The sequence below is a fragment of the Canis lupus genome, chromosome 20 (genome assembly GCF_011100685.1).
Source record: "Canis lupus familiaris isolate Mischka breed German Shepherd chromosome 20, alternate assembly UU_Cfam_GSD_1.0, whole genome shotgun sequence".
NCBI lineage: Eukaryota > Metazoa > Chordata > Mammalia > Carnivora > Canidae > Canis > Canis lupus.
The window spans coordinates 47236303-47355735 of NC_049241.1; the positions used below are offsets into that span (position 1 = coordinate 47236303).

Sequence of the window (119433 nt, forward strand, 5' to 3'; positions counted from 1 at the left end):
TCATTACCAGCAAATCGCTAGGTCTAGTCCACTCTCAAAAAGAGATCACAAAAGGGTGTGACTATCACAAGGTGGAGAATCACTGGGGGCCATCTTTGAAAATTGCCTATCACATAATACAATTCTAGATATAGGTGCCTTTTTTTTTTTTTTTTTTTTTTAGATTTCATTCATTCATTGACAGAGAGACAGAGACAGAGACAGAGACAGAGAACATGAGCACAATCAGGGGGAAGCACAGCAGGAGAGGGAGAAGCAGACTCCCCACTGCAAGGATCTCAACATGGGGCTTGATCCCAGGACCCTGGGATCATAACCTGAGCTTAAGACAGACGCTTAACTGACTGAGCCACCCAGGTGTCCCAAAGATTTTTTTTTTTTAAGATTTTTTTTATTTGAGAGAGAATGAGTGAGAGAGAGAGAGCTCCAGTGGGAGAGGGAGAAGCAGGCTCCCCACTGAGCGGGAACCTGACTCAGGGCTCAAACCCAGGACCCTGTAATCATGACCCAAGCCGAAGGCAGACACCCAATTGACTGAGCCACCCAGGTGCCCCTAGATGCTCTTCTTCTATTAGATTCCAAGTGTCTGCTTCATCAGCCCATTTCTCTTGAAGATGAAAGGAACAAAAGAGATGTAGGCTTTCAGTTCTGACATGTACTTACACTGCTGAGGTTATTCATACAAAGCTTTATTTTTATTTTTTTTAAAGATTTTATTTACTAAAAAAAAAAAGATTTTATTTATTAATGAGAGACACAGAGAGGCAGAGACACAGGTGGCGGGAGAAGCAGGCTCCATACAGGGAGCCCAACATGGGACTCAATCCCAGGTCTCCAGGAATAGGCGCTGGGCTGAAGGCGGCACTAAACCACTGAGCCACCGGGGCTGCTCTCATACAAAGCTTTAAAACAGGCCTACTCAGGGACACCTGGGTGGCTCAGTAGTTGAGCGTTTGCCTTCGGCTCAGGGTGTGGTCCCAGAGTTCCGGGATCAAGTCCCATATGGGGCTCCCCTTGAGGAGCCTGCTTCTCCATCTGCCTATGTCTCCACCTCTCTGTCTCTGTCTCTTCAGAATGAACGAATGAATAAATAATCTTAAAAGAAAAACAACAGGCCTACCCATGGAGTCCCTGCTAAAATAAATTTTACCAGGCATCTTTCCCCCACAATAGCCTGTTTTCAACTATGGTGAAAATTGGTCAAGGCAAGAAAACTTCCTTACTCAGCAAATATCAAAGACAGTGTTTTTAGCAGCTGGAGCAGCCTCACTTGGCTCGCTGCCACTCATTCTGATGCCATGATTCTACAAGACCTTGAACTCTTGGAACTGTCAGGGGCTGATGATCAAAATTTGACCAGCAACACTTTTAGCAGCCTCTAAGCTTTAGAATACCTGTCTTTTTTTTTTTTTTTTTTTTAAGATTTTATTTATTCATGAGAGACACAGAGAGAGAGGCAGAGACACAGGCAGAGGGAGAAGCAGAAGCAGGCTCCATGCAGGGAGCCCAACGTGGGACTCGATCCCAGGACTCCAGGATCAGGCCCTGGGCTGAAGGCAGGTGCTAAACCGCTGAGCCACCCAGGCTGCCCCCAGTTTTCTTTATAGATGTCATTCATTCTTTCCTTTAAAAATGTTAACACAGGAGCACCTGGTGCCTTAGTCTGTTAAATGTCTGACTCTTGGTTTCAGCTCAGGTCATGATCTCAGGGTTTTGAGTTCAAGCCCCATGTTGGCCCTAGTTTATTAAAAAAAAAAAAAAGTAGATATGCTGTTTTTTTTTTTTTTTAAAGATTTTATTTATTTATTCATGAGACACAGAGAGAGAGGCAGAGACACAGGCAGAGGGAGAAGCAGGCTCCATGCAGGGAGCCCGATGTGAGACTTGATCCCAGGTCTCCAGGATCACGCCCTGGGCTGAAGGCGGTGCTAAACTGCTGAGCCACCAGGGCTGCCCAGATATGCTGTTTTTTTGTTTTGTTTTGAATCACATTAATTTTTTTTAAAGACTTTATTTATTTATTCATGAGAGAGAGGCAGAGACACAGGCAGAGGGAGAAGCAGGCTCCACGCAGGGAGCCCGATGTGGGACTCATTCCTGGAACTCCAGAATCAGGCCCTGGACTGAAGGCGGCCCTAAATCCTTAAGCCACCTGGGCTGCCCTTGAACCACATTAAAATAGTAGCCCTGCCCACCCACCCCCTCATCCCTTCCTGGTCACCCTCTCAGGCAACCACTGGTGATGGTTTTTATTGTTTCATTTCCCTAAAAACTTCAGTCTATTTCTGTTTTAAAAATCAACATAGCAATGGAATCGTCATATATGCTCATAGGCCTTGCTTCTTTGATTCCACAGTTTGCAAAATTCATCCATGTTGTCCCATGTGGTTGTGGTTAGTTCATTTTCATTATATTATGTATAATATTTCATATATATACATATATATATATATATATATATATATATATATATATATATATATATACACAATCCATCCATCTTGCTGTGGGGGAACATTTGGCTTGTCTTCAGGGTGGGATCTTCTGAGCAGAGCTGTTCCAAACCTTCTTCAGCAGATCAGCAAGTTTCCAAGGGACTGGAACTAGTGGACCAGAGTATGCACAGCTTCAACTTCACCAGATAAGGCTAAACTGTTTTCTAAATGACTGAACCAAAAAAAAAAAATCTTTTTTTTTTAAGATTTATTTATTTATTCATGAGAGAGAGAGAGAGAGAGAGTGGGGCAGAGACACAGGCAGAGGGAGAAGCAGGCTCCTTGCAGGAGCCTGTTGCGGGACTCGGTCCCAGGACCCTGGGATTACAACCTGAGCCGGAGGCAGATGCTCAACCACTGAGCCACCCAGGTGCCCCTGTATATATTTATTTATATTAATTATTATTTATATATAAATATATATGTATTATATGAATATGTGATAAATTATTTATGCCATATATACCACTCTTTGCTGGAAGACTGTACATATACAGAGAGCAGTCTAGATTTGTCCCACAGGCATTAGTTTGCTGATCCCTGCTCTAGACTCTCAAATGTAGAAAATGGAAACTTCCTTACCATAATAAGAAGCTATCCTGCTTGCATTTTTTGTTAATTCTTTTGTTTTTAGCAGTTTTAGATTTATGTTTAAATTGAGTGGAAAGTACAGAGTTCCCATATACTCCCTTACTTCCCCTATCCACTTCCCCCATTATTAGTATGCATAGTGCAGTACATTTGTTACAGTTGATAAGCCAACATGGATATGTGATTATTAACTAAAGCCTATAGTTTATGTTAGGGCTCACTCTTTGTGTTTTATATTCTATGGGTTGGTTTTTTAAGATTTTATTTATTTATTTGAGAGAGTGAGCACGGGTGGGGCAGAGGGAGAAGAAGCAGGGAGCTGAGCATGGAGCCTCATGTGGGGTTCAATTCCGGGACCCTGGGATCACGATCTGAGCCCAAGGCAGATGCTTAACCAACTGAGCTACACAGGAGCCCCTGTTCTGAGTTATGACAAATGTGTAATGACATGCACCATTATGCTTGCCAGGTTTTAACTCATAAACTAGTTGGAAACAAAAATAAGCTTCAGAGTAGAATACTGCAATTCTGGCAGCCACAAACAGGTGCAGGATAGTCCTAAGGGTAATTTTTAGTCTCTGCTATTATGTTCATTTTTATTTTGCTGTGTTTTTTGGTTTTGGAGCGCTTAACAAACATCATTCACTATCACACTCAAAATAATGATACTGGAAGACCTAGTGTGAAGAGCCATATAATTGCAATTAAAAAAAAAAAAGTGATTAAAGAAAAGTTTGAAAGTGGAAAGAAAATGCAGATGTTGCACATAGAATAAAACTGCTCCAGAAGGAATCTGGAGGTCAAAGAATAGTAGTGGGAGTGCTCATCTACTGCTCATCATTTGATTCAATCATTTTATTTATTTTTTTAATGATTTTTTTTTCGGGGGGGGGGGGACACCTGGGTTGCTCAGCGGTTGGGTGGCTGCCTTCAGCTCAGGTCGTGATCCTGGAATCCGGGATCGAGTCCTGCATCAGGCTCCTGCGAGGAGCCTGCTTCTCCCTCTGCCTAGGTCTCTGCTTCTGTGTCTCTCATTAATAAATAAAATTTTTAAAAATTTTAAGTAAATATATACAAATAAAATCTTTAAAAAAAAAACAAAGTGAGCATGGATTCAGGCCATAACAAATCAAACACCTCCAGCTTTTCCAAAACTCATCTTTTATAAATTTATCTTTGCTTTTAAGAAAACACTAATTTTTATTTTTTTTAAATTTTTTAAAATTTTTTATTTATTTATGATAGTCACAGAGAGAGAGAAAGACAGAGACATAGGCAGAGGGAGAAGCAGGCTCCATGCACCGGGAGCCCGATGTGGGATTCGATCCCGGGTCTCCAGAATCGCGCCCTGGGCCAAAGGCAGGCGCCAAACCGCTGCGCCACCCAGGGATTCCCGAAAACACTAATTTTTTTTTTAATTTTTTAAATTTTTATTTATTTATGATAGTCTCACAGAGAGAGAGAGAGAGGCGCAGAGACACAGGCAGAGGGAGAAGCAGGCTCCATGCACCAGGAGCCCGATGTGGGATTCGATCCCGGGTCTCCAGGATCGCGCCCTGGGCCAAAGGCAGGCGCCAAACCGCTGCGCCACCCAGGGATCCCTGAAAACACTAATTTTTAAAAAGATTTTTAAAAAAGTGATCTCTACCCCCCATGTGTGTGTGAGCCCACAATCCTGAGATTAAGAGTTGCATGCTTCACCCACTGAGCCAGCCAGGTGCCCCAGATGTTTTTAACCTGGAAAAATGCTGGCAAGTATGAAAGGAAAATGGTAAATGTATAGGCTGTCCATTGTAATACTATTAATGATGGAAAAACTAGAAATGTATTAAATGTTCAATATAGGGGAATGGTTAAGTAAATTATGATCTACTCCTACCAGATAACATACTGTATGTCATTTGGAGTTATCATCTTCCTACTAGCAGAGCTCATGTAGAATGCCTTCTAAGATGTATTTTTTTTAAGATTTTATTTATTTACTCATGAGAGACACAGGGAGAGAGAAAGAGGCAGAGACACAGGCAGAAGGAGAAGCAGGCTCCACACAGGGAGCCGGTGGTGGGACTTGATCCTGGGACTCCAGGATCACACCCTGGGCTGAAGGCAGGCGCTAAACTGCTGAGCCACCCGGGTTGCCACCCGCCCTCTTCTAAGATGTATTAAATGAAAAAAAGAATGCTACAAATTAACAAGCACAGAATGATTCCTTTTGTTTTATAACAACTATTTCTATGGATACATATTGATGCATAGAAAAGTCTAGACAGTGTATAGAGTTGTGGAATCATTATGTTGTACACCTGAAACTAATACAACATTTTGTGTCAACTATACTTAAAAAAAAAAAAAAAAAAAAGGACCAAGAGACCTTTGGCTGGCTCAGTTGGTAGAGCATTACAACTCTTGATCTTGGGGTTGAGTTTAAGCCCCATGTTGGCCATAGAGCTTAGGTAAAAAATAAAATAAAATGTTGTCATAAATTAAAAAAAAAAAAAAAAAAAATCCAGGGCAGCCCCAGTGGTGCAGCGGTTTAGCGCCGCCTGCAGCCAGGGATATGATCCTGGAGACCCGGGATTGAGTCCCACATCAGGCTTACTGTATGGAGCCTGCTTCCCCCTCTGCCTATGTCTCTGCCTCTCTCTCTGTGCGTGTCTCTGAAGAATAAATAAATAAAATCTTTAAAAAATAATAAAAAAATAAAACAATTAAAAAAATCCAGACCAGTACTGTTCGATAGAAATATGTTGCAAGCTGTATATGTGATTTTATATTTTCTAGTAGTCTACATTAAAAAGAAAAAAACAGGCAAAATTAAATTTAATAATATATTTTATTTAACCCAATATACAAAACATTATTTCAACATGTGATCAATACAAAAAAAAATACGATATTTTACATTTTTTCCTATTAAATCTTTGAAATGTAATGTGTATTTTACACTTACAGCACATCTCAATTTGGGCCAGCTACATTTCAAGCACTCAGTAGCCACGTGTGGTCCTACCAGACGGCATAGGTCTAAAACACATTGAAGTGACATCATTGGTTACTCTGGGAAGAGAGGGGAAGAGATAAGAGGGATACTTTATTTTACCTCTGTATTCTTTTGTATTGTTCAGTTAGAATGGTTTCATGTATTATTTACAATGAGTAATGCATCTTTATTTATTTGTTTTTAATATTTTATTTATTCACGAGAGACAGGGGGCAGGGAGAGAGAGAGAGACAGACAGACAGACAGACAGACAGGCAGAGGGAGAAGCAGGCTCCATGCAAGGAGCCGGATGAGGAACTCGATCCCTGGACTCCAGGATCAGGCCCTGGGCCAAAGACAGACATAAAGTGCTGAGCCACCCAGGGATCCCCCAAATAACGCATATTTAAAGCCATTCAGAAAATTAGTATGTACTTATGTCTCATTCCTTAATATTTTTATTGATCTCGGGGGATCCCTGGGTCCCTGACATCTTTGGGCAGCCCGGGTGGCTCAGCGGTTTAGCGCCTGCCCAGGGAGTGATCCTGCAGTCCTGGGATCGAGTCCCACATAGGGCTCCCTGCAGGGAGCCTGCTTCTCCCTCTGCCTATGTCTCTGCCTCTCTCTCTCTCTCATGAATAAATAAATAAATAAAATATTAAAACAAATTTTTATTGATCTCTTCTGATTTTTAGTATTGCAAATACAGTAATAAGAAGAGAGAGAGAGATTATGTGAATCATTAAAAAAACAAAACTGGAATCCCTGGGTGGCTCAGTGGTTTGGCGCCTGCCTTTGCCCGGGGGTGTGATCCTGGAGTCCCGGGATCGAGTCCCACATCGGGCTCCCTGTGTGGAGCCTGCTTCTCCCTCTGCCTGTGTCTCTGCCTCTCTCTCTCTCTCTCCGTGTCTCTCATGAATAAATAAATAAAATCTTTAAAAAAAAAAACAAAAAAACAAAACTTGGGCAGCCCAGGTGGCTCAGCGGTGGTCCTGGAGACCTGGGATGGAGTCCCATGTGGGGCTCCCTGCAGGGAGCCTGCTTCTCCCTCTGCCTGTGTCTCTGCCTCTTTCTGTGTCTCTCATGAATAAATAATTAAAATCTTTAAAACAAAAACAATAAAAAGACAAGACTTTTTATTAAACTGATTCAATGGGATAAACATTTTCTGAGTTTCAGCTGTAAGGAGTTAGGGTCTGCACTACGGAAGACAAGAAGAACAGGACATTGTTGTCCTAAAAGATTTTTGGAAACAGCTTTTGGAACTGCCTTTACAGTCTGCATATTCTCTCTTTTTTTTTTTTTTTTTTTTGCATATTCTCTTCAGGTTGGATTTGACTTCTAGTAATAGCTGAAAGCCCTGCACTTGGGGCCAGTAATTCAAGCTGGATGTTAGTTTTGTTTAAATGAAATGTGATTCAAGTAAAACAACTTGCAACCTGGCAGCTCCAAATTACTTCCAAAAATATTATCAGCTACAACAATAAATTAAGTATATAATACAAGACAAACATGGGAAGGACAACTTAAAATGGATACATTCTGGTTTTCTTAAAAAAGAAAAAAATTGTTATTCCATATTTACATAGCCCTGTGTACTTTTTTTTTTTAATAATTTTTTTTTATTTATTTATGACAGTCACACAGAGAGAGAGAGAGAGAGAGAGGCAGAGACACAGGCAGAGGGAGAAGCAGGCTCCATGCACCGGGAGCCTGACGTGGGATTTGATCCCGGGTCTCCAGGATCGCGCCCTGGGCCAAAGGCAGGCGCCAAACCTCTGCGCCACCCAGGGATCCCAGCCCTGTGTACTTTTCTATTCTTTTTCCATTTCTGATCATCTTCCACAAATTGTTGAGTATGCAAAATAAGAAACCAGAAGATATTCAGAAATTCCAATATTCTGTAATACATAATTAGAAGTTGATTAATGAACCAATTACAATCACTTCCTTTATTTCTCGCACTTGTTATGCTTTGCTAAAATAACAGATAAACTTAAGTCTTTACTTTGCCCAGGACCCATCAGTGATTTATGATTGCCTTTCAAGCCTGAGCAAATACCATGATACAGACAGAACTATTTGACTACTATCCGAGTGTAGTGATATATTTTGGAAGAAGGGGCCATTGGGGACTTTTTAAAATAACCTAGACTTTTTAGAGGAACAGAATTTGTGATTTCTAAAAGATGGGGCTAAAAGTACTAAAAGTGGGGGTTTTGGGTGGCTCTGGTGGTTGAGAACGGGACTTCTGATTTCGTCTTAGGGTTGTGAGATAGAGTCCTGCATGGGGGCTCTGGGCTGGGTGGGGCATCAGCTTGGGATTCTCCTTCTCCATTTCTCTGCACGCCTCCTCCTGCTCATGTTCTCTCGCTCGCTCTCAAAATAAATAAAATCTTTGTTTTAAAAAATATTTTATTTATTTATTCATGAGAGACACAGAGAGAGAGGCAGAGACACAGGCAGAGGGAGAAGCAGGCTCCATGCAGGGAGCCCGACGTGGGACTCAATCCCGGGACTCCAGGATTAGACCCTGAGCCGAAAGAAGAACTCAACCGCTGAGCCACCCAGGCATCCCCATAAAGCTCATTTTTAAGTGAGGTCGCATTCTTTTTTTTTCTTCTAAGATTTTATTTATTTATTCCTGAGAGAGAGACACACACACAGAGAGAGAGAGAGAGAGACAGAGAGAGAGGCAGAGACACAGGCAGAGGGAGAAGCAGGCTCCATGTAGGGAGCCCGACGTGGGACTCGATCCCGGGACTCCAGGATCAGGCCCTGGGCTGAAGGCGGCGCTAAACCGCCGAGCCACCCGGGCTGCTCCAAATCTTTAAAGCAAAAAAAAAAAAAAAAAAGTGCTAAAAGAGTGAAGATAAAAGTGAAAAGGAAAATAAAATTTTGTTTCCCCGTTTGAAACATCTAACGGAATCCTTTTTTAATTAAAAAAAAATTTTTTTTTTTAAAGTAAGCTCTCGGCTCAACACAGGGCTCGAACCCACGACCCTGCGATCCAGAGTCACGAGGTCTTCCCCCCTGACCCAGCCAGGCGCCCAGAATCATCATTTTAAACTGCAAGCGAGAGGCAGGCCGGGTGGCTCAGCGGTTTAGCGCCGCCTTCAGCCCGGGGCCTGATCCTGGAGACCCGGGATCGAGTCCCACGACGGGCTCCCTGCGTGGAGCCTGCTTCTCCCTCTGCCTGGGTTTCTGTGTCTCTCGTGAATAAATAAATGAAATGTCTAAAAAAATAAAAAATAAACTGCCAGCGACCTGAGCCTTAACGCCCCCCGCCCCCCCGCCGGCCCCGGCCGTGTCTCGCGGACTCGTGGCCCAGCACCTGCAGCCCCCGCCTCCCAGCAGCAGGCGGGCTGACTCCCACGCCGCCGCGGCCCGGCGCCCCGCCGCCCCCGCCCCCGCCCCCGCCCCCGCCAGGCGCCCCAGCGCAGCTCGCCGGCCGAAGCGTCCCCGCCTCCCGCAGCAGCCCGCCACCTGCCCACCTGGGGGGCTCGCCTCTGCCGTCGCTCGTCGCCTTCCTCCCTCTCGCTGCGGGTCTCATCAGCGGACCCTTCTTAAATCCTGGACGCTCCCCCCCGTCCCAGCCTCCCGCCGGAACGTCTCCCCTCCGGCCCCTCCCGTGGCCCGCAGGGTCACGCCCCGCCGTCCGCAGGCACCCCCACCTGGGCCGGCCAGGTCTCGGCGAGCTCTCCGTCGCCCAGGGCTTCCCCCACTCACCTCGCGCCGGCGAGCAGCTCTCCGCAGCTCCCAGGCGCCGGGCGCGGTCGCGGGGCGCGCACGCCGGGCGGCTGCGCGGGGCCGCGCGCGCAGCGTACGCGGTGACGTCAGTGCGCTGGCGGCGGCGGCGGCGGCGGCGGCAGGGCTGTTTGTTCTGCTCTCCCGCAGCCGAGGAGCCGAAGCGGTGGCTGCGGCGGCGGCGGCTGCCGGCAGTGCCCGCAGGCGAGCGGGGCCTGTGAGCGCGGCGGAGCGGCGGGCGCGGCGGGCGGGCCCCGGCGCCGCGCAGGCAGCCCGGAGAGGAGGGGGCGGCGGCGGCGGCCGGCGGCCGGCGGGGGTGGCGTGCGGCCTAGCGTCTCAGGTGAGGACCAGTGCCCTTCGGGGCGGCGGGCGGCGCGGGGCGGCCGGCGGGGGCCCGCGGCGCGGCCCGCGTAACCTGCATTGCGTAATGGGGCCGGTGCGCCAGCACCTACGCCATCGGCGCGGCGCGGGGGCGGGGAGGCCGGGGCGACGCGGGCTCGGGCCTGCGGGCCTCCCGCGTCCGCGCGCCGTGCCGCTTGCGCCGGGCCGGGGCGGCCTGCGCCGTTGGCGTCGGAGCGGCCGGGGCGCTCGCGGGTGCCCGGCGGTTGGCGCCGCCGCTCCCCGGCTTGGGCTGGCCGGCGGGGCGGGGGCGCGGGCGGGGGGCGCGGGCGCCGCGGCGGGGCGGGTGGCCGGGGGCGGGCGGGGGGCGGGCCGAGGCGCCCGGCACTTCCTGCCGCCGCCATTTTGTCAAGTGAGGAGGAGGAGGAGGAGGAAGCGGCCGCCGCGGGGCTCGCGGCGCGCCCGGCCCCGGTAAGTCCGGGCCCGGCGTGGTGGCCGCGGGCGCCGCTGTCCCCGACCGCGGTCCCGGGGGCTGGCTCGGCCCCAGCCCAGACGCTCACGTGGGCTGGGCTTAGCGCGCCCCCCTCCCCCCCCCCCGCGCCTGGGTCGTCCTGCCCGGATTGGGGCAGCGCGCCCCCGCCCCCATTTCCTCGCCTTCCCGGCGGTCCCCGGAGCTCTGCGGAGACTGGGGCTGGTCCCCGGGCGGAGGGAGGAGGCTGCCGCCGCACGCCTGCCCGGAGACACTCCCGGGGGTGGGAGCGGTGCTGTGTGGGGGCGAATCTGACCCCCTCTGCCCACCCACTCCCAACCTGGCAGCCCTGCGCCGGGCGCTTTGTTTTGCTCGGTCGGTGCTCGCTGGCGTCCTTGCCACGGCCTCCTCTGTTCGCGGTGTTGTGCGGGGTGGTGGTTTGGGGTGGGGATGTGGGGGAGTTGTGATTCAGCGAAATAAAATGACACCCCCCTCTTCTCCCTCCCCTCCCCACGGAAACAGCACAACTTTACCCAACTGAGCTGCCCCCAAGGCCCGGCCTTGGACGAAAATGGGAAATCCCACTTTGGTGTAGTGGACAGTGTGAATACTTATATTCAGGCCCGTGGATGAGTCATGTGCTTTCGCTGAGTGGCTGACCTCCCATTTACTGAAGACCACGCGTTGTTTTTTTTTTTTTTTTTAAATGTTATTCTAATTTGTTTACTCATTTAATGTTTTCTGCAACCTGGTGGGGTTTATGGCCCTGGTCTTTGGGTTCATTTATATGTGTGTTGGATGCAAGAAGTGACCTCTTGGAGTTTGTGTTTTGTGAGAATTGACGTGTTTTTGCTTCCCTCTGAGAGGGCTCTACTTGTCTGTGTTTACAGAGAGCGAGTCTCAGTGCACCTCTAAGCCAGTGGCTCTTTCGTGCTGTAATCATGGTTGGGATATTTTTATGAATGGGGCTGTCAAGTTCCTTAAGTTGTGAGTCCTTAGAATTTGTAGTTTGGAAGTGCTAGAGAAAGCGATACTCGGCAGGATTTATGAATGTATTTTCAATACCAGGTAGACTTTGGATGGTAAAATCTGTTTTATGACCTTGCCAGTAATTTAATAAAGCATTCTTTTTGGTTTAATTTGGATGGGGATTATCTATTTTCAAGGTGTAATAGATAACCAACCGGTTTTCCCCCAAAACTTCAACCTGGGGAAGATAAACCTCTCAGACGGTTTCTGTTGACTATAGAAGGAAGAGCATGACCTGAAACAAAATGCATTTCTCCCCAGTTATCCACCATACTTCTGTCTTTAGTAGAAAACAGTATCTACGGGCTCAAGCTGTGGAGTAAATCTCTTAATAAGATCACTTTACTTTGGTCTTAACTGGAAGATGAGCCCACCTGTGTGTTTTTAGATAGAATTCAGCCCCAGCTAATTTGTTAAAGATACGGAGCTCTGCCTACAAATGAAAAGTTGGAACTTGAAAGTGACTATATTTTAAGGATAGGTTGGCTGTTTAGAGTGTCAGTATGGCTAGCTTCCCCTTAGCTTGGATGGTGGTAGAAAAAAAAAATTACCAAAGAATTGCAAGATAATTATTGGCCACTTTGTAAAATTTCCACTAAATTATTGAATTGCTTAAAGGAATTTAGACTTTGTTTCCAAAAGTTACCTTTTTGAGCCAGTTGTTGTGATCTTTGTACTAAATTGCACTTTTGTTCTTGGAGGTTGGGAGGATGCGATATTTTTCTGTTACACAATTCAGGTTATTGAATGACTTGAGATTTACAGATTTGGAAGGAGGTTGGAGTCCTTGTTCTTAATTTAAAGCAAAACCATTTGGTACTTAAATGATTTACAGATTCTGGGCTGTTAAATCTTTTGACAACCCACTGTCATCTGTCACAGTTGTAAAGTATTTCATTTCTGATTCTTAATAAACTGGTAGATCATGTTTGTCTTCATGTTCCTGGGAAGTGTATAAAAAGGAAAGAAAAGTTTGCTATTGGAAACTGCTACTAATATTTCATAAGTCTTTGTAACTTCTGGTGTTTAGCAAAGATTGCTTGTTTGCAAAGTGAAAAATGGGATTCTTTGCAGGTGCTGATAGTTCATTTTAAATTCATAAGTCATGAGTTTGTAAAAAATAAAATTTTAATTTTCTTGTTTGTTTTAGTGGAATGTAAGTTCCATGCAGGCAGGATTATGTTTGCTTGGTTTTGCTTATTTTAATTGTTACATCCCAGAAGAGTACCTTAAATATTCTTTGAGTGAACAAACTGGAGAGATAATTGTACAGGAGGAATTTGGCATGTCCCTAATACCAAATGCAAATAATTCCCCTTAAATTGTTAGGAGGGGACATAATTGGTTCGTAGTGATTTACAAGTAATGTGAATTTTAACTAGGATGCTAAAGTCCAGAAATTGGAATGAACTTATTTATAGTCCTGGCAATGTGGCATGCAGTTGCTTCTGTGCACTGTCTACTGTACATTTCCCACTTAGTTTGAAATGTGGTGAGTGGGTTTGGGCTATGGTTCAATACTGGCCTGGGAAAAGTATTTTAAGAGGGAGATGAAGTGGGTAATAAACATGTATGGGCAGCACTTCTAAATGTGAATCTAATCTTGTCAATAAAAACTTTTTTTTAGCATTGAGCGTTTTCTTTTTAATATTCGGGTTTCGTGTGTATGTGATTGCCCAATTTCAGCGATTAGTACCCGAGCTTTTAACTATGTGCAAAAGGAAGATAAAAAGGTATTTGCATGTCACTTTTCTTTGGTGAGTTTGTTCTTTACTAACATATCTATTTCTAAATATGTACTGAATACAAATTGTGTATAACTTGGGGCATTACACTGTTAAAATAATAAAATATATATATACATTTAAGATTTTATTTGAGAGAATGAGTGAAGGTGAGAGGGGAGGGACATGTAGACTAGATTCCCCACTTAGGAAGGAGTCTGATGGCAGGGCTTGATCCCAGAACCATGAGATCATGTATGACCTGAGCTGAAGTCCGACGGACACTTAACTGACTGAGCCACTCAGGTGTTTCCTCAAATATTCTTCTTTAAAGAAGTAACAGTTTTATCAAGATAGAATTCACACACAATGCAGTTCCCCAGTTTAAAGTGTATAATTTAGTAGTTTGTAGTATATTCAGAGTTGTGCAGTCATCACCACAACCAATGTTAGGACATTCACATTCATACAAAAATAAACCCCTTTATAGCCACTCTCTGTACCCACCCCCCCTACCCCCCGCCCCCCGCAAGGCCTGGCAACCACCAGTCTATTCTCTGTCACTATAAATTTGTCTTTTCTGGGTATTTCAGGAATTATGCAATATATAGCTTTTTATATCTGATATCTTTCAGTATGTTTTCAAGGTTTTTGCTATAGTATGAATCAGTACTTCATTCTTTTTATGACTGAATGATATTCCATTATGTGAACACATTACACTTTATTTATCCATTCATTGGTTGGTGGATATTTGGGGTGTTTCCACTTTGGCCACTGTGAACATTCACGTACACGTTTTTTTTGTACAGATCTTTACTCGTGAGTAGATAGATATTTAGTGGAATTGCTGGGTCATGGTAGGTAGCTATTTGAGGATGTGCAATGACTTTTTAAGTGCCTTGATTTCTGGTGCTTTCACAAGGGGTTAAAAGAAAAGCTTGCTGATCTGTGGGTGTACCATTTTAAAAAATGAGGAAATGGAAGTGCAAGGATGCCAGTATGTTGCCTGTAGTGCAGTCTGTGTGATTTGATCCCAGCTTATTTTTTAAAAATTGTACATTCCTAGAGAACAGTTTGAAATGCTGGTAATGCACAGAAACCCTTCTGGAATATGCACTCCACAAACTTTTACTGTTGTAAAGGGTTATTATTAAAACCTTTAATTTTCTTTTTTAGTTTAAGCAGGCTACAACTCATTAAACTGCACCCACACGTCCCAGTTTAAATCATGGGATATATCCCATTTCTAAAGAAATAGATGAAGTCCAGTGTCAAAGTTAGGGCAAACAGCCATCTGTCCCATTCTTGACTGATCCCTGAAGGGGAATAGCACTGATTGGTCCACCATCATTTGAAAATGAGACTGTAAGGGCCTTTTTTTTTCTCTCTCTCTCTCCTTTAAGCTAAAGCAGTTCATGGTCATTTGAAATAATTTGAAAAATAACAATGTTAACATAATGTGAAGTGTCAAAAACTATCCCTTAATCTCATTCGTGTTCCATTTTTTTCTATTTATGAGTAACAAAATTAGATTATACTCTTTAAAAAAAAATCCTGCATTGTGAACACTTCCAAGATGCCCTATTTAAATAGTTGCCTAATATTCTACCATATGAATGTGCTATAATTCTATTTTTGGACACAATTTTCAAGTTCTCTTTTTTTAAGATTTTATTTATTCATGAGAGACAGAGAGGCAGAGACACAGACAGAGGGAGAAGCGGGCTCTATGCAGGGAGCCCGACGTGGGGTGGGTTGGCTGGATCATGCCCTGGGCCGAAGGCGGACGCTAAACCACTGAGCCACCCAGGGATCCCCATCAAGTGTTCTTTTTTCATGTTTAGAGAGGGAATCACTAGATCAGAGGGTGTGCATTTTTTAAACCTTGATAAATTAGTTTTCCAGAAAAGTTCCAAGAATGTCCATTTCTCCAGTTATAGTTGATAGTGTTGTTTGTAAGAGTGAGGGTTTTTCTTTTAGCATTTTTGCCCCCATAAAAAGCAATTGGGTAAAAACAAAATGTCCTCTTGAGTGTGTTCTGAGGGCTTCTGAGAAGCAAATGTGTCTCGACATCTTGCTCTTTGACCTCTCTATACTCTATCCTGCCATAGTTGGACTTTGTTTCCTGAAATCAAGTCTCAGAATTCCCAATCCTGTGATAGGAGCCCAGTGTTATCTGAATGCTCTGGGGACGGCTCATGCAGCCCCCTGGCATCTAATCCTGTCTCATTTTTGTTAGCCAGCTCCAAAGACTAATACTACCAGTGTGAGACAGACTCCAGTTTGAGTCTTGGCCCTGCTGCCACCTGTGTGGCTTTCAGCCTGTTTTTCAACCTCCCACAAATTTCTTTTCTTTTTTTTTCCAGCTGAGGGCAAAATGAGGCAATACCTTCTCAAGGTTAGCTACTTAATTGCTGTCATTGCCCAGGGTAAAGAATTGAAGTGGGAAGAGGCCAGGAAGCTGCATCAGCTGGTACTCCTAGAAATCATGTCACCAGGTGACACCAAGGTCAACCAGGTGCCTTCTAGAACCCCTCCTCCCCCAATGTTGTGTGTTCCTTCCAAGTGAATGGTGCATGGAGACCAATGGAGGGAGTGATTTAAAGTGGGGATTAGGGTGGTGGTGTTTTTTTTAAGTGAGGATTTGTTTTTATCTGATACCGAGATTAAAATTTATGGTAATAGGATCAGGGAAAATTCAGTGGCTCTGGGAACATCCACTCTGGGATGTTGGCTGCAGAGTTTGGGGAAATGATCTAGCAGGGAAAGGTGACCTGGTATATTTTTGGGCCTAAAATGGAAGTTTTCTATTTCATTAAAACTTGGTTATCTGAATAAAAGGTGATGGTTAGGGTGCCAGTTGGGCAAAGTTTTTCTAGAGTTACAAGCACAGCATCTCTCCCTACCTTCTTTGCCTCTTTTGGCCCTAATTTGAATTGTGTTGACATCTGAGCATGGCAGGATTCTGGTCTCCAGGAAGGTTTGGGTCACAAGTCAGCCTTTCCCTGCAAGAGAGGCAGTCAGCTGGATGGGATAACTCCACTTTCCTGGTTGGGAGACTGAGGTCCTGCTAATGATTAGACTTTGGGCCTTGTTGACCAGGCTAACAAGTTGATGTCAGTCACCATTACCAGGGACTATCAAGATCCAGTGTCATATGGGTTGTTTTTTGTTGTGTTAAATTCAATTGGAGAAAAATTTTTATTTCAGATATCAGCCAAAGCTAAGCATTTAACTGCAAATTAAGAGTGCTTCAACGTATATGCCATTTATTCTTTTTGATCTGTGACATACCTAGACTTTTTTTTTTTTTTTTTTTTTTTTAGTTCATCCTAAGTATAGGCTATTTTTCTGTGATTTTTTTTTTTTTTTTTCCTTGACAATTATTGGCTGCTTCTGCCCGATGTCGGAGTACTAGGTCTTTGGGCTGTGGAGAGTAGGCTTGGTTGGAGCTGTTTCACTGGAGAGGGAGAACTGTGGAGTCCACTGTCACGGTTCAGTCCCAGCCCTACCCACTTCTGCTCTTGACCTAACTTGATTTACATAATTTTTCTAAACCTCAGTTCCCATATCTGTAAAGTGGGATCTGTATACCTGAGCATTGGCAGGTGGTCAGAAGGTGGAGGGAGGGCTCACATCTGTAATGTAGTTGTATTGAGTGGGGTCTGAAGGGAGTGCTTGCTTTGCTCTGCCTGAAGGGCTTTGAGAAAAGCTGTCCAGACCCTACTCTGCATTTGGTCACCTTCCTTGTCTTGGTTCCATTTAATGCTGAAAGTTCTTATTTGTTCCTTGTAGCTGTCAAGAGGCCCTGACACATTGTGGAAGCAGTGCCAGAGAAGAGGTGTTGGGATTTGTATTATGCAATTTCCAGAAACAGGAATTAGTAATTCCTATGCTCTTGTGTGTGGCCAATGTCCCCACTTGTCCTATGCCACGCAATAACACATACACATCTATGGACAAATTGGCCTTTGAGATTGTTTTGTGGTTTTGTTTTGCTTTAAGATTTTTATTTGTTCATGAGAGACATACAGAAAGGCAGAGACACAGGCAGAGGGAGAAGCGGGCTCCATGCAGGGATCCCAATGCAGGACTGGATCCCGGGACTCCAGGCTCACACCCTGGGCCGAAGGCAGATGCTCAACCGCTGAGCCACCCAGGCGTCCCTGTTTTGGGTTTTAAGAAAAAAAGGAAGAGAATGAGATCAGTCTGGGGATTTTACACTTGAAACCGTTTCCTTTTTTTTTTTTTTAAGATTTTATTTATTCAGAGAGAGAGAGAGAGGCAGAGACACAGGCAGAAGGGGAAGCAGGCTCCATGCAGGGAGCCTGAAGTGGGACTCGATCCTGGATCCCAGGACTACAACCTGGACCGAAGGCAGGCGCCCAACCGCTGAGCCACCCAGGCGTCCCTTTTCCATTGTTTTTGAGGAAACCTCTATTTGGTGGGAGCAAATTGTTAAACTGAGGGTTGAAACAGGAGAGTTGCATGGAGTGTGGAATGTGCCAATGCTATGTGTGTGTGTGTACATGTATGTACACACAGTACGTGCATGCATGAGAACACACTGTACTTGCGTTGGACCAGTCACATACCCTCTCAAGCCTCAGTTTCTCATATGTAAAAAGGGGTAGTAGGGTAGTAAGTTTGGGCTCCAGAGAACTTTGACCAGAGTCTCGATTTTAAAAGAAAGTCATTCTTGTTTTATATCTGTTTTCTTTTTCCCCTTCCAAACTGAGGGTAATGATGTGAGGTAAAGGGCTGCAGTCATTGTTTAAGGGGAAGAAAGGAAATATAAAAGAGTGTTACACATTGAAGAGTATTTTTTTAAAGATTTATTTATTTATTTATTTATTTATTTATGATAGGCAGAGACACAGGAGGAGGGAGAAGCATGTTCCATGCCAGGAGCCCCACGTGGGACTCAATCCCGGGACTCCAGGATCGTGCCCTGGGCCAAAGGCAGGCACCAAACCGCTGAGCCACCCAGGGATCCCTGAAGAGTATTTCATAAGCCTTTATTTTATGTATTGCTGTGTACGTGATAAAACCTGTATCTTAATTGTGGGTCCTGTCAGAACTGTGTGAAATAACATTGTTTTAGGTACCACTCACTTATAACTGTGGGAACTTTGATGGTAGTTTCTTCTTTTAACCCTTTTACAATCTGTTTCTTCCTCACTTGTCTGAGGGTGACTCCTGCATATGCTTTCTAGAAGTAGGTGACTTGGATTGTACCCACTGCTTGCTAAGCACTCTGTAGGAGGTAGAGTGGGTGGGAGAGTTGAAGCATATAGCTTTGAAGGTTGTCAGTAGTCTGCAACAGGCAAAACAAGTATATGAGAGTGTTGTGTGTGTATTAAAAAAAGTTCAAGTGAATTTTAAAGATCTTAGTTGACTTTTTTCAATGATTCATGAATAGGGTAGCATCTCACTTAGTAAATAGAAAGGATTTCCAAAGAGCTGTATAAAATGGAAAGTTTTTATTGGGGAGGGGGGGTGGGGGATGAGGAAGTTGTAAACAGCAAAGAGTAGATTGTTTTAGGAAAGGTCACCTTCCTTTAGGGGCTGGGGTCTGTCGTCATTTGGGCAGATTACCTCACTGGTGCTGACCAGGTAATTCCAGATTGACTGGTTTAAAATTCCACTCCTTGGAGAAGTTGAAACTATAATTAGGTATTAAGTCTCAGTTTGGTGACTGTGGGGCTTAGCACAAGTGACTCCATTTGGGCCTTTTGTCTCTTCAAGTGTGTGAGGCAAACTACCTGTCCTTTATTCTCAGAAACCGTCCTTCCAACTTTTTATTTAAGATATCTTTCTTTCTCTTTTTTTTGGAAATTATTTTATTGGTTGGGTCTCTTACAAATAATAAACGTGAAACTGTCAAAAGGGAACTCTGTTGGCTTATGTGATAAGAAGTCGGTGTCTCAGGCACAGCTAGCTGAATCTAAGGGCTCAAGCAGGAACATCAGATCTTGTTACCTGTCTCTCATACACTGATCTCAAGGTCAAGATTGAGTTTTCCCCAGTAGTGCTGTCTGATGGCAGGAGACTCTGCCTTGGATCATTGCCCGTCACCTACCATGTGCAGAATGGGAATGTCAAACTACCTTGCCTCAAACATGGCACCTGTAGCCCATCTCTGTCCTCCACTTGCTCACGTCAAGTAGTAGCTCCAGCAGCTAGATGGAATAGTTAAGCAGTCTTTTTTTTTTTTTTTTTTTTTTTTTTTAAGATTTTATTTATGAGAGAGGCAGAGACCGGCCGAGGGAGAAGCAGGCTCCCCATGGGGAGCCTGATGTGGGACTGGATCCCAGTACCCCGCATGACCTGAGCCAAAGGCAGACCCTCAGCCATTAAGCCATCCACATGCCCAGAGCAGTCTGTTTTTTGCACTAGAAGTAGTGTGCCCCCTAATTGGAAGCAAGAAATTTTGGATGGCTGAAAGGGAAGCTAATTTTCCATACTAAGTCATAAACCAGAATTAGGGCAGCCCGGGTGGCTCAGCGGTTTAGCGCCGCCTTCAGCCCAGGGCCTGATCCTGGAGACCCAGGATCGAGTGCCACATGGGACTCCCTGCGTGGAGCCTGCTTCTCCCTCTGCTTGTGTCTGCCTCTCTCTCCCTCTGTCTCTCATGAATAAATAAATAAAATCTTAAAAAAAAAAAACAGAATTAAAATTAGCTTAGGATGAGTAACACAAGAAAAGGGTAAAGTGAAGATGCTTAGGGATTATGTATTCCAAATCCTTTGGTAGAGGATTAAATGAAAGAGTTTTTTTTTTTTTTACCAGGTACCGGGTACAGAGGGAGCTGCTGTGGGACCTGTGAGAGAAGTCAAGCCAAATCTCTTTGAGGGAGATGAGAGGACTCAGGTCACCAGTGAGGACAGGGTTCAGTTTGACCAGAAAAGCAGCCCTGAGGAAGCACAGGGGTAAGATGGGTTTATAACATCGAGGAAGCACAGGGCACAACTTGGAAAGGGAACCAGGTAGATAAATTTCAGTAAATGCTTGCATGAATGAAATTGTAATGGAGAACTTTTCAGTAGACTGGGTTCATCTTTCGTCCATGCCTGTGAAAACTACAGTTGTAATTTTGCCATTTGCTAAGCTGTTTCTGTACTTAAGTTCTTGTAAAGTCTGCTGCTTGACATTCCTCTAGTATTACAGAAAGCCTACTCAGATTTCCATAATCAAAAACAAGTGTTAAGGACTGCTAGAGTAATCATTTTCCTACAGTTCTTGCTGTTGGATTTATTCAGTCCTTTGGGGGGCTCCGAATAATTGAGGATCCAGTGGCCAAGGATGAGACCAGCCCTCCTTCTCACTAGAGCTTCCCTTAACATGAGGGGAGGTCAGAGGGTCCCCTTGAGAATGTGATGAATGCTATGGGTCCTTTCTCCAGAAAAAATGTATACGCCTTAACATTGAACAGTTGGGGAGATGGTTCTCGGAAACGTAAAGTCCTTCTAAGGAGCATGTACTAAAATAAATTTCCTGGATTTTACTTTGAGAACGAGAAGTTTATCATTATATTAATTAAAAGGCTCTTGGTGGTTTTGAAGACTTTTCTTTTTGCACGCAGACTGTTTTTGCGGACATTTACAAATGTATAACATGAAAACAGTGTGGAGTGCCCATTTTGGATTGTCCTTGTGAAATCCTCCAGAGGGTTTTATAGAGCTGTCAGCGTGAGTGTCAGCAATGGCACAAACCGGCCCAAGATCCCCAGTGCACCCCTCTTTCCCAGCTTGTTTTCCTTCCTGGGGATAAGGAGTGTCAGAATGGGCCTCTCAGTGGCTGCAGAAGAAGGGAGTTTTTGGTTCACTGAAGACGCGCCACTGTTCGTAAAACTGTCTCCAGGATTTGGTGTTGGCCTGGAACCTTTATTGCAGAAGGTAACCCAATGGGCTGTTAGCCAGCCTGTCATTTGGTGGTGTTGGATGTGGGTAGGCTTAGAGTTATGGCTGTGGGTCCCTGCTGTGATTTAGTATCTGGTCTCTGCTGTGGGACTCCGTTCATGCATACACTAGAACTGCACGATGAGGGAGATAGAACTTGTGGAATGGGCAAAGTATCCTCCTTCACCATAATGTTTTTGCTTAGGAATATGAACATGCTACTCCAGGTGTGTGCATGATGCCACTCTCTCTACCCACATCCCTATGGTGGAAGGAGTAGGAAACACAATACCATAAACTTGAATAATTCATACTTCTGTAATTGGGGCAGAGGTGATGAAGGATGGAAAAGAACTCCTGTTACTTCTAAGAATGGTGCATATTAAAAACTCCCTTGCTCCTCCTTAATCTCTAAAGTTCAAAGATAAAGCTTGTTCCGTGCTGATGTATATTTCACCCTTTCATTTACTGGTGTTGGCTTTATTAATCTCATTGCTCTGCTCAGTTGAATTACAATCTTACTGTATAGGCATGGTTTTTTTGTTGCTTGAGCAGTTTCCCCTATTTTGTAATTAAGAGAAACAGGCAAGATAGTATATGTGCTGCCGAAGCGAGCACAAACAGGCAAGATAGGATATGTGGAAGAGTTTTGTAAAAGGTGGTTCCTTCCATGTGTAGGTTTTCATTTATAATATTCATTGAAAATTACTTGTTTTTTTTTTTTTTTTTTTTTAAGATTTTATTTATTCATGAGAGACACAGGAGAGGCAGAGATACAGGCAGAGGGAGAAGCAGGCTCCATGCTGGGAGCCTGATGTGGGACTCAATCCCAGGTCTCTGGGATCACGCCCTGGGCTGAAGGCGGCGGCGCTAAACCGCTGAGCCACCCGGGCTGCCCCTACTTGGTGTTTTAAGTACTTTAAGTTATAAAAAACTGCTAAGTAAGAAAGTCACGTATGTGTGTCTTTTTCCTTTTTTTTTTTTTTTTTTAAAGATTTTATTTATTTATTCCTGAGAGACACAGAGAGGAGAGACCTAGACAGAGGGAGAAGCAGGGAGCCCAAAGTGTGACTCGATCCCCGGACCAGGATCACGCCCTGAGCCAAAGGCAGACGCTCAACGGCTGAGCCACCCAGGTGTCCCCATTTGTTTTCCTTTTGACACTAGGAAACAATTGAGCTGACAGATAAGTTGTCTGGAAGTAACACCACCTTTGTGTTCATCTATTTCAGAATCATAACATGCATCTTTGTAATCCCAGGAATGCAGTTTCGAGTTGTCAGTGTTGGAATCCTTTTTGAGTTGCAACATATGCAGCCTGTAGTTTAGGTGGCCTGTCTTCAGGGTCCTCTCTCAGGACATCTCCAGGTCTGTTTGCTCTAGGAACCCTGAGCATCCTTCCCTTGTACTTGAGAGGGCTGAATGCCCTCCCTGGCCTGTGGCTCTTTCTGCTTGCCTTCCAGATCCCCACAGTCCCTTTGTTCACCTTGAGGCAGTGCTTATCTTTTGATCTATGACTCTTTGTGAAAAGTATCCCATAAAGGGTAAAACTGTATTTTCTGAACGTACAGGTTTTTTTTTTTTTTTTTTCCGGTTACCTTCTTGCCTAATTTGAAATGGTGAAGTAGAACGTGAGTCATCTGGCTGTCTTTGTCTGCCTTAATGTACAGAGCTGCAGTGTGGGTCTCTTCTTTCCCACTGTTTCCTCAGAGGGGAAGCTTGAGTATATGTTTATGAGCACTCTGTTTTAGTGAATATTTGAGTGGTTAGTATGGCTCAGGTGCTAGATTTCTAAGCAAGGCTCCTGTTTTCCTTAAGTCTTAAGAAAACTGGGCAGCCCGGGTGGCTCAGCGGTTTAGCGCCTCCTTCAGCCCAGGGCGTGATCCTGGAGACCCGGGATCAAGACCCACGTTGGGCTCCCTGCATGGAGCCTGCTTCTCCCTCTGCCTGTGTCTCTGCCTCTGTCTGTGTCTCTGCCTCTCTCTCATGAATAAATAAATAAAGTCTTTAAAAAAAATTAATGTGATTCAAAACAAAACAAAAAAACAGCATATCTGGGCAGCCCTGGTGGCTCAGCAGTTTAGCACCGCCTTCAGCCCAGGGCGTGATCCTGGAGACCCGGGATCAAGACCCACGTTGGGCTCCCTGCATGGAGCCTGCTTCTCCCTCTGCCTGTGTCTCTGCCTCTGTCTGTGTCTCTCATGAATAAATAATTAAAATCTTAAAAAAAAAAAAAAAAAAAAGAAAGAAAGAAAACAACCTAACTGGGTACTAGTACTAGTATCATTTCCATTTTGTAAAAGGAAGCTGATGCCCAGAGCGCTCAGTCACTTGAGGAGAGGGAGACAAGGGCACAGAGCTGGTAAGTGGCAGCGCTTGGCTCCAGAGCCTACATGCTTCTTCTTTTTTTATTTTTATTTTTATTATTTATTTATTTATTTATTTTTTTAAAAAAATTTTTATTTATTCATGATAGGCACACAGTAAGAGAGAGAGAGAGGCAGAGACACAGGCAGAGGGAGAAGCAGGCTCCACGCACCGGGAGCCTGACGTGGGATTCAATCCCGGATCTCCAGGATCGCGCCCTGGGCCAAAGGCAGGCGCCAAACCGCTGCGCCACCCAGGGATCCCGCTTCTTCTTTTTTTAAGATTTCTTTTTCCAATATTTTGTATTATTTATTTTTTTAATTTTATTTTTTTTTAAGATTTTATTTATTCATGAGAGACACAGAAAGAGGCAGAGACACAGGCAGAGGGAGAAGCAGGCTTCCTGCTGGGACCTGATGCGGAACTTGGAACTCAGTAACAGGACCCCAGGATCATGACCTGAGCCAAAGGCAAATGCTCAACCACTGAGCCATCCAGGCACCCCCAAGATTTTATTTTTAAGTAATCTCTACACCCAATGTGGGGCTTGAACTTAAAACCCCAAAGTCAAGAGTCGCACTCCAGCTGAGCCAGCCAGGCACTCCTCCACATGCTCTTGACTTCTGTTCTGCAAGTTGTGGAAGGAGAGAATCTGCCACGTGCAGATGGTTGGGATGGTACCGTAATGTGGGCAGGGAGAGAGTGCCTCCTGAGAGTTATAGGCCAGCCACCCTGAAGGAAGAGAGATCTTCCAGCTGTGAGTGTAGGAAAAGAGCTCGCATTTTGGTTGGTCCACCTGTGGGTACAGCTGAGGCCTGGATGGAGATCTGGACTGAACATTCAGCAGGCAAAAGCGCCTTTCCCTTGGAGGCACTCAGCAGGGTGGGAGATGGTCAGAGGAGGGAGGGTCATTACTCTGGCTGGTAAATCTCTCTTCATGTGGGGATCTGATCATTAAATGCAATGCCACCCTCCTTAGGAGTCTCATGGAGTAATTCACATGAGTGGAATAAAATTCCACCTGTCTTGATTTGGTTTCACCTCCTTTTTTTCCTTGTTACTCCAGTGAAAGTCTGAGTACAAAAGAGGGAGTTTGGGGCAGTCAGTAAGCTGGAGTAAACTTCATCTTAAGCCCGTGTTCCCCAGGCTTGTTAAATCAGGGGTGTGAACTGGATGATCTCTTAGGATTATGGTGAGTCTGTCTGTCTCAAATGCTGCTTTTATTGTAGGGTGCAATTGAGTTCTAGCTCATGAGTGCTTATTTCCCACTTAAGGACTCTTGTTATTTTTTTAAGATATTTTATTATTCATGAAAGACACAGAGCAAGGCAGAGACATAGGCAGAGGGAGAAGCAGGCTTCATGCAGGGAGCCCGTTGTGTGGGACTTGATCCCGGGACTCCAGGATCATGGCCTGGGCCAAAGGCAGATGCTCAACTGCTGAGCCACCCAGGCGTCCCTAAGGACTCTTGTTTAAAGGAAATTTTCTGCCTAAGGCAAACAGGCCAAATTCTGCCAGGGCATGTGTGGGACTTTAGGTAATCAGGAACTGTGCTATATTCTGTGTGTGCCGTGAAGATTCAGTGGTGAATAAAAGTGTTTCCCATGTCTGTATGCCATGTACAACATGATGGGCAGAATGAGGCAAGTGTTTAAGGGGTTCTAATATGTCCAGTGTGGACAGTGGCTCAGTGCTAGAAAAGTGGTAATTCATTTAATAAGAGTGTCCTGAAGAAACAGACCATTTTACTTTTAAAACCTTGCTTTGACTTTGTAAGATGACAAATGATCTCATTGAGTAAGAGTTTGGCTCTGAGTAGCTGTGAGGAAAATCCAGTCAAGAGAAAATGGTAGAAGTGGTTTAACAGGCTTCATGCAAAACTGAAAACTAGACTAGTAAGTTAGTTGGAATGTGATCAAAATGTAATAGGTTTATTATTGTGGCAGAATTCTCCTACGGCTCTAAAACCCTACTGCATACCCCATTGGATGTAGTCTAAAACCCAGATTCCCATCCTGTGGTACTCTGGGCTCTCGCTTCTGTGACAGACTGCTGTCCCATGTCTTTGATTCTTTGCTTGCTTTCTTTTCTTCTTTCTTTCTCTCATTCATTCATTCATTCATTCATTCATTCATGACAGATGCAGAGAGACAGAGACACATGCAGAGGGAGAGCCTTATGTGGTACTTGATCCCATAACCCTGATCATGACCTGAGCCGAAGGCAGACACTCAACCATTGAGCCACCCAGGCATCCCGATTATTTACTTTTTCGAGGTACTCCTTCCCTCCATCTTTCAGGGTCCCGTTTGGATCTTCTTTTACAGTGGCCTACTCCCCCTGCCCCCCCCCCCCTTTTTTCCCAAGTAGGCTCCACACCTAACTCATGACCCTGAGATCAAAAGTCACATGCTTGGGGATCCCTGGATAGCTCAGCAGTTTAGTGCCTGCCTTTGGCCCAGGGCATGATCCTGGAGTCCTGAGAATCAAGTCCCGCATCAGGCTCCTTGCATGGGGCCTGCTTCTCCCTCTGCCTGTGTCTCTGCCTCCCTCTCTCTCTGTCTCTCATGAATGAATGAATGAATGAATGAATGAATGAATGAATGAATAAATAAATAAAATCAATCTTGAAAAAAAAAAAAAAAGTCACATGCTCTATGGACTGAGCCAGCCAGGTGCCCTGTGACCTGGTCACAGTTTTTAAAGCAGTGGTGTCCTGTGGAACTTTCTAGAGTAATGGAAAATCTTGAGTTTCTGAGTTATCCATTCAGCATGGTAGTACTATCAACACATAGCAAGTGTACCTGCTTTGACAGGTTTTAGAGAAGATAGGCTTAGTTTAGTCCCCTGGTGCTTGTGGTTGACACTACCTTGTAGGCAAGTAGATATGCAGTTCTGGAATGCAGGGGGCAGGCCTAGGCCAGAATTGGAGACTTTGGGCATTGCCAGAAGGATGGGTGAAGTCTTCTGCAGCTATGTGGAGAGAGAAGAGGAAGGACCTGGGGTCACATTTAGAGTGAGAGGACAGTCAGGAACTGACTGATTTGTGGAGAATGGCAAGTACCTTGCTCCCATTCCCACAGGACGATTGGAAATGGAGTCCCAGCAAGGTCCCAGGCTAGAGAAAGCCAAGCCTGTGTAGCCTAACTCAAGTGGAGGATTAGGGTACATCAGCTCAGGGAGAGGGTTTTTCTTTGAAAGCTAACTGTTGTGGAGTGAACTGCAATTACCTAGGTAAGTATGGTATCTCCAATCTCTGCTCTTTTCTTTTTATGGCCTTGAAAATTCCCTACTCCTTGGAATTTGCTTTATCTGACCTCTTTCATTTCGTTCATTCTATACATCTCTCTCCTCTCCCATTTTGTGAGCAGAGCTTTGGGGAAAGGGCTGGTGCAGTTGGTCCATTATCTTTGGGTGTGGAGAATGTGAACAAAGGCTCAGGCCACCACTGAAGGCTGAGCTGTGGTTGTAGAAAGTGCCAGTGGTGGGTCTGCCTTGAGTGAGTCAGCTAAACCAGGTGGATGTAGCCTGCCCACAGAGCTTCTGTTAGTGGGCTGCAGACCAGACCTCAGGGCCCATTGGGTTTACTTTGATTGCATTATAAAATGTGCAAAGTTAATGCTAAACTCCTAGGATTCGTTTTTATTAATAGTATGATTAATAGGGTTTATTGAGCACTTACTTTCTGTTGCATCCCATTTGACCCAGCCCTGTGAAGGACAGTCTTACCTCCTTCTCTGAGTTGAGGAATCTATGTTGCAGCCATCTGCTCTTTTCTTCTTTCTTTCTTTCTTTCTTTCTTTCTTTCTTTCTTTCTTTCTTTCTTTCTTTCTTTCATTGGTCAGAAACATACAACATAAAACTTCATCTTAACATTTTTATTTTATTTTATTATTTTTTATTATTATTTTTTTTAATTTTATTTATTTATTTATTTATTTATGATAGTCACACAGAGAGAGAGAGAGAGAGGCAGAGACACAGGCAGAGGGAGAAGCAGGCTCCATGCACCGGGAGCCCGACGTGGGATTCGATCCCGGGTCTCCAGGATCGCGCCCTGGGCCAAAGGCAGGCGCTAAACCGCTGCGCCACCCAGGGATCCCCATCTTAACATTTTTAAGTGTAGAGTAGTTATTAAGTATGTGCATATTACTGTGCAGTAGATCTCTGGAACTTTTTCATCTTGCAAGACAAACTATATCCATGTAACAACTCTTTTTCCCCTTTCCTCCAGCCCCTTGGCAACCACATACTACTTTCTGTTTCTAGGAGTTTGACTATTTTAGATACCTCGCATACGTGGAATCATGCAGTATTTGTCTTTTTGAAACAAGCCTATTTCACTTACCATGTGTCTTCCAGATTCATCTATGTTGTCACATAATAGGATTTCCTTTTTTAAGGCAGAAAATATTCTATTGTACATACATACTACGTTTTCTTAATCCACTCATGTTGGTGGACATTGGAATTGCTTCCCCTTCTTGGCTGTTAGGAACAGTGCTGCAATGAAATGAACATGAACTTACAAATAGCCACTTGCCTACTTTTTGAACCACAGGTTCCAATTTAGAACTTGGATACAGAAGCCTGCTACAAATTCCCATGTCCTGTTTATATGCTGCAACTGACTTGGGATTGGAAAGTTTTTATTAGGCAGCTGTGAAAAGTGGACACAAGGGTACAAGAAGGAGATGGTTCCACTGGGGGTCCCCTGTTGAGCCAGAGGTCTTTCAGGGCAGCCTAAAAGAAAGTAAGTGACTGGTTGCAAATGCATTGGACTCCACCCCTTCCCTGGGTCTTATCCTTTCATTTACCCATAGTTTTTGACTTCTCTGCCCAACCCACTAACAGAATTTTCCATGGCAAGTAGCTTGACTTCGATTTTCATTTCAGCCAATTTAATCCTGAAAAGGCTTGTGGAATCCTTGTAACTTAACATTTCTCTATGCCCTGCCTCAAAATGACCAGAGCCGTTTAACTTTGGAAATTCTTTAAGTGGGATGGCCCTTTACCAACTCATGATTAGATGTAGCAGAGGTGAGAGGTACTTTCAGCATCAGTCTTGGCAGGCTCTACCTTTCCCTGAACTCACTGTCCTGTGACTTATGCTTGGACTACTTGGATTGCTTCATCCTTCCAGTGCGAGTAGCACCAAATGCGACCTGACCTTGGAAAGTGAGCATAGAGTCTCAGGATAAATAAACTAGACAGCTTGGCTCCCCCCAAAGAAAGCAGCTTAGATTTTGATTTTTTCTTTTTCGGAAACTCTGGTCGTATCCTTATAAATGGGACCATCCATTCATCAGTTCATGGACATCTCAATTTCTGCTTTTTGGTTCTTATGAAAAATGCTGCAGTGAATTTGCACGTGCAAGCTTCTGTGTAGACGTGTTTTCCTTTGAGTATATAGCTAGGAGTGAAACTTCCTTATATGGTAACTATGTTTAATCTTTCCAGGAATTGCTGGACTGCTTTTCAAAGTTGCTGCCCCATTTTACATTCCTGTCAGCAGTATATGAAGGTTCCAGTTTCCCTACATCCTTGCCAACACTTGTTGTTATTTGTCTTTTTTTTTTTTTAAAAATTTTTATTTATTTATGATAGTCACAGAGAGAGAGAGAGGGGGGCAGAGACACAGGCAGAGGGAGAAGCAGGCTCCATGCACCGGGAGCCCGATGTGGGATTCGATCCTGGGTCTCCAGGATCGCGCCCTGGGCCAAAGGCAGGCGCCAAACCGCTGCGCCACCCAGGGATCCCCTATTTGTCTTTTTGATTGTAACAAATTCCTTTTCAGCCTAGCAGAATTGAAGTAGTTTCAACTTTTACTTCTTACTCTCCCTTTCGATCTTCCAGATAAGCAGCGATTGCAGGATAAGGAGTTGTTTTCTCAGTGTTCTAGGAGGATACTTCTTCCCAGATGAGTCTTGTCATGCGACATGTCAGTTACAAGACACTGTATACAGATCTGGCTGCATGGTATTGTCAAGAGATTGAATTTTAAGTTGTATCGTAGGACTTCTTTCTGTGAACTTTTTTTCTGGTGATGTCCTAATTGATCTTTTCCGATAATAGAGTGTTGATGTCTTCAGGTGAGGGTTCCAATTCACATTCTCCCTTCTGTTTTTTTACTCAATGGTGTGTGTGTGTGTGTGTATGTATGTATGTATGTTTGTTTGTATACCTGAGGCTAAAGATTTATTTCAGAACCACTCTGTGCTTGTTGCTGAAACAGCTTGTCCAGGGCAGAGGATGAGAGCTTGATTCATTGAGGATCTTAAGCAGACTGTGCCTCCCAGGTTTTGAAACCAGCCATAATCTCAGTATCACTCTTTTTTACTGTTAAACTGCAATTGGCATTCTCTTGTCCTGGTACTAGACTGAGCTAGTCACTCAGTGTTTTGTTTCATGCTTAGTAGATATTCTCTGTCTCTGCTGTATTTTACGCTGGCCGGTAGAGCATTTTGAAAATGGAACAAACCACATAAGGTGCTAAACAGATGAGCTGTGACTAGTGTTTGTTTTTTTTTTTTGTTTGTTTGTTTGTTTTTTTAAGAGAGAGAGAGAGAGAGGGGGGCAGAGACACAGGCAGAGGGAGAAGCAGGTTCCATGCAGGGAACCTAACATGGGACTCCATCCTGGGTCTCCAGGATCATGCCCTGGGCCAAAGGCGGCGCTAAACTGCTGAGCCACTCGGGCTGCCTGACTAGTGGTATTAAAGCTGAAAATTGGCACTCACTGGCTTTCGGAGGAATGATTAGTGTGATCTGGGACAGGCTGCTTCACCTCTGAGTTTCTGTTTCACTGTCAGTAAAATGGGGTAACAAAAGCACCCCACCTCCCTCAAATTTGTGAAGATCCTGTCTGGGATCAAGTAGCTCTAGTGTTAATAACAAGCTGCTGCTGTCAGGCACAGCAGAGGGGACATGCTCTGATATCACAAAAGATGCTGTAGATTCAGTTGTATGTGATTAAAGGTGTAGTGATTTGCACTTTAAATTTGAGTGATTTCTAATTTGTCTTTTCAGCTTGAGAAGACCTGGCATGACCAGCTGAGTCACCTCTGCTTTGTGTATACTTCTTTCCCTACCTCATTTCCTTGCCAATCCTTTTTTTTTTTTTAATTTTTTTTAAAGTTTTTTTTTAATATTTTTTTAAAATTTTATTTATTTATTTATTTATGATAGTCACAGAGAGAGAGAGAGAGAGGCAGAGACATAGGCAGAGGGAGAAGCAGGCTCCATGCACTGGGAGCCCGATGTGGGATTCGATCCCGGGTCTCCAGGATCGCGCCCTGGGCCAAAGGCAGGCGCCAAACCGCTGCGCCACCCAGGGATCCCTCCTTGCCAATCCTGAAGTTTGAAGTCACCATCCTTTTTCACTCTGGTCTCAGATGCATGTACCTCTAAACAGTACATCACTTAGTCTTACTGTTTTTCAACTTTATTACCCATGCCAGCACATAATTTGCAGACTTCAGCCACTTCTTCATTTAAGTATATGCGTGTGGTGGTAGCTATAGCTCCTACATTCTCAGCAGACTGTGAATGTATCACAATTAATTGATTCTCATATTGGTGGACATTTGGGTGCTCAGATTGATTGATTTTAAGATTTTGTTTTTAAGCAGTTTCTATCCCCAACATGTAGGGTTTGAACTCAAAACCCCATGATCAAGAATCGCATGCCCTACGGATACCTGGGTGGTCCAGCGGTTTAGCATCTGCCTTTGGCTCGAAGTATGGTCCTGGAATCCCAGGATCCCAGTCCCTGTGGGGAGCCTGCTTCTCCCTCTGTCTGTGTCTCAGCCTCTCTCTATGTGTCTCTCATGAATAAATCAATAAAATCTTTAAAAAAAAAAAAAAAAAGATTTGCATGCCCTAGCAACTAGGCCAGGCAGGTGCCCCCTTTAGATTTATTTTTATTGAAGGGGGAAGGCAGGGTAGAATAGGTGTCATTAGAAAACATTGTTGCTATGAGCATTCTTCTGCATGCATTCGAGCATCTGAGAGCTGCATACAAATTTTTCACTAGGTGCCAGGGGTGGAATTACTGGGTCATCGGGGGTACCTTAATACCAAATTATTTTCAGAAACCATCCCATTAGTTTATCTGCCCACATCCTAAAGTGTTGGACCACGTTTTCACGAACATTGGCATTAATGGATTTTTTATATTTTAGCAATATTGATGGATACAAAAGGTCATTATGGCTTCAGCTATCAGAGAAATGAAGAATAATGAGGCTGAGCGTCATCTTTTTTTAAGTTTAATTTTATTTAAATTCAATAACATAGTGCATTATTAGTTTCAGAGGTAGAGTTCAGTGATTTGTCAGTTGTATATAACACCCAGTGCTTATTAATATCACATGCCCTCCTTAATGCCCATCACCTAGTTACCCCATCCCCTACCACCCCCACCCCTCCAGCAACCCTCAGTTTGTTTCTGGTAGTTAAGAGTCTCTTCTGGTTTGTCTCCCTCTCTGATTTCATCTTATTTTATTTTCCCCTCCCTTCCCCCATGATCCTGTTTTGTTTCTTAAATTCCACATATGAATGAAATAATATGATAAATCTTTCTCTGATTGACTTACTTCACTTAGCATAATATCTTCTAGTTTTGTCCAGATTGTTGCAAATGGTTAAGATTTTTTTCTTTCTGATGGCTGAGTAATATTCCCTTGTGTGTATATATACTACATCCTCTTTATCCATTCATCTGTCGGTGGGCATCTAGGCTCTTTCCATAGTTTAGCTGCTGTGAACATTGCTGCTATAAACACTGGGGTTAGGTGTCCTTGGGATTACTATGTTTGTATCTTTCGGCTAAATACATAGGAGTGCAATTGCTGGGTGGTGGGGTAGCTCTATTTTAAACTTTTTGAGGAACCTCAAACTTTTCCACAGTGGCTGGACCAGCTTTCATTCCCACCAGCAGTGTAAGAGGGTTCCTCTTTCTCCACATCCTCGCCAACATTTGTTATTTCCTGATTTGTTAATTTTTTTTTTTAAGATTTTATTTATTTATTCATGATAGACGTAGAAAGAGAGAGAGGCAGAGACACAGGCAGAGGGAGAAGCAGGCTCCATCCCGGGAGCCCGACGTGGGACTCGATCCCAGGACTCCAGGATCGTGCCCTGGGCCAAAGGCAGGCGCTAAACCACTGAGCCACCCAAGGATCCCCTGATTTGTTAATTTTAAGACATAGTATTTTGTGTGTATTCATTGTCATTGTTGAAATGCCTGTTTTTGGTTTTTGCTCATTTTCTTTTAGCTTGTTTATCTTTCTCTCTTTTTTTTTTAAAGTGAGTATTAGTTCATTGTTCATGCACTAGCAGGGGTAGGTTTTGTGGGGGAGGGGGCAGAAGGAGAGGGAGAGAGAATCCTAAGCAGGCTCCATGCCCAGTGTGGAGCTGGATGCCAGGCTCGATCTCATCACCCTGAGATCCCGAGCTGAGCTGAAATCAAGAGTCTCGTGCTTGGAATGCCTGTGTGGCTGAGCATCTGCCTTCAGCTCAGGGCGTGATCCTGGAGTCCCTGGTATCGAGTCCTGCATCAGGCTCCCTGCATGGAGCCTGCTTCTCTGCCTCTCTCTCTGTCTCTCATGAATAGATAAATAAAATCTTAAGCATGAGACTTTTATTTTTAAAACTCAGCCACCCAGGCGCCCCCAGCTTATCTTTTTTAATTGATTTGGAGAAGTTGTTTATAGAGCGGAATCCAGATCTCTGTGGATAATATATGTTTTTGTGATTATTTTTCCCTAGTTTAGTGCCCCCTATAGTGTCTTTTGACAAACAGATGTTAATTTTAACATAGATGAATTTATGAATCTTTGTTTTACAGTTAGTGGGAAAAACATTATCTGAAGTCACATACTCTCTATTTTCTAAAAGTTGTAAGGATTTGCCTTTCAGAGGTATACCCTTAATTCATCAGGGAATGATTTTTTTTTTTTTAAGATTTTATTTATTTATTCATGAGAGACACACACAGAGGCAGAGACACAGGCAGAGGGAGAAGCAAGCTCCATGCAGGGAGCCCAATGTGGGACTTGATCCCGGGACTCCAGGATCACACCCTGGGCCGAAGGCAGGTGCTAAACCTCTGAGCCACCCAGGGATCCCCCCAGGAAATGATTTTTGAATATAGGGTGGGAAGTTGTGCAGGTTTCTTGACCTCAGGTGAATGAATGACTGATTTCTAGCATTAGCATCCTCATCCATGAAACTGAGAACTTAGTCCCTACCTGTGCAAGGTTCTCATGGAGTGTGGAATACAGCATCCCAGCACGCTGGGCCTGAGCCTCAGTAAGCATTCAGTAATTGCTCATTGGTCTGAGTCCAACTGCATTCCCTAAGCATGTGGACACTCAGGGAAAGTTGGCACCTAACTGAGAAAGTTGTTGCTTATACATCGCCTGCCAACCACTACAGGCATCGTGGCCAGGCTAGGTTTGGCTGCTCAGCAAATCCTCTGGCAAGGCACTGGCTAGCTTGGAGAATGTTCAGCTGTATGCAAAGCTTGCCTGATTCAGGCAGGTGCTCAGTCAGTACCAGAGCTAATTGGTGTGATATCTGAGGCATTCTAGAAATGGCTGCTTCCTGGGGACCCTAATGTAGTCACAAGCCTAGGTCTGAGATACTCTGCTAGCTAGAAGCTTTCACGCCTTGAGTAGAGCATGTTTAGTGGCTGACATTGAATACCTGTGCAGACATAGATACATCTTTGTGTGCTCTGGGGGTGGTCATATGTCAAAATGAGGACTTTGGGAGACCGAAGAGCATTGATACCAATCCCTGCTCATGGAGTTTGTTGCAGTGGATGAATGGTGCCCTTTCCTTGAGCCTTTTCCAGTTAGACTTTCCCAGTGTTCTTGCTGGCATTTTGACCAGGGGCTTTGTCATAACACCTTTTACGGAAGGACCGCTGAGCTGGGCATATAATATAATAAACCATCAAATGTTTCTTGATCCTTCTCAACCCTGTAGTGTGTCCACACTTGGAAAACTGGAAATATCTCAGTAAATATCTCAAATATCTCAGCTGGGTGTGGTTTGTGAACTTTGGCCTTTCTTTGTGATAGGTAGCAGTGGCCCTCACGTCGTTGTTAAACGTGACAGGTCTGTACATACATCCTGTCAACACTAGAACACAGACTGTGAGGAGAATGTTGATTCTGGGTAACCCTGTGAACTTATATACACAAAAATAGGTGTTATGATGTAGGGTGACCTTTTGCCTACTTGTGGCTTTGTTGCATTTTATTGTAAGGACAATGAAATGTTTTAATCAGAGGACCTCATCCCACAGGTACCCGAAGGTGTTTTGCTGTTGGCCAGGAGGCAATTGCTTGCTTCTCTGACACTTCATTATCTATGAGCTACCTCGGGTGCAAATATCTTTACTAGTTTTGGGATTCAGTCAAAACTTTATTTTTTATTTATTATTATTTTTTTAATTTATTCATAAGTGACAGAGAGAGAGAGAGAGAGAGAGAGAGGCGGACACACAGGCCGAGGGAGAAGCAGGCTCCATGCAGGGACTCCAGGATCATGCCCTGGGCCGAAGGCGATGCTAAACCACTGAGCCACCTGGGTTGCCCTCAATCAAAACTTTAAAATTGTGCCAAGGCCCTCTGGGAAGCATTTAGTTTGAAAAATCGTTCTACTCAGTAGCTTTGAGTATCACAAGTTAGTTGCTTCAAAAGGTTAACTATACTTCAATCACTCTGGAAAAGCTGAGTATCAGTTTTTCTCCCTGCTCTGAGTTAGGAGTAGTTCTCTGCCTCAGTTGATGTGCATGCAGGAAATGCTGTGGTCGTACAGCCCACAAGGATTTTTATTATTCTTTTAAGATTGTTAGTCTTGCTGCTTTGTTGTCTTAAGTGTAAACCACAAATTGTAGAACCCATTCTTTACCTTAAACTACTACAGCTTTCCTTTCTCAGTCTACACAGGTGGATTTCTATGCCAGAAAATAGAATATTTGGGTTCTCTCCCCCTTACTCCTAATAACTGATTGAACAGGCACTTCACACATGGCAGGCACCCTTTGTAAACCTGCTAATCTTGGGATAGCCTTCAGGGTCAACCCTGTGAACGTTCACAGATGAAGAGTCATGAGCCTATCTGTGACTTGTGTCTTCCAGCTCAGCTCTGGAAGCTTGGTGTTCAGACTAGGCCATTCCTGTTTTTGTTCAGTATTTGTAGGTCTGTGTCTGCCCTCCTTGCATGGCAGCAGTTCTGAAGTGGGTGGGATCCCATCATGGTTTATTTGTTTATTCATTTTCTTTTTTTTTTTTTAAGATTAAAAAAAATTATTCATGAGAGACATACAGAGAGGCAGAGATGTAGGCAGAGGGAGAAGCAGACTCCTTACAAGGAGCCCAGTGTGGGACTTAATCCCAGATCCCAGACTCCCAGATCATACCCTGAACTAAACGAAGGCAGACGCTCAACCGCTGAGCCACCCAGGCATCCCTGTTTATTCATTTTCTTAACTTTGTATGCTGTAAAATCACTTAAAATCACTCTGACAAATGCACTACTGGACTCAGAAACAGTATTTCCAGCATCCTCCCAAATTCTCTTTGTGCCTCTTTGTAGTCAGCTCCTCCTCCCACTCCCAGCTCCACACATGGGTTTTTAAAACAAGCTCCCCAAGCAGTTCTCTTTGCAGCCAGAAATGAGAGCTACTACTTTACAAGCTCTTTGTGGAGCAGCAATTAAATCGTTGTTTTGCTTACAATCTGTGGTGGATGAGATGCAGAAGTGGGTGTCCACTTGCTATAAGGATAGATAGAACCAGAATGTTGGGTCCTGTTCTAGGGTGGTGGCTGCCTGGTGGCAACCTATTGCTGCAGGAAGGAGGAAGCATTGATGGCATGCCACAGAGTGCATTTATGTTGGGGCATCAAAGGAGCCCAGGAAATGTGTTTGTGTTCCATTTGCCTCTTTGCATCTGTCCATATTGGGAATTCTGCCTGAGGCTAGGCATCTCTTACAGGGAATCTCCAAATTGCTTTTTTTTTTTTTTTTTTTAAGCTGGGATTGGCCAAACCTGGATGCCTGAGGCCCTACTCTGATGTCTCATCACCACCCCATCTCCTACTTCCACTAAAGGACTCTTGAGTTGATTATTTTGCTGACTGAGCGCATATATATTACTGCAAAAGAATTGTGTGATTTTGTGAAAGTTGCAGAACTCTCTAAAGGGAGTATTCCTTTCAAAATGTGGGGGGACACTCTGCTCATTCATGCATAATGATCACCTTCCAAAAAGGTGCTGAGACTTTCAGCTGAAGACAGGCACGTGATGACATGTAAGCAGTGTCAGGCTAGAGCCTCAGGTATTCATTCCGGTAGCTGAGCACATTTGTGCCCCAAATGTCTTTGTGTTTGTTGTGCCCGTGGCCAAGGAACAGCTCTGTGACAGCAGAAGAAGGATGTTACTGCCGTGTGCAGGGCACGACCCATAAAGGTGAGATACCGTGATGTGCTAGCAGTTACCCAAGTGCTGGAACCCTAGGACATTAGCCTGGGCTGCTTAGGGGTCTCTTAGCAGCATGGGACCTATTTTCTTTAAGACCTCAGGTGGAGCTGGATTGTGTATTTAACTAGGGATAACTGGTGTTATTTATTTTTTATTTTTTATTTTTTATGATTTTTTAAAAATACTTTATTCATGAGAGACAGAGAGAGAGAGAGAGAGAGAGAGGCAGAGACACAGGCAGAGGGAGAAGCAGGCTCCATGCATGGAGCCTGATGTGGGACTTGATCCCGGGACTCCAGGATCACACCCTGGACCAAAGGCAGGTGCAAAACCGCTAAGCCACCCAGGGATCCCCGGTGTTATTTCTGTTAAGCCAATTTTCTGGTAGTAGGAAGTAGATTGTTAAAATTTTGCTTTAGTTCACAACTGTTAGGGAAGCAGTATAGAAGTGCACTTTCATTCCTTTTTTAGGGGGACGGCCGGGGGAGGGGAGTAGGAGAGAAGTGATGTGACCAACCACAGGCTTTTACATTTAGAATGCCAAGAAAGCATTTTGCAGTTCCTTTTTTTTTTTTTTTGGACAACCTTTTGAGTTAACCACTGTCTTGTTATAGATTTAGCCAAGATTCAGGTAAGTATGAACCAAATATTTCATCAGTGCATACAGGAAGTATTTCTGTTTGTAGACTTCTACCGTCGTATGTTTTGTGTGTTTTGCAGAGCCCATCAATAACCAGTGCTTAATAATGAAGTTTGAATTAGTGGGTTGTATGTGAACCTGCTATGTCCTGTTGCCTGCATAGGGCAGGCGCAGAAGAGCCTCTGTCACAGGTGTTGGCTGCTGAGTTACCAGGTGTCTGACCGTCTGTTGTGTTGTGACTCATAGTGATTCTCCTAGCTAGCAACACTGGTTGTAACAGAACTTCATGTTACGCTTAACCTTCATCTTAAAGTTGAGATTGCAGAAATGCCTGATTGGGTTTGGAGATGGGGATGTGCAGACAGCACCCTTTCCTCCCTGCTGCTGATCCCTTAGTAGTCCAGGATATTTGGTTTGAGCCAGGTCCTTACTGTTCTGCTGTTAACATTCTGTCTTCGATTTCTAACTGAAACGGCTGCTTTCTGCCTCTTACATCATCCTCTGTGATGAGGGTAGGCCTTAGAGGAAATGAGGACACTCCTAATGGGAGCCCACATCTGTATTCCCTTTTGTCAGCAAGTGGGGCATTTCGCACTAGACCTGAGCCACGTGCAGAAAGGCAGTGATCAAAAAGCAGATGAAATGTCAACATGCTCTGAAAGAGACTTACTTTGTAAATAGAAAGTTTCTTATACTTGTCCAGCAGACAAAACAAAGGAAGATATGGGAGTGTGTCAGGTTTTGGTGAGTAAAAAGCTTAAACAAATGAAGCCCCCCCCACCCAAGCTATTTACAGACTTTGTGAAGGCATACTTGAGGGGCTCTAAATGCTTCTTTGTGGTGTTTGTACATGAGGATGAGGGAGTAATATACTCCACCTGCTGAATGCTTAGCAACAGAAAAGGGCATTGCTCTCACTATGTATAGAACTGTCTAAGGAACAACTCAGGGAAGCCTCATAGGCCCTGGGGCTTGGTCACTGTGGAGGGGTGCAGTGATCTGACCTGTGAAAGTGTCATACTAGTTGCCATGCTGTGTCTTTTGTCAAGATTGTAAGAATGTAACCAAGGGCTGTTACTGTTTTAAATCTTGACATTACCTATTTGTGTGTGGGAAGGGAAGGAGCTGAATTTTTTTTTTTTTTTAATCATTTGCTAGAAGCAGTGCCAACTGCTTTTTTTCTTTTTTTAGTCTTTGCAGAAACACAAGGTAGATATTACAAAACCCTACAGGAAGAAGGGCTTTGGGCTAAGGTGCTTGCTCAGGGTCATGTGGACAGGATCTCAATCAAGGCCTTGCTGGATCTGAAGTACGTGTTTCGTGGGGGGAAGGGAAGTGTCACCACCATCAAAGACCACTCTCCATGAAAGGGAGGCAAAAGGGGTTATGTGCTTAGAGAAGCAGAGAGAAATCACTTGTTCTCCAGATTAGAGAAACCTCTGTCGATACACCTTCTTTGTTAAGTGGATTTTCAGAGGATTTGAGTTTGTCTTCTTTTAGTAAACTCTTGGATTTTCAGATCTTAAATTTAAAGCCTGAGGTTGGGTAGAGTGTTCCTTCAGGAGCCAGAGCTCAGTGCAGTTGAGAGGTCAGTAGACTGTTGCATTGGTGCCACCTCCCGCCCATGCTGATTCCCTGGGTTCCCTATTTACTTTAGCAGACATGGCATACTCTGCTTTACAGCTTTCTAAAGACACAGTGGCTCATCTGCAGGCATCCTGCCCTCTTTCTGGGGCTAGGGGGTCTCTCTCAGGTTTTAGGCTTTGTGTAACTGGCATTTGTGGTTTCTGGCTTTCTTTAAACTTACTGGGACCTTTCAACCTGCTGGGTGCTGACTTGTTGCTATTCATAGCAATATGAACTTGGAAGAAAAGGAGCAGGCACTGTCATAATTTGGGGGATGCTGTGGTTGCTTCTAAGTTCAAATTCCAATTTTTCACTGCTGGCATATGTGTCAAAAGTTAACTTTTGGAGTATCAACCGTGTGTTTTGCCACCTTGGTATAATTGCTTCTTAGTTCCAGACGTTTTCTGTTCTTTGAGATCCTCTACATAGACAATCCTGTCATCTGCATATAAAAGTTTTAGTCCTTCCTTTCTAGTCTGTATCTCTTTCATTTCCTTTTCTCTTTTTTTTTTTTTCAAGATTTTATTTATTTATTCATGAGAGACAGAGAGAACGAGAGGCAGAGACACAGGCAGAGGGAGAAACAGGCTCCATGCAGGGAGCGCAAGTGGGACTCCATCCCAGGTCTCCAGGACCATGCCCTGGGCCAAAGGTGGCACTAAACCGCTGAGTGGCCTGGGCTGCCCTCATTTTCTTTTCTTAATATGTTAGGACTTCCAGGACAATGTTGAAAAGGAGTAATAAAGGACATTCTTGATTTGGTCCAGAGCTTAGGAGGAAAGCATTGCGTTTTTCAGCATTGAGTAGATCCTGTGATTGTGATGAGACAATCTGGCCACAGGAATCTTTGAGAAGACCATCTTAAGGCAGACTTTGTGTGTGTTGGGGGGTAAGGGTAGGGACTCAGAAGACCCTTGAAGGAGTGGGGTTTGCCAGGGTGGGTGCTGTGGAGGACAAGGTATTCTGGACAGGAAAGGTCTAGTATATTCAAAGTAAGAAATCAAGAGTGTCAGGGGGTGCTTGGGTGCCTCAGTCATTTAAGCATCTGACTCTTGATTTTGGCTCAGGTACTCATCCCAGGGTTGTGAAATTGATCCCTGCCTTGGGCTCTGTGCTCAGCATGGAGTCTACTTGTCCTTCTCCCTCTGCTCCTGCGTTTCCACCGTTTGTGCATGCTTGCCCTCTCTCACATAAAATCTTTATTTTTTATTTTATTTTTTTTTTAATTTTTAAATTTTACTTATTTTTTTAAAAGATTTTATTTATTTATTCATGAGAGAGAGAGAGAGAGAGGCAGGCAGAGACACAGGCAGAGGGAGGAGCAGGCTCCACGCAGGGACTCCATCACTGGTCTGCAGGATCAGGTCCTGGACTGAAGGCGGCGCTAAACCGCTGAGCCACCTGGGCTGCCGAACATAAAATCTTTTTTAAAAGTGTCGGAATGATACATATGTAAGCAACAATGAGCATATCTGTGAGAGAGAGAAAGGGAGCCTGACTAGAATCCTTGGGCTTCTGTCATTTACTAGGTGCCCTGAGGTGCCAGGGACACATTTTGCATAGCTATTACACCACCCCCAGGCTGCAGTCGGAGTTCAGATGTGGCACAGTTTCCTTTAGCATGCTGGTTCTCTGGGGTGGGCAGACTCTACCAAGGTTGAGCTTCACCTGTATTGCTTATTCTTTGGGCTAGTGTCCCCCTTCATGGCCCCTGTGATTGGTGGCTGACTTGGAGAGTCTACACAGTACAAGTAGTGTTATAGTGTTGAATGTTGAGGCAATTCGGAAACTGATCATAGCTAAAGAATAGTTTTATCTCTTCCCTTTTTTGAAGGTAGAAATGTTAATTCTTTGTTCTGTGAATGGTCTCTAGGGTCTAGGATAGCTTGCCCACACTGTTTTTCACTCTCCTTGACTGCTGTGCCACTTTATCACACAGGGCGCCAAACTCCAGGCCTCTCCTCACACTGGCTCTCTGCATCCTAGGAATCTTGGATGTCAGCCAGGCCCTAGAGCTCCAGGCTCCGAGGAGATCAGCGATTCTGTTCATTTTGGATTAGCCCTGGCACGCAGCCATCATTTACAACATTCTTCCCTGGGAACCCAGCAGAGAAAAGTCTCAGGAACTGGCTTGATGTACCTTTGGAACATGAGGCTGCCCTAGGTTGCTGATTGTCTGTGGCATGTTAAGAAGACTTTTCTGCAAGAACAGTGGGAAAGGGGAAATTTCCACACCCAGAAATTAGCCCTGGAATTACAGCTAACTTTTGGTCGTATTCAGTGCTAGCTAACAGCACAATCCTATCCCACCATTCCTCTTTCCATCCCCTTGGCTTCTGAACTGAAAAGGAAATGAATGGACCCAGGAAATCTCTACATGAGGGTGTTTTCCATCCAAGCTGGTAGAGATCACAGCGGAATGTGTGGTGCCTTGTCTGCTAGATGTATACATAGAAGTCAAGGTATCTCCTCCACTGTGAACTGCATGTCCAGGCCATTACCAGTTAGTTACAGCTGCAGAAATGCAGGCGAAGGAGAACATTCCACTTTAGCATTCTCACTTATGTTTTACTCAACACAGAAATGTAGCTTCAGGTTATGACCAAATTGCCACGAATTACATTTATGGAAACTCACAGACTCCTGGTATGTCCTGGCATGGAGCCCTGTTTCTTGATCTTGATTGTGCAGTGGTTCACAGTCCTGGCTTGAATATTATAATCACCTGTAGAGTTTTTGAAAATCCTAATACTTGGCCTCTACCCAGGATCCTTTTCTTTGGAATCTCTGGGAAGGGGCCTGGACGTCAATGTTTTTAAGGTTTCCTGAATGCTGCCACCTGTACACTTCTGTAAATAGCTGTTTGTACTCTATTTCACCCTGGTCAGGTGCTGAATGTAGAGCATACAAAATGGGCACAGTGTCATGAGGAGAGACATACACTGGGCAAGTTGCGGGCTCTTTTGGGAAAAGACTGGGTAAAGACTGATTATTTACACCTCTGGATTTTTCTTTTGCTATCTTCATTGCTGAACACCATCTTTTTAGTCTGAGGACTGAGGGAATGATGGTCTGGTTCATTAAAGCAAGACCCACTTGACTGTTTTGGCTTCATTTGAGCCCTGCCGAAATCTGGAAGTGGGGCCCTGACTTAAGTGCTGAAGCTATTTGTTATTCATTTAAGACGGAAAACTTTCTGAAATGGATCTATGCCCTGGGATAAAAAAGAGGTATACCTTCAACAATGTTCGTAATAGCACCCTTCACAGAGGCAAAAGGTAGAAGCAACCCAAATGTCTACTGACATAAATGGAGAAACAAAGTATGGCATAGCTAAATAATGGAATATCACTCACTTGGAAAAGCAAGGAATTTTGGCACATGTCACAACATAGATGAACCTTGAAGAAAGACATCATGCCAAGTGAAATAAACCAGATACAAAAGGACAAATACTGTTTGATCCCACTTACATGGGATACCTTATAAAATATAGTCAAATTCATAGAGACAGAAAATGAAATATTGGGTGCCAGGGATGAGGGAGTGAGGGTTACTGTTTATTTTTATTTTATTTTTTTTTTAAGATTTTATTTATTTATTAATGAGAGAGAGAGAGAGAGGTAGACACACAGGCAGAGGGAGAAGCAGGCTCCATGCAGGGAGCCCGACGTGGGACTCGATCCTGGGTCTTCAGGATCAGGCCCTGGGCTGAAGGCGGTGCTAAACCGCTGAGCCACCCGGGCTGCCCGAGGGTTACTGTTTAATGGGCAGAGTTTTAGTTTGGAATGATGAAAAAGTTCTGGAGGGTAGTGTCGATAGTTGCACAACAGTGTGGATGTACTTAATGCCACTGAGCTGTACACTTAAAAATAGTTAAAATGGTAAACTTGATGTTGTATAGGTGGCAGCCCTGGTGGCCCAGTGGTTTAGCGCCTGCTTTCGGACCTGGGATGGGATCGAGTCCCACATCGGGCTCCCTGCGTGGAGCCTGCTTCTCCCTCTGCCTGTGTCTCTGCCTCTTTCTCTATGTCTCTCATTAATAAATAAATAATCTTTAAAAAACTTTATGTTGTATATATTTTACCACATGCACACAGATTTTTTAAATGAGTATGTCTTGCATCTTCAAGTAGATAGGTCGGGCCCTCTCACTAAGTTTTGATTGTATTCACCACAGAATAATAAGTGGTGCTTGTGCTGTTGCTCTCTGCCTTGGCAGTTAAATTGTTCACTATTTTTTCTTTTGGTAAAACGGCATAGTTGTCTCCTTGCCTGCTATCAAATTGCCAGCTGTTGCTTCCTGCTCCTGTGCCTTCCAACTGCTTCTCTCCCTTTTCAGTGGGCTGCCTCTAATCTGGTGTTCTGGGAACAGAGATAAGCCTGCTTTCCTGGTGGTGTGAGGCTTTGTGGTGGCCCTACCCAGTGCCACCTGCCTAGGACTTCCAAGTGTCCAAGAACCCCTCATCAACCTCTCTGGTAGAGCTAAACTGTTGAGTTTCAGGTTTATTTTTTAGCTTCAGTTTTTACCTTGATATCCAAGGTTCCACTAATCTTTTTTGAGTTAAAGATGAGTTTATTCTTCACTGGTTTTTCTGTTTAGAAGTCACTGTTTTGAGTGATGCTTCCATTGGCCCCCTTAAGCGAGCGGTTGGCATCAGCTGTAGATGGCTGTTGTGAGGATGCCTGGGTGTGCACTTGGCATCGCGGTCTGACATGAGCCAGCCTTTCCAAGGGCACTGGACTCCCAAGAGGAGGTGCTTGTCCTCCTGCCTGTCCAGTGCTAAGCAGAGAGCTCTTCTTTGCTGGAATCTGCTTGGGCCCAGAATCGTGAAACCTGAGACTTAGGATGCTTTCAGTTTGGGGTGATTGGGCTTTTCAGAAGACATCTGTAGATGTTTTCTCATGTTCTCATGGTGCCTTATTAGGCAAACAGCTTTCTCCACCATCCGTTGTGTAGTCCAAATAATGCCAAGGGTTTTGGGGGCCAGGGTGTCCAGCAACAGAAAGGAAACCCTTGGGGTATAGAGAAGTCATCAGAGTCTGCCATGAAGGGTAGGGGTCATGAAGGCATTTCCCCAGATGGTTGTAACATGAAGCTGTTTTGCCTTCCACACATAGGAACTGTGAAATCTCTGAGGATTCTGGGATAGGGAGAAGACCAGGGTTAGGGTCATCAAGTGGCTTGTGGTCATAACTAGGACTCTTTTTGGCTTACTTTCCTAAAGACGGAGTATATTTGTGAAATAAAAAATCAGGCCTTGGTCCGTGAATAGCTGTCATTCAGCTTCATTTATTTAGGGAATCATTTAGTAACTACCCGCAAAATAACTGGTCTCCTGAAAAGAATTAGCATCTTTCCATCTGGAACAGTGTAAACCTAGAGTTTGCTGTCACTGTAACCTGCCTGGGGGATAAAATCCAAAGACCACGTGACACTTAACTGCAACAAAATGTGTCCATATTGGTTATAATCAATGTCTAGACTAAAAGTAATGTGATACAGAACTGGCTTAATGAGCTGTATTTTGTATAGAAATTATCAAAGGTTAATTCTGTCCTTTTTCATTGTCTTTAAAGATGGTATCACTGAATGGAAGCTGCAGTTTTAAGTAAGCCACAAGCTCCCTTGTATATAGTGTCTATATATATTATATATTAATAGAAGAACCAGCTTTAGAGTATTGTACACATGAAAGTTATTTCTGTGGAGAAAGTTTTTCTGGGTGGACTGGTATCCCATTTAACACATAATATGGAGGAAATGAGAAGAGATCGGGAACCACAGGGCCTTGATTGTTTGTGAAAGTCCCAAGGAATTCCTTTTAAAAAGCTTAAAAATTTTTTTTTAAAAGCCCCAATCTCATGTACCCCCTGCCCCCCCCCCCCTTTTGGTAGCACACCACATAATTTTGGTTGTCATTTTTGTTCTTGATTGTCCCATCCCCCTACTTTTGTGGGCTGAAATGTGAGCCCATGAGGGCAGGTGTCTTTGTGCTGAATCCCAAGAGCCTGCAGTGTTGGAAGATCCATAGTTTGTTGAATAGCTGAATCAGAAATCCAAAGTTTTTACCTAAACCAACAAATGATGGGATATACCCACTCTTTTCCAGGGTTCTGCTTTTTGACCAGCCTGGACCAGGAGTTGATTTTCAGCCTGTTCTTTACCTCAACACCATCTCCTTATAGACCCATGCCAAACATACATATTGGCACATAACAGATACATATTAGCATATATCAGCAAAGGGAAACAGCAAAAGTCAGAGGCAGAGCTGGCCAAGTAGATACTTGTTTAGTGAGGGGAAGAACAATATTCAGATTACAGGAGCAAAGCTAACAGGAGGAGCACTTACCAGAACCCCTTTATTTGGGATTTTGCAGGGTCCAAAGTGCCATTATGCCCACCTCCTTCCATTGAGCTCCTGCTGTGGGACCATTACTTCTGCAATAAGACTTTTTTCTTTTTCATTTATAAAGAGCACTTGTTAAAAGCTCTCAAATCATACCTTGGGTTGAAATCAAATCTGTAATGGCCTGTGTCTCTATCTTTACTCACCAGAGAATAGTGAACCTGATCCTTGAGGGAACTTGTGTCTATTGAAGGGGAGTGGAGCTTACATTTTCATAAATATGGGTCAGTATGAAAATAGAACAAGTCAGAAACATGACAACTGTGGACTTGGAGCTAGAAAGAGAGGTATGTATGCTGTGAGCTTGATCAATCCTCGGGTATGCTAGGGTAGGGGAATAGTTATGGTGGGTCCCAGTGGGAGGGCAGCCTGACCACTTCAGTTGTGTTTGCCTTGAGGGTCTTCCCTAGGACTGACGTTCTGTTTGTGTTGTGTGAATGAGTGAAATTCCTTTCTCTGCCAGGCCTGCAGCACATCTGTTTGGGTGGTGGTCTAGGTATACTTAGGTACTTGAACCCATTTATTATTAAAGGGATTTGAGTTTGAACTGGATTTGATGGGGATTTTTCTTGAGCACCCATGGTGCATTTCTTCACCCGAAAGTATAATGCATTTTGATGCCATTTCTATGGCAACTGGTGAACTCCAAGGGAACAAATTCTATTTTTGTGCTCTAACATGGTAACAGGATTAGTGAAGGCACATCGAAAATTCCATTATAAGTCAGTGCTGCATTTTGAAGAGAATTGAAATAGTCCAGTACTAAATTTTTAACGTTGACTCCATTTGAATACGCTTGTAATAATCTGCATGTCACTCAACTTAGTCTGTGTTTTAAACGTCATCAGGTTTTGTGGGGTTGGGAGGGGATTGATGGGAGCTTATTTTTAATCCCAAATGGGTCCTCAGTAAAGTCATAGGGAGCTCTATTCTGTGGGTTTCAAAAGCACCTTGTTCACTCACCCTGTGTTCAATGTGTGACACGCTCTCCCCACCTGAGCCTGCAGGTCAGGTGTTCTTTTTACTTGTCTCTCCTGCCCTTAAACTGGACCTGTCCGAGAGACAAGATAAAACAAAGTGAACTCCTCTGCGGTAATCCTGAGAAAGATCACTTCCTCGGGAATCTTTCCCTGACCAGAGCCCCTTGCTGAGGTGACAGTGGCCCCCTGAGAAGTAGTGCCCCTGTACCTTCCTGTCCGTGAGCGCAAGGAGCTGGTTAAGGGTGGCCTCCCGTTGGGAGAGGGATGGTCCAGCACCCCAACAAGCCTTCTTCACTCCCATTGCTCATAAGCCACACCTTTCTCTGCTTTCAGGCTCTTGGTTTTGTCAGATTGAGCTCTCTTTTTTTTTTTATTTTAATTTTAATTTTTTTCCTTTTTTTTTATAAAAGTCAGATTGATTTTAAAGCATCTTTTAAAAAATATTTTATTTATTCATTCATTCATTCATTCATTCATTCATAGAGACACACACACACAGAGAGAGAGAGAGAGAGAGAGAGAGGCAGAGACACAGGCAGAGGGAGAAGCAGGCTCCATGCAGGGAGCCGACTTGGGACTTGATCCCAGGTCTCCAGGATCAAACCCCGGGCTGCAGGCGGCACCAAACCGCTGTGGCACCAGGGCTGCCAGATTGAGCTCTCCTGATAGAGGTTTGGGGTTGGGGAAATGATATACCTACTTATTTTTTTATTTTAACTCAAGAAGCCTAAGCTTTCAACTGAAGTGGTTTGGAGACATTTGGGGTGAAGCATCTCAGTCCTCGCTGGCTCTAGGCACTTTGTATCTGAGCTTGGAAGCAGGATGGGGGTCAGTGCTGATTAGGGATGTGGGAAAGCTGAACAGGGGCAGCCAAAGGTAGAAGAAAGACGGAGAAATTCTGGTGTGGTTTTGCACTTCAGTTTCCCCCAGTTGTTGAGGACAGAGAGACTATAGCCTCTGTTGTTTAGCTTCTCGTGTTTGGGTCTTGTCTGTTCCAGCCACCTTGACATGATAGGGACCTGGGCAGTTGTTTTCGCCAGAATGTGGAGAGCTGAGGACTCGGTGCCTGTTCCTCTGACCTTTCTCTCCCCTCAGCAGATGGTACTGTTGCGTGTTCTCCTTCTCCAGTGAAAGAGCTCATTCATGCCATTCACTGAGGGTGGACTCAGAGCTCTGCCCTCCTCCATCTGCTGGCGATGGGGCCCGCCACCCAGCTTGGAAGCCGCCCTCATGCGTTGACTTCCTCATGTTGGCCTGATGCCGGGCACTGTCCTGGGTAGCATCAGCTGCTCAGTGGTCAAATTTGAACAAGAGAAATGTGGAGTCTTCTCTGTTCTTCTGTGCCAGAGAGAGGAGCCACCTGAGTTTGTGGGGGTTGCTCAGGGCAGTGTGTGAAGTCCAGGCTGAATTCTGCACATATCTTACATAATAGCTTCTGGAAAGGAGCTAAGTTTATTGCTGGATCCTCCATGCCGGTTCCCTCTTAGTTTTGAGGAGCCTGGAGGCCAGTATCACGTTTTGCGCAAGCTCTGAAGCTTCCTGATGTTACTTTCACATCCTCCCCCACCCCACCCCCCCTTTTGTGTGTTTACCTTGGTCTAAAACTTTCCTTCAGGATCTGGTGCTTTTTTTCCAGGATGGTTTCCACTTCCTCCCCTTTCATATTACTGTTCAACTCCCGGAGGACAAACACGTTTCTCCCAGTCCTCTGGTTAAGTTGCCAACAGCCTGATTGAAAATCTCAGGAGCAGCCGTGGTGCCTGAGACCACATGGCCTATGCCTTGTCCCTAACTTGCCTTGCAGTGTCCCCCTTCTCTGCCTCCCTCCCCAGCAGAGACTTCAGGTTGACATTCTTCGGGGTACTCTCCTCTCTGGACACAAATTTCCTGAGTTGTCTCAGCCCTGTTACTCCACTGCTGCTCTGTTCCTACTTCCTGATAATCAGCTTTTTACTAGAGATTGAGTTTGTCTTGTGATGGTTCAGCAGTTGGGGTTAATCCTGGGCTCCCGCTTGACCTCAGCAATTGGGATTCAACCTCATAAAGTATTTCTGAGTCTGACCCCATCCTTTACCCTTTTTTTGGTCTTGTTTTTGCTCCTACAGTAAATAGCCTCCGTGCTAAACTTGCTCTTCTTCCCCCGGTAATGTTCCCAAATTGTGGGATGCCTCAGTAAGGTGACTCTAGCTAGTCCAGGGATTGGCATTCCCTGTTGGGAGAAGGGCACACTTATTTTTAACTTCATATATTTATCAGTGCACAGGTTTTTGTTTTTTCCTAAATCCTAAGGTAAGTTGCAGATGTGATTTTACCTCATGTACTTGGGCAAACATCCCTTTAAGAATGAGGGCATTTTCTTGGAAAGCAGGGACTATATGTTCACATTGTAGCAGATTGGTCAAAATTGCCAAAAGGTAAAAGCAACCCAAACATCCATGGGTAGATGAATAGATTAACAAACATGGTCTATCCATACAATGGAATATTTACTCAACCTCGAAAAGGAAGGAAATTCTCCTACAGGTTACAACATGAATGAGCTTTGAGGACGTTTGGCAAAATGAAAGAAGCTAGTCAAAAAAGGACATATGGAGGGGATCCCTGGGTGGCGCAGCAGTTTGGCGCTTGCCTTTGGCCCAGGGCGCGATCCTGGAGACCTGGGATCGAGTCCCACTTCTGGCTCCTGGTGCATGGAGCCTGCTTCTCCCTCTGCCTGTGTCTCTGCCTCTCTCTCTCTCTCTCTCTCTCTCTCTCTCTCTCTGACTATCATTAAAAAAAAAAAAAAAAAAAAGGACATATGGAATGATTCTGCTTACATGAAGTACTTAGACTAGTCAGATTGATGGAGACAAAGTAGAATGGTGAGTGCCAGGTGAAAGGGGAGAATGGAGAGTTAGTGTTTAATGTAACAGTTTTGGTTTTTGCAAGATGAAAAGGTTCTGGAGATGGATGGTAGTGATGGTTGCACACCAGTGTAAATGTACTTAGTGCCACTGAGCTGTACATTTAAAAATGGATAAAATGGTAAACTTTGTTATGTCTATCTTACCAGAATAAGAATATTTTTAAGAGATTATTAAAATTTTTATTCTGTTAAAAAAATAAGGACATCTTAAAAAAAAAGACATCTTCCTATAGAACTACAGTAAACATAGTTACATATAAGAAAATGAATGAGAATTGCAACCAATGTTAAGGTTTTCCATGTTCCTATAATGCCTGTCTTGTTCAAACAGGTTCACACATCATATGGGATGTTAATGTTTTCTTTTAAATAAATACATTTAAATTTGTAAAAAAACAAGTTGAGTTTTTTTAGGGTTTTATTTTAGAGCAGAAATGTGCACATGTGGACACGTGCAGAGAAGGAGGGAGGAGCGGAGGGAAAGGGACAAACAGACTGTGCTCAGCTCAGAGCCAGATGCAGGGCTTGACCCTATGACCTCTAAATCACGACCTGAGCCAAAATCAGAAGCTAGACATTTAGCCAACTGAGCCACCCAGGTGCCCCCAAAAGCAAGTTGATTTAAAGCACACATGGATCTTTGGGTGATGAAGGTGGTAGGATCAAACCAGCCATGAATGTATAGTGGTCTGTGGCCCTGGAGCCAGGTTCCTTATGTGTATCCCCTGGCTTCCTTTGTAGAAGGAGGAATCTTCTAAATGTTTGTGGTAAGATCAGTGTTAACGTCTTGGGGCTCTTGAGTTTCAAAATGTGGCTTATGTGTCTGAGGAACTGAATTTAAAAATTTTACTGTTTAATTTAGTTACTGGAAAACTTTTAAGTATGTTTGGATATACCATGGGTATGCGAATCTACTTTTTGAACTGTAAATTTTATAGAATCTAAATGCAGGTAAAATATTTTATGAAATGCATTATGAAAATTTAGCTCCTGCACTGAGATGTGCTGTTAAGTAGCGAGTACACACTTGGATCTCAGACATTTAGTATGAAAAGAAATGTAAAGTGTGGGCAGCCCGGGTGGCTCAGCAGTTTAGTGCCGCCTTCAGCCCAGGGTGTGATCCTGGAGTCCCGGGATCGAGGCCCACGTCGGGCTCCCTGCATGGAGCCTGCTTCTCCCTCTGCCTGTGTCTCTGCCTCTCTCTGTGTCTCTATGAAAAAATAAATAAAAGTCTTTAAAAATTAAAAAAAAAAAAAAATGTAAAGTGCCCCACTGATGCCTGGGTGGCTCAGTGGTTGAGCGCCTGCCTTCAGCCCAGGTCGTGATCCTGAAGTCCTGGAATCGAGTTCCGTGTCGGGTTCCCTGCATGGAGCCTACCTCTCCCTCTGCCTGTGTCTCTTCCTCTCTCTCTGTCTCTTATTGTATGAATAAGTAAAATCTTTAAAAAATTAAGTGTTCCACTTTCTTTGGTGATTATAGGTTTAATTAATTAATTAATTTATATTTTATTTATTTATTCATGAGAGACAGAAGCAGAGACACAGGCAGAGGGAGAAGCAGGTTCCAGGCAGGGAGCCCGACGCGGGACTCGATCCTGGACTCTGGGATCATGCCCTGGGCGGAAGGCAGGTGCCGAACCGCTGAGCCACCCAGGGATCCCTGGTGATTATAGGTTTAGATGGTACTTGGGTTGTATTGGGTTCAATGAAATAATACTATTATGCATTCAATGAAATATACTGTTAACTTCATCATTTTATATTGATATGGCTACTAGAAAGTTTTGAATTGTTTGAGTTGGGCATTCTGTTTGTGTCAGACACATGGAGATATGGTGCAAGTACACATTGTTGCTTTCTCTGTGTAGCACCTCCCACTGCCGCCCTGCTTCAGGTCCTCTTACTTCCTTTTCTGGGCTACTGAAGACTTTCGGCATTGTTGGGTTTTGGTGACGTCTCACTGGAGTCTCTCCGCTTGCTCTGTCCTCCTGTCCTGTAAAGGCCTCAGGCCTGTGAGTGTATGAGCCCTAGGCACACTGCTGTACTCTACTAGAATGTTGGGCTTCGTGGAAGGGGCTCTGCCCCATCTCTTACCTGCTCTCACCTTGCTGTGGTGGGGGCAGGAAGAACATGAGGTTTGTTCTGTGTTCCTGGGTACGTGGGACAGGACCCCTCTGTTCCTCCTCAGTCTAGCTCTTTGCCCCAGGTCCTCAGCACAGGTGTAGGACTCCTTGGTGGGAAGGCATTGGACCCCAAGAAGATAGAGGGGGCACTAGCTCAGCTCACCTCTGCTCTGCTCCCTCCCAGGTGACACAGGCCCAGCACGGAGAGCTGGGAAGGGCCTGGCCTGAACCTGCCCAGGATGCGGGTCCCCAGCTTTCCCTGTGCACAGCTCAGAAATCACTTACTATACTCGGTGTGGTATACCTCATTTTCACTGAGGAACATGCACATGTGCACGTTCTTTTTACGTAGTCATTATATACTAGACCCAGGTTTGAAGCTTCATACTTGACGAACATTAGTTCGTCTTAAATATTTCTCACAGTTTTTTTTTTTTAAGATTTATTTTTATTTATTTATGATAGACATAGAGGCAGAGACACAGGCAGAGGGAGAAGCAGGCTCCATGCCGGGAGCCTGACACGGGACCCGATCCCGAGACTCCAGGATGGCACCTTGGGCCAAAGGCAGGCGTGAAACCGCTGAGCCACTCAGGGATCCCCTCTCACAGTTTTAATACAAAGATAGTGGGGAGTTGTGGGGACTGCTACAAGTTTATTGAGTGAGTGATAGTCTGTGCACAGGGACAGGTGTTTTGGTTTTTGATGAGCTAAAGCTCCTCAGTAGGAGCGACTCTTACTTCTAAGTGAAGGCTAAGGACAAGCTGACTGTGTCTGCCAGGGAGTCAGCTTGGGCCATGCGACAGAATTTGAGTCTGAGATATGCTGGCTTGGCTGTGGCCTAGGCTCTCCCGGGCATGACTGCCCTGCCAGCAAGGACTGTGCTGCCCAAGGGAGAGTGCATCCATCTCAAACTGACACAGATTGTCAGGGTAGAAGTAGACGCAATGTTGGCTGAGGGCTGAGGCCTCCCAGCAGACAAGGGAGGGGTAAACTTACCCCTTACCTGAGAGAAGAATATATCTGATGGGAAATCAAGGCCCGTGTGGGAAGGTGAGCCCCTTGGCCTGTTTCCGTGGTGCTGCTTGACTCACAGGACCAGCCTTTGCTGTATATATACTCTACGAGTATATCTCTAATTTTGATGCTGTCAGCTCTCCTGACTATCTTTATTTTAGGCTTTGGGTCAGTCTTTCAGTTCCTGCTTTGGAAACTGGAGACTTGGGGTCTTTTCAGTTCTGACGCTAACTTGTCACTTTCTGTGTTCCCTTTCCCTTGGGAAAAGTGATGGTCTCTCCCACTCCCACTCATATTAATTTGGGCTCTGTACCTGATGAAAACTTGAGGCATGGTGGGAAGAAAAGCCATCCTTCCTAGAGTCCTTTCCTGAAAGCACCTGATAGAGGTGTAACCTTTTTCACAGATTTTTCTTTTAAAATTTAGCTTCACAGTGAAGATCAGACAATAATACCATTGAGGAAAAGGTCACACCATAAGCATCAGCTCATCAAGGTAACCAAGTTCCTGCATCTCTAAACCCAGAGTCATCATGTGCTCTTGTCTTTCATGGATGCACTGTTCCTGCCTCCTTGGGATGTCTTCCATGTCTGTGTTCTGTTGGCCATTGAAGGCCTGCTTTGTCCTTTCCTCTCCATGAGGGCTCTCAGTGGTCATGGCATCTCTGGAAACTCTTTTGTTGGCCCTATTCCTGATCCCTTTTTGTCCCCAGTGAACATAGGTGGGTCCCGAGGCCATCTTGAGTCTTGCTCTGAGCCCACATTCTAATGATTTGAAGAGAACCTTAGAGGCAGGATGTACTCTTGTGGGGAAATCTTTCCTGCCCCATCCTATTTACCCCTGCTTTCCAGGATATGAACTTGTAGGAAGGTTGATTGGAATGTTGACTTTGCTGCTCATGGATCCCTTCATATGTTGAATGTTGTTTCCACTTAAATACAACAGACCTGACTGTGTGCTAAGCCGGCATGTTCTGAATATTTCAGCCATAGGCAATGGACCACCCATCCCCTGTATGGTGCTAGCTCTTGGCTGTGCAGGTTGTTCAGCACCTGCACTTCACTTGCCTCCCTTTTCTTGGCCTCCCAAATTCCCAAAGAATTTGACTTTGATCACTTGGTTGGAGGTCAACACTAACCTGTTGCCCTGGTGTTTAATGTGCTAGATAGAAACACCATAGCTTATTGTCTTTTTTTTAATAGTTTCAAGTTTTATTCATGAGGATCATGAACTTAATTTTATCTTTTTGTTGGAAGTGACCAGTGTGATGTCATTCTCAGAAGCTTTTTGGTCTACATCAGGGCAGCCCAAGACTGTTTTATCAGCCTAGTTGGGGCTAATCCTAGTTTTTCTCACTCTCAGACTTTTCCCTTATTTCAGTAGTTTCACTGTCCTATGAGATGAACATTGTCTCCCACTCTTGGTGCTTCACAGATCCTTCTGTTTCCCAGCATCTGTGTGTCCTTCTACTGGAAAACCTGTATCTAAGTGAAGGAAGTACCCAGCCTCACTCTGCTTCATCTTTGCAGTCTGGATGGCTTTGTGGCAGTCTCAGAGTTCACCTCTCAAAACAGGATTTTTCTACATGAATTAACAGTCCTTTTGGATTCCATTTTTCAGTGTAGGTTAAGCTCAGTGCTACATACACCATACCAGCTCTTTTGGAAAAGCAAATAATGGGGTGGGGGGTGTAAAAGTGGAGACAGGTAGAGAAGTTGGAGTAATAGCTTTAAAGGGGGCAACCTGAAGAAAACATTGCTTATTAGCTTTCTCCATGAAGGGCACGGCACGGCCCTAGACCCAGGGCAGTGGGAATGCAGCATTTGTATTCATGGCATCATATTTCTGTCGTCATTTTCCAGCCTCTAATTTAGAGTCTTGGACTCAGGTCAAGGCTGCTTTGCGAAGCAGTGCCTGGAGGCCAGCTCACCAGGTGGAGAGCCAAATAGGCAGAGAGATGCACTACCCCAACAGAGGTCAGTGGGAGCTTTTGAAAGGGGACAGATTACCAGGAGGCCAGGCTGTTTTTACAAATGTATTGGTTGGTTGGTTGGTTGGATTTTAAAAGTTAACAGGTTGGGGATCCCTGGGTGGTGCAGCGGTTTGGCTCCTGCCTTTGGCCCAGGGGGCGTGATCCTGGAGACCCGGGATCGAATCCCACGTCGGGCTCCCGGTGCATGGAGCCTGCTTCTCCCTCTGCCTATGTCTCTGCCTCTCTCTCTCTCTGTGTGACTATCATAAATAAAGTAAAAAAAAAAAAAAAAAAAGTTAACAGATATAGTCATCTACAGATCCACCACCCATGTCCTACTTTATTTTATAGTTCTAGGTACCCACTCATTTGCACATCTTTACCTAATTTGATCTGTAATTTTGTATTCTGCTTTTCTAACATAACATTTTATCACATACGCTTCCCTTGCCTTGTCTTAAGGTCTAGAAATCTTTCGAACAAAACTACAGCCTGTGGGTCAGAGTTTTATTGGCACACAGCCACACTCATTTGTCTAAGGATTGTCAGCTGCTTTCACAATACAGCAATAGCAGAATGGAGTATTGCATAGACTGTATGTCTTGTACAGCTAACTGTATTTACTCTCTGGCCCTTTATAGGAAACATTAGCTTGCCCCTGCTGGAATATGTTTTTAGCCTAGCAGTTTTGATCTTGTCCACATCAAAGTTTTTGGGGTTTTTATCTTTCTTTAAGATTTTATTTATTTATTAGTGAGAGAGAGAGAGAAAGAGCATGAATGGGGGAGAGGCAAAGAGAGAGGGAGAAGCACACTCTCCCCATTGAGTGCAGAGCTTGATCCTGGGACCCCAGGATCATGACCAGAGCTGAAGGCAGATGCTTAACTGACTGAGCCACCCAGGCGCTCCCAAAGTTTTGTTTTTATTTCATGCCCATCACACGAACATTTTATTTTTCATTTTTAAAAAAAGATTTTATTTATTTATTCATGAGAGACACAGAGCCAAAGGGCCAAAGGTGGGCGCCAAACCGCTCAGCCACCCAGGGATCCCGTTTTTCATTTTTCAAAAAAGTTATTTATTTATTTATTTATTTATTTATTTATTTATTTATTTATTTATTTATGAGAGGGGTGGGGAAGAGGAACAGAAGGAGAGGGAGAACCTTAAGCAGGCTCCATGCTCAGCACGGAGCCCAGCAAGGGGCTCAGTCTCATGACCCCGAGATCATGATCCAAGCCAAAATCAAAAGTCAGATGCCTAACTGAGCCTCTCAGGCTCTTCCACAGGAATATTTTAAATTCACAAGTCCATCCACCCACATCTAAACCATCAGCACCATGATGTAAACTGTATGTAATGTGGAACTGGGACGCCTGGGTGGCTCAGTGGTTAAGCGTCTGCCTTTGGCTCCCGGTGTGATCCTGGAGTCCTGGGATTGAATCCCACATCGGGCTCCCTGCATGGAGCCTGCTTCTCCCTCTGCCTGTGTCTCTGCCCACCCCCCCACCCCCCATGAATAAATAAATAAAATCTTAAAAAAAAAAAGTGGGTTTTTTTTTAAACTGTGCCTGAGATGGTCATCCCTCCAGCTTCCAGAGCTTTTGCAGGGAAAAGATAGCACAAAATTCTCAGTGCCCTAATTTATTGGGCCTGCTGATTGGTTTCCAAAGCAAAAGGACAGGAATTCTGATCGGCAGTGTTGTGATCTGCTGAGCTTGGCTCCCTATCCTCCTGGCTACAAGGTCCATGTGGGCCTGGTATCTGGTCCCCATCCCCCTTGGGGAACAGAGAGCTTGAGTGTATCTCCACCCTCCTAGCAGGAAGATGGCTCATCTCCCCCATGGGTCACCTGGCTTGAGGCAGGTTGCGGGGCCCAGTCTGCGATAATGGGCCCCTACTTGGCAAGTCTGAGGGGTGGGAGTCAGGGCTCATACAAGCTGCATGAAGGAGGATTAAGGCTTCTGAGAGCTGCCTCAGCGCACAGCCACTGGCCAGGCTCCAGGCAGTGCGGTCTAGCTGATGACATGAGTGCTGTTCTCACCAGCTGCCTGAGCCAGTCAGATGGAAAAGTAATCCTGTTTGTGCTTCCCCACTGACACAGATGCACAATGAAATGGGCTGTGGCCATGAATGGAAATAGCTTCTGGTCTGGGACCAGAAGGGAATGGACCTTCTGGTATTAGTGTTCCATAACTCCAAGAAAGATGTTCCTAGGACAGGGTAAGATTTGCTGCAAATAGCTGTAGTACTAGTACTGAGAAGTTGCCAGATTTTTTACCAAAGTCAGGATTCTTCAACTCCTTTCTATCGCTGGATAGCATTTTGCACTTCTCTAAATGATACTTTTTTTTTTTTAAGATTTTATTTATTTATTCATGAGAGAGACACAGAGAGAGAGAGAGAGAGGCAGAGACACAGGCAGAGGGAGAAGCAGGCTCCATGCAAGGAGCCTGATGTGGGACTCGATCCCGGGTCTCCAGGATCATGTCCTGGACTGAAGGCGGCGCTAAACCGCTGAGCCACCAGGGCTGCCCTAAGTGATACTATATAGGAGAGCCTTGCAGTGGTGGGGAGGTGACTTCCTCTGAAGGATGTGTGTGCAACTGTGAACTTGTAATTTCATGAGGGGCCAGGGTCAGCTGGTATTGGCCTGCATTTTGCTTGGCATGAAATAAGTTCAAGGCACACCTCCTTGTGGCCTTTACTGTGTGGGAAGCATAAATATAACAACTTGGATTCTGTTCCCCTCAACTCTGTCCCTGCGGCACCAGCAGGGAAGTATGCTTCAGATTTCACCTAGGATATGGTCCGAGTTACATTATAAACAGACCAACAGATGGCCAGGTGCTGTGAGAGTTACCTTGGCTCTGATTTGTTTATGGGGGTGAAATTCTTTGGAAACACCACTTCTGGAAATCTGACTTGAGACCCAGCTCAAGGGTCACATGGCATTCAGCTGCTTCTGCAGAGAAAGCAGGGCAGGTCTGCTGATTAATACATGCCAGAATGTGGAAGTGGGGTGCCCTTCAGGCAAACCAGTCCTGCTAGGCCCAGCAGTGTTGATCAACTGGGCCGCTACCCCTGTGCTTGGTGAGTAGAGTACTTGAGATACTAGTAGCTCCGGGTGACCTGACGATGACCTTGCCGCTTGCCTTGTAGGGTTGCTCTGAGGATTAGCTAAGCAGATATGGCTCAGTGCTTAGTAGAGAGCATCGACTCAGGATGTGGCAGGTACTTACTGACAAGCTTGCCTAGACCCTAGTGCAAGTGAGTATGGTGATGGCTGGTACAAAGCTCTGCTAAGTGTGGCCACCGTATTTCATTGGAGAACTCATAAAGCCTTTCACTTATCCTGCACTGCTCCTGTTTTCCCAGGTGTCTTGCTGCCTAGTGCTGTGTCACTTTAGAGTGAACATGACAAAGTGGAGGTGGGGTCCCTCAGCTTTGTGGGACCTTTAGGTGTCCAGGATTTGAGTTGGAACTACAAGTACAAAGTGTATCTGGCCATAACCTACTAGGTTTACTCTACCTCTTGTGATGGACAGAACAAAGGCCAAATATCCAGAAATCTGCGTATTTCTAGGCAGTAGTATATGGTCTTTCTCTTCTTGTGCTTGCTCTCAAAGTCCCAGAACCAAGTCTACCCATGTCTATCTCTGTCTTGCCTCCTAATCTCCAGGAAACAAAACTTGCTTTCTTTTGAAATTTGAAAAACATTACTGTTGTGTTGTCTGCTAAATACTGTCTGTTCTTAAAATTATCATTTAGAGGAGTTGGGATGTTAGCAGACAATATCCCTGAAAGCAGAAATGCTTAATCAGGGGTCTACTTAGGAAAAGAATTTGCATTTTTGTTTTCATTCCCTCAGAAGTTCCCAGACTTTCTGGTTGACAGCATCCTTAGCATCTCCTTTTTTTTTGGGGGGGGGGGGGTGCTCCTAGGCCAAAGGAAATACTTAACAGTATGGTTTATTAGATAGTTTAGATACAAACAACTGAATAAGTATTAATGTCCCCAACAACTGTATGGCTGTTTGAAGAAATAAAACACATAATTTGAAAGGGAAAATATTATACCCTTGCATAATCACACTCTAGTGGGATATGTGTGCCTGTTGGGCACTGCTTAACTCCCCACATCTTAGAGCCATGACAATGTCAGAAGGCACATAGTACATCTAATGTTGAAATTGTCGATTGCCTTGTACCTGTAGTTCCTATAGTACCCCCCTGAGGTACCATGATATCCTTGGCAGTCAGTTTGGGTACCAGGGCACTAACCATCTAATCCTTTTATTTTTTTCTTATTCCTTTAAATTGAGAAATGGTAGGGTATCTTTTGCATAGATCCAGGAATAGGACACCCACTTGAATCGTGCAGCCTTCTTTGGGTTGGAAACAGGTGAAATTCTCTTCCTGTCCCTTGTCTTTAGACTAACTCAACCAGTGAATGTGGCTCTTGCCCTCTTAGCAACAGGTCAGTATGAAAACAGGCAACAACAGCATTTTAGGAACTTTTAGACTTAGAACTTTGCTTGAAGATGATGTCCTCCATATCATAGGAATCCTCCATTCTTACCTGCACAGGTAGGTTTATGAGTTTCTCCCATTTTCAATTTGTCTCTCCTCCATCTAGCTCTGGTGCTGCACCATTGATTTACCCCTGTCCCTGTGCATCCTGTCTTGGGTTATCTTTTGTGTCTGTAAACTGCACAGGTACAGGTGTAGTTGAAAATGAAACAACAGGCAGGAATGGGATTCTCCACTTGTATGTATCTACATGTTCTGAATGACCCTGGAATCTGTTCCCCAGACCCCATCCAAGCACAATACCCTCCCCCCTTGCTCCTCCCACTATATTCTCTACCCTGGGTCAAGGACCTGTGAAGAACAAAAGCCCAGTGTGGTCACATGGCCCCTGCACTGTGCCATCACCGCCCCCCCCCCCCCCAATCCCCAGCTCCTCAAATGCACTGGTATCTCCCCTGCTTCCAGACCTGAGCTGTGCTACTGCATCAGTCCTGCTTTCTCTTAGAAGCCTAGTCCCTCTTGGGCCCTCTCTGCCTCATGTACTGCAGGAGCACACACCCTGCCTGTCCTTGGCCAGAACAGCCCAGCCCTTTTCCTTACAGTGCTTGCCCAAGTATTGCTTAATCATTGGAATAATGTCATGTTGACTGCAGAATTCTGGGCCTGGCATGTAGTTCACATGGGATGCATTGGCTGAGCAAGTGAGAGTCTGGCAGTCACATCTTTCTGTGTGAGGAAGAGAGCTGCTTTCCTTTTCCAGAGCTTCAAGATTAATCTAGAATAGACTCCCCAGGGTGACATTAGTGTGTGGTCAGTGTTGGGTGTTTTCTGTACCTGAGTCAGTCACTGAGCACTTGCTGTGTACTAGGAGGACAAGAGTAATATAAAGGTGGTCCTGGCATGGGCTTCCAGGCATGTGTGCGTGGGGCCAACAGGCGAAGCCACTAGACAGATCAGGGAAACACCAGGTGCAGCAAATGAAAGGCCTGAAGGTCACAGGGCAAGGGGCCCACTGTGGCCGCTATTTAGAGTGTTGATGCTACAGTTGGAGCAATGTGGGGTAGGGTGACCGCTATGGGAAGAATTTATCTAAGGTGGCAACCTGGTTAAATCTGTGTGTCAGAGGTCACCCTGGCTCTAACATAGAGCTGCTTGCCAGTGCCTCTCTTTCTTGGCCCACAACAGACTAGAGAGTCCTGGTGGTTTCCCTTGTATTTTTTGCCACAATGCAGAGTGGCTTCTGGGAGTTTCATACGGGTTCTACTGGCCCTCAGTTTTTGGAGGACTGCACTGCAAGATGCAAGTTGTCTGGGCATGGCCTCTCAAGGTGTGGGTGCTCTTGAGGCTCCTAAGTTGAGTGCAGAACAGGATGTCCCAGGCCCCTCATTGGGGATCGCTCACACCAGGGCCATGGATGTCCCCTGTCATTGGTTTTTCTCACAGCCTCCTGAAAGAAACTTCCAGGTGCTTATGTCTCCCAGGTGCATCTGGTCTGTTAAGCCGTACCATGCCTTCCTTTTGAACTGACAACCTCCAGCAGTTTCTTCCCTTAGGAAATTGACCTCAGTTGTTACAAGTATGTGGATCTGCATTTTGTTTTTCAGTTTCCTTAAGATGAGGTTCCATGTTAATCCCCTAAATGGGGACTTCCTTGGTTCTGAGTTCAACTGGAACTTCACAGGAGTCGTGTTAGACTCCGGAGCGCACTGTAGCTGGTTAGGCCTGATCTTTCTACTTCCTGGATAGGTTATTTTTCTGTGCCTCTGTTTTTTCATTTTTAAAGTGGAGATAAGACCAGAAGCAATCTCAGAGTTGTTTTGAGTATTTAATGTCACTGTGTGTCATGAGAGGGCTGGTTAGAGAAGGGTATTTTAGCTTTTGTGGTGAAACTAGAGGTTAAACCACAGAGATGAGGCAAAGTTGGAGGGTCAGGCTTTCTGTAGGAAAAGCTGTGTTTATTTGGTGAACAAAAAAAATGCAACTTCCTTGGCTCAACGGACCATGTGGGCCTAGCTTGAAAGTGAAGAAAAGTGGTTCTTTTCTTGGAAAAGAGTCTTTTCTGGAAAAGAGTCTTCCATCCTTGGCTTCCCCGAGAGTCCATTTGGAAAGAAGAAAAGGCACAGTCCAGCCCACAAGTTCCAGAAGTCAGTTACCTTGACTTCATCTTGTCTCAGGGACATTGCTTGGAGATTTCCAGAATGTCATTGCTTAATGGAAAATGTGTGGGACTGGTTCCTCCTGGTAGGATGCCCTTGGCCCCCTGGCATTCTGTGCCCTTATGGCTGACAGGGCTCCTCCATTGCCCTGGGACCAGAATGTCTTCTCCAAAGGATGAGATGGGGCCGCCCCTGCCCCTTGTTTACTGTACCTTGTCTGGCATGTGGTTGGCTGTGTAATTCTCAAGTTGCTTTCTGGGAGAAATTGAATGCTGGAAATCAAAGTATAGGTTATTCTTTATCCTCACTTACTGCCACCCTCCCAGGCTCACTTCAGTGCATCCAGACCTCCATCCATGATGGGGCCACATTTATACTTGTTCTCTTTTATTCCTGTGGACATTTTGGTCCCACTGCATAGAGACCCTCTCTTAGCTGACTCCAGGAGTCCTTAAAAACCCCACTGACCTATTTTCCTCCTCTGTGATGCTGCCCCCCGTGTTGATACTTGTATCTAAGCACTCAGAATGTCCTGCATCTCTCTCTGCCTGGTCCATGGCCACCATATGAAGGGATCCTGGCCAGCTGGCACATTGTCCGTCATTCTTTCCTCTCTCTTCCCCTCCTGCCTCACTGGCCCCACTCCAGTTTCTGTAGTTGTCTAACAAATTATTACCCTCATCGACTTACCTGTGGAGGATTTTTTTTTTTAAGGTTTTATTTATGTATTCAGTAGAGTCATACACAGAGAGAGGCAGAGACACAGGCAGAGGGAGGAGCAGGCTCCACGCAGGGAGCCTGATGCGGGACTCGATCCCGGGTCCCCAGGATCAGGCCCTGGGCTGAAGGTGGAGCTAAACTGCCGAGCCACCCGGGCTGCCCCTGTGGAGGATTTTTGAGGGAGTGCTCCGAAGTCTCTGCAGTCCTATGCACAGCTTCCCATTCTCCCCCTTCTTCCCCACAGTTTCCTGCAAACTCTCCTGACCCAGTAGCTTCTCCACCTGGAGCCTGCAGTTGGGTCTTGCCTGGCTCCCCTCCAGAGACAAGAGGTTTGGAGTTTTTTGTTTTGTTTTGTTTTTTAAGATTTTATTCATTTATTCATGAGACACACAGAGAGAGAGGCAGGTAGAGGAAGAAGTAGGCTCCAGGTAGGGAGCCTGCAGTGGTACTCCATCCCAGGACTCCAGGATCAAGCCCTGGGCCGAAGGCAGGTGCTAAACCACTGAGCCATCCAGGGATCCCCTGGGGTTTTTTTTTGTTTTTTTTTTTTAAATCAGTTTACTGTTTTGTTTATGCCCTTTATTTTTTTATTTTTTAAAGATTTTATTTATTCATGAGAGACAGAGAGAGAGGCAGAGACAGGCAGAGGGAGGGCTCCATGCAGGGAGCCCGATGCGAGTCTAGATCCCGGGTCTCCAGGATCACACCCTGGGCCGAAGGCAAGCGCCAAACTGCTGGGCCTCCAGGGCTGCCCATATTTTTATTTTTAAAAAGATTTTCTTTATTTGACAGAGTTAGGCATAAGCAAGGGAGGAATGGGCAGAGGGAGAGGAAGAAGCAGGCTTCCTGCCAAGCAGAGAGCCTGACGTGGGGCTGGATCCCAGGACCCAGGATCATGACCTGAGCCGAAGGCAGGCAGGCTTCTAACCAACTGAGCCACACAGGCGCCCCTATAGTACCTTTATGTTAAAAGGTAACTGAATCAAGAGCCACACATGAGTATGAGTAAAAATATTCGTGAGAACAAAACAGCATTGTTAAATTCTGTGTAGATGATCATACTGTCTGCTGACACCTCTGTGCACAACTTTTCACACTGGCACCAGACAGGGACTCTTCCTTGTCAACACTGGAATGAGTGAAATGAAAACAGGAACACACAAGGGGTGATTAAATGCCATCCACCTAAAGCTGCCCTGTGAACCCTCCCACAGCTCCACTTGAGCCCTGGCATGTCACACTCAGGTGGCCGTAGACCTTGCTTCTCTGAGATTAAGGTCCCACTCTTTATTGATTAAATCTCTGAGCTTGGAGAAACCCTTCTCTGTCTTCTTTGCTGCTCACCTCAGCCATGAAGGCATACTTTGTGAAGGCTTCCATGCATGGCTGGAATGCAGCTTCCAGAGTACTTCCTTCCTTCTCCCCATGTCCTACTCAGTGATATGTAATTCAGCCTGGCTCCATGGTGTCACACACACTACCCCTCCCCTTTCCTTGTTCTCTCTTCTGAGCAAGCTCTTTCTAATGGTTCCACACCTTATCCCACCCTTTGGATGCTTCCCCTCCCTGGATCGATACGTGACCTCCTTTCTGTTCTCATTTGGGTGCATTTACTCAAAGTCACTGGGCCCCAGGGCCAATCTTGTCCTTTCTTAGCTTCCAACTGGGCTTACCTCATACAGCCCTCATGTGCCTCCCTCCCACCAATAGTGCCTCCATCCCTGCTGTCCTGCCTTGATTCATGACGCAAGCACTTCTTTCCAGGACCCCATGGCCATTGATTCTGGCCAGACTTGTACCAGAAGTACCCCTGATGGGAGAGAGGAAGTATCTTATGTCTTCAGAGTCTGGAGCAGGCCTATCCAGTCACATCTGCCTCTGGAAACTATTGTAGTCCACGATGATTCTCATTGATCCCACCTTCAAGTGAGGTTGCTTTAGGGAGAAATGCCCCTTTGTTGTCCTGAACTTCTGGAGCGCCACTCTTGACTTGGGGGCTTTCCAGAGTGCTGTCCAGTTCCCCATCTTTAGCACCGTGCAATAGGTACCAGGAAATGGCTTCACACCTACTGTCCCTGTAAGTATTCTTCCTGGGCTGGTGTTCTCGTGGTAGGGCACACCCATATTTAGAGGTTGCCATACGAGCTTCTCTCCCCTTCTCCAATCTCAGGAGGACCCTGAGAGGGCCCAGACTATAAATACTCACCTGGTGTCTTGGACACAGTTGGGCCTCATTAAATATCTGAGCTTAGTACTGGATGCTAAAGGCCACATCTAGACTCCTCTAAGGTGCACTGCTGTAACAAACCCACCCTCCAGTGCCTTGGATAGTAGCACTAGTGTTTCTTTCCACAGTGTTGTGCCTCCTGTGAGCTAAATGATTAACGAATTATTCAGTTTGGGGTTTTGAGTGATTGGCATCCCATCAGTGGAAAGACAAAAGCCACTCGTAGGTCTCTTACTGTTTGGTGAAAAAGGATTAAAGAACAGTCTTTCCTCTTAAAGCAAACATGGCTTCAGTTCTCAGACTATGTAAGATGCAGGGTCTTGCATGTGATGGCCTTGGGCTATTCCCACCTGGATCCCTTCCTTGCACCAGCCTCCTCCTTGTAGCAAGGTCCTCTAACTGTTCACTAGCCAGTTGACAGCTAGACCTGCAGTCAGCAGCCAGAGCACCCTGGAAGGAATGCTGTCTCATTGACCAAATCAGTTTTGTCAGTTTGGGGGGCTTACCCTGCATCTAGGACACCTGTGTGGGAGTGGTCAGTCTCAGGCCAGGAGCTCCAGCTTTCCACAGCCCCCTAGAAGAGACTCAGCACCGAGTTGCATTTACACAGCAAGCTTTCCCTTGGTGCTTTTCAAATTTGGTAACTTGCCAGGACTGCATTTACAAAAACCTTTGTGGGGACCTTGGTTTAAATTACGCTTGGATTGAATTATAAAGGAACTCCTTAGCAACCAGAGTGCCTAGCATGTGGTAAGTGTGTTCCAGAAAGAAAACTGTGACAGAGCCAGTGAACTTGTCTTTTTTCGTCCCCTGTCTGCCATACCAGAGTGTGATTGTAAAACCTGCCCCTTTTTCCTTAGCCATTGCCTGACTTTCCCAGCCAGAGACATTTTCTTACCCCCACTCAACTTCTAGTTTATTACTGGAGATGCTCATTAGATGCAGGTGACTTCTAGATTACAAAGTCTTTCTTATTCCAGGGACTGAGTTTAAAGGTGATTTTCCCTTTTTCTTGCCAGTAGAAGTGTCAGAAACACGGTACACAGAAAGAATGTCAAATAAGTACACATTTGAACAGATGTTTCTTCTCGTTAATAGAGGGTGGGTTAGTGTGTTTCTCGAGGGCAGTTTGCCTTAACAGCATGTACCCCCTGATCTGTGGTTTTGTTAGAATAATTGGACCAGATGCACAGAGTTGCCATTGTGAGGATGCTTGTGGCAGGATTTGTGTTGTTGGCATGGCCTGAAGCAGGGGTCATTCAGGTGAGGGGAGTATACAGGATGGGGTGCTCACAGGCATTGAGCTATGTTTCTCACACCCCCTTGTGCAGGTCACAAGAGGTGCCCACTTTATTTCTCTCTAAATAAACTTTGAAAATCTGGTTAATAAAGTGTTAGGTTGAATGTGGATTCATTTTTAGGTTATCAGCAGTTATCTTGTAGGATTTCTTGAATCAGCAAACATATTATTTTCAGTTACCAAGGAAATGTTCTTAGTGAGTGTGAGGCTTTACCTTGAGCACTCACACAGGGGCTGTGTGAGCCAATCTCCCTTCCTGTCCCCAATCACCAAACAGAATTACTGACTTGGCTCGATATTTCTTGAGCCACAAGAGCAAAAAATTTTGATGTAAAGAACATATATGGGGGCTCACAAATCATCCTCTCTCCCACACAGGCAGTGTCCCATAAAAACTCAGATGGGGGCAGCCTGGGTGGCTCAGCGGTTTAGTGCCACTTTCAGCCCAGGGCGTGATCCTGGAGACCCGGGATCGAGTTCCGCGTCGGGCTCCCTGCATGGAGCCTGCTTCTCCCTCTGCCTGTGTCTCTGCCTCTCTCTGTGTGTCTCTCATGAATAAATAAATAAAATCTTAAAAAAACAAAAAACCTCTCAGATGTGGTGAAAACCTAATTTGTTGCTTATTCTACCCCTTTCCGATGGATTCCCACAGCCCTTGCCTGCTCATGCTCAGCTCTACTCTCTGAACTATGTCCCTCACGCCCCTCACTGTTGGTGTTTGATCTCTTCCCTGCTATAGGATGCATCTTTGAGGAGAGCTGACACAGGGGCCCCTTTTAGTCAGTGGCTAAAGGAGTGGCTCTCTGGTCAGCTTGACCACTTTCCACCAGAGGAGCTCAGCCCTTGGGGGTCACAGCCACCTGTTACTATGCATGGTGCCCATCTGCTTCCTGGTTTCTGATGATGGCTTTTCTCTTTCCTTGTAGAGTGCCCAGTGAAGAATGTGATGGGATCAGTAGCATGTCTGCGGAGAGCGGCCCTGGGACGAGATTAAGAAATCTGCCAGTAATGGGGGATGGACTAGAAACTACCCAAATGTCTACAACGCAGGCCCAGGCCCAACCCCAGCAAGCCAACGCAGCCAGCACCAACCCCCCGCCCCCGGAGACCTCCAACCCCAACAAGCCCAAGAGGCAGACGAACCAACTGCAATATCTGCTCAAAGTGGTGCTCAAGACACTATGGAAACACCAGTTTGCGTGGCCTTTCCAGCAGCCTGTGGACGCCGTCAAGCTAAACCTCCCTGTGAGTAACTTGGGCAGGACCTGGGGCTGCTGTCCTCTAGGTGTCTTCCTGTGTTGCAGTGGTGAGGGTGGGCTCAAGGTCGGGGTGAGGCAGAGAGAGCTTTGGGGCCCAGCTTTGAACTAACTCCCAATACTCACAAGGCCCTTGAGTGAGTGATTTCTATAGTCCTGATGGGTAGAAGTAGGAAGGGGGAGGAGATTGTTCCGAGGCACACAGTAACTGGTTCTTAGATATTAGGATCCAGGAGATAACTGTGTAGAGAGGTTGAAATGGGGGTGAAAGAGTGCTTGCAGCTTTCCTTCTGATGATTCCATAGGGGAGCTGAAGTGGGAACAATCAGTGGCCCAGGCCCCCTACTTCTCAGACATGGTTGGCTGGCTCAGGATTAGTGGAGTGGTTGGTCACACTGTGGAAGGGGAACTGGTTTGCTGCAATGCCTTTTCTGGTATTGGCATCATCATCATCGTCATCACCCAGAGCACAGGGCAGGAAAAGGTAGGGGAATATCTCTCAGGGAGCAAGCACGTGGAGGGATCCTGGTTGGAGAGCAGAGGGGTGGGTGCAGCTGTGCCCTCAACTGCCTCTATGCACACTATCCACCTACTGTGTTGTAGCCACAGTGCACTTGCTCTTGTTCTTTTGTACCTCTGCTCTTCTCTTTCCCTAGAGAGTTTTCCTTTTGCCCACATCCCTAGCAAATGGTTCTGGAGATGAATTTGCATCTCTAACTGAGCCTCAGGGAAAGAAACAGGTTAGATGCTTTTTTCCCTTCTCTTCAAAGCATCAAGGACTGATTGTCTTTAAGTTAACCTTTGCTATTTGCTAAGTCCCATACAGCCCCTGATGAGGAATTAGGTGATTATTGCTGTAGACCCAGGCTAGGGTCTGTGAGTGTTAGAACTGCACCGGCATAGGAACCTTAGCCTCTGCCAGGCATCCAGTTTCAAGAAGGATGAGTACAGTAATGTGACCCTTCCTGTCTGGAAAGCTGCTGAGTCTGTGACAACTGTCCACTTATTTATGTCTGCTGAATAGGTGTCATATGCATTTGGGAAGAGCAAGTCAGGAGGAGGCACTGCAGGTCTAGATCATGAATTGGCTCAAGAGAGGGGTTAGAGGTAAAAGAGGGTCCTTGCAGATCTGGGCTTCAGAGGCGGTTCATGCTGTTGACCACGAGAAGGAGTAGAAGCAGACAGCCAGTCACCGGAGAGGGGTGGGTGGGTTTTTGGGAGAGCTTGTTACAGCATAACCTTGGGCTGGGTGGGGCCGAGCTATATAGGGTCCATAGGTAAGGGTGACCTTCCCAGAGCAAATGCAAAGAATGGGGAGAGAAGCAAGCTGAGGGGCCTAATTCAAGGGGGCTGAGGCTTCGACAACACCAGAGAGGGGGTGAGAGGCCTGCAGAGGAGCCAGGAGAAGCTCGAGCAGAGAGCAGCCCCCGAAGTTCCCACCTCAGAGGCTGCAGGGAGGTCAAAGAGATGAGGATTCCAACCTGACCCTCCTGTTGGCCTTTAGGAGGGCATTGGTGACCTTAGGAAGATGTGACGCAGAAGTAGAAACCAGATTCTCGACGGTGTGAATGAGAAGGTGAGGATGCGAAGCCATCATTTCAAGAAATTTGGCTTTGAAGGGAAAGCGCGGCAGGGCCTGAGTGGAGGAGGGGTTGGTTTGTTAAAGGAAGACACAGAGAGGGGGCTGAGACGGTGAAGACAGAGGAGAAGTGGGTGCTGGGGGACGGAGACCCTGAGGAGGCACCGTCCCAGCCAGCAGGACAGACACGGGTATGGGTGGTTTGTAAGGTCCAGTGTCAGGGGAGTTTGAGGTCACTCACCATGAGGTAGAGGCCAGGCTCCCCAGGGCTCAAGGGTGAATCTCTGTCTCCACCACTGTTAGACGTTGGAAGAGGCCATTGGAAAGGTGCTGCTGATCTGGTATCTTCAGGGAGGTGGGAGAGCGAGGAGCTGGCCCAGAGAAGCAGGGCACAGCTGGTCAGCTGGGAGCCATATCATGTTTAAAGCCTGGTTTTCTGGGGACCTCTCCCCATCCTTGAGGAAATATTAATACAGCCACCAAAAGAAGGGTTCCTTCTTTTTCTTTTTCTGACACCTTCCAGGAACCTTGACCTGCATTTTTGCTTCGATCCCTGCTGGACTTTAACTAGAACGCCTGCCTCTTTTGTACAGTAAACCTGTACAGTTGGATTGTTATGCCCCTAACTCCTTGCCTGCCCCGCGGCCCCCCCCCCTCCCCCCCGTCCTGTTTGCCCTTGAGCCACTTGATGGGCCATGGGCAATTCAAGCACTTGACACCATCACTGGCCATAGAATAAAATACGTTTCCACTGAGGTACATATATTTGGCCTTGGTTCTCTTGGGCAAGGTGGTCAGAGCCATAATATAACAGAAAATCTGGTGCCGTCTGTTTTCATGGCCTCCTGGCCGGGTACCCAGGCATGCACGTGCAGCCCTTGTCTGATCAGGGCCATGATTTCTGCAACTCATTACATGTAAGCTTGTTGCTTTTGTCCCTTTCTTGTGGGTATCAGAGCAACTTAAAATCTCACACCCTCTGCTCACCTTTTCAGTACTGTCCACCATTTCCAGGCAAAACCTTGGCACTTGCTAAAGGATAAACCTATCTTTCTGCCATCGGGTTCCCACTTGGACTTGGGCTCGGACTTGGGGCTCTTCAATTACGGGAGCCTTTGAGTTTGCAGTCCTTAGTGGAGTGGGCCAGATGCACACAGGTCCCCCTATCTTGGCTCAGTGATTCTTCTACCTGGAAACCTGATGTGTTTCCTGTTCTGCCCCAAATACCTGGTGGTGTTTTTTTGTTTGTTTGTTTGTTTGTTTGTTTGTTTTTAAATATTTAGTTTTAAGGTAGGTTTTGATTTAGAGAAAAGCTGATAATAGTAGAGTCTGATTTGAAGGGCTTTAGAACATCTATACCTGCCATCTGGCTCCTTCTGTTTGGCACTTGTAGAATAAGATACAGAGGTTTGAGGAGTGGGGTCTGCTGATTTTTTTTTTTTTTTTTAACTTGGCTGATTTTTTTTTTTTTTTTAACTTGAGGATTGTGTAGGTTGTCCAGATTCCTTATTAACCTGGTTAGTTCAACTATATCCAGGTACTACTAATGGGTCCTTAGAAAGACTCTGTGCTAGTAAGAGAGATGGAAGTATGATGAACTTGAGTGAAGGTGGAGGCTTCTACTCTGTCCTCCTCAGTATGCCCAGAAGCCAGGGGTCCAATGCCAGGTGGGCTTCCATGCTGCTTCCATTCGATTTCACATTTTATGGACATTAACATTTCAAATGGTAGGGGAAAAGTAGAACCTAGATAAGAACCACTTTTAAAAAGGCTATATGTTTTCCTCATTATTTATTAAAAATTATAAAGGATTTTAACATCACACACAAAAAGATAGGAAAAAAACATAGATCTCCATAATGACAACCTGTTCTCAGACCAGGGCAGTTGACATACTTTTACATTTTCCCGCCAGATTTCCACGTAGCATTTAAGAATTCTTCCCTAATTTACTTTATGTGGGGGTTCCCCCTTGAGATCGCTTGGTGAGACTGTGGAAGAGCTTCAGTCTGTGCTACGGCTCTCATCTTTGTTCTTGGAGTGAGATCCACAGGCCCACCATAAGTGCTTCATGGCCGGGGAGGTGACACTGGCCTTTTGCTCTCTTTGCTCTCCAGGATTACTATAAAATCATTAAAACACCTATGGATATGGGAACAATAAAGAAGCGCTTGGAAAACAACTATTACTGGAATGCTCAGGAATGTATCCAGGACTTCAACACTATGTTTACAAATTGTTACATCTACAACAAGGTGAGATGTGGTGGCAAATGTCCTGCTGCCAGAGGGGGAGGGCAAGTGGGGGGGAAGGGAAAGGAAGGGAGGAGATGGAGACAGGCATATCTGGAGCCTGTGGACAGGGGTACTTGGGAGCGGATGGGATTCTAGTCTGATGGGAGGAGACCATTTGGAGGCACAAATAATGGGACCCATGGTTTTGCCTGTGACCGAGTGTTTCTTTTTCCGGGAGGAGGGTGCTGGCTTTGTTTGACTTCCAAGCATCCTTGTTAGCTTGAAGCATGTGCTTGTGGTGCCCTTGGGATTTTGGTTCTTGAGCATGTCTAGTAGAGAAGCTGTGAGGATAGTGAAGACTCATTAAAAAAAAATCCCATTTGGGTGATAAAAGTGGTCAGGAAGGAGCCTACTAAAATGTAGTTATGAAAAGGTGTGCTCAAATAGAAAACTCAGTGTGAGAGAGGGTGTGATGGGCCCCACCGCATCTGGAACTGTGGACATGACCATTGACAACTTACAGCCGTAGAATTGTCCCCTGATCTCACATGTAGACCTGAAGGTCACTTCTTAACCCCATTAGCCAACCCTTTCGGCTCGGCTGTGCCATGAAGCCAGATCATTTGTTTACAGTTCAGACCACAGATGTGATTAAAACCAACCCTTTCATATAGAACGGCTCTGGAGGGAGACCCTATACAGAACTCAGCTTTTGGCCTCTGCTGGTGTAGTGGGTAAAATTGCCCAGAAGAGATGGGTAGGTGAGTTTCTTGAAGTTTACTGTGTTTTTTTAAAAGTCTCAGCTCCCACTGCTAGGTTTAAGTGACATGTGCACAGATGAGGTTCTTGGGTTAGAGCTGAGTGGGAACAGCATGTTGGAGATGAGGCAACAGAGTGGGGACCCATAATTCAGTTCAAGATAGGCAATGCCCCAGCCCTAGTGAGTTGCCTTGAGGGTACACTGGGGAGCTTTGTCAGAGCCCTGCTAGCTTATCTGTGGCAAGAAATCCTGTGTAATTCAAATATTTGTAAATGAGGTTGAATTGTGTCAAAGGAGGGCTTCTGTCAGTGATTGGCAGGGCTTGTTAGATACTTAAGACATTAGGATGGCTTCTCAGGCCAGAGCTTAAAAGAATGGAGAGGGAGGTGCAGGCAGACAGGTGCTGGTTCAGGCACATGAGCCTCTGTGATATCTGGTGGTATAACTGTTGTGGCCCTTTAGGGTTCAGGTCGGGGAAGGACCCCAACTATGATAACTTGATGCTTTGGAGCAGGGAATGGGTGGCACAGGGTGGGGAGCTCTTGCTCCGTCTGGACAGGTGGTGAGGGCTTTCTGACTCTCACCCCCGTGTCTCCTTTTCCAGCCTGGAGATGACATAGTCTTAATGGCAGAAGCTCTGGAGAAGCTCTTCTTGCAGAAAATCAATGAACTGCCCACTGAAGAAACTGAGATCATGATAGTCCAGGCAAAAGGAAGAGGACGTGGGAGGAAAGAAGCAGGTAGGGTACCTCCAGTGCCCCCTGCCCTGTTGGCCTCACACTGAAACAGCAAGGATTGGCTTTCCTTCCCTCCCCCCAAGTCTTTTTTTTTTTATTTTTATTTTTATTATTTTTTTAATTTTTATTTATGATAGAGAGAGAGGCAGAGACACAGACAGAGGGAGAAGCAGGCTCCATGCACCGGGAGCCCGACGTGGGACTCGATCCCGGGTCTCCAGGATCGCGCCCTGGGCCAAAAGCAGGCGCCAAACTGCTGCGCCACTCAGGGATCCCTCCCCCCCAAGTCTTTACCCCTTCTCCAGATTGAGTGGAGGACCAGGGGCCGGGAGGCAGGCTTAGTGGTGGATGCGCCCCAGAGGGTCACAGGACTGCGTGACCTCTCACAAAGTAGAAATAGTTGGGCTGTGCCCTTTTTGATGGACTTCAGTTAAAAAGAAAGTGTGGGATCCCTGGGTGGCGCAGCGGTTTAGCGCCTGCCTTTGGCCCAGGGCGCGATCCTGGAGACCCGGGATCGAATCCCTCTTCGGGCTCCCGGTGCATGGAGCCTGCTTCTCCCTCTGCCTCTCTCTCTCTCTCTCTCTCTCTCTCTTTCTCTCTCTCTCTGTGTGTGTGTGACTATCAAATAAATAAATAAATAAATAAATAAATAAATAAATAAGTGTAATTTTTTTCAAGGGATTTTTTTTTTTTAAGATTTTATTTATTCATGAGAGAGAGAGAGGCAGAGACATAGGCAGAGGGAGAAGTAGGCTTCCCACAGGGAGCCTGATGTGGGACTTGATCCCAGAACCCTGGGATCACGACCTGAGCCGCAGGCAGATGCTCAACCACTGAGCCACCCAGGTGACCCTCAAAGCATTTTTAAGTTATTTGAATTCTTCATCCCATCTTAGAGAAAAGAAATTAACTCAGCTAAGGGCAGTTTTAACTAATAATCCCTATCCTGGAACCTTGAGGTTGGTTAATTGAGTTACCATAAGATGCTTATGTTAGAGCCAGGCCTTCTTTTTGATGCTGCTGAAGTCGAAGTGAAGCCCTCCCCTCCGTGTCCATCTCAGCACCCACTCTGTTCCCTGCCCGTCTCTCAGCCTGACACAGGATTCCAGAGGCAGCTGCTGGGGAGGGAGGAGGGGAAACAATGAAATGTTTCTGTCTAGGAAAGGCTTGAACAGCTGCCTTGTGCATCTTGCCGTCCTCAGCTCTGTCTGAGGGTGGCCCACGCTGTGAGTTGTTTGCTTCTCTACAGAAGGCTTTCACCTGACATCCTACACCCTGCCTAGAGGTGGTGGCTTCACGGGAGCAAAGGGGGTTGGCTGGATCCCAGACAGCGCTGAGGGGTAGCCAGGGAGGTGTGGTCCTGAGGGGCACTTCTTAGCTGTGGATCCTGCAAGGAGGTGTCCAGTATCCTTAAATCCAAGAGCCCTGCCCTTGTGCCCTAGGACCAGGAGTTTGATCTGCACATGGGACAGACACAGGGTATTGTATGTTTGGGCTCCCCCGCACAGCTGCAGGGAGGCAGTCTGAGCCGATCACAAAGGGCAGCAGCCGTCCAGCCTCCTCCTGTGGCTCAGGGAGGTGGAAGTTTGCCAGTTTCCAGAAACCTTGGCCAGGGCTGCCGATGCGGGCCTCCTGCCAGAATTGCTTACTCAGAAGGCAGCGCTTCTGGGAATGAGGACAGCTCTGTCCAAAAGCGCCAAGGAACATTTTTCCACTCTCCATCTACAGTCCTGGTGCTAACTCTCAGCATGTGTTTCCTGCTCCTCTGGCCCAGGCCTCCATGCTCCTGAAGGCGTCTTTGTGCCTGATATGGGACTTGAAGCCAGGACGCCTCAGAAAATGTGGAATGCAGTGTGCTGCAGCTCTCAGAGAACCTAAGGGCAGGTGGACCAATTTGGCCGAGGTCTAGGGTGTTCGGGTTATTCTGTCTCTTAGGCAAATAGTTACCATGACACTATGTGCCAAGTTCCCACAGATGTGTGCTCCCCATATTGTGACACTATCCCCATAAGGTCAGCCACCGTGTGTTGGGCTTGGCATCTAACCACGTGTCCCTTTTACGATTGATAGGGACGGCAAAACCTGGTGTCTCTACGGTACCAAACACAACGCAAGCATCGACTCCTCCGCAGACCCAGACCCCTCAGCAGAACCCTCCACCTGTGCAGGCCACACCTCACCCCTTCCCTCCAGTCACCCCCGACCTCATCGTCCAGACCCCCGTCATGACAGTGGTGCCTCCCCAGCCACTGCAGACGCCCCCACCGGTGCCCCCTCAGCCACCACCCCCACCCGCACCAAACCCCCAGCCTGTGCAGAGCCATCCGCCCATCATCGCGGCCACCCCACAGCCTGTGAAGGTGAGCATCCTCTGTGTGTGTGTGTGTGTGTGTGTGTGTGTGTGTGAGAGAGAGAGAGAGAGTGTGTGTGTGTGTGTGTGTGTGTGTGTGTGTGTGGCCCAGCCCAGCCACTGGTGGGCTTTTACCACCTCAGCTGGTGCCTGCCCTTGTGTGTGTGTGTGTGTGTGTGTGTGTGTGTGTGTGTGTGTGGCCCAGCCCAGCCACTGGTGGGCTTTTACCACCTCAGCTGGTGCCTGCCCTTGTCTTCTCCATAGCAGAGAGGTAAGCAGGAGACAGTCACCTCTCCTGGCTCCTGGGGCACTTGTGGGTATTTTGCGGGCAGGGGTTGGGGAGTATTATGCATTGTTTAAGTCATGGCCTCGAAGCTACTGCCCTGCTGGCCTGGAGATCCCGTAGTTGAGACCCACTTCTCAGGGGCTTGCTGACCCCTTCTCCCCTCTAATGTAGACTGTGCATATGCCTCCTGTGGGAGGCCAGTGTGACAAGGCTTGACTCTGAGCGACTTCCCTGGCATTAAGTAGGAAGCTGCTCTGGGCGGTTTCTTTGGCCTCCAGTGAGCAGGTTCTGCACTCAGGTGTGTGCTTCGTCCTGCCACTGGCAGGGATCCTATCCCAGCTGCAGAGCAGAGTGATGGGAGAGGGTCTTTCTTTGCCGTGGTCCTTCACCCATGGAGTTACCTTTGAGCCCCATTCCCCATGAATGTTGGAACCTTAGAAAGGACCTAGCTTCAGGAATGATCTGAGGGACGGTTGTGCCAGCTGCCACCTCTGACCGTGCTTGTTGCACGTGTGCTCTCGGCAGACAAAGAAGGGAGTTAAGAGGAAAGCGGATACCACCACCCCCACCACCATCGACCCCATTCATGAACCACCATCACTACCCCCGGAGCCTAAGACCACCAAGCTGGGCCCCCGGCGGGAGAGTAGCCGGCCTGTGAAGCCTCCCAAAAAGGATGTGCCCGACTCGCAGCAGCACCCAGTGCCAGATAAGAGCAGCAAGGTCTCAGAGCAGCTTAAGTGCTGCAGTGGCATCCTCAAGGAGATGTTTGCCAAGAAACACGCAGCCTATGCCTGGCCGTTCTACAAGCCCGTGGATGTAGAGGCGCTGGGTCTGCATGACTACTGTGACATCATCAAGCACCCCATGGACATGAGCACAATCAAGGTGAGCAGATGCCCCCTCAGAGCTGGGGGCCAGTCTTCCTAGGACAAAGAAGGTCAGAAGCTCCTAAGCTGGTCCAAGAGGAAGGCCCAGGCCTTGGGCTCTGGTGAATGTGCCCTAGTAACTATCTCTTCTTACCAGCTCAAAGAAGCCCAGCGCCCCCTGCTGGGAATTGGTGAGGACAACCTCCAAGACCATGTGCTTGGGGATTTTCTTCTCAAACAGGAGCCTTGCCATCGTCTCTAAGGACGATGTGGCCTTGGGCCCCAGTGCCCACCGGCACCTTGCACAGTACATGCTCCAGGTGAGGTTGAAGGTTGGTGATTTTGCTAGGCTCTGTGTCATGGAGAGGGTCTTGATGTTATCTCTCAGTAGGAGTCACACAATCCTGCCATTTTCATTGTAATATTTTGAGGCCTTTTGATTATGTTTGTTTATTTTAAGCTATTTTGCATTTCTGTTTGGGAGTGGCATAAGCCTGCCCAAACATGGGACAGGGAGGGGAGGGTACAGTGCTGGTGTGCCTTTTTTTTTTTTTTTTTTTACTTTTTAAAAAATTTTTATTTTATTTATTCATGAGAGATAGGCAGAGACACAGGCAGAGGAGAAGCAGGCTCCATACAGGGAGCCCGACATGGGACTCGATCCCAAGTCTCCAGGATCACGCCCTGGATGAAAGGTGGCACCAAGCTGCTGAGCCACCCGGGCTGCCCTTACTTTTATTTTTCAAAGATTTTTTAAAGTTTTTTATTTATTTACTCATGAGAGGGGCAGAGACACACAGGCAGACAGAAAAGCAGGCTCCCTGTAGGGAGCCCGATGCAGGACTTGATCCTGGGATCCCAGGATCATGCCCTGAGCCAAAGGCTGACGCTCAACTGCTGAGCCACCGGGCATCAACCTGGGAAGCATCCTGGGTTGCTTCTTTATTTATTTATTTATTTTTTTTTTTTTTAAGATTTTATATACAGAGGCAGAGACATAGGCAGAGGGAGAAGCAGGTTCCATGTAGGGAGCCTGATACGGGACTTGACCCCAGGATCATGACTTAAGCCAAAGGCAGATGCTCAACCACTAAAAAGATTTATTCATTTTAGAGAGCTTGATGAGCAAGCATGGGGAAGAGCAAAGGGGAAGAGAGAAACTTTCGTAGCCTCCGTGCTGAGCCCAAAGCCCAACATGGGGGCTTGATCTCATGACCCTGAGATTATGACTTAAGGTGAAACTAAGAGTCAACTGGGCCAACCAGGGGCCCCCGCTTGTGTTCCTTTTGACCAGTGTCTTGCCCTGTGTCACCAAGACTGGTGTATGTCAGGTCAGAACTGGTCCCAACCCTCTCCTTACAGGCTCTGCCTCCATTTGTTCTCTGTCCACTTACCCCTTAGCCCATCATAGTGATCAGGGTGGGTGGATTTGGGATGGTAGCAGGGTACTTCCCAGCCCTGAGACTTGCTTCTGAGTGTCTCCTTATCCACTTGACATAGAGAACTAAGGTGATGACCTCTCCTCTGCTCTACTGAGAAGCCATCTTCCTCCTACAGATAGCCCTCCTGGCTGTCACATACCCATTGGAACAGGGGCAGGCATAACCAACAAGGACCTGTCTTATATTTTCAGTCTAAACTGGAGGCCCGTGAATACCGTGATGCTCAGGAATTTGGTGCTGATGTCCGATTGATGTTCTCCAACTGCTACAAGTACAACCCTCCCGACCATGAGGTGGTAGCCATGGCCCGCAAGCTCCAGGTGAGGCTCTGAGGAAGCTCTGAGCACATCCTGTGATAGACAGGCTGGGGTCCTGGGTGTGCCAGGCCTCTATGGGCTTTTGTAGATTTTATTTTTTTCATTTGCTTTGGTATGAGGCCGTGTTGTTTTGAAGATAGACTCAAGCCAGGATAATGTGTCTTTTTACATTGAAATTATTTCATTATAATTAAAGCAGGATAGTTAGTTTGGGCCTTGGGCATCTTGGGTTTTGTTCTGGGGTGTCCCACTGAAAGCCCCCTGCCCTGTACCTGCATTTGGTTGCCCTTGGCCAAGAATTCATGTGCTGTGCATGCCTTTCTACAAAACAGACCTATCTCACGTTGGTGAATGATACTCTTGTAAGGCAGACGCTTTGACACAGCTGTGAGCTAAAGTAACTGCTCACCTGTAGACATTTCTTCACCAGGGCCTTGAAATCTATTGCCTTCTAGCTGTGGAGTGGCTGCTTGTAGGCGTTCCATGAGGCCACATCTCCATCTTGGGTGCCCTTGGGGATGGTGGCCCCTGCAGGTTGTTTCAGGCGGCGCACAATGCATGCTGTCAGGTGCACCTGTGGTTGGGAGGGAGGAAGCGGGTGACCACACAACATGTGAACTAACTTCGCTTTGCTTTATTTAAAAAGGGAAAAATATACCCAGAATTCAACAGTGGTTTATCTTTGGGTAGAAAGATCAGGGGTTAAAAATTACAGAGAATTGGGCACCTGGCTGGCTCACTCAGTGGAGCCTGTACCTCTTGACCTCGGGGTCATGAGTCCAAGCCCCATGTTGGGCGTAAAGATTACAAAAGGAAAAAAAAACTTAAAAATATGGAGAATAAAGTCTGTATTTAGTATTTTTGCTGTCATTATTATTATTATTATTATTATTATTATTATTATTTAAAATTACACATATAATAATTTCCAGCCTTTTCTTCCCAAGACCCTGGATTGCTTCTGCTCTGAGTCAGAGCAGGCCCTGGGCTGGATCACCTGTCATCACAGGGGGTGGGCACTCTGGCTGGAGCCCAGTGCTGGTTTGCACATCTCCTGTCCCACTCCCACCTGGTGGCTGGGGGGCGCAGGGGTGGGGTGATCCTCATACTTGGCTTTCCTAGTTATCTGTGGAATGCTTCCAGGTCAGAAGTGTTTGCTTGCCTTTGGCAACCTGTGAGTCTGTACTTCTCAGGGGCCTCCTGCCTCCAGGTTCTGTTAGCTCCACAACATTGTCCCAGACTGTCATCATAGTGTTTCCTGCCCCCTCACACTAGAGCTGAGGCATGGTCTCTGTTCCTTTACTTGGCCCCTGTCTGGGTCTGAGGCTGCTTTTGAGTCCAAGGATGTGTCCTGAATCTCTTAGGATAAAAACTTAATACTAGAATAAACCTGGCCACTGTTATTTAAATGGCACACTCTGTCTCAAAAATTCTTATAGTTTCTCCTGTTTGTTTTTTGATCTTATTTTCGCTGAGGTTTTCCTTTTTTTTTTTATTTTTCCGGAGGGGGGGTAGAGCTCTTAATTTGGTGTTCTGCTTTCTTCCCAAAGCTGCTCTTTCACTGTTTACTTCTCCATTTCCTATCCTCAAAGGAGCTCAGGCTTTATCATTTTATGGCAATTCTCATACATGGCCACCAGCTGCCAGTGGTGCCCTCAGATCTGTGTCTTCAACCTCCTCTTGTGGAATAGCTTTTGGCCAGATAACTCATACCCTTTATTTTCCCTCATGCAAACAGCTAAAACAAAACAAGTTATCTGCCAGCACCAAGATTGCAATTCTTTTTTTTTTTTTTTTTTAAGATTTTATTTATTCATGAGAGATACAGAGAGAGACTGGGGGGAGGGGCAGAGACAGAGACACAGGCAGAGGGAGAAGCAGGCTCCATGCAGGGAGCCCGACGCGGGACTCGATCCCAGGTCTCCAGGATCACGCCCTGGGCTGAAGGCGGCGCTAAACTGCTGAGCCATCCAGGTTACCTCCAAGATTGCTATTCTGAACTACTTTACTTTAAAAAGAGAAGAGAAAGAATCCTTTAATATATTCTAGCTCTCCATCTCTAATTTCTGTGCTTAGGTGTTTTGGTTTTTCTTCATTTTTCTCCTTCTGAGAGTTACATGAACATGGCCCAAACATAAGGTTTACCCGTACCAAGAGCATTGAGCTATTTTCCCACATTGTAGCCTCTTTCTAAACATTTTTATTCCACATACCAGGCTGGACTGGATGAGGTCCTTGCCCTGAAAGAGGGTCTGTTTCAGGCAAGGGCAGTGCCTGGATGAGCCATTTGGCACAGCGCTCTGCCCCTAGCCTGCTTTGCCCGCCTCAGGGTGTATTGCTGTGTTACTGAAAGTAATGTCACTTCTCCATTATTGTGAGGCAGGTGGAAGTATCGGCTTCAAGTGCAGAGCCAATGTGAAAGGCTTCTTGTCTGGGAGGTAGTTGTGCTTATGGCATTTCAAGCTTTTCCTTCTCCCTCTCTAAGCTTTCCTGAATCAGCATGTTTTAGATGGCTAGATTGTCCAGAGAGGAGGAGGAACAAAGTCCCAGTCCTTGTTTGCCTCTGTAAGAGATGTTAGACCTGCCTCTTCTTAAGTAGACTGTGCCCAAGGACTGGCGTTTACATGGAAAGTTATATGGGAAAGGATCCACTTTGCTTTCCTCTTCCAGTCTCTAAATTCCAGGCCTTTAGAAAACTCACATCCCACCACCTGGTAGCCACAGTCACAGAGACAGCCAGGAGTATCTGGGTAATGGGTTTTCTCAGCTGACCAGTGGCTTGGGCTAAGGCCCATCAACCCACCTGGTGGGCCCAGAGCTGCTGGTGGTACTGTCTTTTACTCTCTGCTCTGTCAGGAAGTGAGGAGTCATTTAGGAAATTTGGTACCGATGTAGATTACCAGAGTCCTATTTCAAAAAAAAAAGGTGCAAATTCAAGGTGGTATGCAATTATTTTTACAGCAAGGAAAAATGAAAATTGCATTGGGATATCCTGCATTAGATCCCAGAGGCAGGAAGCATTTGAGGTGTGTGTAAATGTGTGTTTCTCTGTGTCCACTCATGGCTGCATCTCCAGCACTTGGCACACCTAGTGGCCTGCCACTGCCTGCATCTTCTCACCACCACCCCCATCCTCTGGGCCTTGATATGCCCAGGTATGGCCAAGCCCCACAGCCACATCTGGACTTGGCCATGCTTGACCTTTTGGCACTCCGGCAGCTGGTTTAACTAGAGGGGGGAGAAGGGTGTGCTTCCCACTAGGCTGAAAATGATGCAGCCTAGAGTAGATGACCCAGTGAATATTTCTAGTAAGAGGAGACACATGCTCTGAAACCAGTGTGCTTTGCTAATTGATGCTGAGAATTGCAATGTGGGTGGAGGTGATGGCATGCCAGGCAGAGAAACTCGGTCCACCTGGAGGCACTACAGGCCCTAGTGTGGGAGGCCTGAGACCTTGTTCCTTTAGAGAATACTCGCTGTTGGTATTCACCACCCCTCACCGTCTCTGTCCTCCCCACAAGACCTTTGACCTAGGTGCATCACATTTGGTTTTGGCATCCCCCCTCTTGCCTGGCTCTACACCCTTTCCACCCACTCTCCACTTGGCCAACAGGATGCGCGGCTGGATTCATGTGTCACACTTTTGTCTCCTTTTGAGCCATCTTTGCTGGATCTCTGCAGCTGTTGGCATCATGTCCCCCACTCATCCTTAGTGTTCAAGTTTCTCACAAGCTCTCCACCATCCCTTTGCTGTTTCTACCTTAACACTTACACTTTTCGACTATTTGTGTTCGCTCCTTAAAGGCAGGGAGCACATCTTTTATGTTTACTGTTCAACAGACCCCAGTAGGCAGAACCTATCTCAGCCACTCGGGAAGGTTTTTCTGCAATAGCCTTTGACTCACTGGCACTCAGGCCCAAGTACATTTCCCAGGATGTCCTCCACTGGGGCCAGAGCAAGTGGAAAGAGGACAGGTCTTGCAGCTGGGCATGGCCAGGAAGCCAGGAGCCCCAGCTTGTAGGCCCTGCAATGCTTTCCCAGCTAGCCTGCCTGGATTCCTCTCTTGTGCTCTTTTCTGTTTGTGGTCTTAGGACCTTGGCAGGGCAGGGCCCGAGAATACCCTGAGAGAGGAAAGAGGCCCCAGAGTGATGAGTCCTGCTCTGCCCCCCCACCCCCCACCCCCGACCCCGCATATGCCTTTTTCACAACAGCCACAGTCTGTTGCGGAGGAGCAGGAATGTCCTTGTGGGAAGGATCATGCTATCTGGCAGTTGGCAAGAGAGACTGGGGTACATAGATAAGTGGCACAAGGCAGCTTCCACCTGGTAAAGGCTCACCTCCCCGCAACACTTGAGTACTTGGCTGTACCTGCCACCCTCTTGGTGGGGTCCTGACACATCAGGTACACTCCTCTGTGCAGCAGGCCTGACTTTTCATGGATGCTCTTGTGGGTCTGTTGGTGACCTAGGGCTGCCCATATCCAGGGCACCGTGGGGCCCCTGCTCTGGTGTGAGCCCCTGTCTCCTCTGCAGCCTGGGTAGTGATTGTCTCTGCTCATTCCTTGTGTGTGTGTTCTCCGTTGCTCTCAGAACTGCTCCAGAATTTATTTCTGTATGTATTAAAAAGGTATTACTTACTCTTTCAGTACTTAGTCTAGGAGCAAAACTATTTAGACAGCAAAATCTAGGTCGTCACTTTGCGGAAAGGAGGAGCTGCCTTGGAGGAGGCTGAACTGAGGTTGTCTAGAGGCGAGGGGACAGCACGACAGTTGTGGATGAACCTACTCTATTGCCTGGGTCACCTTTCCAAGCTGCCTTGGGGAGGGGTGACCTGAAGCTATGTTTCCAGAGATAGGAGAGGCTTCTAGGGCCAGCTGTGTTGAGTGTAGTCTGTTTGACACAGCAGCCCTAGAACTGGATTCCACAACCCTCCCATGCCTTGTGGGCTATGCTGGAGTATTGACTCACACTTGGGGAAGGCCCTTCTCTTGTATAAAACACCATGTTGACTAACTTTTTCCAGGCTTAAAGCAGGTCTTAAAATCATGCTGGGAAGCTAGCTCTCTTCCTTTCACTGCTGTCCTCTGTCATCACTGGATTTATGATCACATTGCCCTCAGGATAGGAAGGGACTTGCCAGCTTGCTGGTGAGGGAACACAGTTGGACCGGGCTGCCCAGGCAGAGCTGCTGCCCCCAAGCTCTATGACCCCACATGGAGTTCCATCAGATTCCTGGGTCTTAAAGAGTTGGAAGACGTCAGTCTCCTGGGATGAGATCCCGTGCTTAATAGCTTTGAGGCCTTTACTTGTGTCACTGGTACCTCACCCTCCTGTAGCCTGGCCTCAACATCCCCCACAGTCACTCTCCTATAACTTTTACACTTTGCTGGGCATGCCCTGGAGACACCTCAGCCAGTGGCATGGCTCTACTCGGTTACATGCCCCAGAGATGATATGAGGAGTGGGGAGGTAGATTCAGACCCTTGCCCACTGTAGCAGAGGCTCTGTTGCCTCACTGGCCATGGGTTCTGTGCCAGGCACACTTACCACAGGGCAGGCTTTTGCATGTGCTGTTCCCTTTGCCTGGAATGCTTTCTCAAACTGGAGACCCTACCTCCTTGGAGGAGTGTGAACCCCAGGTGAGCAGAGGCTCCTGTTCTGTTCACTGCCGTTTCTTGGTGTCTGGCCCTGGCATCCAGAAGGCTTCTTTGGGATGTGCTGAGTAAGTACCAACCTAACAAGAGCCTCAGGGCACTTTTTGTGGGTCCTTCCTTTGACCTGCCATCTGATCTGCATTCTCTAGGTAGATGTCCTTATTGAGCCCAGCTGCTTCCTATAACCTGGGCCATACGTACATACCTGGACTGTGTCTCCAGGGAGTAGTGAGTATGTCAGAAACACATTTCTTTTCAAAGTGAAATTTGTGAGGAGTGTTGAAAGAGCTGGCAAGGGGCCTTGGCCCACTCCTTGCCTTAGTGGACAGGTTTGGTTGGGGGTGGTCAGCATCAGCCCAACCCTCTTTGACCCTTCCACTTACCTCCTGTTGAGTCCACCCCAACCGCCAAAGAGGCTGTGGTGATGCTAAGCCACATCCTCGGCAGTGCCATCACACATGCCTGGGCACCTGGGAGCCCTCACGGGCATGGCTTCTCTCCCCCACCAGGATGTGTTTGAGATGCGCTTTGCCAAGATGCCAGATGAGCCAGAGGAGCCTGTGGTGGCCGTGTCCTCCCCGGCGGTGCCACCCCCCACCAAAGTGGTGGCCCCACCCTCATCCAGCGACAGCAGCAGTGATAGCTCCTCAGACAGTGACAGCTCCACTGATGACTCTGAAGAGGAACGAGCCCAGCGGCTGGCAGAGCTCCAGGAGCAGGTAAGGATGTGGGCGGCCCCATTCCCAGTCCCCCAGAATCCATAGACTGGGCAGTCTCCACAAGATGGGAGTTCTGAGTTCCAGCAGAAGCAGAATTCCCACTGGTTCCCTTGAGGAATGTGGGGTTTAGGAGTGCTGGCCTCGGGATGCCTAGGTGGCTTAGCGGTTTAGCACCTGCCTTTGGCCCAGGGCATGATCCTGGAGTCCCTGGATCGAGTCCCACATCGGGCTCCCAGCATGGAGCCTGCTTCTCCCTCTGCCTGTCTCCCCGCCTCTCTGTCTCTCTCTCTCTCTCTCTCTCTCTCTCTCTCATGAATAAATACATAAACTCTTTAAAAAAAATAAGTGTGTAGTCGAAAAATTTGTGTCTAACTTCCCAAAAAAACTTAGCAATAGTCTATTCTAGACCAGAAACTTTATAACATAGTAAACTAATACGTATTTTATAGGTTACACGTATTATGTACTGTATTTTTTTTTTTAAGATTTTATTTATTTATGAGAGATACACAGAGAGGCAGAGGGAGAAGCAGACTCCATGCTGGGAGCCCAGTGTGGACCTCGATCCTGGCACCCCAGGATCATTCCCTGAGCCAAAGGCAGTGCTTAACCACTGAGCTACCCAGGCGTCCCTATGTACTGTATTCTTAACAGTAAAGTAAGCCATTAACAAAGTTAAAAAATGGTAAGAAATAGAAGATACACTTATAGTACTGTATTGATTGGGGAAAAAAAGCCACGTGTAAGTAACCTGCACAGGTCAAGCCTGTGTTGTTCAAGAGTCAGTTGTACATATATGGGGGTGGGGAGACATGGCTGTTCTGTGGGCAGAGGTGAGGCTTCTAGATCCTTTCAGTATCTGGAAGGAGGTGCCTGAACCAGGATGTCCATCTCTCCTGTGGCCCTACAAGCCAAACATCAGGACCTTAGTACCTAGCTTCTTAGGGACCCTCTACTGGATGGCTGTGGAGCTCGGTATTGGTCAGCTTGGGCAGCCCCTCTAGCAAGGAGGGACACTGGCCACCCTTGCAGTCTGTGTCCTGGGTCAGCATGAGCACTTTGAAAATCTGGTGAGGCAGCAGATCACAAGGCTGAGGGCCAGCCCCCTCCCTGGGCTTCCCCTTTCCCTTGCCCCCTGACGCTTAGAGGTCCACACAGAGACCAGGATGATGGGTGTGGGTGTCTTGCTTGTCTGCTCCACAGCTCAAAGCCGTGCACGAGCAGCTTGCAGCCCTCTCCCAGCCCCAGCAGAACAAACCAAAGAAAAAGGAGAAAGACAAAAAAGAAAAGAAAAAAGAAAAGCACAAAAAGAAGGAGGAGGTGGAGGAGAATAAGAAGAGCAAAGCCAAGGAACTTCCTCCCAAAAAGACCAAGAAAAATAACAGCAGCAACAGCAATGCGAGGTCTGTGCATGCCCTAGTCTGCCCTGGGTGGGGACCCTTGCCTGCCACGGTGGGTGGGGAGGCTTGCATCTCTACCTTTTCCTCTGGGATGGATCTTTGCTCTCCTGTTTTTGGAAAGGGAGGGAGAATAGTAGGTAGCACAGAGCAGGAGGTGAGGATAGGGCATGGTTTGCAGCCTGTCTCCAGTGAGTGCTCCCGAGAAGGTGCCAGCCTCCCCTGTGTTGCAGTGAAGGTCCTCTTGGTGGGAGTGTGGAAGCCATCCACCTAGTCCCAAATGGAGGAATGGGTGCCTAGCTTTCCCAGGACACTGTTCCTCACAGTGTCTGCATTGTCCCTTCATAGCAAGAAGGAGCCAGCGCCCATGAAGAGCAAACCCCCTCCTGCATACGAGTCAGAGGAGGAGGACAAGTGCAAGCCCATGTCATACGAGGAGAAGCGGCAGCTCAGCCTAGACATCAACAAGCTCCCTGGCGAGAAGCTGGGCCGTGTGGTGCACATTATCCAGTCTCGGGAGCCCTCCCTCAAGAATTCCAATCCTGATGAGATCGAGATCGACTTTGAGACTCTAAAGCCGTCCACCCTGCGAGAACTGGAGCGCTATGTAACCTCTTGTTTGCGGAAGAAAAGGAAACCTCAAGGTGCCCTTGGGTCCCCCAGGGGCAGGGTGTATTCTCAGTCCTGGCCGCCCTGGCCTTGAGAGAGGAGGCTAGCCACAGTTTACTTTTGCCTTCCAGACGTGGTCCTCTCCCTGGGCAGACTGTTTTTCCAATTACAAAAGCTGTCTTTGGCAAAGAAATCTCTGCGTGGGGGTGTGTGTGACATCCCACCAGACCCTGGGCTATGGGTTCCATTCTTGGCCTCCTGGCTGGTACCCACCTGGGGCCCCAGCCTTGCGGTGCTCTGAGCAGCCCTGTTCTCACCCTTGCCTCTGAGCCTCCCTCAAAGCCAGCCACTCCCACCCTGCCTCCACCTCTTTGCAAGGAGGATAGGGGATGGGGTTGGGGGCTAGGAGGAAGGGTGGTAGGTCAGCACTATCCCTGCCTGCTGTTCTGTAGTTCCACACGGCCCCCTCCATGACAGTCTGCCAAGCACCTCTTTCCTATTAGAAATGCCTTGTCACAGCTTTTGCCTTGAGACCAGTAGGACTTAGGATCCACATCAGATGTGGTGCATAATCTCTTTCCCAGCCCGGACTGCCTCCTGGGGTTCTTGGGCACCTCCCTGGGGTGCTGCACAGTGATGCTGTGCCCTCGGTCTATACACCAAGGTCCTTGGAGACTCCCAGGGCTCTTTCATGTCTTTTTGTCTGCTGTCATGTCCCCTTTGGATCCCCTTCACCCACTGCCTGAGACGTAGCTAAGGGAGGCCCAGCCTAGGAGTCTCTCGTGTTGGGGAATTCCCTCCTGCTTTGTCTTGTACTTTGAGGAACCCAACACAGGGTATTTTGCAGAATCGGAGGGGCTTTGAAATTCTGTTATTTAGCCAAGTTTGGGCTGGTGTATAGTAGGCTAGCAGCTTACCACCGGGAAGTGTGAGACTGGAAGGGACTCTTAGCAGCAGCAGCCGCCGCCCTCTGGCTCACAAGGCACCAACTCTCTGCTGGCCTTTCTTACAGGCATTTGGGATGTGTGCATGGCTAACAGCAGCCTCCTAGGTCGGTGCCCTACCTGACTCAGTCCCTGTTGCTTTTTATTACAGCTGAGAAAGTTGACGTGATTGCTGGCTCCTCAAAGATGAAGGGCTTCTCGTCTTCAGAGTCGGAGAGCACCAGCGAGTCCAGCTCCTCTGACAGCGAAGACTCTGAAACAGGTTAGGTGTCCTCCTTCGTGTTTCATTGCATTCCTGTCTGTGTTAGGCTTAGTCATATGTCCGGGCTGCTAGAGACCAGAACCTTCTGGGCCCTCTCATCTTAGAGGGCTGCTGTGGTAACCCTCCACATGGGGCAGTGGGTGGCCCTGTATCCTGAGGAGGAGTTGCTCGGGGTATTGACAGTGCATAATACAGGGGGAGGGGCTGGAGAGGACTTTGGGTTTTGGGGCCCAGCTGGTATCATTGACCTTAGTGTGATCCTGCTCAGTCTTATGGTCTTCCCGATGTCACAGTGGCATGCAGCATGGCTGTTTGAGGTGATACGCTTTTTTTTACCAGGTGTGGAGCAGTCTGCTTCCGGCTCTGCTATCACCCCCCCAGGCTCAGGGCATTGCCATTCTTACCGGAGGGTGCTCATAGCTACATTGGCTGCTCCTAACTGTGCATGCACTTGGACCAGCGTGTCCTACAACCTCTAACGGTTCCCCTCTCCAGCTCCATGGACCTGCATGTGTTTCCCTTGGTGCCCCAGCAGAGCCCACTGCCCACCAGACAGCAGCTTCAGTGTGGAGGATGGGAGCAAGTAAGGGCAGGTGGAGATGTTCAGAGCTGCGTGGTGGTAGGGATTGTGCATCCCTCCAGATGCATGCTCTCCTGATTATTCTTGGGGAGCAGGCAGATGCTCACACTGGGCTGGAGGAGAGGCTAGAGAAGTAGCCTGGCAACCAGCCTGGCGCTGTGAGATGGAGCTGGCCATGTATGTCTGGGTTGCCCCTGGGCAGGTCTAGCTCCATCAGCTGAGCATCTACAGACCACTGGGGAACCAGGTCCTGGGGCCTTAAGTTTGCACCTCCAGGCAGGCTGTGGTATGTGTATCCACAGTGGGAAGTGTGTTTGGGCAACAAAGACCCCTGGTATTTTCTTTCATAGACCTTTCTCATCTCTGGCATTTTATTCTGATTGGAAATAAATAACAAACCCCACTTAATCAGTTCATGAAAGTAATGTGATCTGATTGTGCCAAGGAAGTGTGAGTGAGGATCACTCACAGCAGCTGGGTGATCCCACTCCAAGGTGTTTGCACACACAGGTCCTCGGGTGGGCTCAGCCTGCATCTGTTCAGGGAAGCAGAGGACGACAAGAGGGCTTGTCACTGGGCCTTGTCACTCTTCCTCTCTGCTTTTACAGTAAAGGGCACCAGGCTTCCCTAGTGGGTAGGAGGCTTACCTTGGGGTGGGTTAAGAGCTTCTCCAGGACTCCAAATTCTGTGGACCACCTCATTTCCAGTGGGCTCAAATGAGATTCATTAAGCTATATTCTGTATTTATTGATCTCCACTGTATGCAGAGACTGTTATGGGCAGTTTACTGTCCTGTCTCCATCCCTTGCCTTTTTTCTTCCTTACCAACCCCCTCCCCAATAGTTTTTTAATCTATCAACCAGCAGGGGGCGCCACACCCCATGCTTGTTTGGAAGGGCTTGGTGCTGAGCCAGGGCCCACTGCCCTCAGCAGGATGAATGGCGATATTCTTGGGCTCAATTAGCATTCCTGGTGGCCACTGACTTCTCACTTTCGGTGCCAGCCACGCCTTGGGTTTGCCTTTGCTCTGGGCTTTTGCACCTCCTGCAGTTCCTAGCAGGCTGCTCCTACTAGGCGTTTCACAGCCTTTTCTCCTATAAGGCCAAAAGAAAACCCCAAAGATTGGAATTGGCAGGGGACCTGATTGTTACAGTGCAGTTTGACTGAGGGTAGATTGCTTTGACCCAGACGTGGCACCTGATCGTCAGGTCCTGATTGTGAGTCTTTAACTGTGGCCTTCATACCTGATCCCCAAGCTCTTCTTTGGCGTATGTTTGCTTGAGGAGGGGTTTGTTTCTCTTGGGCTCTGAGTGCCCTGCACCCACTTCCTCCTGTGTTCCGTGGGGTAGCTGTGACGGCATCTCCAGCAGCTCTTGACTGCTGAGATTATTTTTCCCTTTTTGTCCCCCCTTTGAAAGAAATGGAAAGATTGTGCAACAAGTAATCTGAGATTCCTGGGAACAGCTGTCTGGGCGGGAAGGAGGGTGAGATTTACAGTCTCTGAGCCGCCGGCCTGCAGGCTCCCAGGCTCCAGCAATCCCGCCCCGGTGGCTTGCTCGGCTGCTTCCGGCTCATCCCTCTTTCCAGGCACCCTCCCCACCTTGAGTCTTGTGAGGCTCCCATTTGTCTTCAAAGTCTTGGCTTTTCCTTTGCCATATGTATGCACTGGGGAGCTCTGTTGTGGGTTGACTGGGTGCTCCTATTCTCAGGAGAGAACCACCCTGTGGGTTTGTGCCCTGGGGCTCCGACCCTGTCTCCCCCAAAGTGGGAGCTGAGCCATTGAATGCAGCTATCCCCCACCCCATCCCACACGCTTCCAGGGCAGTTCCTCCAGCAGCTGCTCAAGCTGGGTCCCTGGAGCTAGGCAGCCCTGATGTCTGTGACCAGTGGGGAGAGGGCAGGGAGGGGGGGCACTGAAGGTATTTCATTTGGTCTTTGGGGGCTTGTTTTGCCCTCCTTGTTCTTGTGTTTCCATTTGGACTGGAGCCGAAATTCCTGAAAGAGCCTATTTTTGTCACTTGTGCTAAGGGTTATTTCTGCTGACAGGGCCCAGAGATATGAATCACCAAAAGAAACCAAACAGAGGCACAAAATTGGGGGTTGGTGGGGGTGGGAAGGTTGCATAGGTCCCTCATGACCAGTCTTCATAGATAAGGATGCTGTGGGCTCCTCAGGGCACGGGGCTGGTCTGTGGGGCCAAGCTGTAGTTAGGGAGGTGGTGTGCCCACAAATAGGGATTGGGGGATGGAGAGATGAGGAGGTGGGTTGGACTTCCCTAGTTCGGTTCCCAGGCCACCATGTGTTATATGTCCTATCTCCTCCCCTGCCAGCCCAGAAGCATGCTGTTGGCCAGTCCCACCACATCCTCTGAACCCAGCTATTACTTGGGTTGTGGTCTTTTGTTGAGCTTCAATTCTGGCTCAAGTCTGAATCTGCTTCAGGGTTCAGTACTGGGACAGGACAGGCAATACAAATGCCACTTTCTCACTTGCCCCTAAGGCATTTGTAGACCTTGGCTGGGCAAGCCAGAGGTGAGTGCCCTAGTTCTCCCTTTCCCATGGCCATCCCAGGTGGGCTGTGGACAGAATTGTGGCCTCCCGATCTCCTCTCTGTCTGGCTTATGGAGCCAGGAAGGATGTCCTAGGACTCTTTGTCCAGCTTTCTGTTCTATCACATTGTTGATGATGGACTCTTCCTACATGCTATCTACGGGTCTTTCTGGGCAGAGTGGACATATAATTCATGTCCCTCTTAGGAGCACATACTCCTACCCCAGCTACTTGGAATGGGACGGGTTCGGTTCGGGCAGTGCTCTTGGATTTGGGCTGGTCTTCTAGTTGCAGTGGGAGCACACACCAGCTATTTTCGTCTCCTTGTTTCCTTTTCCCAGGATTGGAGCATGTGGGTGTTTCTTAATAGCTCCAGGGGAAAAAGGAATGCTTGATGTTTTGGAAAGATTTGAGCCGGAAAGTGCAGACAGAGGCCATGAGGCGTTCTTCCCAGACAACCAGCCTCGGCTTCCGACCCCTGGGGTCTTTGAGGCACTGGATCCCAGTCCCATCTTGGGGCCCAGTGCTGCCCTCTCCAAGGGTGTGATGCTCGCTCTTGGGAAAAGGGAAAGGGGAAGGGGGAAAGGAAGAGACCTGGAAGATGGAACTGTAGCTGGTCTGCCTGTACTGTCAGGTGACCCCTCATACACCCACAAGCAGGGGTTGCAGCTGGAAGGACTCTGGGGCTTCGTGGGCGAGGATGAGCCTTGTGGAATGTGCCTTAAATGATGGGCTGGCCGGTGGGTGGGTTTTTCCCACGCGCACACTTGAACACGGGAGTGTGTTGGTTGCATCCATGACTAGCAGAGGCATCTGCTCTGCTGTGTGGGTGGAAACATGCCCCACACCCCTCTCTGGTCAAGGGGAAACACACTTGATGCCCTGAGAAAAGAAGGACAGCTTTGCTCCTCGGCCTGTCTTCATTTTTTTTTTTCTCCTCTCCTTGACCGTGTGTATAATTGCTTCCTCTTTTTATGACTTGTTTGTTTGTTGTTGTTCCTTGGGGTTTTTAGGAATCAGAAATGAGGCTGTTTGTTAGAGGGTCCTGTACTCCAGAGCCCCTTTCTTGGGGGTTTTCCTATCTCTACCCAGGGCCTGAGAAAGAGCTGGCATCACCTTCTTGATGTAGACAGTATACAGAAAAGCAGGTCCAGAGGGGATGGGCTCAGAGTTAGGGGGGGGTGCCTGATGGTCATGGCACACCTGGCTAGTCTTCAGGAGTGATGGCAAGTAGGGCAGGCAAGGGTGCCTCTCAGATTCAAAGACCAGTAAAGGAAATGCCAGCCTGTGCTCAGGGTACCCATAGAACTTGTTACTGGAAGCAGTTGTTCTGTGTAGAAGCATAAACAAGGCTCTGGGTGATTTTGGAGATGTCCACATGTGCCGGAACTGTGGCCTTTGTAAAAGGGAAGGTGGGTCCATCGCCGACAGTAGCTGGCCAGGCAGGGGGCAGGGCTCCTAGGCTCCGGCGCCGTTCTCTCGTGCCCTGTCAGCGGGCAGGGCACAGGAGGCTGGCTCGGTCTGTGGTTCTTCTGTTCTTGTGACTTGAACGGTACATTCCACACCATTTCTCTCACACTGGTTTCTCTCTCCCTCTATGTAGGTCCTGCCTAATCATTGGACACGGACTCTTAATAAAACGGTCTTCAGTTCCAGATTCCTTCCCAGCAAGCTATAGCTTAAGTCCATTTTCTTCTGTGAAAGGGACAGGACTCCATCAAGTTATGGAATTCCTCAGAGCCCTGGGCCTGTCCCCCGGGGTGGATTAGTCATGTCCAGCAGTACACGCCTAGTCCCGCCTCCGGGAAGGCTGCCTGCTTGGCTGGCCACCCGGGCCTCCTGTGTAAAGACTGCCTGGCTGTCCTGCCCAGCCTCCCTGGTCGCCTGGGGTCTTCTGGGTGGGTGGCATCTCCCAGTGGGTGATGACAATCTGCCCTGCACACACATACATGTGGTGCTGCTCTGTGTGCAAGGTCCCATCACAAGTATGTTTTCTCTCTTCATCCCTCCCTCTTTTTCTGGATCCTAACTACTTTGCTCCTGGACCTTAAAATGACGTTAGCCCAGAGAAAGTCTCTCAGCCTAAGGAAGAACACTCTAATATCTAGAGCTTTCCCCCAGTGAGGAGCAGGGGCCTCAGGGGCAAGCATAGTGGGGCCTGAAAGCTCATGGGGCTGTCCCTCAGCATGTCCTGTCTGTGGTGGCTAGTGAGGCTCCATCAGCTATCAGCTAGAGGCTGACACCAGCTACGGCTGACTCCCAGACCCCTGGAGTCTTCCTTCTGTTTTCATTGTTCCATTGTTGCCTGTTGGGCATTTTCCCAACTTTTTTGGCCTCTTTGCCTAAAGTCATAGAGGGGAAAGTACCTCTTGGGCTGCCTCCCTGTCCCAAGTAATTAGAAGCAGGTTGCAGTGGGCAAGAGCCGCTTTCAGGAAGGTCACTGGTGAGGGTCACTCGAGGAGGAAGAACCATGCAGCCAGATGACCTAGCCCCTTGAGTCCATGATTCCTGTCCGCAGTGGGGTAGGGCAATGGGCTAGTGGATGAGAGAGGGTTCTCAGAGCCAGAGCACTGGACCAGTCCATAGTGAGGCTATCAGAGCCCTTGGGGCCTGCTCCATGCACATCTCTGAGGGTTGTTGCCAGTGCAAGCACCCTCCCATTCTTCAGTGCCCTAAAATAATGACAGCCTCCCAGGGGTGGGGCAGGCCAGGGTGGCCGCATCATCCAAGCCCTCTGAGAGTCACTGAAAAGGATTTTTTGCTCTAAAAATAAATATCAACCCTTTTTTGGTCATGAATCCAGCATTTCAGCAGAAAACTGCCTGATGAAACGTCCCCTAAGGAACAGCATCTGTGTTTTAGGGAGCGCTTTTTTTTGCCCCTTGCTTTTTAAAGTATAGTTTGTGTGTACTTCTTCAAGGCCTGTAGCAGTTCCTTGGCATCCTGGAGCCTGCCTTCTGGAGCTGGAAGCAAGTTTGAGGAGGTGTAGTTCACCGTCAACAGGCCCTCAGGCACTGGCCGCCTCCTGTGCAGAAACCCTGGGACCCTTCTCTGGGACTTTGGGTTCTAGATCCAGCCCATCCAGAGCCTCCAGGGCCCTGCATTGATGCTTGCAAGTTCCTGGGCTGCTCTCTGATTCTCTGGCCAGTCAACTTCCAGTCAGGCCCCATTTGCCAGACAGACTATTTTGAGCTGCCCTTTGGCCTGTGCCTGATGTGTTCCCAGTGTAGCTCGGCCTGGCTGGAGCCAGGGGGCTTCATGCCCGGAGATTCCCACAGGACAGTTGGGAAGCTGTTGGCATTGTCTTTCTGGGAAGATTCTGCTGTCTTGGAACAAATGGCAGCCTGGATTCCCACAGTGTTGGCCTGTGTGCTGCTCCACCCCTTCCCATACTCGTGCACACCAGCTATAGCCACAGGCCAGCTCTCCTGCAGGCTCTTTGCACCCTTGTTCTCTGGGGATCCAGGCCTCCTTGCCCATGGGGCTTCCATCTGTCAGAGAACTTGATCTTTAGATTTGAGCTGTCACCTGTCCCCAGTGCCCCAGGAATAGAGCAGAGGGAGCAGAACCCACTTACTCCTTCGTGGTAGCCTCCTGTGTGCAGATAGAGAAACACCAACTGGGCCTTGACACAACCAGCCGGCCTGCAGGGCCTGAGGAGTTGCTATAGGAGGGGTAGCCTGGGCCTCCTCTGGTGCCAAGGCTCCCCCAGTCAGTTGAGTTGAGGGACTCTGTGCCTCTGCCCTGCCCTTACCCTCAATCCTGTCTCCTTCCCTTGAGTGGGGGGTGGGGGACGGGAGAAATCAGTGTTTTAACCAGATTTTACAAAAACGTTTTAATTCTTTGTACAATTACCATCCTATGTAAAGATGAAATTTGTGTTGAGTTCAAGATTTTCATGGAATAAAGATCACACAGTACTTGAGGCCATCTTCATGTAACCCTTTCTAGAGAGTTTTGTGTGGGGTGTCTTGGGGCTGGTGTGTTGTGAAGCTGTGCACTTCTGTCTTGTCTTCCTACCAGTAACTCCGACAGGAGGCTTGGGCCACATGAGCCGGATGCAGCTGTCCCAAACAGGTTCTGGCACCCCTCGGTCCTCAGCGCCGGCCCCCTTAGTGTCCTCTGGTCCTGGAGGTCTGCCCTATACCTCCCACTGGCTCTCCTACTCTAGGCCTGACCCCTTCCCCACCAGCACTTCCTCACGAAGACCTGGACCTGGGACACTATAAAGTGTCCTGGGACACTTTCCAAGGCAGCCAAGACCCGCTCTCTGGAATTCCTGGGACCCCACTGCATTTTGTTCCCCCAAGTGCTCCTGTGGGCCTCTCTGCTCACGGCCTGCGGGATGATAGCAGAGCTCAGAGCCACCATCCCTCCTTTATGATGGAAAAAAACCAGTGCTTCCCCTGGGGCCATCAGATGACAGGCCACTCCAGCCCTCTCCCCACAACACAGTCTTCTGGTCAGACTTTACCCATTTGGCCCCTTTCTCACCCCAGCTTCCAACCCCCCGGCCTCCCAAAGGCCTGCCCAGTGTGTGATCACCTGTTCCAGCTTCCGTCGGTGCCCATCCTGGAGAGGACCCCTGGCACCTTCCTCCTGCTCCCTTCGGCTCAGTGGCCTCTACATACCATGCTCTTCCCCAGTGCACACAGGGTCCCTTTGATCCTGGGCCTCTCATTCTCTGGTTCAGTGTGCCTCCTTTACCCCGCAGCTGCCAGCCCCATGGCCCTAATCATGCAGGTCACTCAAACTGTCCCCTTATTTATGTCCCTCCCACAAGAGTGTTCCTCTCACCTGGTTTCCTGCTGTGACCCAAAGAGCCCTGATCCCTGTATCCTGGCATCTCCAGTGTCCAGGTTTGAGGCTGGGCGTGTGGTTCCCGCCGTGTCCCAGATGTCCCTGGTTGCTGCCATTTGTATGAGGACCTGTGTCTGTAGCTGCTGAGGTCTATGTCACACTGTCTTGTCTCTTGCATGGAGTGGTGAGCTCTTACAGGGCACGAGGTCCTCCCTCATCCCTTCTGGTAGTGTACCCTAGGCCTGGTGCCTCACAGAAGCTTAGCACGGCCCTCCATGAAGCAGCTGCAAGTGGAGGTAGTAAAGCATGTGTCCTCCCAACACCAGCAAGAGCCAGCACCCTGGCAAGGAACTCAGGGGGTGCCAGGCAAAGCCATGAAGTGTCTCTTGTTGACAGGAATTGGAAAGGCACCGTGGGTCCCATCTCTTACTTGGTGTCTTCATCATTTCCTAGCCCATAAATCCTGACTGGGCCTCCTCTCCCTCTCTGGGGTTTGCACACCAGCAGTTCTTGGGGAGGGCCAAACAGCTGCCAAAGGATCCTTAGCATAAATCTGTGGAGTGGGTGCAAAGGTGGGTGTATGCCCTGGCTCCTGCACCTCCCTTGCAGGGGCAGGCCCACCCTGGATAAGTGTACACGGCGGTGGCGGCAGCGGCGGCCAGCTGCTAGCCTCAAGGGACCTGGACGCACACTGCAGGGAGAGCCCCAGCAGCATGCTGTGTCCCAGCACGGGGACTTCCCTGAGGCCACTTTCCCACACGGAAGGGGATGTTGCTTGGTGCCCTCCCTTTGCTGGCTGTGGTAGTGAGCACCTTCCCCAAGTCTCCTCCTAGTCATTCCTGGGAGGCCAGCCTGTTTGCTCCCGCCCACCTCTCAAGTGCTCACTCTGCGGACAGCCTGTCGGCATGGGCCAACACCACCACTCTGTGCATCTCTGCTTCCTCTGGGAGGATGGGAAGGAGCCAGCATAGAGGGCGATGCAGTTGGAGATTGCCATGTTGTTACTCTAGCTCTATGACAAGAGGCAAGTCCCTTAATTTCTCTGAGCCTCATTTGCTTGATCCATCAAACGAATTTGATCATTTTGAATGTCACGATTTTTCCAAGGCAAAGCAGGTGACACTTGGGTCACCATGATGGTGTCTGAACAGCAAGTAGGGGGAGACACTGGGCAGGAGGGTCTCCGTAGCTCAGCTCCCTGTGCACCCAGGTGTCATCCTTTAAGCAAGCCAGCTGGTGGTCTGGGAATTGGGGAGGCTTTTCAGACATGGTCCCCACTAGGAAAAGCAACAGGCCAATGGGTAGGTGTCCCCCCCCCCACACGCCTTTCCCTTCCCCATGACTGACTCCCCTCCCAGGCAGAACCCAGCTACCCTCCGTCTCACCGTCACTGGCCCTTCTCCTGAACTTACCCTGTTTTCTCCTTGCTCTGCCTCCAAGGACAGCTCACAGTCCTGTCCCCCCAGAGCCTCACCACCTTCTCTTTCCCTCTGCAGAGATGGCTCCGAAGTCAAAAAAGAAGGGGCACCCCGGGAGGGAGCAGAAGAAGGTACGTGGTCTCAGGGGTGTCTTCCAGCAGGTGAGCCTTGGCCACCTGCCCTTGTGGGCCCCGAGGGTACCCAGGTGTGTGCCGCCGGCCTAATGTCAGCCTGTCTGTCTGCAGCACCATCACCACCATCATCAGCAGATGCAGCAGGCCCCGGCCCCTGTGCCCCAGCAGCCCCCGCCGCCTCCCCAGCAGCCCCCGCCGCCTCCACCTCCACAGCAGCAGCAGCAGCAGGCCCCGCCCCCGCCGCCCCCGCCTTCCATACCGCCACAGGCAGCCCCCACGATGAAGTCCTCGCCTCCGCCCTTCATCGCCGCCCAGGTGCCCGTCCTGGAGCCCCAGCTCCCAGGCAGCGTCTTCGACCCCATCGGCCACTTCACCCAGCCCATCCTGCACCTGCCGCAGCCTGAGCTGCCCCCCCACCTGCCCCAGCCGCCCGAGCACAGCACTCCACCTCATCTCAACCAGCACTCGGTGGTCTCTCCTCCAGGTGAGCTGCAGCCACACCTGCCGAGGTGCAGGGAGGCCCCCTTCCCATCCTGCTTTTTTACTGTGACTAGGCACTCTGGGCAACCTGTGGATTGTGGATTTTTTACTGTGACTAGGCACTCTGGGCAACCTCACACCCTACCCCCATAGTTGTCTCCCAGAGGAGCTTGGTAGCTTCTCTGAGCTGTTAAGGAAATCATGAGCCACTGAGGCACAAGCTCTGCATAGAGTTAGTGCTTCGATATGGAAGATACCGACTCATTTCTTTTGCTGGACTAGGCGTTGTGTGAGAAAAAAGATGTGCGCCCCTTCCCCTCCCCCTGCACCGCCACAGCTCCCAGTTGGGAATGGAGATGCTGGGACACATGCATGCACACACACACACACCCCACCCACAGACACCCCTGGGGGATTCAGGGAAGGCCTCCTCTGAGACTGAAGGGCAAGTGTGAAAATAGGGAGCAGCTGAAGGGAAGGGGAAGAAGGTCGGGGTGCAGGGTGCAGAATGGCAGTGGTGAAGGAACACAATCTTGTGGACCTCTCTGGAAACTTCTGAGTTTGTGGGAAGCCAAGGAGGGTGGGGCGAGATGGCTAGCTGGAGGGAAACTGGCAGGAGGAGGTCACGATGGAGCAGAAAGGCCAGGCTGGGGGCCATGGGGTGCAGAAGCTGTGAGCCTCACTGCCACGCTGTCCTGTCCTTCCAGCTTTGCACAACGCGCTGCCCCAGCAGCCATCGCGGCCCAGCAACCGAGCCGCCGCCCTGCCCCCCAAGCCCGCCCGGCCCCCGGCCGTGTCACCTGCCCTGGCCCAGCCACCCCTTCTTCCACAGCCCCCCATGGCTCAGCCCCCCCAAGTGCTATTGCAGGAGGACGAAGAGCCACCTGCCCCGCCCCTCACCTCTATGCAGATGCAGCTCTACCTGCAGCAGCTGCAGAAGGTGCAGCCCCCCACACCACTACTCCCTTCCGTGAAGGTGCAGTCCCAGCCCCCGCCCCCTCTGCCCCCCCCACCTCACCCCTCTGTGCAGCAGCAGCTACAGCAACAGCCACCGCCGCCACCCCCCCAGCCACAGCCGCCACCCCAGCAGCAGCACCAGCCCCCGCCACGGCCTGTGCACATGCAGCCCATGCAGTTCCCTACCCACATCCAGCAGCCCCCGCCGCCCCCGGGCCAGCAGCCCCCGCACCCGCCCCCGGGCCAGCAGCCGCCGCCTCCACAGCCCGCCAAGCCTCAGCAGGTCATCCAGCATCACCCTTCACCCCGGCACCACAAGTCGGACCCCTATTCTACCGGTAAGTTGACTCTTGCTCCTGGGTTCTGGGGAGGTTGGTGCTGGGCCTAGAGTTTTGTATGTAAGAAGCCAGGCTGGTCAGCTCATGCTCCAGGCTGAGGTGGGCCCAGAGCTCACCTGGTTGCAGAGGTGGCTGAAAGGGGGTGTTGGTGCTTCATGTAGCATCTGGGGTCTGTCTTGGCTTGCAATCTGAAATGTCAGGGAACAAGGTTCCCACTGATCCTTTTCTTAGAACTCACAAGTATTACAGTACATTGTGATCCTGCTAGGTGAGGAAGCCAGGAGCCCAGGGAGGAATCTAATCCTTTTCTGGAAGTCAGAGCAGACTTCCTGGAGGCGGTGATCAGAGGGTGAGCCAGAGCTAATTTAATAAACAGGGTGGGGAGTGACGTCCAGGCAGAGCTAGGGGCAGGCCTGGGCAGCGCATAGCCATCAGGTGGGGGGTTGGGGGATGGGTATTTGGGAACCTGTAGGGATAGGTGCTCTGCTCAGCCAGGCTCACCTGCTGGAGTCAGGGTCTCATGGGAAAGAATTGGGCTAAAGCTGAAAGGTAGGTTGGGGTACATCTGGGAGCCGTTTCCTGTTCCCCCTGTTCTCTGTCTCCAAACTGATCCAGGCTGCCCTTTTTCTATTGACAGCATTGATTGGGCCATACCCTCTTGCCTTTCTTGGCACTTGTTTTCTGAGTATCTGTGACCAAGTGAGGCTGGCTGGCTGGCCTCAGTGAGGGAATTGTTCCAGTCAGTGCCTCGTGGTGTGGTGACATGTGAGGGTTGGGGTTGAGGCTCCTGGACTTGGCAGCACAGACCACGTATCCTGGCTAGGGAGCGCAGGTGCTGCCTGCAAATTGAACAACAAGGCTGTTGATCTTTGACTGTGACTGCTCTGAAACCTAGCAAAAGCTGCTGGGTGCCAAATGGATCATCGGATGCTCTGAGCCAAGAACAGCTGGCTGCCCTCCCTGGGAAAAGCTGGTGCTGGTCCTGGTCCCAGCAGCTGTGCAGCTGTGCCTGTTTTCACCCTTGAGGAAGGCCAGGCTTCTCGGGGGTGAGGTGGGGGGGACAGTGATGGTCAGGACAGGAGATATCTTCAGTAGAGCTAGTACTCCGGGTGGCACGTGTTCCTCTAGCCACCTATACTGTGAGTCCCCAGGCCTGCCTTCACTGAGCCACTGTGGCCTGGGATGGGTCACAGGAAATGGCTTAGGCTGGAGTGCAGCTAGGAACTTTGAGCCAAAAGGAGGTGCATCCCTGGGCACCTGGGCCATTGCAGGCACTACCCTATTGCAGGCACGACCCCTAAGCCACTTTGCCTCCCCTCAAGCTACTGGTGGGTGAAGCTGTTGGCAGGCGGGTGATAACCTACGAATCATAGACCCAAGGATCTGCCTTCACCCAGGTCAAGCCTCAGCGGGTGCTGCTTGAGGGAGCCACCTGAGACAGGAGACTATCACAGCCATGTGCCTGCAGATCCGTAGGCCTGGACTGGGGCTCCTAACACCAGGGCTGGCAGCCAAGGTGCAGGACATGGGCTGGTCCTCGCCACCATGTTGTCTCTGAGCAGCTGTTTTGCTTCTCTGGGGTTAGGGGCGAGTTCTGGCTCTAGAGAGAAGGGCAGGGAGGGTCCACTGTACCTAGGGTATTGTGGTTTATGCCAGGCCCAGGGGACTGGTGAAGGGCCAAGGGTGTTGGTGTCTCTGCTGGCAGACAGCAGTTGGAATCCGGCCTGGAAGAGGTCAGTGGAAGGGCCTGCCTGCAGAGCTTGGGTTAGGTGGTTCAGTGCGAGGCACAGGGCAGGACCAGGAGCAAGGGCACTGCAGAGAGGTGGCCTTATTTTGTGGACAGCTGTGACCAGCTGTGACCTGTCCCGTGCTGGAGCTGGCTAGAACCTGTCAGGGATTCAAGCAGGAGGATGTCTCCATGCCACAGTAGGCAGAAGAATGGAAGGCAGGACTTGGGGACTGTGAGCTAGGGCTGTTTTCTCACCAGTGAGGCTGAGGTGTCAGACTTCAGTGCTTTGCTGGAGCTTCTCAGGCTCCTGCCTTGTGGCTGCCTATGTCTCCACCCCCCACCCCACCTCCGCCCGCCTTTGGTTTGAGGAGGGTGGATGGGCTGGCCCAGTTCCTGTAAGAGCCACAAGCCTGAGGACCTGCTCTGCCAGCTTGCTGTGGGGCAGGCCAGTTCTGCCTCTCCCTTCTGTGTGGGGCTTGCAGGCTGAGCTGTGTGGGGAGGGTCTCCTGGGGCCCTGGCCCGAGTCCCAAAGTGTTCATCCACGCAGGCTGGGAGGGACATAGAGGGACAGCTGGGAGCCCGGGCTATCTGTTTTGTGAGGTGACAGGTGTTCCTTGTATTTAACCCATGCTGTGCCACAGAAACATTGGAGAAATTTTAAAAAGTACTCAGGCCCAGACCTTACCTGTGACCAAATACATCGGGATCTACACCTCTCAGAGATTCCTGATGATTCTGACACACAGGGGCATCAGACACCAGGACTCAGCTCATGACTCCACGAAGCCCTGCTGTACACTGAGCTAGGGGCCTCAGGTGCCCAGGGCTCAGCCACTCTGGGTCTCCCCCCAGCTTAGGGTGGTGCCTGGCCAGACTCAGGCCAGTGGCCTCCACATGAATTCTTGCTGACGTACTCCTTGTCCCCTTTCCTAGGTCACCTCCGAGAAGCCCCCTCCCCGCTTATGATACATTCCCCCCAGATGCCACCGTTCCAGAGCCTGACTCACCAGTCGCCACCCCAGCAAAATGTTCAGCCTAAGAAGCAGGTAAAAGGCAGGGCTGGGCCATAGCCCCCAGGGCCAGGTGCGGGTGGGTGCCAGAGGCACCTGCCTGCATCACCGGCCACCATCTCTGTGCCATCCCAGGAGCTGCGTGCGGCCTCTGTGGTCCAGCCCCAGCCCCTGGTGGTGGTGAAGGAGGAGAAGATCCACTCACCCATCATTCGCAGCGAGCCTTTCAGCCCCTCACTGCGGCCAGAGCCCCCTAAACACCCAGAGAGCATCAAGGCGCCTGTTCACCTGCCCCAACGTGAGTGTCCTCTCTGCCCCCCGGTCTGCTGTGGACGGGAGCTTTCTGTGGACTGGTTGATTCTGCCCCACTAGGCTTGAGGGCAGAGGGGAATGAGCCCTGGCCCTGGCCCAGGCCCACAAGCTATTTGTGTTCCAGGGCCCGAGATGAAGCCTGTGGACGTCGGGAGGCCTGTGATCAGGCCCCCTGAGCAGAACGCACCCCCACCAGGGGCCCCTGACAAGGACAAACAGAAACAGGAGCCGAAGACGCCAGTTGCACCCAAAAAGGTAGGAACAGTGAGTCCCCATGCCAGGGTGGCACCTTGTGTGTCGGGGGGCGGGGGGTATCCCCAGGCTTTGGGCCTCTTGGAAGCACTCCAGACTCGGCAGGGCCCCTCACCCACCGTGTGGTTTCTCTGCCTGGCAGGACTTGAAAATCAAGAACATGGGCTCCTGGGCTAGCTTGGTGCAGAAGCATCCCACCACCCCGTCCTCCACAGCCAAGTCCTCAAGTGACAGCTTCGAGCAGTTTCGCCGCGCTGCCAGGGAGAAGGAGGAGCGCGAGAAGGCCCTGAAGGCACAGGCCGAGCACGCAGAGAAGGAGAAGGAGCGGCTTCGGCAGGAGCGCATGAGGTGGGCTGGGGTCGCAGGCAGCGTGGGGCCTCTGGCGCCGGTGCTGCCCCTGTGCTGACCAGCAGCTCTGCTCTGCTCTGCTCTGCTCAGGAGCCGAGAGGATGAGGATGCGCTGGAGCAGGCCCGGCGAGCCCATGAGGAGGCACGCCGGCGCCAGGAACAGCAGCAGCAGCAGCGGCAGGAGCAGCAGCAGCAGCAGCAGCAGCAGGCCGCCGCTGTGGCCGCCGCCGCAGCCCCCCAGGCCCAGAGCTCCCAGCCCCAGTCCATGCTGGACCAGCAGAGGGAGTTGGCCCGAAAGCGGGAGCAGGAGCGAAGACGCCGGGAAGCGGTGAGTGGGGAAGGAGGGACTTCTGGGTGGGGGTCCACTCTTGGAGGAGCTAGAAAGGGGACTGGGAACCTAGGGTGAAGGCAGCCACTCCCTGAGAGGTAGGGAGAGCAGGGAGCCCAGAGGCTGGGTGCTTGGGACAGGACTCCTGCTCAACTGTGCTGTGTGGGCCTCAGGGCCTCCCAGGTGGTTCAGGCTCAGTCCCAGTGCCTGGAGATTTCTGGGGGTGAGCCCTGAGGGCATGGCCTATGCTGGAAGTTGTGGGGAGAGCTTGGAAGCCGTAGCGGGGGTCAGGCACCTAGTCTTACTCACTCCTCCTTCCCTTCTCTCCACTCCAGATGGCAGCTACCATTGACATGAATTTCCAGAGTGATCTATTGTCAATATTTGAAGAAAATCTTTTCTGAGAGCACCTAGGTGACTTCTGACTTTGATTTTCTGGCAAAACATGGACTCTCCATAGTGTTAGGGGCGGCAGTGGAGGTGGTAGCAGCGGCAAGGGGGTGTCTCCGGGCCTGGCCCTCCTGCATGCTATGCCCGGGGCAGGCCTGACGGGCAGCTGAGGATCGCAGAGCCTGTCTGCCTTACAGCCAGCCGGACGTCCCGCCACCCACCACCCCCTCACAGGACGTCAGCTCACAGCACGCCTCTCCACAAGCAAGTGCCGGCCAGACCCAAGCCGTGTGTCCCCGCGTGCGGGGCAGAGGCCCTGCTCTCCGCCAAATGTCTACACAGTATACACAGGACATTGTTGCTGCCGCCACCGTGACTGGTTTTCTGTCCCCGAGAACGTGACGTTCGTGACATCCTGCCCACCAGGAGTCCTTCCCCCACACCCCAGCCACCACCGCCCGCTCCCAGGAGGCCAGGGCAGGCCCGAGCGAGCTGGAGGCGGGCGAGGGCGTTGGCCCACCCCCTTGCTGGCACTGACTTTGCCTTGAACAGACCCCACCCCTTCCCTCCCCCCACAAGCCTTTAATCGAGAGCCGCTCTCCGTAAGTGTTCGCTTGTGCAAAAGGGAATAGTGCCGTGGAGGTGTGTGTGTGTCCATGGCAATTTGGAGCGAGGTGACTGTCACACGCGCGTGTGTGGGCCGGCCTCGCCCAGTGAGTGAGGCCACCAACCAAAGTCAGTTCCTTCCCACCTGTGTTTCTGGGTTTTGTTTTGTTTTTTTTTTTTTCTATATATATATTTTTTTGTTGGATTCTATTTTATTTTTAATTCTCTCTTCTCCTCCAGACACAATGGCACTGCTTATCTCCGAAATGGTGTGATCGTCTCCTCATTGAGCGGCGGCTGCCACCGCGCTGTGGGTAGTGTGTGACCGTGGCTGTACTGTGTAGTGAACATAGTTGGCATATCTTTGTTTGAAGTTTGTTGGTGACTCCACCAAACTGGTGTAAAAAAATTCAAAAAAAAAAAAAAAAAACCCACAAAAAACAAAACAAAACACACAAAACACACAAAAAAAACCCTGCCTATATTTTACTCAGTTTCAAACTTTATTAGTCTATTTTTAATTATAAAGCCATGTTTTCTTTTCCCTTCCCCCCCCTTGTTTGTTTTTAATGTCAAATCTGTTTGAGTTGTTTTTTACCAGGAAAGGAAGGGCCAGGGGATGAGGCGGGCTCCGGGGGCTGGGGAGCCACAGACTACCGAGGTAGAGGCTCCCCACCCAGCCCGACCAGCCGGCTGCCCCTTCCCCCGCTTTTTTTTTTTTTTTTTTTTTTTTAATTTTATAATTGGAGCCCTTGGTGAGGTTACGTGTGCCATGAGAACCCACTCTACACCACGACGCTGGTGCCTCAGTGTTGGCCAAACTCTGGAGTCACTGACTGGTTTGACTTTCATACGGTGAATATGCATTTGGTCTGTACTGATCATGGAATAAACACATCTCTCTTTTTTAATGCTGGCGTCTTCCTGACATTTCTTTGTGAACCACCTGTTGCCTAGGCTAGGCCCAGCCCCCCCTTTCTCCTCCCCCCCCCCCCCCCCCCGGATCCCTGACCACCTTTGTACAAGAGTTACCATCAGGGGCCACCTAGGCCCATCTCCTGTGACCAAGCTGAAGCTGTGACAGGGAGCCTAGGTACCCATTCTTCCTGTGGACCCTGGCCTTCTTAGGTGGGTAACGTGCTCCAGCAGAACCTGGTCAAACTCCAGACAGTATTCTTCCCCTTGCCCTCCTCCATCCTGGTCCTCCACTCACCAGAGGACTTGGGCCGCTTCTCCCACCCTGCCTGCCTCTACCTTAACTACTCCTTTCATTTAAGCTCAGGGTTAACCAGATGTTCTTAGATAAGTGTACCCACCCCCAGTAGGATCCTCCCCTCCCATGCATGTAGACACGCACACACACATTCCTGCCCAAGAGAGCCTGCCATGTGGCTGCCCTGCCGCCCTTGTCTGGGTGCCCACCAGTGTGCCATGGGGCAAGGGCAGTACTCCGGTGGCCCCTAGGATGTAAGATGAAAGTATATCATTTATGTGTGCAGAGCCGCAAACTGAAACCTTCCTAGCACTGTTTATTAACCCATATCCTCCTGTTTTTCAACCACAAAAGCCCTTGTATCATCTTGTGTTTGGGATCTGCGAAATCTCCGGGCAAGGTATAGTTCAGGCATCCAGCCAGCCCCAGTTGCCTCCCTGACCCTGCCTCCACCCTGACAGCAGGCACTTCCTCGTGCCACTGTGCTGGTTCTAGTGGGACTTACGTTTAGGTTCTTTGGGGTTTCTTCCATCTCTTCCCACCCCCTCATTTCTGTTCCGTGTTTTGTTGGGTAACTCCCCTAGGCCAGGTCCGACTGTTTAGCTGGAGAAATGGTTTTGTCTGCACCTTTTTTCTAAAGATTTAACTCTGCCATGGCCCTCTCCACACCTCCCTGATGGGTGTTTCTCTAACTGGGTTGTAATTAGAACTTGGATCTACTATTTAATTTCTCTGGCCATTTCCCACTCCCTCCCACAGTACTAGAAATCTTAGTCCTATACAAGAGTAAGAGGTGTGTACAAGCCCCCACTGTACTGTATGCACGGATCGCTTGGCCAATAATTATGTCAGTGAATCTGAGACTTGTATTAAACACTTTAGACATTTGTAGAAGGGAATTCGTAGACTTTTCACTTATATACTAAAGGTTTTTTTTTTTTTGTGCAGTTCTCATTGCAAAAATAAACATTTGTACTGAATATAAAATTACCATCCTGTGACTACTGCTGTCTTTTTGTTTGAGGGTACAGCTGGGGCAGGGGGATGGTGAGAGTTTTGTGTAGCAGCGGAAGAAGGGACATCCCCAGACACCCACTAGCCATGCGGCCAGATTACAGAGGACTTGGGAGGGATACCGGGGTCATCCAGTAGTTGGAAAACTGATTTGATGGGAAGTGTAAAAGAAACCAAAGCTATGATACAGGCTAATCGCACAAGAAAAGAAAGGTACTAAGTAAGGGAGAATAAAGCTTTGTACAATACAAGCCATGTAATCACAGTCCTCTACCCGACGCTGAGATCAATTGTTTACTGAGGCGGAACCACATAAACCGCCATTCCCCTGTAAGTAGGAACCCACAGACTTAATTATGGTCCCAGGACAGTAATGTTTAGCAGCTTTAACAATACAGAGGTAAGGTTAGCAGTGACGAAAAGAAGGAGTGTAGTGCTTAAAAGTTAGAGGAAACCGATAGGAGAACTAAGAACGGGTAGGGCCCGGGCCAGTGGTGGGGAGACGGAATCGATGCGGTGCGTCGTGCCCCAAATTGGCCAAGAAATAGCTACGTGAGCGCCTAGCGAGATACCTGGGCAACCCGCGGAAGCATCCGGACGGCTGCCTCTGGACGGGAGGAGAGGCGGGGCCTGGGGTGGTTGCTTTTCTTCTGTAAACCCTGTTCAGCAAGCTGTGTGGCCTTAGGCAAATGACTTACTCCCCCAATTTCAGGCTCGTGGTCTGTCATGCAGGGATGTGATCATGGTACCCACACTTAATAGGGGTGTTCTACGGGCTCAACGATGAGTGACTGAGATGTTCAGGATCTTGCGGGCAGGTTGCAAAACGGAGGGAGCCGCCCGGTGCGGCCTCTCGCCCGACCCTGCGCACTTCCTCTTCCAGGCACAGGGCCCCAGCGCCTCGACCCGCCCGGTCCTCGGGCTCCCGGGCCCGGCCGGCCCTCTGGAAGTCCGAGTCTTCATTGGTCGCCCCGGCGGAGTCCCCCGTCTCAACACCGGCCTATTGGCCGCCGGGCCTGCACGTCAAGGACCACCGCCCTCCAATCACAGCCGCGCGGGGGCGGGCCGACGATGGGGCCACCGGACTAACAGGAGGCCGGCGCGGGGTCGCCGCTGCAGGACCCGCCGTTGGAACCAGGCCTGGGTGAGGGTGCTGCTAGGTCGCTCCCAGCCAGCCTAAGGACAGGGTCGCGCTCCAGGAAGGGGCGCTGTCGGAGGGCGGCGCCAGGGGCCCCCGAGGCCGCCTCGGCTTGCGGCGGCCGCCCGCGCCTCCCTCCTAATCGCAGCCGAGGCACTACCTGTCCCCCTCCTTCCGCTTCCGGGCCCGCCCGCCGCGCCATATTCGGCTCCGGCCCCGCCCCCATCTCATTGGCCCGGATCCAGGCCGACCCCCAGCTTATTGGCCGAGCGCTCGCACCCAACCCTCGGGGCGGGGCTTCGGGCCTTCTCCCGCCCAGCTCTAGGCCCCGCCCACCTAGGCCCCGCCCCGCCCCCACCTAAGCCCCGCCCCCGCCCCGCTCCGCGGCCAAGGTGGGTCCACGTTCCTGGCTCGTAGGCCGCCCCTACCGCGCACTGCTCCGCCCCTTCGCTCCAGGCCCCGCCCATTTCACCCGGGTCACCCCGTCCCCCCCGTTAGTCCACATAGCAATCCCCCCGCGTATCAATCTTCAGGTACCCACCCACTGGCGGCGGGAGCCCTCCTGGGCAGCCCCCGTCCTTAAGCCCCGCCCCGGCCTGCCTAGGCCGCGCCCCCAATTCGCATCCCAGCCTCCGAAGCCCGGTTCTCCAGGCTCCATCCCGCACCCCATCCATCCTGTTCCCCGTCGCCGTCGCGCCCAGGTGTTTACCTGGCACTTAGGTGAGTCGTGTGCGGCGGCGGTTTCGGTCTGAGCCTCCCGCCTCTTCTCTCGGAGCCGTCCTCAAGCCCCGAAGGCACGGAGGGGCCCCAGACCAAAGGCGGTGGGCCCCCCAGCCCCGGCCCCGCCTCGTCGCTGCCGCAGGCGCCCCCCGCGCACACCCCCAGAGGCGGCGCCCAAGTCGTCCCGGGTCGCGGCGACATGCCCGAGCTGGTGGTGACAGCGCTACTGGCGCCGTCGCGCCTCACCCTGAAGCTGCTGCGCGCCTTCATGTGGAGCCTCGTGTTCTCCGCGGCGCTGCTGGCCGCCGCCGTCTACGGCTGCATCGCGCTCACACACGTGCTGTGCCGGCCCCGGCGCGGCTGCTGCGGGCGCCCCCGGCTCACCCCACCCGCCTGCTTGAGCAACCCCACCCTGGGCGAACACTGCTTCCTGACCCTCAAGGTGAGCCCGCGCGCCGGGGGAGGGAGGGGCGTGGCGGGTCGGGGGTGGCCCTTGGGGCTTGGGGTTCAGCAGCCCGGGGGTCGGGCCCTGTGGGGCCGGGGCGGGGTGAGCAGGAACCCAAATCTGGGACCGCTCGTGGCCGGGGTGTTGAGGCCTAGCGAGGAGGGGTTCCCCAGGTCTGACTGTGCCCTCCGCCAGAGCTCGGGCCTGCGCCTGCACTATGTCTCTGCTGGACGGGGCAACGGGCCCCTCATGCTGTTTCTACACGGCTTCCCCGAGAACTGGTAGGTCTGAAGCCCAGGGTCCCGGGGCACACGGGCTGGATGGAGGTGGAGCCAACCACCTGCGCATCTGGGAGGCAGGCTCTGGGGCTGTGTAGATTGGAGGCCCAAAGCACAGAGATGGGGTGTTCCAGGACAGGGGTCTTCAGGAGGAGGGCCTGGAGGGATGGGACAAAGAGGTCTTGGTGTTGAGGCCACCCTGGATCCAGTGTGCAGCTGACCTTGCCCTAGGCCTGGGGGTCCCCCCATCTTTCATTCTGGGAAGCCCAGAGCAGGAAGATGGAGTCGCCAAAGGCCCCTGCTGGGGAAACGGTGGAGGTGCAGCCTGGGGACCCTGACACCCTCCCTCCTCACTCGCCTGACAGGTTCTCCTGGCGCTACCAGCTTTGGGAGTTCCAGAGCCGTTTCCACGTGGTGGCCTTGGACCTGCGGGGATACGGCCCCTCCGATGCGCCTCGGGATGTAGACTGTTACACCATCGACCTGCTGATGACAGACATCCAGGATGTCATCCTGGGCCTGGGTGGGGCTACTTCCCTTCCCAGGCCCTGTCTCCCTCACCCTGCCCTGCCTCTCCCTGGCATCTCACTCATACCAGTTCCTCTGACCGCCCCCGCCCCCAGGTTATTCCAAGTGCATCCTGGTGGCCCATGACTGGGGTGGGCTCCTCGCCTGGAATTTTTCCATCTACTACCCATCCCTGGTCGAGCGGATGGTAATTGTCAGCGCTGCTCCCATGTCTGTGTACCAAGGTGTGTTGGGGAGCCCAGGACGCTGGGATATGCTTGTGTGAAGGAGCATGTGTCTGTGTCTGTGCTTCCCTGTCCACCAGTCAACACTCCAGGGCCTAGAGACACCCATGACACTCCCAATCCGCAGTGAATGACAATACACTTAGGAGTGACTCACATTTCTTGAAGCACTTACAGGTAACCATTGCTCTGACAAGGAGCTTGCATGCGGTAACTTACATAGGTGCCTGAGCATATGAAAATGTTATTATCTTCATGGTCCAGTTGGGGGAAACTGAGGCAAGAGAGGTTAAATACTTCTTCCGGCAAGGAAGGCATAGATAAGTAAGCAACCACAATAGCATGAGATGCCATCTCACCTAATTCTAATTCCCAGTATCATAGTCAAAGTGATACAGTGACATGGTCCTCTTTCCTCTCTCTCTTTCTCTCTCTCTCTGTCTCCCTCCCTCTTTTTTGCTTTTCTGTCTCTGTCTCTAGACTGTCAGCTCCCTGGGGGCAAGGGAGTCTTTGTCCGTTCCATTTACTGCTGTGTCTCCAGGGTTTTAAACAGGTCCTGGCACCCAATAGGTGCTCAGTAAATGTTGAAATGCATCCAGGCCTGGGCAAGGGAAGCACACCAGTGGTTCTTGGGAGCTACAGAGGGAGGTGCCCCCATTCTGTGGGCCTCCTCGGCAGGGAGGGAAGCTGATGCCCAGGCCAGGAGGAGTGTCAGGTGTCCTCACGGCCTCAGGCAGACAGCAGTGACATTCCTGAATGCTGGCAAGTCTGCACAGCTAACCGGGGTACCCACAGGAATGCAGGGGTCTGGGGCCACCCTAGGCCCAGGCCTCACATCTGCCTTTCCCCTGCCCCCAGACTACTCTGTGCGCCACGTTGGGCAGTTCCTCCGTTCCAACTACATTTTCCTGTTCCAGCTTCCCTGGCTGCCTGAGAAATTACTGTCCATGTCTGACTTCCAGGTGCAGTAGGGCAAAGCCTGGTGGTAGGTGGAAGGTAGTGGGTTGGGGCGGGCAGGCTGGGTACTGAAACCACAGTCCTGTTATGTACCCAGATCCTGAAGAGCACCCTCACACACCGCAAGAGAGGCATCCCACACTTAACCCCCAGTGAGCTTGAGGCCTTCCTTTACCACTTCTCACAGCCCAGTGGTCTCACTGGGCCCCTCAACTATTATCGAAACCTCTTCAGGTGAGACCAGACCCGGGGCAGAAAGCCGGGGAGAGTTGTGGGGGCAGGGAGTGGGGCCGGGCATTCTTCTGCCTGTCTGTGTCTTGGCCTTAGGAACTTCCCCCTGGAGCCCCAGGAGCTGGCCACACCCACACTGCTGCTGTGGGGAGAGAAGGACCCCTATTTCGAGCAGGGGCTGGTAGGGGCCATCAGTAGTTGCTTTGTGCCCGGCCGGCTGGAGGCCCACATCCTGCCAGGCGTGGGACACTGGATCCCACAGAGCAACCCTGAGGAGATGCACGAGTACATGTGGGCCTTCTTGCGAGACCTGCTGGACTAGTGGCTCTTGCTTGCTGGCCTGCGTGCCCCTGGGAGCCCACACAACATACATACATACCAGAGTGGGCTCTGGATCCGGATCTTGAACAGGGCGTGGACTCCTAGGCTGCACACAGGGGTGTCGGTGGATGCCCTCGGGCACACCAACCCAGAGGCTCACACACAGGTATGAGTGTGTGTGCATGTGAACAAGCACTTCAACCCTGGTACACCTGTCCTCTGTGGAGCTTGCTGCGGAGGGCCCTACCTCCCCCTCCCCGGGGCCTCACTCTTCTTGCCAACCTCAGCCCCCAGAGCAGCACCAACCATGTACTCTGACATGTACATACTCCAACATGTACATACTCCAGCCCCCCCACCCCCATCCCTGACTTTCCTCTCCAACCTGAGTCTTCAGCCAAATGCTGCTGTCTAATAGGGTAACTGGCAGTCACATCTGGCTGCTTCAGTTTAAATGCAAATTAATTAAAATCAATTAAAAATTCAGTTCCTCAGTCACTCTGGCCATACCTCAAGTACAAAGCAAGCAGTTGGGCAGTGCTGACGAGGGTAGTCCTAGAATAGACGCATCCACACCTGGCTCCTGACCAGCTCCCCACGTGCAAACAGGTAGGTGTCTGGATTCCAGTCTAGCCGGGCCCTGAGCAGCTCCCACGGGCTTCCTCCTGGTTGTGACTCCAGGCCTTGTAAGCTTGAATTCTGCTGCTGCCTGGGAAGGATCCCTGGGATCCCTGTCTCAGATCCACGGAAAAACAGCTTTAGGCTCCGTTAGGATGGATGCGTGAGATCCTGGACTGGCACAGGAAGGGACCAGCCCCTGGAATCTTCTCTAAATTAGTCACAGTTTCTGCTGATTCTTCCTGGGGTCTTTAGCTCCAGCCTCCAGATGAGGGTGGTACAAGGAGAGGGTGAACCACACAGCCCCAGGCTGGTGAAAGCACTTCAGTCTCCCCAGCCTTTGCCTGGCCTTTGGGGGCAGTGTCATGACCTGCTGCATGATGAATCTCTCTGGGGACCAGCAACCTCAGAAACACATTCCCTTATGTCTGGGATGGGCCTGCCTGGCTAACGCCGGCCTCCCAGTCATCCCCCAACGTCCTCTCATCTATTCTGCATGTCAGGAACCGAGCTAGGCCCAGTTGTGGAGTCAACACAACAGGCATAGAGAGCTGTGTGTGTGTATGAGGGCTCAGGAAAGGCTTCCCTAGTTGGGGGACACACTTTTCGGGGAGTGGGAAGGTCAGAGGCGGAAATAAGCAGATGTAGGCCACTAGAGCGACAACGTGGAGGTTAGTAGCTGCCAGGACAGAGCGAGGCAGAAGAAGCCACAGCCAGTCCTCCAGGGGCTGCGAGGAGTTTGGATTCGATTCACAAGGGGAGCCAGACGAGAGTTTTCAGCAGGGGAGAGACACGGCTTGCATTCTGAAAAGCTCCCTGTTGTGGCTGGACAGTCCCACGCAAGAGTGTGAGCGGGGAGACAGGCCGGGGGCCATGCAGAGCCTGTGCACGGGGTGGCGCGTTAGGTCCCAGGGGAGCCGGCCCCGGCGCCTCGCCCACCCCGCCCCCCACCGCCCCCGCCAGGATGGGAGCAGTGCCCCCTAGGGGCGAGGAGATGGGCCGGAGGGGAAGGGGACCCCGCGACCTCGGGGTCTGGGGCGAGAAGGCCTGCGAGCAGGACGAGGATGGTGTGTGTGTCCAGGGGCCGGTGGGTGAGGCGACGGTTGCCAGGGTGACGGGGGAAGGGCTGATGGTCGACCGGAACGGGTAGCGGTTGTCTGGGTGATTGGAGGGGCCCAGGCGAAGGCTGACGGGAGGCCTCGGACAGTTGCCGGGGCGACAGGTCCGCTGACGGTTACCAGGGCAACTGGAAGGCGCCGTCTCCCTCCTCCTCGGCCGCAGGCGGGAGGGAGTCGGAGTCTGGGGCTGGGGGGGATTAATGCGGTGATTGGGCAGAGTCCTGGCTCGTGGGCCAATAGGGACTCGTGGTTCGGCCGGAGCCCGCCTCCCTCGGCCTGAGCCAATCCGGGCGCGCCTTTCTCCCGGCCGAGGGCTCGGCGCGCGCAACCCTTGGAGCGGGAGAAGGGACTCGGAGGTCTCGGAGGTCTCGGAGCGGGCGGCTCGCGCCCAGGCCCCTCCCAGGCCCGGCGACTCGCTCTGCCCGCTCTGAGCCCCGGTCTCGGTCTCGGGACCAGCCTTCACCGTGCAGCCGTTCAGTCAGTCATTCGCTCGTTCATGCGCCCCTACCACCAGCTCCACGCCTTTAGCCAAGCAGCAGAGGAGCGGCGGGGAGATGGAGCCAGGCTCCAGAGGACTAAGGAACGGGGCGCTTACCTGGGGAGCGGCAGGGAAGGCTCCCTGGAGGAGGTGGCCCTGGAGCCAAACCCTGCAAGGATGTGCTCCAACTCACGCAAACCTCCACGCGCAGCTGAGTTAGTGTTCCGTGAGACTGGGAAGACAGTGGGATTGCGGAGGACTTCAGACACGGGGCGGGGAGCTTGATCCCCAGCACGATGGGGGCCGGCAGGGAGGGTTCTGGGTAGATCTATGTGTTCAGGGTCTTACTCGGGGACTGGTGAGGCGGCAGGGCCAGAGGGGGGAGACTGAGAGGGAGGCCCGGAAGAAGGATGGGCATGTTCGGGCAATAAAAGATGAGGCCCAAACCCAGGCACTGGGTGCGGAGCAGATACGAAGGGAAGGCCAGAAGCAGGTTCGGGGCATGTTCAATCTAAGTAAGCGGCCTGGATCCCTGGTGCAAGGACCTAGATGCTTCTGTGCACTAAAGACAAAGATGGCCAAGCCACTGTCTGTGTGGCGGGACAGGGGGGTGCTGAAGCTGGGCGAGGATGAAGTCTCCCCGGAACAGAGCAGACAAGATGGCACTGAGCCCTTGCGGTTCCAACATCTAAGGGACAAGCAGAGCAAAGAAACCACAGTCAGAAGGGGAAGCAGGCAAGCGTGGTGCCCCGGCAGTGCTGGCAGTGGTGGTGGTGGTGGGGTGTCAAGCAGGAGGGGCTCAGCCCATGGTGTCACAGCTGACAGATGGAGAGGACTGAGCCACATAACAGTCAGCCTCTGAGAGTGGAGGCCAAGGACACAGGACGTGGATGTTCTGAGCCCCCTTAAGCAGAAGTGGGGAGGGAAGCATGGGGCCTCCAGCTGTGAGCCTAGGGGAAATGAGTGGCACATTCACATGGGGTAATTTGAGGCAGGTTTGCTATAGGGAGCATATAGATAGAGTGGGCAGGGTTTGGGGAAACCAAAGGGGTGAGCACCTATGGGGCGCCATTACCATCTCTCAGACCCCCTGACCAGACAAGGGAAAAGAAGGACGTTAGAATCCAAGGATAGGTTTATGCGGACAGGGCCTTAGGTCAGGGGTGCACCCAGCTGAGGTGGCCCTATGGGAAGGGATGCAGGATTAATATCCCATTGTCTCCTTCGGCTTCATCTTCTGCCGGTGCCTCCTATTGGCCAAACCCACCTGGAAGCCAGAGGACAAGGCAGTCCATTGATGCAGCCTGTAGAGGTCAGCCTCCGGGGGCACGGAGTGGAGTGGGGAAGGGGAAGAATGAAGCCAAGCAGAAGCAGGGGACAGAGTAAGGGGGGTGGGGGAACGTGAGATGAGCATTTGTTGTGGATTCCTGTGAACTTCACTTTATCGTGGAACAGACCTCATTCCGTGGCCAAGGGAAGAGGTAATGAAAAGCCCTGGGGAGGGACGCCCGGTGGCTCAGTGGTTTAGCGCCGCCTTCAGCCCAGGGCAGGATCCTGGGGTCCCGGGATCAAGTCCTACATGGGCTCCCTGCATGGAGCCTGCTTCTCCCTCTGCCTGTGTCTCTGCCTCTCTCTCTCTCTCTCTCTCTCTCTCTGTGTCTCTCATGAATGGATAAATACAATCTTTAAAAAGGAAAAAAGAAAAGCCCTGGGGAGGCATTCCCCTTTTCTGATCAGGAAGACAGGTAGGGGGGACAGGTGCCATACTTATGGGAAGGAGGATAAGCTTCAAGGGCTAGGGAGCCAAGGACAGGCTGGGGACATCAGAGCAGGAGGAGATGGGGTCTGGGCTAAGGTCATGGACGTGGAAGATTAGAGTGGTCTGAGCCCAGGGTCTGTGAGGCCAAGGCATCCAGTGGATGTCCCACCCAATGGGGGTCTTAAGACAGGGAAACCACTGCCTCCAGAAGGCGTGGGGGGGGGGGGCCTCCCGTTTCACTTGTCCAGAGCTGCAGAGCCTGTAGCCTCTCAGGTGAAGGGAGATCCCTTCTCTTCACTCTTCCATATTCAGGTCTCACCCCCTCTCTTCCAAGAAGCCCCACCAGCCCCCAGGCCTACCTCCGACCTAGCGCTGATCTAATGGGGACATCTCAAGGGCCGGCACCGGGCACACTCAGGCCCCAGCTCCTGGGTTCCTGCTCTGCAATGAGTGAACTGGGTGTATCCTTTCACTCGACTGGCAGTTATTTCACCTACTGTGAAACAGCTCTATGCTGGACACTGGGGATTCAGCAGCAAGCAAGACAGATGCCCACAGAGCTCAGAATCTGATGGGGAGGTTCAGTTGGTTAAGCATCTGGCCTTGGGCTCAGGTCATGATCCCAGGGTCCTGGGATCGAGCCCTGAGTCGGGCTTCCTGCTCCACGGAGAGTCTGTTTCTCCCTCTGCCCCCACCCCTCCACCCGCATCCCCCTGCCTAGCTCTTGTTCTTTCTCTCTCTCGCCCGCTCTCTCTCTCAAATAATAAATAAAATCTTAAAAAAAAAAAAAAAAAAGAATCTGACCGAGAGCCAGGAAGGATCACACGGAGTGAAGAGGCCATGGGACCCCAGAGGAGACGGTGTAAAGCCTCAGGGACGACTCCCTGGGAGAGAAGAAGGCAGAGCTTCTAGAGTGGTCTTCTACAACCTCAGCCAGATCAGCTTCTCCCTGCAGAAAGCCTCCAGTGGCAGCCACTGTGCCTGTGTTAGAATCCCAGACCCTGTGGCCCCTTGAGACTTGGCCTGCATCATCTCCCTCAACTTCCCTCCCTTTGCTCACTCTGCGCCTGACACCCTGGCTTCCTCACAGCTCCTCTCATCCAGTTGTCCCTTCCTCGTCTGGGCCTTTGCACCTGCCATTCCCTCTACCTATGTTGCTCCTGGTTGGCTCCTCTCCTCTTCCAGGTCTCAGCTGCAATGTCCCCTGATTCAGAGAGGCCTGTCCTGCCCCCCCGACACTGAAATCCCCCTTCTCTCATGTCACACTCAACGGTTCTTATTTGTCTACCTTCTTGTTTCTGGTCTGTCTCCCCCAACAGGTCAGGAAACAGCTCTGTCTTTGTCACCTCTGCCCGTAATGGGGCCTGCCACCAAGTAGGTAGTCAGTAAGGTTTGTTGAATGAATGAATGAATGAATGAAGGTGAGAAGCGCTGGAGAGTCTGAGTGAACTGCCAAGTGGTGCCTGAAGGTGAACCTTCAGGGTATGAGAAAGGTGCTCCCAACTGTGTAACCTGTGCCAAGACTGGGAGGGCTGGGACACAGAAGTGAGGCTGGTAAGGCAAGGCTGGTGTCACTCTTGGCAGCAGGGAGTCATAGAGGGTTGGAGTATGAGACGGCCCTAGGGATGCAGTGGCCAAAATTGCTGGTTGGGTCTACAGCCAATGGCCTTGGAGTCCAGCATCCCACCCTTGCCCAGGGCCCACACCCAGCAGCCCTCATCCCTCCTGGTTCTTGTCGGGCTCCATTGGCCCATTGCCTGGGCATGAGGGCCTGGCCCCAGCTTTGATGCAGGAGGCAGGACTGTGGTCCCGGGAGGAGAAGCCAAGGGCACGTTCTCAGGTTCCCGGTCATCAACCCTGGGCCCAGCAGCTGTGTCTTGGCCTGGCCCCAGGTCCTGTGTCCCTGGGGACTGAGCTCATTGAGGAGAAATGCAGTTCCGGGCCAAGGGGGCCGGCAGGGGCAGGGGAGAGGGCTCAAGCTCACCCCTACCCCCACCACATCGGGAACTGTGTGGCAGCCCACTGCGAGGCTGTGGGAATAGCTGCTCCAGACTACCCTGTCCCCCAAGGGTCCTGACACCTTGGGCTGGTTCTGCCACTGTGGCTGGAGGGCAGCAGGAAGCCGGAGCCAGGAATCCACGTTCTGCTGGCTGAGTCATGGGGACTTCAGAAAGGGATGGACACACAGTAGGCACTCTAGACTTTCTCTTGTGCCCACTCCCCCCATGCTGGCCTGGCCTGTGTTTTCACTATTATTGTTCCCTTTCTGTCTCTGCCCTAGACCGGAGGCCACCAGATCAGCAGAGTCACAGACTCTAGACTTCCTGTCTCGCAAAATGTGAGTCCACATTCCTTGGTTGCTCTTTCTGATGGGGAGCTCATCACCTCATAGGACATCCATTCCACAAAAAGTCCTTTCTCAGATAGGTCAGGGTTGGAGCTAGCCCACCTCCTGAAGCCCCTACCTTTATTCTTGGACCCCCAAGCCCTTTTCTGGACCCCCAGACCTCTAGAATGGTACTGAAGAGGTGGTCTGGGCCCCCTGTGGCAGCCCTTCTAAACGGGGCATCCTAACACTTTCAGCCAATTTCTGAGCCACCAAACCCTCCCATGTCACCCTCTCTGTGTCCACACCATGCTGTGTGATGCCTGGTTCCTGGAAAGCTCTCGGTCTAGATGGGGATATAGAGCAAGACATAGATATCCCAGCTCCTTATGGATAAGGCTGATAGAGAGAGCAGGAGGGTGCTGGGAAAGCCCAGGGGAGCTCTGCCTGGAGGAGCAGGGAGGGCTTCCTAGAGCTGGAACCTTGAGGAATAAATGGGAGTTCTGCAGGTACAGGAATGGGCAGGGGGTGCTGGAAGGCAGGCCAGAAAGAAGGACCAATGTCGGCAAAGGGGTGACATGTGTGGGAACTAGCAGAGCATTTCCTCTAACAGAAGAAGATACATTTTTGAAGAGAATGCATTTGCTGTGAGTTCCTGCTGGGGGAGGAAGCAAAAGGGTCCTTTTAACTAGCTGGGTGTCCCAGCATCAGGGAGACCTGGGCAAAGGCCATGAGGGCGCAAGGCCTGCTGGGTGAGAGGGAGTTTGACTCAGTGTGATGGGGGGAGGGCTGGAGAGGGTACAGCCAGTCTGAGGGCTCTGAAGGCAAAGCGGGGGGGGGGGGGGGGGGGGGGGGGCTTGGATTTCCTCCTGGGGTGATGGGCACAGGGTGGGACTGCAGCAGCACCTGCCGAAGGGCCTGTTGACTCAGCACACTCACTGTGAATCAGGCTGTGCCCCATCTTGTGCAACTTTTGTCTTTTGCTGTCCAATCCCCAGCTCTGCCCCGCCCCACCCCTCACACTCCACGTGGCCCAGAGTCACTCGGACCTGGGTTCTAATGTCAGTTCTTCCCCTAGAAAGCCTCCAGCAAGTCACCATAAGATAGGCAGATACTCCCTCCCCGTGGGAGCCGCATCCAGAAGACGGGAGGGGCAGAGCAGCCTCAGTTCCTGGCCCCAGGGGCTGGCCCATCTATGCCAGCCTCAGCCGGGGGGCATCTCTGATGCCAGGCTCCGGCCATTCAACTTCCACCCTAGGCTCTTCATGCTTCTTCTTTCTCACTAACAGAACTTTCTGCCTCCTTTCCCTCTTCCTCTTCCAGCATTTAAAACTCATCCAACATATTAATGGATGAATGGAGAAGCAAAGTATGGTATAGCCGCTCAGTGGAATATTAGCCATAAGAAAGAATGATGCGGGCGCACCTGGGTGGCTCTGTAACTGAGCATCTGCCTTTAGCTCAGGGCGTGATCCTAGGGTCCTGGGATCGAGTACTGCATCAGGCTCCCTGCAGGGAGGCTGCTTCTCCCTCTGCCTGTGTCTCTGCCTCTCTCTGTGTGTCTCTCATGAATAAACAAACAAAACCTTAAATAATAATAATAATGATACACGGAGGAACCTCAAAACACTTTTCTGGGTGAAAAAAGCCAGACACAAAAGGTCCCACTGTCTGATTCCATGTACACAAAATGTTTAGAACAGGCAAATCCACAGAGGCAAAAAGCAGAGTGGTGGCTGCCAAGGGCTGGGGAAGGGGGCTGGAGAGTGACTACCCTTGGGGACAGAGCTTCCGTTAGGGGTGATGGAAGCATCTTGGGAGTAGATAGTGATGATGGCTGTACTAAAGGTCTCTGAGCTGTACGCTTTAAAATGGTGAGTAGTTAATTTTGTGGTATGTGAATTTTAGCTCAATTTTTTAAAAAACCTCAGAGGAAAACATCAGTGCCTGCCAAAACCAGCAGGTGAAAGTTTGATGGGGACCAGGAAATTCATATAGTCTCAAAATATCTCCCCACATAATATTGATATCAATTTATTTTTATTTTTTAAATTGATTTTTTTTAAATTTATTTATTTATTTATTTATTTATTTATTTATTTATTTATTTATTTATTTATTTATTTAAGAGAGAGAGCACAAGCACAAGCAGGGGGAAGGCCAGAGAGAAGCAGACTCTCCACTGAGCAGAGCCTGATGTGGGGCCAGAGTTCTGGGATCATTACCTGAGCAAAGGCAGACATTTAACCAACCAAGTCATCCCCTGATATCTATTTATTATGGGAGGAGGGAAGGAAAGAGGGATCGGAAGAGAATGCTACCTCAACAGTAGGGGAAACTTGGCCAACTTCACTCAAGTGATCAAAGTGTAACATCACCAATGTTGGGAACTAATGTCAGGTACCTCTGGAAACGAGGCGGGGAGGGGGGGGGTGGCGGGGGGCGGGGATCAGCGATCACCTCTGTGGTTCTGCAGAAAGACACGCAAACCCTGAAGCTGGTCCAGAGGAACCAGCAGGCTGGCCTGCTGGGGGACATTCTGTACAATGGATGATCTCAACTCTTAAAAAAATGTTGATATCACAAAAGACAAAGAAAAGCTGAGGAACGGATTCAGATTACAGGACATGAAGAGACATGGCCATTACATACAGCACATGGTCAGAG

The 119433-nt window shown here is 49.2% G+C and overlaps 2 protein-coding genes and 1 long non-coding RNA gene across 3 annotated transcripts; all 3 read left to right on the plus strand.

Moving 5' to 3' along the window:
- Window positions 1-10539: 10539 nt before the first annotated feature.
- On the plus strand, window positions 10540-12576 carry LOC119864723. Its single transcript, XR_005375050.1, has 2 exons — window positions 10540-10623; window positions 11144-12576. It is a non-coding gene; the product is annotated as an uncharacterized LOC119864723 (long non-coding RNA).
- A 7593-nt stretch (window positions 12577-20169) lies between these two features.
- BRD4 (bromodomain containing 4) lies at window positions 20170-104309 on the plus strand. The gene is made up of 20 exons (XM_038567019.1): window positions 20170-20309; window positions 66679-66997; window positions 70705-70842; window positions 72186-72321; window positions 74389-74678; window positions 75480-75842; window positions 77457-77585; window positions 83746-83955; window positions 85159-85358; window positions 85701-85996; window positions 87057-87167; window positions 96593-96645; window positions 96760-97132; window positions 97836-98423; window positions 101086-101198; window positions 101298-101460; window positions 101599-101729; window positions 101869-102074; window positions 102165-102402; window positions 102738-104309. Exons 2-20 carry the CDS (start codon window positions 66713-66715, stop codon window positions 102804-102806), a joined length of 4092 nt encoding a protein of 1363 aa, XP_038422947.1. The 5' UTR covers window positions 20170-20309; window positions 66679-66712; the 3' UTR covers window positions 102807-104309.
- A 2226-nt stretch (window positions 104310-106535) lies between these two features.
- Window positions 106536-110965, plus strand: EPHX3 (epoxide hydrolase 3). Its single transcript, XM_038567020.1, has 8 exons — window positions 106536-106769; window positions 107539-107925; window positions 108124-108209; window positions 108572-108729; window positions 108830-108958; window positions 109817-109920; window positions 110013-110149; window positions 110243-110965. The coding sequence occupies exons 2-8, from the start codon at window positions 107683-107685 to the stop codon at window positions 110466-110468; spliced, it is 1083 nt and encodes a 360-aa protein (XP_038422948.1). The 5' UTR covers window positions 106536-106769; window positions 107539-107682; the 3' UTR covers window positions 110469-110965.
- The last annotated feature ends 8468 nt before the right edge of the window (window positions 110966-119433 follow it).

Bases quoted from the DNA above. Each gene is read 5' to 3' on its own strand.
- BRD4 (XM_038567019.1), top strand. From the start codon at position 66,713: ATGTCTGCGGAGAGCGGCCCTGGGACGAGATTAAGAAATCTGCCAGTA. The intron at 66,998-70,704 runs GTGAGTAACTTG...TTTGCTCTCCAG, and splicing joins CCGTCAAGCTAAACCTCCCT to GATTACTATAAAATCATTAA. The intron at 85,359-85,700 runs GTCTGTGCATGC...GTCCCTTCATAG, and splicing joins AGCAGCAACAGCAATGCGAG to CAAGAAGGAGCCAGCGCCCA.
- EPHX3 (XM_038567020.1), top strand. From the start codon at position 107,683: ATGCCCGAGCTGGTGGTGACAGCGCTACTGGCGCCGTCGCGCCTCACC. The intron at 107,926-108,123 runs GTGAGCCCGCGC...GCCCTCCGCCAG, and splicing joins ACTGCTTCCTGACCCTCAAG to AGCTCGGGCCTGCGCCTGCA. The intron at 109,921-110,012 runs GTGCAGTAGGGC...TTATGTACCCAG, and splicing joins TGTCCATGTCTGACTTCCAG to ATCCTGAAGAGCACCCTCAC.